Raw genomic sequence first — 126564 nt, forward strand, 5'->3', positions numbered from 1 at the left:
ACACACTGCTCACTGATCTAGGACTTATAAACTGCATAGTTAGTCGCCACATCACACGATTTTGCTTTGGTGACGTACCTACAGCGATGGCCAAGTGTTTTGCATCACCTTATAGAATTAACACATTTTGCATAATAGTCTAATAAAACTTGCTGAATAATGTTACGTTGACACATTGAATTGCATACCGCTTTGTAGTTTTCCGTATACTTAACATGAAATACTGTACTACTATGATGGCTTCAGGGAGAATTTTTGTTGCGTTATCATTTTGTAGTTTCTTTGATTTACATGACGTTGAATAAAATATCTAAATTATGTTCATATTTTGTTTTTGGCCATAGCTGTACTTTATTCTTGTAAGTCCTAATAACAGGGCCACACCCTGTGTTGAATATTAGCTAAAACAATACTAGTGATTGACAAAGCCAAAAGCAATAAAACCTTGGACCCTGGACTTACTAACAGAACTTTCCGAAAGTTACCACTCCTTGAAGCAAACTATCAGATACATCCATTTTAGTTGTGTGTTTTTATGATGCATATTAATCTGTTTTTCCCTTATATATTTGAGATACCTTCATAATCTTCCAGTCAAAACCTGTAGCAATGGTAATGCGAGTTCTGATGTGGTCCTGCAGTGGGTTGGCAACACTGTGAATTGCGTGTTCATAAATTTGTGAATCCTGGCGGTGTCCTTGCTGTGTCTCTAATCTTAGCTGGGGATTCCACAAGGAGCATTGGCTTTGGAACTGTGAAAAGGTTAGGGATGCAAAAATCACTGGGAAGGCCAGGTGCAACGTCAGATCAAGCTGAAACATGCAGGGCTGGCCTTCTGGAAGGGATGCCCACTGAATACCGTGTTGTTGCAGGAAGCTGCTACAGTGAGGGGGTCAGCTGGATATTCTAAATTGGGGGAGAAGAACCATGTAAAATAATTAGAAGAAAAAAAATACTTCAGTAGTGTTACTACTAAATTGATGTGTATCATTCATGACTACCTATCGGTGAATAGGTTTTTGTTATATATGGAAGGATTTTTATTATCTGCAACTTTTAAACGCACTCATTTTTTGTAGCTGTGAGACCGGTTTTAGGATTTGCTGGAGTTCAGTTCCTCTGCCTTCAAAAAAAAAAAAAAAAAAAAAAAAAAAAGCAAAACCGGAAAATTAACAGCAAGCGGATGAAAAATATCCCTTCTCCCTAGCGACGCATTCATCTGCTGTCTGAACACAAGCCTCTAGTAGTAAATCTTTTCTTTTAGAAATGAGTTTAATCTCCTTGATCTACACCCTCTGATGTATAAATCCAAGCAACTTTGGCAATTACTGCAGTAATTCTCAATCTTATCAGGAGGTTGAAGACCAAGATTGATTGCGTATGACCCCTGTAATAACAAGGGCGTTTTTTCATTTTAAGAGACACCATTCAAACCACTGAAGGGAGACTTCAATGCAGCTTCTATTTATTTTCTTTTACTTGTAATAATTGTCTACTAACAATATATATTTCTTTAGAATGTTCTGCGACAGTGATGCAATAAAAGGTGTCTGTTCCATTGATCATTGTAGATCACTAAAACAGGGTTTTAGGACAGCATCAAGGTTTTAAAAATTCTGAAGTGCATTGTCTTTTTGTTACGGCTGCCCTCATGGATTCTGTCCTCTCCCCTTGTCGGTGAGATGAGGTTAAAAGCTGTAAAGCCACGAAAGCAGACACGCCCAGCATCTTTTTCTTTGTGGTTAAGATACTCGCTGCAGTGTGTGGAGTCACTGGTTTGCACATGGGAAGCCAATCCAGAATGACACTGGTAAACTTTTATAAGGGATAATATGAACAGTAATATGGATATTACTTCTCATTTTGTTAAGAATGACTATTATGAATGTATTAGGAACAATATGTTTAACTTAGGAGGCTGTGTGGTCCAGTGGTTAAAGAAAAGGGCTTGTATCCAGGAGGTCCACGGTTCAAATCCCACCACAGCCACTCACTCATTGTGTGACCCTGAGCAAGTCACTTAACCTCCTTGTGCTCTGTCTTTCGGGTGAGACGTAGTTGTAAGTGACTCTGCAACTGATGCATCGTTCACACACCCTAGTCTCTGTAAGTCGCCTTGGATAAAGGCGTCTGCTAAATAAACAAATAATAAAATAATTTAAGAGGAAAGCAAGCACAATTTTAGTGGCTATCCTGGTCATATGTTCTAACGTGTATCATGTGATAAAACTGAAAGAAACTCACAATTCTGTGACATACATTTCGACTAGAAGTCTTTGTTGAGGTTTTCAATAAGTAGAGGTGCAATTGCTATTCCAATTCTTCCATACATCAAATATAGTGTGCATTTATCATAGCTTAACATGTTTATAAATATGCTTTCCCATACCTCTCCAGGCTTAGCAATGTTTTACCATGCTTTCACTGTGCTGTATTACACTTTGCTAAGTCAATTCTTCTAAGGGTACACACATACCACTATTCAGTGTTATATACAGTAGTTATGGATCAAGTGTCAAGAACAGTCAAATACAATACTCAAATGTGTTTTTTTTTTTTAAATTGTGTTTACATGGTTTTAAAATCAGAATTAACCATCTGAACCCATTAGCTGTTGAAATCCTTGCTACTTTTTTTTTTTTTTTTTCAAAATTCTAGTTATCCTGCCCTCAAATCTCATATATGGATATGGTATATTTCTAAAGTTAAAACAAAACTAAACAAATAATAATAATAATAATAATAATAATAATAATAATAATAATAATAATAATAATAATAATAATAATTTCTGTGTGGGGTCTTTGTTTTCTTGAGATTTATGATAAGATAATATGTTGCATGTAAGGGTGTCTCTTATCGTAAAATAAACCAAATGCATAAAACTGTATAAATCAAGCTGGCAGCAAAACTTTACAACGAATAATGAATTCTGGCTCAATGCCACAATGTAGCTTATGCACAAATAATGTTGAGCCCATGTATTTATAAGGCATGCATTCAAGCATGAATTCAAATGTCTCACAATCCCCTGGTGGGGGGAGTACGAGGGGGTGAATGCATGCCTTAAACATGTGATCAACATTGTTTGCTACAAAGGACCATTGAATGAATACAAGTAATTCAATCCACATGAATTAACAGGGGCTGAATTCAAAACGAATTGCTTCAAAAAGCCATTATTTTAAAATATTAACAATAAGGGTGTTCTGTGGCAGAAGGGACAGCCAGAAGCGATTTAGGCAAATGAGGTTGCCTGCTAGTTCTAAAAAAAAAGCTGCATTTATGACAGACTGTGTTGAGCAACAGTGCCCCTGTGTGTAAAATATTTAAGAAGCTGAGTTGTATTGTTTTATATAAAAATGTTAACAGACTGAGATGTAACATCTTGGTTTCAGGAATATCCTTCCCACTTTTACCGAGTTAGGTAAAAATTAAGGCTAGTTTGAAAATTAGGGAGGGAAAGTCAGCTTGCAATAGGGCTTACACATACAAAGATGTTGGGTACCATAGGTAAAACATCTGCAAAGAAATGGATTTTGATAGCATATCTGATGGATAACACTGTGTCTCAGGGACAGTAGAACAGAAAGTCCAACAGTCAGCGCTTTCACTGTGAACTGTTTCGTGCTTAAATGTTATCAGGAGCTGCATTGTTTCTTAATTGGTACCCGTTCAGCTCCCCGCATCTCTGGAGCTTCAGGTTCTTCACTGCTGTGAAGTGCAGCTCATTACCGTACTTAGTCTTCCTTTGTTACACCTCCCTGGGATCATTTTACATTGACGTGTGGTTAATTGAATTCTACTCAGGCTTAAATTTACCCGGAATTAGTTTATAATGAAGCAATACTAGCGATACAGGGACAGGCGTGCATGGTTGGCATTAACAGTAATGCAGACCCTGTGTCGAGAAATCGTGGCCAGTAACTTTTGTATGGAGGGTTGCAGCTAACTGAATGTATTTGGCAAGTGGGATTTCTTTGCTGTTCACTTCCATTGGGATTTCAGATCCTGTTACCCTGTGGTAACGTGTGAGTTTAGTAAACAAATGTCAAAAAGTGGTCATAGCAACAGCAGCCAAGCTGAATGACGGAGTCGGACTCACAAGCAGCTTGTGATGTAAAGCTCTGTGGAGTTTCAGACTGGAAACTATAAAAGACCCCTGCAAATATGACCACGTGATTGCCTAGTAAATATTTTCAATCCCCTTCAAAAAGTCAGATATTGGACTGTAGTCAATTTCCCTCATCCATGTCAACCTTGAGTCAGTGGCAGCTGCCAATAATACTCAACCGTGTGTTTGAGTTTACATCTCTCTCCAAACCTCCACCTCATTCTCAAAGGGTTGGCGGTCAGGATGGGAGTTTTGAAAACTAAAGCTGAGGGAACACGAAACCACTTTGAGGCTTGGAACTTGGTTTCAGGAGACTAGGTTTCAGGCCTCTGCATGGCACACCAGGGGAGACTTGGGGTTTGATACAGCAAAGTTGCCTCAAACTAGGACTCCAGGAAGCAGGTTTCAAACTACTGTCCCTGAAAAAGTGACTTTGTGTTCACTACGTGCGTCAAGATCAAGCAAGTCAAAGTCGCAAGAGTTGTCCTGGCTGGATTGGCTCAAACTAATTGTGATAAAATAGCAATAACATGTGCAATTAAAGACAACAGTCTCCATCTATAGTATACATTCCTCAACTACAACTTATCCATGAATGTACTATAAAGTCAGCTTAATTATTAGCCAGCCATAAAAACTTTATATAGAGCAGGTGTGTCTAATCACGGTCCTGGAGGGCCATTCCATTGCAGGTTTAACAGGTACATTTAAGTAGTTTGCTACTTTAGGGTGTGAATGGAGGTTTAGCTGGTTCAAATTAAACAATTTAGAACAGGTTTTGAACAAAGACAAGGACTGAAAGGAGTAACTTTGGCCACCCCTGGCGTACAGCAATTTGTTATGACCTAACTGACAAATTTGACAGTACAATAGTGCAAAAAAAAAAAAAAAAACCTTCCACGTTTGGAAGAGTCATCATTTGATAAAGTAAGTGTTTGTTATTTTTTTTATATTTTATGTATTCTTTCATATGCCTTCAATTTTGTACACCGCAGTTTTATATATATACTGTATATCTATATATATATCTATATATCTATATATATAGATATATATATATATATATATATATATATATATATATATATAGATATATAGATAGATAGATATATATCTATATAAATAATTTTATTTATTTATGAGCTTATTCATTTTAAATCATTTTAAAGTCTTTTTCTTGCCTGTTTGTGTACTTGTTTAAAATAACTTTTTTTTTTCCAACAATACATTCTTAACTTCATCAATAACCATAACAATCATTAAAACACAGCTGGGATTGTGAATATGCAATGCAAAGTCTGTAAGAATGGCCCATAGAAAGGGTCAATGCTTTTGAGAGCTTGAGGCACATCCGAAATGCACGCACCCTGAAGCAGACAGCACTACTGTCTGACAGAATGTACATCAGGAACGCAGCTAGTCAGATTTCGTTTATATGCTGTCACTTATACCCTTATTGTAATAATTGTAAAATTCTCAACGACATGTGTTGTACTGTAATTACACGGTAGTGCCTGGCAGGTGGTTTGGGATTGGTACAGTTGGGTTGCAGCTCTTTGTTCAAGGGCACTATATTTGTGTGTGTGTGTGTGTGTGTGTGTGTGTGTGTGTGTGTGTGTGTGTGTGTGTGTTGGTTAGACGTTCTGTTTGTTTCACAACCACTCCTTGGTTTTTACAACGTCCAAAGTTTAAAGTTTTTTCATGCATGTTGTGATCCTGACTTTGATGAAATTTAAGCTAAGCTTGCTTTTAAGGACGGTTTTGTTTCAATAAGATTGGGCTTTCATGGATTTGGAGTTTATTCCTGTGTTTCAACATGCTAGCTAACATTTAAGATGGCTCTTTGAAGTTTAAACAAATTATGAAAACTATTGTGAAGTGGATTTGTCTAGTCTGATTAAACCAAGCAGTGCTACCAAGCAACGCTGTGACGACATTTTTCAAGAAATCACACGTTCTGTTAAATTATTATGCAGCTCATAATTAGTTTGCAGAGTAATTAAAAATTAAAGTTAAATATGCAAATTTCTCGACAATTTGTCTAAATTATTAGTTTATACCGTGGAGCAATAGATTTTGTAGGAGTGTATGGGTTTTGGAAAAAGATAACTCTATGGTTGTCCCCTGCGTTTTAGTTATTATTATTATTATTATTATTATTATTATTATTATTATTATTATTGTTATTATTATTTATTTATTAGCAGACGCCCTTATCCAGGGCAACTCACAATTGTTACAAAATATCACAGTACAAAGTATTGCACTATAAAATATCACATTACAAGTTATTACATTATGAAATATCACATTACAGAATATCATAATACAGATAAGAGCAGTTATGAAAGTACAATAAGATCAAATTAAAGTAAGAGCAAAAAAAAGAATACAGTAAATTATAAGTATGAGCAAGTCTGACTCAGTGCAATTATAACTTACAATAAATATTTGCTTATATGAGTAAAGTCCACTAAGAGCAGGTAGAAAGTATGATATACAATTATAGTTTTACTTTTTTTTTTTTTTTTTTTTAGTTAATGAACCATGCATGACTTAAGGGTCATCTATTGAATGGCCCCCAACCAAAAAGCATTTCCAAAGTATTTTTTGTGTTTTGTGTTTTGTAGGTTTTGGAAAATTGACAAGGCGTATTGAATTTGCTGGATCACTCTTGTCAAAATGGCCACGAAAGGTAAGGTGAGAAAGTCGTACAACTTTAATGAGCTCTGCTATTCGCATTAAATGCTGCACATTACCTGCTTACACACACTTAGATTTTTATTTCGACGCAAAAGCACCAATATCAAAACCTGTTGTAATGCTGGGGTTCGGATGTGGTGAAGAAATAACTCTTCTATCAGTATTTCAACTGGATGCAGATGGGTTACAATCTTACAGTTGTGTTACTTAAAGCTCCCATGCTGTACACACCAACCTTTCAACTGAACTTGCATCCTAGTTTGACAATAAAGCTTATTGAATAGAAGACCCATGAATAACTTTCTACAAACAATTAGAAGGCAAACACCTAATACACAACTGCAATGCAGGCTTAATACTAACAGGAGAGTTTAACCAATTGACACAGTAGTCATTTTTCATGTATTATTATTATTATTATTATTATTATTATTATTATTATTATTATTATTGTTGTATTACACAAATTATGAATTAATTTTGTAAATAACAATGTTAGCATAACTTTGAAATAATTACTGGTCCTGAATGCATTGGTCCTAAACAATAAAAAAAGAATCTTACACTTTTATAAGTGAGTGCAATTTGAAAATTGTTCTGTATCGTCAGCCAATCATCTTCCAGATCTAGCAGGCTTCTATCAAATGGTAAGTTGCACCTCCTGAGGTACATAAAACCGGGACCTCCGAAAGGAAGAGGGGCTGTTCAAAGTTTAAACTCTCTTTAGAAATCATATATCCATCTAATAGGAAACATTGATACTATTACTACTATCGTACTGACAACCAATTCATATTGTGCAGTAATATTGTATCCTGATGTATCTAACTTGTGTTCAATCTATGGTACTGGCATTTAGTGTCATGGGAAGGCATCTTGCATTCAGTGAATTATCAAATAAAATAAAAACAGAACAACAGCATGAAATGTAAAAACAACAACAGCATGAAATGTCCCCTTCTTGTTCTGGACAGAGGGATCTTTAGCAGAAATATATTCAATCCTGATCTTTGATGCAGCTGGTGTCTTTTTTGTTGAAGACATTTTAATCGTACAGCTCTATGCAGTGTGTGTTCAATCATTTACCGGAAGCAAACTAAACCGGCTGCCAGGTTCCTAAATGCAACAGGTAGTGCGTCAATAAGGCAAACTTTGCTTTATTTATTTTTAAACAATACAAATATGTATATTCACACGGCAATGGGTACATTTCACAGAAACCATGAAGTCTGTGATAACAATGAAAAAAATACAGCCTTAAACAGCTATATTTATCAGAGATCATTTTGTGTTCTTTGGTCGTTTTTAAAAGCTGTTGTAAGGATATTGGTGCCATCATTAAATTGTATTCCTCGAGGGAGATATATACAGTGGTCATGATGATCTACATACAGCTTTTTTTTTTAACATTTTCATTTTACAGATACAGATGATATCTATGCCTATGGTCTGTCTGTGGCTCTCACTAAAGTTGTGCCTCCATCTACTGTTGGACTCTACTCATCCTGCCCGAGTCGCATTAAAAGGCTTTTGAGCAAGATTGAAAGTAAGTTTTGATGTTGCGCACTAAAATGTCTTGCTGTGTGTTTTCTACACAGGAAAAACACAAATATGTCCCTTTGAAATGATTGTCCAATACACAGTAGTGTGCACGTTTATCAGAACACTCCATTGCTTCTGTTGTGTAAGATTTGTTGGGCATATGAAATCAAACCACTGGAACCAAAAATTGTAAAAATAAGCTAATTAGTTGATGACTTGAATAGGCCACACATGCATTCCATTTAAAATAGTAAGAGAAAGGGAACACATAGCCACACATGGTAAAATGCAGGAGACTTTTTCAGAAGTTGTTTAAGATGCCTAATTAAAGCATAAAGCGGCCTAACATTTTCACACATGAGTGCCTATTGTTTCTTTATCACTGATTACTGGTGGTAAATGGAAATTTTCACACCCAGAGATTTTCATGCAGGTAGGTATATAAAGGATATATCATTTCCATGGGCTTCTGGAGTGACAGCAGCAATATGTAACATCAACACATTATATAGGCAACAGCATAAAACCATATCAACGCACTCATTTAGTTACTAAAGAGTTCATCATGTAAAAATAGGTAGGACTAACTCTGCCCTACAGTTTGCAAGGGTGTAGCTGTTTTTTAAAAGAACAGGGAGAGAGGATACCAAATTATAGGTGGCAAAACAGCCCTAACGCAATATGGTATTTTATTTAATGGAACAAATAGGTTGTTTCTATGGTATGATCTCGGAGTGTCTTTGATTTGTATTAGGACATTCTTATCTTCAAATGGGGCAAATTATTTTGATCCCACCCTTATGGTTGCAAGTTATTTCTTAACATTATAAGTTATATATTATACATATTTTAAGGAGGCTGTGTGGTCCAGTGGTTAACGAAAAGAGCTTGTAACCAGGAGATCCCCGGTTCAAATCCCACCTCAGCCACTGACTCATTGTGTGACCCTGAGCAAGTCACTTAACCTCCTTGTGCTCCGTCTTTCGGTTGAGACGTAGTTGTAAGTGACTCTGCAGCTGATGCATAGTTCACACACCCTAGTCTCTGTAAGTTGCCTTGGATAAAGGCGTCTGCTAAATAAACAAATAATAATAATTTTTTTTATTTTCCTTTCTTTAGCGAATATGAAAAAGGAATCAGAACGAAGAGAAAATACATTTCCACCTGCACAAAAGAAGGGTTCTCTTTGGAATTTTGTGTCCACTTTACTCACTATGATTTTTTACTGGCCAAAATGGTTGGACAGTGGGAAGAAGAGAAGAAATGTCCGCTACCTATTTATACAGTTCAATGCCTGGCACTTCACAGGAACCGATAAGTTATGGGCGGGCCTGGTCATCACTCTCTGTGAATCATTTCAATCTATTTTCGGCAGTTTCTTCATCAGCGTTTTCAGAACTTCTCAACACATAGATGAGTCTGTCAGGAAAATAATAAAGGAAAGCCGTGAGCCGGAGTGGATAACCAAAAAAATGTGCTGCTTTCCGCTTTGGCTTCTTGCAATTGTTTCAGTTTTACTTGCCATTGGGTTGATTACTGTTGTTATAATTGTTGGTTTCCCAACTGGCGACAGTTCTGGTGATGGTATAACAGTGATCGAAAGCATGGCTATTGCAACGCTTGGGCTACCAGCTGCCGGTGCGGTTCGCTTCACCATTCTGTTGAGTAAAAATCTGATGTTCAACCAGGATTTCAAAATCCAGAGGCAGATGGATGCACCCAAAATGAGTGCTCAGTTGGGCTTCATGAATGAAGTGCGGAAAGAGGTGGAAATTCTCATCAACTTTATCCGCTTCATGGAAGTCTACGAAAGAAGGAACATCCGTGTCGTCTTGGAAATTACTAACTTGGATCGGTGCACTCCCGAGAAAATTGCCGGGGTTTTGGATGCAATAAACATCTTGCTTTCCGGGGAAAACATCCCGTTCATTTCCATCCTGGCGATTGATCCCAGGGTGATTGTGAAGAGTGTGGAGAGCTTTGAAAGTGTGAATAAAAACGGTTATAAGTTTCTGAACCGCATCGTGACCCTTCCCTTTACGGTCCCCGAAATGGACATAAGTTCTAAGCGTGAGGTTTTTAGAAAACTTGCAGAACGTCAGTCAGAATTTCCCGAAGATGGTCAATTAGAAGAGAACCAGGGGATCTCATACGAAGCAGAGAGATCAAAGGTGCTTGAAGAATCTTGTATGGAAAGCGGCATAGCACATGAATCTCAGATTCCTTTGATTAGCTGTACCCCAGATAGACGAGAACGTAACGTTGGCATACTGAAAATAGTTAAGGATTTGATTAAAGAAACACTGCGAGTCATTAGCGAAGAAGGCGATGAGGGAAACTTTAAATATTACCTCATGGAGAACAGCATTCATATGAGAAGAATTATCAATTCAGTAAGAGTCTCAATCACAATCATGGCTAGCCAAAGAGAGGAATTACCACCAGCAAGGGAAATTGCCGCGTGGATAGTCCTGGCTAATCAGTGGCCATGTCGTCTCAGCTGGATCTTACAGTGCATTGAAGACGATGAACAAAGAGCAGAGATAGATAAAGACTTCACTGGGGAAGACAGCATTGATGAGACCAAGCTTCTGTGGGATGTCTTTTGCGAATCGAGGCTCGAGTTTCACCTGATGAAGGACCAAATTAAAAACTTCCTGGAAATTGATGGGGATCCGGAGCTGTTTGAAATGTTTCTCAAGAAAGATTTCTTGCTCACCATACAGCAGGCCAACTGTTTTAAAGCGTTCACCGTCAACCTTGATCCGTCCATCAAGAAGGAGCTGGAATTAATCCGGGGAAGCAAAAATCTAAAGGATACCATTAAATTAGAGAAGGTCATGCCACTAAAATCCGGATTTGTTTTAAAAATGAATGAAGACGATGTGTGCAAAGAGGTAAAGAGCTTCATTTCTTATAAGATCCTGGTCGTACCCCCTAAAATAATTTATATCTCTACTTAAAGTCTGCAAACTTAATTAGATACTATAAACCAGGGCTGTCCACCAGATGGCTCTTGAACCATATATGGCTCTTTAATCATGAAAAGTTTTTTTATTTCCATTAGTGATACATATATTTTGGGGCTCTGAAGGAACTCCCTGGTAATCAATATGGTTATTTTAGACCAGAAGGCTAAAAGAACCATAGGTAATTACTCTCACTTAAAATTAAGCATGAAGCTTTACAGGCACTCTTAATTAGCAGACTACCATCGAGCCCTCTGATCTCTTCCTTTCTTGCTAACCGATTACTTCTCCTCATAACTGACATTCTTGGAAGGTAATCACTACACTTGTAAGTTCTGCAATAATCTCTGTAGCTTCTAAGCTTTTTCCTGCCTTAGGGATTCTTTGGACCATTGGGATTCATTTCATCCCTAAATAAAGTGCCGCTTCAGATGTCATTTTAATCGCTTTCTATACTTTTCTCTTACTGTTTTATGGTGTTTGCAAGCAGTGGTTCTGAGTTGCTCCAATATTGAGTTCTGTATGAATGACCAAACGTTTTGCATCACTCTATAGAACTCATTTTGCTTAATAAAGTCGAATGAAACCTGCTGAATAATGTTACGTTAACATATTCAACGACATAGCATTTTGTAGTCTTCCATATACTTAACAAAAAACTGACATTTTAAAATGTGACATTGCAAAATTGAACATGAAATACTGTATTACTATTAAGGTTTCTGGTAGACTTTTGCAATGTAACTTTTTAGTTTATTATGTCTCAATCCTAAGATTCTAGGTGATGCAAAACTTTTGGCCATAGCTGTAGAGTGGGTTGAAATTCACCAGACAAGCTCAAAGCCAGGTAAAGGCAGAATGAATGAAAATTTGGCGATGCAGTCATACTGCATTTGAGGCGTCTAATCTCCTAATCTTATAAATTGATTGTAGCCTTGCAACCAGATTGGTTCTGGGTTCTAATAGTCGTTATTATAATAATTTTTTTTTTTTTTTAATCTATATCAGCCTTTACTTCAGCAGGTATAAAATTGTCCCAGTTTTCAAAGCACTTCTAAAAAGATTCTAACCTGTTTTCCTAGCCAAATAAAATAAAGGTTATGTCGTGTTCTAAAAGAAAAGGACAGTGTGGAGCTAACTTTGAGTTCTAGTTGCCTGTCTTAGACATACTGATGTAGGCTAGATCAGCCTTTTATGTTAGTGTCAGCGCCATCTAGTGCACAGTAGTGTATTGACAGCAAAACTAACTGAAACTTGATCCAAAGTTTAAAAATAATTGTTTTGGGTTTCATGTTGCTTTTTGGGTTTTTTTTTTTTGCTGTGTGCAACTGACCATCTAGTATGGAATAACATGTTTATCGGGACAAGTTTTGCTTACATTACAAAACAGTGGTGTACTTGACAGATCTATCTAGAATGACAGTTGCGAGTTGCCATAAACCCATAAACAGGGTTAGAGATGAATCTGCATTGAAGCATAGTCTGTTGAAAAGTAGAGATCGTCCAGGTAAAATAATCCCTGAATTAATTGTTTTAATATAATAAATACACATTTTATTGCTATTTATTTTAAATATATAGAATATTGAATGATCATTTTTGATAAACTTTTTTGATTATCCTTACATAAACCCCACACCCCGAATAAAACACGTACCACGAATGATCATTCCATATCCTCTATGTATCTGCTTGCAATTATATAAGAAAAATAATGTAATCTTCTTTTTTTCCAGATGGAAAAACTCAAATTCAGTGAGAGAAATACTGAAAAGTATACGCAGAGAATAAAGGAGAACAATCTTGATGGCCGAGCATTACTTTTTGGCCACTACCACGAGATCAAAAATGTCCTTCAGATGTCCATGGGAGAATGGACTGCCTTTAGCATTCATTTCTTAGGAATAAAGCCACAAGTTGTCAGCCCCTTTGTAACAGGGGGGTTGGTTACATGTGTGGGTGGTCGCTGAACAATACTGAGGCAGACATAGAGCATTGGGTGCTGACCTGCCACACAGGCGTGCAGATTTAAATAACACAGGTGCTGACACTAGGGTACCAGCAATGGTAGCCCTAGTGTCACAATTTAATAAAATTAACAAAGCTAAAAAGTTTGCCCCACAAGGCGAGCGCTAGTCCCACTAAAAGTCCCACTCTAAGAACCTACTACGCTATGCATATCCTCTCTACACTGTTTGGGATCAACATCCCCTAAAATGCCCTTCTTCTGGGCTTCTGGATTCCTGGCATTCTCACAGTGACTCCGACCTCTTCAAACAGCCTTCACCAACACCACCTTGGAGTGCAGTATTCTCTCCATGGAGCAGACGCTCTCCTCCTCGATGTAAACACATTACCCATCTGTGAGCCATAGCGGTGCAGTCGCCTCGAGCTGTGACTCAGGTGCTTTTTGAGCTTGGCACACCCTCTGCTATCTCAGTGTGAAATCTCATTGTGTTGCTCCATGAACCACCTTTCATAATGGACCTTAAATCCATTTCCCAATTCAAGAGCACAGCCATAAAAGCCAGGAGCTTAGAACGTCCCATGGCTATTTTTATTTGATTTTATTTTTTTAATTCACAGCTAACTTCATGATAATGAATTGTTCAGAACTTAAAAACGCTCAATTAGAATTTTAATACAAAACTATAAGAAACGATGTTAAGTAGACAGTAGTTTTGTGCACTGAAAAAGGCAACATTCTGGAATAATGGCCTCTGCCTTTTTTGCCATGTTCCCCCATTATATGAAATCTTAAAAACAGTGATAATTAATGTGTTTTTGCACGATATGAATATGAAATTACACAATAGTCTCAGTAAAGGGTAAGGTTTAAAGTTGGGGTCGGGGTTAGGGTTAGGGTGTAATTATGTTGTTATATAAGAAATAAAGATTGATTGATTGATTGATTAACATAGCATGTGTCCTTTTCATTTAGATGAGGAATGTGGTGAAATCCTATATTTTACATTGTCGTTCTCAGTCTCATAAGACCGTGTTGGTGAACACAGTGAGCACCAATCTCTCTTGACAATGCTGTTTTAAAGAAACCTGTGCAGCCAGGTGCATGTACATAACAGGTGTAACTGCAGGTAACAAATGCTGCTATACTAGAGCCTTGTTACTGCTCTGGAAGAGGACACTGCTAACATAGGGGTCGAACAGTGGGCAAATATCAATCACTAAGAGGGATCTCCACGTCACTGGCACACAGCCACTACAGCTATGACCCAGCACAAATTAACCCCTGGTTACATCAATTGTCACAACAATTATTGGAATGTCTAATTCTTAAGAGTTAAATTTTCTACTGGATTTATTTTACAAGGACAGTTATTAGCGGTCCAGTATAATGCATGCATGTGTATATTTTTGTGTTTGTTTGTTATTCATTTATTATTTTATCTTATTATTTTAAATAGCCTGTGGCAGAGAAAGTGCTGCACAGGAACCTTTAATGTTGTATTTTAATCTTACTATCACAACTAGCCATGCTGGTGTACAGTAATGCAGGGAGTGTATACTGGAGCTTTTAAAGCTACTTTCTTATGTAATTGCATTTTCTTCTGCAAGCCTTTTCTTTGACTGTTCTCCTGTGCAACCAGCTTGATCCTGGTATATCGTTATTTATTAAAATATTTTGTACCTTGTCTTTATTATTTTAGGATTGCATTGCCAATATATGACATTACTATAACTTAAGTATGTTAAACAAAATCCCTGGGTCCAATTTTCAACTGAATTGATTTTACAAGAAAACTGACAAATGCATCCTTGTCTAAAGCCGTAAACCAAAAATAGGATTTGTCCATTTTTTTTTTTTGTGGAAGTGTGACAAACAAAAAGAAATGAAAATAGCTCCAGGACAAAAGAGAACACAAATTGAGATTTCTGCCGGGATTCAAAACCAGAGAATTTGCAAGGATCTTGAAAAGCTTGTTTTAGAGAAGTGAATGACACATAGGCAAGATATTGGTGACAGGTGTGACTATCACAAACAGGATTAGGTGCAAAAATGAGCGACAGGGAAGGAATTCATCAAATAAAGCTGTGATTTCAGCTGGAGAATGTTTCATGTCCAGAAGATACTTGAATCAGATCAAAATCAATGTATAATACAGCGTCCGGATGTATTCCTTCAGGACTTATGCAATGTCGAACATTTCAACTGGAAGTTTTTTTCAGCGTTGAAACGTTTGACATTGAATTCATAAAGTTTCTTTTAGTGTTTGATAGTTCTGAATGACAACAGTTTCTAAATTCTACTGTAATAGTTAATATAAATTCTATTCGCTTCTGTCTGTTTCTGGAGGAAGTGAAACTCACAGTGACTTACAAGTATGACAAAACAAACATGGAACAGATTTCCGTTTAAAATGTCCCATCCTTTGAAGTCCTCTGCAAATAAAGTCAGAATTTGTACAACACTGTTAGATACAGGCATGTAACATATAACAAATTACAGTACAGTTAGTTACAGAACCATTCACACTGTATGTTCTGAAGTGGCCTTTCCAAAGCAAACCGGATGTGCTCAACAGGTAACACTTAAGAAATATTTTCATTAGCTCTTCCCATTCAAATGCATTATCTGTGCAATAGGGTGAAGACTGGGCACAAATTGGCAAAGTGCGTGCGTTAACCACTATGCATAAGAGCTAGGCTCGGCATTGCCTGTTACACTAGGACTAGTTTAACAGTGATATTGTGACACAAAGGTTTGTTGACAGCACAACAATGCGTTTAAGTGGCGTCATTGTGCATTGTAAATTATCTACATTACTTGGTTCAATTCATGTTAAATTAAAATAAAAGACTGCAACCAACAAACTAACTGAATTAAATACGTCCTATTCAGTGCTGATCTGAACCAGCTTTACCCTTACCAAAAGCCCCCAACATTTATATCCTGTTTTAAACGAATACCCGCCCTCACACATTCTACCTGCCTATATAGATGTGACTTCAAATAATCTTGGGTACATCTTCAACATAAAGTGTTGTCAGGTTTTTTTCAGGCAGCTGAGAAAGGCTTTTAACTCTAGAAGTGAAAGCCGTGTGTAAAGTGACAGCAGATAGCAAGCAGTCGGGAATAGGAAACCTGTGTCTTCTTTTGATGTATTGTTAAAGCTTGCCCGAACCCGGTGATAGGTGAACTTCTGAGAGTTACGGAATGCGGTGGGCATACACTGTTTGTTTTGAGCTTCTTGCTTGCAGTAAGGGGAACTGTCAAGTGGTGACACATGCAGGTTCTTGCTTACAGTACATGCTGCAGTTGTTTGATGGTATTTGAGAAGCAGCAAGTTGTTCACAACATTCAAAGCAGGGATGCTAGAAAGTTAGGAACGCAGTGATTCAAGACATGAGTAGTTTGCATAATAAAGTAATAACTGTTACTGTGAAGTCAACTTTATATTTTTCAAATAAAACTTTATTTGGTGTATTTTCATATCATAATAACTGGCCCCCCTTTTTCTTGTGTTGTATAGGATAATCAAACTGTCCCCTAAGTAACTTAAAAAAAAAATACTATGACTACATAGTTTCAATCTGTTATATGGAAAGTCTTTTGAGTGGTTATTTCTCGTAAACCTTTTAAGATGCCTTCAGTGTTGAAATCATTTATCTTAACAGAAGTGGATATACATTGTGTTGTTTAAAGTCATTAAAATAAGGCCTTCCCTGGTGTTTTTCATATTTTTCTAGACAGAAATACACCAACAAGACTTGTTTTCACTGTTAAATGATTTTCAGAACTTTGGTACACAAATGCTCTGTTGGAATAATGGGACCAGGCAGGTACTAAATCAACTAAATAGCTTGATGCACCCACACACCATGACACGATTCTGGCAGGTGGGCGATCTTAAAGTTCTGTTCTAAAACAGAATTCAACCTGACACCTTGTTGCCCTAACATATGTCTGCTTAGCAAGCCCCACACATTGTTAGATTACAAAAGCAATAACTATAGTAACAGAGAATGCATTTCTCTTTAATTCGAGGAATGGCAAATACATTATTTATTAGTCAAATGACATGCCTACAGAACAAATTAATCTCAATTATTTCTTTGTAGTCCTGAAGGTTTTAATATGCATTTCCCTTCCCTTTGTTAGCTACCACCTATTTCAATGCTGTATCCAAACCTTCTTCATGTTGGTTTAAAAATGTAAAAGCCAAACCAGCTATAACTTCAAGGCACATTGATTGAAACTACAGACAACTGTGTACCTTGCTAAAAACTATACCTGCCTCCTGATTTATTTTCCCCACTTGGAAGCCTGTTATCTCCTCGTACACTTGATGTGTCCAATAGTTATCACTTAGATATTCCATAAAGGGTAACATCAAATAAAAACAGTAAACTGCATATTTAAAAAAAAAAAAACAACAACTTTTTAATAGTACATTTTAAGTATAAATATAACGTACCACATACATGTTTTTTTCACGTTTACTGGACCCGTCTACCAAATTGGATTTGACATTGCCCTAAATTAGAGATTACAGACTAGAGATTGATCTCTTGATGGGATTCCTGCAACACAATTGCAAACAGCCTACCAGAAATGGGGAAAGTAGGTGGGACAGTAGCAAAGGTAGTCATGTAGGTAGGCTTCTCCAACACACTGGTCATCAGAGTGCATCAGCAATGGCAAATCAAACGGGAAGTGGTCAGATGGTGGTCTTTACTAGTTGAGTCACTACTGTTGTCACGCTTTAACCAAACATGTTTTCAAATCAAATGTTTGACCTTATAACATAAAACAGCAATTGGTGCATGCAAATGATTTAATTGGCTTGTGAGCTTGCGGGAGTTTTAATTTCGGGCAGCAGGTTGCAGCTGGTTATGATGTCCATTTTCTCAGAGACAGACTTGAGGTCATCCAGAATGAGCCGGACGCTGTGTGAAGCGTTGATGATACCGTTCTGGGAGTTGTTGAGGAGGTCGGTACTCATGCGGATCTCTCTGGAAGCATTCTGATAGACCTGCTTCACTGTGGTCGTGACGTCGCAGTACAGGTGGGAGTTGCTCTCCTGCAGTTTTTGCTGCAGCAAGGTGGTGCAGCCGCAGCGGCGGCTGCCTTGTTCAAGTCTCAACGCTGGCTTTTCTTCGGTGACGGCTGTGGAGTCTGCAGGCCTCCTGATTACTCTCAGTGGTGGCAGGCCCTTATGGGGTGGCTGCTGGAGTTCCTTCTCTACCCCCAGACTTGTCACTTGCTCCGTCTCCTCATCGCTATCCGTTTCGGAAGCCTCTCCCAGCACTTTAAGGCCAGATGGCGGAGCTGAGGGAAGGGAGGTGCTGTAAACCTCTTCGTCTGAATCTGTCTCTGATGCCTCCCCCTGCACTATGGTCTGGTATTTCTCGCTGGCCATTGCCTCGTCTGCACAAAATGAAAAACAGTCCGTGTAATGTTTGTTGTCATTGCAAACTATTTAGAGCTATTTAAATAGTAAGTAGCGGGGTTCTGAAAAATATAGCGTGTTGCTGTTTAAATAAAAGGTCTGTTTAAATAACAGACCTGTAATTTTTTAATTTCATTGACTCCACCCTGACAACTTTTTACAATTATAATTTTAAAGTCTTTTTCAAAGCTCTTTTTAAAATGTCCGCTCTAGTGTACTAGGGCTTGAGATCTGTCCTCTAAATCACTGCAGGGGGAAAAAAAGTGCTCTGGCTTTTCTGTTCTGTACTACATCATGGATCGTTATTGCTGTGTAACCTCTTTGATAATGTGGGCAATAATCCTTACACTATCAGTGCACCTCAAGCGGCCGTTTTGGAAAGAGCTTTGAAACAGACTTTTAAGTTAAAAGCGTAAAAAGTTGTCAGGATGTTAACAATGAAAATACAAGTTACAGGTACGGTATTTAAACAGTTGTAGCAACAAGTGGGGACGTGAAACGGTATACTTTTCGGAACCCCGCTACTTACTCTTTAAAGATAATAAGAGTACTTGCTTTATTTGAATTGCATTGCGACTTAAAGGGGCAGCTTTGTACGGATTTGTATGTGCGTCTGTGCCCTAAAGGACTGCACAACTAATAAGGTGGTTATGTAGCTCCGTGTTCAGCGGAACAGTTTGGGACAGTTCAGGCGTTTCAACTCGCAACCCAATGCATTCTGGTAAGCGTAGTCCTGCTTCTCTTAAAGGTAAGCATGGTACCTGAGACAGGTAAAACGTACCAGAATGCATTGGGTTGCGAGTTGAAAATCCTGAACTGTCCCGCTGAACACAGAGCCATTATGGTCACCTTAGGAGAATATCTGAATCACAGTGACGATTTTCTGATTTGCACACCCAAAAGTAATGACAGACAGACAAGGGGGGGGGGGGGAAAGTAAAACGTTCACAAATTAGAAATATTCAGTGTATAATGTTCTCATGATTAAATATCACCTCTGTAGTTGTGCCTGCACTGACTGCTGATGTTAGCCGTCTTCATAATAATATTTAAAAAGTAGGTAAGCATAAAAGGCGTACTTTATAAACAGAGGATTGCAGTTATACAATGAAAATACGTGATTGTACCTTTATTCCCAAAGTCCCTGGAGTTTACAGCGGTCAGCCAAAATCATATGACAAGGAAGCGAGAAGAGTCATATGATAGTTAACAGCCAACTAGCGGATAATGTACAAACACGTGATAAGAGTCAAGTAAACACGTTTCAATCACGTGATAAATGTTCCAAGCAGCTGCCTGTTTGACGCAAGCGCAACACCAGCTTGGTGCGTAAAGTGTTGAAGCCGGAATGTGAGTCTTATAATAACAGTAAGCGTTTTAAACTTATTTAAACGCTGTGCAGTAAGTTAAGACAATGCATTGATTTTGTGCGGTGTACAGTGCATGATATTATAAGCTGCATACATTCCCACAAGCAAATCAATTGTAGCAGGATATTACTGAACCGTTTGTTGTTAAAAACTATAATGGTAATCTTTGTGCAAAAGGGTCTTAAAAGGTAAAAAAAAAAAAAAAAAGTGACGCGATTGCTATTATTATTATTATTATTATTATTATTATTATTATTTAACTGAACAACATATTTAGCAGAGGTGTGGAATTAGTAACAATCTAGAGAGGGAAAAAAAACGTTGGAATTCATAATAAACAAATATGTGTACTTATAATCTATAATGCTATAATTTGGTATTTGATGTATGGGGTGCAATTGACACATTGTCTTCCTGCAATTGCAGTGTTAAGCATAGGTGTGTTGTAATACAATTGGTAATACCCCTGACATTTTATTTCTGTAACAGTTCCATGAGCAGTTCCAGTACTGAACAGAGTTTAAAAGAAAAATGCTGATGATCTAAATGATTTATCAAATGAAATCAAGCCACAGAGTAATTTCTGCTCAGATGGACCAAAAGGTGATTACCTCGCGATTTTTTTTTTTTCTGTAAAACCGTTGAAATATCAAGTTATATTCATTTTATTTGCCTAGGTCATACAAGTAAAACATGGTCAAAAGTCATCAAAATTGACAAACATTTTTTGTTAACCCGTTACAGATTAGCTTCTCCTCAAATGAGGACAATGGCAATTAATAGTGTAAACAGCCCTTCTTTTGCATGCACCAGCCCTGGCACCTTTTTCTCAATCATGATTAATATATTATCAACCATACCTCGAGGAAACACCTCCCCAACATTTGGTCCACTTCAGCACTCTTGACCCTCTTTTTTTTTTTTTTTTTTGCATGGTGGTCCGCTATAGTTTAAACCAAAGAAAGGGTTAAAATATTTAGTTCAAATATTGCTGATTGGAAAGAACAAAAAACAGTTTTTTTTTTTAATGAGATGCAAAAACAGAAAGAGCTACTTTGTAGAAAAGGAAATGTAGGGGACACAGCTAAAGCCCTGGGTGCCTGGTATCATCTAAAATATATCAGAAGCAGACTGACACAGTTCAGTAACTGAGAATCTTACATTGTACTAAATTCTAGGTGTGTAGCCCTAAAGAGATATCCTGGATCAGAGTTTGGCGCCTGAAAACTGGATGAGGTTACTAGTTTGCTAACTGCAATTTTCCATTTTCTTTTTACTCCAAAGCTCCGTGTGAGAAGCCACAGCCAGTGCCCGAAGCACAAGCGCCATGGAGAACGGCGAGAAGAGACAGAATAAGTGGTGGTCAGAGGGAGATACTTTTGCACTGTTGGCCCTCATTGAAGAACTCGGTCTGGTTCGAGAGCTGGATAAAAAACGCCAGCGCAACGACTCCCATTTCAAGCGGCTGAGGTACACCCTGGCCAAACGCAACATCGATTTCACCGTCAACCAAATCCGCAACCGCTGGAAGAGCCTGAAACACAAATACCGCAAGATCAAGGCTGTGGGCTACCGGAGCGGCGCGGCCAAACTCTCAGCAATCGAGTCTTTCCGCTACTTTAAGAAGCTGGATCGCATGCTGGCCAGGAGACCCAAACCGACTACCCCACCCCATTTGGGATGCGACAACCTCGTCGTGCTTTCTGCCTCTGAGCTTGAGGATCACACAGACAGTACGTTTTTATAAGCTGATGGCATATAAAAGCAGACAAAGCCACTGAAAACACCTTTCATAAAACTAGTAGTATAGGGTGTTGGGTAAGACTTTACATTGTGTCTGTAATTGCTGTGTATTTACATAGTAGTTACTTAGTAAATCTACATAGTAGCTGCTTTGTAAATGGATGTGCACTTACACATAATTGCAATGTTTTTATGCACAGTTACAATGTGTAAATTATTTTGCATGATATAACCCTAAGTACATTTTATTATTATTATTATTTATTTCTTCGCAGACGCCCTTATCCAGGGCGACTTACAATTGTTACAAGATATCGCATTATATTTATATACAATTACCCATTTATACAGTTGGGTTTTTAACTGGAGCAATCTAGGTAAAGTACCTTGCTCAAGGGTACAGCAGCAGTGTCCCCCACCTGGGATTGAACCCACGACCCTCCGGTCAAGAGTCCAGAGCCCTAACCACTACTCCACACTGCTGCCTAATATGGAGCCTATGCCTATGCCAATGCATAATAACATTGCAATTATGTGTAAGTGCACATCCATTTACAAAGTAGCTACTATACATACACAGTAATTAGAGACACCTAATTTACAGTGTTAGTGGGTGTTGTGGAGCAATTCTGGAACACCACAGTTTTGACTTCACTGTCTTCAAGGATGTATTTTATTTTATCAATTTCTCTGTATACCTTAGGGACTTCAAAATATACAGTATATCAGTTATTAAATACATCATTTTGCACAGTAAAGCAGGGAGTAGCTGCAGAAGGCAACATCTTCAGTACAACAAGATTATTATTATTATTATTTATTTCTTAGCAGACGCCCTTATCCAGGGCGACTTACAATTTATTTTTTACATACAATTGCCCATTTATACAGTTGGGTTTTTACTGGAGCAATCTAGGTAAAGTACCTTGCTCAAGGGTACAGCAGCAGTGTCCCCTACCGGTCAAGAGTCCAGAGCCCTAACCACTACTCCACACTGCTGCCCCAACAACAAGACCCCCTACATGCAACCTAGTAACATTTCATGGGTACCATTTCTTCAATGATTGGCACAGAAGTTTTGCAGGTGTTTCAAATGGTTCCTCCAGTCCAGGTTTACCTGGCAGGTCTTTTCATATCGTCACAGGTGACCCACAGCAACCTTCCACATCGGTAGCCTGGGATCCCCCCACCAATGGTCCAGAGATGGATGTCGATGAGGAGGATGTTAAGGGTCCTCACGCGGTACCCTTGGGTCTCAAGACCCCTCCGTGGGAGAGTGGGGAGGAGATTGTCACCTTGGGGCCTGCAGGGGAATACCTGTACCCTGTCAAGCCTGGGCAGCAACAGCTGTCCCCTGCACAGTCCATAGGGGGTTCCACTGGACCCCACTGCACCAGTTCCACACCCAATTCGCTTGGTAAGTCAGTGTTTCAGATTTTGGTATAAGGTTTCTGTTTACTCATTTATTTGTTCCCAATACCCACATTACATTCAACATTGAACGTTATTGTTTAGATACAATACATGCCACTTTTGCTACACTTTTGGCCCTAGCTGTATATTGCAAAGGGTGTTGTCATTTGTTTTCTCCCTGTAGGTGGCGCTGAAGACACCAGCACCCTAATCCTCCAGCAGCTGACCTTACTGAACCACCAGTTGGAAGAACAGATGGCCGAGCAGCGGGCCTTCCATTGCAGTGTGCTGGGAATGCTGGACCGGCAAATCGAGTTACTGCAGCAGCTCTCCAGCAATACCAGGGCGCCACACCGGGGCGAGGGAGAGGGCTTCCCCAGTGAGCAGGTCCACGGTGCCTTGGTTCACATCATGAGGGGTGTGGAGCAGGCTAGGGCCAAGGGACTAGTGGAGAGCCCGTCCAGACGGCTCCCCCTTGAGGCAGCTCTGCCTGCCTGGTCTGTGCCCCTGCTGGAGCTGAACCAAGGCTCCTTTTCCTCCTCAGCATTATCCTCGACCAATGAGAACTCGTCCAGTGCTGTGACATCACATGGAGGGAAGGCGGAACCTTCGCACATAGCAGATCAACCCTCCCATGCTCCTAAAAACTGCCAGCACAAATGAGAATGCAGCAGAGAAATAGGAGCAGTCAAGCATATATAAGTATGGTGTTTTAGGATTTTACCATGTAGTATAGCCTGATTTCTACCTCCCCACCCTCAAATGGATGCATAGTCCATAGTGGAGGTGTACCACTTAATGAAACTTGGTAAGGACATCCTTTAGTTATTGAGACTGTCAAAATCTAGGGGGTATTAGTCAGCACCATCGCAGCATTGTTGGGTGTAAACGACACTATTCGTTCAGCCTTGCAGCAATTTTAAACCCTAAGAATGTATCTATATAGTATTGTTCAAAAGTTTGGAAGCAGCAAATGATTTACAGCAAGACTAGGGTTGGGGATTGCATTGTCCATTTTTCCTCCTCTTTAAAAAATATGCTAAATATTATAATGAGGAAAACATCTCACAAGGGGATGGGGAGTTTGTTGCCGGATAACTTCACTCCAACTACTTGCTCACTAAATATCTTGTTATCCCTAAATAGAAAATGGTCTTACTCTAAAAAATATGCTAAGGATTTGAATCCAGTTAGAGGTAGAAATTGCACTATATTGGGTAAAACTTAAAAATGCTCTTCTTATGAAGATTGTACAATGGACTTTGCAAAAGTAACACAGCAACTTAGAAACTGATAAACAATCTCTTTTCATCCAGCCAGGGTTGGCGACAGCACCCGGGCAACCTGGGCAAGCGACCAGGGCCCCATAGCCAGAGGGGGGCCCACACACATACAGAAATGAAATTGCAAATATGAGTCAATATACTATTTCTGTGCCAGCTATCATAATCAAGCAGTCTTTAGGGCTAGAAACATTTAGTTTTCACTAAACTAAACTAAACTAAACTGTATGCGTGCAGCGCAGTAAAACTTTTCAGATCTCCCCTTTTTTCTCTTTTCCTGCTTGTGTCCCGTTCACTTAGTCCCGCCTCTTCTCACTCCCTATTGGCTTCTGCCTCCCCAGTTCTTCGAAAATACGAAAGCTATTGGCTGATCTTGACATACAATTATACAAATGTGCCAATTAAAGACATTCTAAAATTGGCACGTTTACTCTCCAACAATCAAGACTTTCATTTGACAAGCGCTTTGTCGAGCCTCATGGGGTGGGGGTGGGGGTGGGGGTGGGGGTAGGGGTAGGGGTAGGGGTAGGTAGGGAGGGTGGTCACTGGAGGTCTATTGCCTGGGGCCCTGGGCCTCTCTCAAGCAGAGATTGACAGTTGTGTCGCACAGTGACTATACCACACAGAAGATTTGATATTCTAATTTGCTGCTGTATAAATGACTGTCCATTCTTCTTGCATACAGCAATGTTATGTTTGAAAGGCGTTAGGATGTGCTGTCTTTCCATTTTAGGCCAACCCAATATCCTGCTGTGGTGTTGCCATTTTGTAACGTTCACAAAGTGTGCCACAAAAGCAGACTTGCACAGCGACTTAATAAATGAAGGTGGAGTACCAATGCGAACGCACACACACACAGAAAAAAAAAAAAAAAAAAAATTGTTTTATCCATCAGCAACTGGAATCAAGTTGGTTTGATATCATTTCCACCCGTGCCTGATTGTAACCAGTGCCAACTGCCCTAGACTTTTCATGCCCACTAAATTCACAGGGATGTTATCCACTGATATCAGAGATATTGCTTTCAATGTTACAGCCTGTTTTAACATCCCGGTTAATTTCACCAAATCACTAGAAACTGAAGTCTATAAGATGGGATTTTTGCTTATGTGTGACGGCCAAAGATTAAATGTTTACTATGGAAGTTGTCATTAAGAACCCATGTCCTTATATGACAGGAAAACAGCTGGTTTCACAGCCCACTGAAAGCACTGATGTTGGAGTACACTAAATACGACTGGTTTCATAGATCTTAATTAGGACTTGGACTATGTGATGTTACCTTAGGTAAGGTAGTATGAAATATATTACTTAGGCTGAATATGAGTTTTCTTTATCCTTTGCACCACTTAAAAACAAACTACAATAGTGTTGTCATTTCTGTATACTTCACAATACTAATGAAAATAAAATTATTTTTCTACATATGAGGCAGCAGGTGTGAATCTTATATTTCAAATTGTTAATTAGGCCTTAGGTTTAAAAAAATCATTTAATTAGTCTGTGTAAAGGGTGGATACACAGCATTTGGACAAAACAATAGAAACACCTGCCATAGCATTGTCAATACTGAGTGCAGGGGCATTGTGGGTCGACAGGATTTAGAGTTGCAAGTTTGTAAGGAGTTTAAAAAAAAAAAAAAACTTCCGGAGAGATACATGCCAATTTCTTAAGGTGTAAAAGCCTTTAATTCCTTTAGACAGACCGTAATGTAAATCTGACAACTTAACGCTGTTAGCCTTCAAACTCAAATACTCCAGTAGCAATTAGTCATCTTATGTGCAGAAAATTCCGTTTAAATTGATCACACAAAATATAATAAAGATCAGCTCCAGTGTCTAGAAAAGGGTCCATATTATTAAAACATATCCATGTTTGTGTTAAAAGATAGCTATACAGCGTTAAAAAAAAAAAACACACAAAAACTTAATTTTAATAGGACAGGAAAGCAGCATCGCATTATTAGCATCAAACGTTCGTTTCGAAGTGAAGATTGTCCTTCTGCGGAGTCTGTCACCAGGAAGTAGACAGTCCGAGGAGCAACCAGGTAAATATGTTTTTATTTATTTATTTTTTGTTCTTCTTTTGTGACGAGTTTAATACCTGGCTAAGTTCAGTACGTTTACGAATTACACTTTCTTGTTACAAAAGTATGCATTTTTAAGCGTAGTTTTGTGTTCAGCAACCAGTTTTTCAAGTACACCACAAGACATGTAAACACGACGTGGTAAAGTCAAAGGGTTATGTTTTGATTTTAATTACCAAGTGAAAATGATACGTGTTTTTTTTTTTTTTTTTTTTTTTCAGCAGTATTGCTTCTGAATGTGACTGATAACCTCTGCCTGACAGAGCGTGTTGAATACCAAAATGTTTTGTTTAAAAAAAATATATATATATATACATCAAAATTTTGAATACCTTACTCCTGTGGAGTCTGGTTTGTAGTCACACTGAAATTCAATTAAATTTTTTGCCTTATTTCAATAACGTAATACTTTTACTCAAAACTTCCCTTGCATAGTAACATTTAATGAAACACAATTAACATATGAACAAGCCACTAGTCTGAGCCTGCCCTGAGGGAAAGTTCAGCAATGACCAGCACTGATGTATGCTGGTCAGAGCTGGTGGTTTGCTGGTTTTCAATGTCAGCTAGTCCAGGGATTTATAATGGACCTATATTTTCTTGGGAGTGTTAAATTCTAAAGACTATTTGTTGTCTATTCTCCAGAATGATTTGCTGTAACCTTGTTTGGGGTTTGATGCTGGGTGTCCAGTACGATGCTAACAATACATACCGGTGTAGTGTTAGAAGGTGGTACATTTTCAGAATGTGGTATGCGTACCGAAACTCGACCCATGTAACGTTAGAAAATGGTACATTGTCAGATTTTGGTACAGGTGCAATCAATTGCGATCTGATGAATGTTTTCCTATTGTCAAACAGAGGTACATAAACAAATAATGTGTTTAGTTACCGACAGTACAGTAGTTAGTACTGGTGTGTATTCTGCCGAATACAGTTCTAGTATTTTGTGATGTAAGGTCGGTACTGTGTTTGTAGCTTCCACAGTGATGGCAGACAAGTCGCTTTTTGAGTTTCTCCACATGGAGATGGTGGCCTATGTTTACAAACATCAAAACGGGGACAACAATAACCAGGTAGGTTAAAGTTTAATATTAAAAACTACCCAACTTGCTAATATATTGTGCTGGTATTTGGAAAGTTATGTTCTTCTTGTGCTTAACTGTTCACTTGTGTTACTGTTCTTTCAAAATCAGATTAAATAGTATTTAATAATAATGATTAGAAACAATCAACATCTCTCAAACTTTTTGAATATCGTACTACATTTTTGTTATTTTTCTCAGGAAAGGGGAAGCTCCTTATCAACTTTGGAAGGCATGGGTTTCCGAGTAGGACAAGGACTTATTGAAAGGTGTGCAAGAAAAATATCATTACATTCTTGGGTATACCTGGGTTTAGGGTTACCACATGACTCCATGTACACTAGGACAGTTTGGGACAGTTTCGGCTTTTCAGCTCACACCCCGATGTATTCTGGTAAGTGTAGTCCTGCTGTGAAAGGTAGCTGAGACAGGGAAAACATTAGGGTGGTGTGAATTGAAAAGCCTGAGCTGCACACATGGAGTCATATGGTAACCCTACCTGGGGTATAATATGTAACCTCTACAAGAAGTTATGCAAGCAAACAAAAGCCTACTAACCTTTTTTTTTAAATTTAAAGAGTTTGGTTGTAATACAAAAAGGAAGAGGCCATTCAGTCAAGATTTGTGATACTCCAGACCTAATTGCTTGCTGTTTAATCAACACTGGCAGCATTTCAAATGTGACTCCCCCCACCCCCACCCCCACCCATATCTAGGTTCACTAAAGACACCCCGTCTTTCAAAGACGACTTGGACGTTGTGAAGTTTCTCTGTAAAGATCTGTGGATAAACCTCTTCAGGAAACAGATTGATAACCTGCGGACGAACCATCAGGTACACCTGCTTGTTGTGGGCAAAACATTTAATTTAATTGACAAACAGCTACTTCCATTTAAGTAATGTGTTTCCACTTTTTTTACAGGGTACCTATGTGTTACAAGATAACAAATTCAGTCTCCTGACACAGTTCTCCAACAGCAAGCAATACATGGAGGAAGCCCCTAAGGTAAGAGATGTCTTCTTTTTTCCGTTGTTGTTCCATTTATTAAAAGGAACAAAAATACTTCATTGATCACAGCCTTTCTGCAAGATGTTAACTGTGCCACTGTATCTGTAAGATTTACAAGAAACTTGATTGGATCAGCCTATACCCAGATAAGCCCCCAGATGTTTTAGTACTTTTACAGTACCAGTGAATACACCTGGATTGCATCAACATATTTTAAGGGGTTACCCCAGGATAATCATGGATAGGTGGTTGATGCAATACAGGAATATTCCCCAGTGCTGTAAAATACTATAAAATAGCTGTAGCTTATCCTGCCAGTATAAGAAAAAATCCAGGTTGATCCAAAGAAACATTTTAGCATGTGCCTTCGTCGTGGTTTACTGGGACGTCCTCCTACGGCGAATGTCCGCTACCAACATGCACACACTCGTTCCGTTTATCGGTTCATCACTTATAACGTGCCAAAAAGGCATTCGAAGGAGAAAGACAAAAAACGGTATGCCTCCTCTTTTTGACAAATGAAAGATCAAGGGTCCTATTCAGCTGATCTAAACAGTATGAATAGTGCCACTTAGGACCAAGGTTATGAAAATCAGACATCTGACCGTGCGTGTGAGTCTCTTCAGTGCATTTCTTTCTTTAGCGCTATACACGGTGCCAGAAAAAGTGCTATTTTGTGCGGTGTTTAACTCTGCCAGCGTTTAGCTCAGTTGATTAAACCCGCACGTCTTATTACGTCAGTTGTGTCAATTAACATGCGGACCAAGCTATTCTGTAACTATTAATCGTTTGTCGTTTTCTTTCTTCCCTTGCCAGTACTTGGCGTACACGTGTGGCATGGTGAGAGGTGCCCTGTCAAACCTGGGCATTGACAGCGTTGTGACTGCAGAGGTCTCTGTCATGCCAGCCTGTAAGTCACCACAGTTGCTTCTCTGTAAAGGCTTTAAATCCTAAACTTAGCCATCAGGAATACAGTCGTTGCAGTTGAATTAATGGGGCATTTGTTGACCGTTTACCCCACCCAGACCTCTTGCATACTGAATTTCTTTATATCCCTGAATTGGTATTTATCCCAGTTTCAAATGCATGCTTTTTAATGGGCCATCTATCTATTGCAGTGGTACCCCCCCTCAAACAGTGCCAATGCAGAACAACTGTGTTGTATATTTACCTTTTAAAAAAGGTGTTTCTTGTTATATCATTTTATGTAGGTCTTTGCATTCTGCAATGCAGGTTGCCAATAATCTCAACAATAACAAAGATGTTATTTTATTACTGTTTTTATTTCATTTGTTTTAGATGAGTGTTGATGAGTAAAGTGCTAAACTGCAGCCCCAAAGGCACGCATGTTGAAGTGTATTAAAGCATTGCTTCTTTCTTTTGTTTGTTTTTTTACAGGTAAATTTCAGGTCGTGATTCAGAGGTCCTAAAAGTCAGATTGTGCCTAGAAAGTTGGTTTACTTTAAAAGAGCACCTTTGGCCAACGGCTGTCTTTTGTAGCTAGTTTTACTTTGCACACCAGTTACAGGGGTACAGCAAAATGAGACAAAACAGTGTCAATAGTAGCAGTAAGGTCGGCATTGATTTGCATGAGTCTTCAAGGTGTTTAAATTGTTCTGACCATCTCGGCTCTCTACAAATAGTGTCTTTCCCCTCGTGAGTGACATCGAATCACAACAAAGGGATGCATCTTTTAAACATGTCTATAGAGATACCGTTTCCATAACAATGATTCGCCCAATATTATGTGCTACATACTGCAGGTGTTTTGCATTTTTCTTTGTCCAGCCCTTGTAAGTTCATGTTAAAGATGAGTCTTAGATAATAAAGAACCTAAAAAACCAAAAGCGCTGGCAACAGCCATTGGAAATAATAATTCATCACACAATGTATTCCAATAACCATTTCTCTTTAAAGCCTCATTATAGAAGCATTGGACAGGTATTCTAATATTCTGTTTTGAAATGTAGACAAATATGACCGTGTTCCAGAACATTCGTATAACAGAATGTTTCAAATATATGTATTATGCAAACACATCCTCAGGGCCACGTCATAATGATATTTAGCACTGATGCCTGCTACTGAAGACAGCAATCAGCCATAATCTGAAAACACTAAACAAAGAGTGCTAATGAAACATACTGGGGTCGATTTTAATGATCTCATAAGTGGAGTTTCTTTATTCACTGTGTTTTTCTTTAGAGATGTTAATATAGAGGTAAAAAAAAAAGTTTAAATTAATAAAATTGAATAAGGTGTTTTGCTACAGTTTATAAAATCTATTGCTGTGTCTTTAAAATTGAATAGACTTCAAAGTAAAAATAAGCAGGGGGGGCATAGGACTCTCTGTCTATCTATCTATACAAAATATTTCCTATCGCTTCGTATAACAGTGTACCATGTTGTGTGCAATCATTGCACATTATTGGAAAAGCTGTATTGGAACACTAACTAAAGAACAATTAATGTAAGGTAATAAACATAACTGCTTAGAATGTGCTTTGTATGGTTTGTGTTTAATGTAGTACAGTCAGAAGCCCAAGTTTCAGCCTTTGATTTGGAGTATTCCTTCTTTTCATTGAAAACATCTCTGAAGCTGCAATTCTATAGAGAAGTCCCATCCGGTCCACAGATATTAGTGTTCCCCCATTGCTCTGTGCCAGACCAAGCATTGAGGACAATATTGGGTGCGGACCAACGTGGAAGAGAGAGATGACGCTCTTTATTTTTGTACCGTCAAAGCTTTTTGAAAGTTAATACAATCTCTTAGAAATGCATTTCGAGTGCACGGTGATCTGGGGAGCAGTGAAAATGGCTCTCATTTTAAGACCAGGACGAAAATAAATGTTTAACTTAAAAGGTCTTTTAAGTTAAACATTTAAAAAGAATAGCATTTCTGTGTAAGGTGCCAGGATGTTCTATGTACAGCAGGTAATAAATGCTTGTCATAACTTTAACCACTCTAAATACATTTGTATGTCGAGTGGTTTCTTTTAATGTGCGTTAGCTAACCAAAACAGTTTTTGAAATACTAAGCCATTGTGTTTTTTGAACATATTTGAAGTTCCTGACATTCTGTTTTTGTAATAAGGATGATATGTTCTATTGTTTTAAGCCATTTGCTTAATCAATGAGAAGGTGGCTTTGTGCCTTGTTAAAAAGTACATTATAATGTTACAGTAAAAAATGCAGATTGATTTTTCTAAGAGCTGTTTTCCTGTTATATCTTTTTATGCCACCAGGGGACAGTGTAACATACTGGAAACATACAGCTGCCATAGAGTTACACAGGTCTTTGTTTTCTGATAATGCAGGTTGCCAATAATTCCAACAATTACAAAAAAAAGTTTTTATTTTAGATGAGTGTTTTGTATTTCTGAAAGGTGCTTTTTTTAAACAAGTAACCTAACAAGAAAAGCTTTTTTTTTTTTTTTTTTTTAATAGCAAGATGTTATGTGACGTTGATGTGTAGTTCCTGGTGAATTATTGGTACTAACACATGTAATATGTTCTTTATGTCATTGGTAGGGAGGGGTATGTTATTGATTTAATTGTCTCAGTTGACCAGGGGGAGTGGAAAATTAAAATAGGGCTCTTTATGTGCCATGGGTGTGAAAATCAAACATTTAACAGTGCAAGTAAGTGTCTTGCAGTGTATGTCTGAAAGAAAAATGTGATCGATTACATAGTGTATATTTAGATCGCAGCAATGTTTCTTTTGATAGAGTTTATATTTAAGTAATGTAATTTTGAAAAAAACAAACGGTAAAGAATTTTGAGGGGGGAAACAGCCAACAGCAAAACAATAAGAGTTGTGAGGATGTGGTTATGCATTGGTAATTAGACATGGTATTGTGTGTGTATATAGAGGCTTATCGGTCCCTTTTTACAAAAGGTTTTTGTTACTTCTAAGGCATGGCTTTCTGTTTTCGGTTCAGACCTCCACTGTACGCTGTTTTTATGCCAAACTGTTTTCCCTGATGCTGTCTGTCTGCTGTCATGGTTGTCTGAGTGTTAAATAACCCTGTACTGGGTAATTGGAAGAATGTGGTGGTGAAACACTGGATTTTAAAAAGCATACATCTTCAGATATTTTATTCTCTTTAGTTTGTGAGCAAAAATGGAATGTGTGTTACAGTTTCTTCAATGAAATGTGCTTATTAATTAGTTTGTAAAATATAGAGGTTTTTATTTTTTTGTAAAATAAATAGCGTATTAGGTGAAGCTACAATTTTTATGTGTCAGTTTTCATTTGGGGAAATTGATTTCCCTGTACATACAGTTTCTGAACTTAAATCGTGGTTGATCATTTTTTTGCATTACATATGTTTAAAATTGTGAGCTGTACCTTTTAAAAACAATTTAAACAGTGACTGGTACTGCTGTATAACACACCATTGCCCAAGTATGAGTTCTGTGCTCCAGAGTATCATTGTCCTAGTCTCAAAATAAACAACTCGGGGGTTTAATTTAGAAGGGTTATTTATTTTAGACCTGTTAGGGTTTTAATCCTTTATAAAATGGTGTGTTTGCAGTAAACAGCTTCGTATTTGCTGTAATCTAGCCCAGTATCTTCCATCTTCATCAGGTACCACAGTGTTTGTTATGAAAGCATGCTGCTATTTTTAAAAGCAAACTCCAGTACAGGGACTGGACCACTCCCCACCCCACTTTTCTTCTCATTGTTTAAACGCTAAGTGGCTTTTCCCAAAGGAAGTAATTAGTTTCACACAGTTTGCCTCTTTATTCCCTTTACCTAAATAAAAGAAAAACAAGTTTGTCAAGATATGACATAATTGGTTTTAGTTTTTGTAGTCTCTGCTAGAGTGCCTCTCTTCAGCCAGTTTCAAAACTATAATTATTATCCTTCCCCCCCCCCAAAGTCTTGCAAGCGCAACGGTGTGATTTACCAGCCTGATACCCAGGTCGGCGTGCTTTGAAATGACTTGCAGCTTATGAACAGTGCAGCTGAGCTCTGTGATTGGCACAGACAGGGACTAAGTGTGGGACCGTGAGGGAACATTTTGTATCAACTATCTTTTGAAGTAATTTCCTGTTGTGTTTCTTGTTTATCTGTCCTTTGTTTTGTTTGTTTGTTTGCATTTAGGAATAATTGAATGTACACTATTTGTAAAGCAATTGCTTGTCCTTTTTAAAAGCAAGTCTTTGCAGTGAATACAACACAAAGAGCCTAAATCAAGTAACAGATGCACAGGGGGGATCGTTCTTTTCATTGCATCACTGACCAGCCTTAAGTCCAGGGGCAATTATTGCTTCTGCCAAATAAAGTCGGGTAGTTTATTGATTGTATTGTGCAAACGACAGTGTGCAGAAGCATGGGAATGCAAGCCACTGCTCTGCTACCCAGCAGCTGTTCACAGAACTGTTTGCCTGCAATGGGGGGTGGGCAGATAGTGTTCAGCAACAAACAATAGGGATGGTGTTGTTTATAGGCATTGCTCTCAGTCCCTGAGCTGTGTGAGAATCCCTCTCTGTCTATTGTTGTGCAAATAGAAATCTAAACTTCAGTTGTGGAAAAAAGGGGAAGCACAGACACTGTTTGTGCCTCTACATAAATACTCTTTTTACCCTGTTACCAAGAAAGCAATCTGCTCGTCTTTTTTGCAGTTCCTAAAAAGAGGTCCATTCAATTTCCAGTGGGTTTAATGCATTGTGCGCCCACGCTAAAAAGGACATCTATCGCTTTGAATGAACACTTGCTCATAAAAACAAAATCACACAAATAAATTGCTGAATTAATTCTAAAGTCTTAAGCAGATGTAAAGGAATGGCTGGTACATATTTTATTTTCATGACACATATTCAATGTATTACCTTAAGCCTAAATCGTAAGCATATTACAAGTTGTACCAAAATATTATAGTCGAGTTATGGTTAGGCTTTTTGCTTAGGTTTTTTATATTTGATATATATATATATATATATATATATATATATATATATTTTCGTGGACTTTATCTGTGTGTTTTTATTATTATTATTATTATTATTATTATTATTATTATTATTATTTTTTTAGATGGGTGAGTATCAATGCAAATAATTAAAGCTGCAACAATAACAGCAAATTAAATTTGAATGAGAGAAACCTAATTCTAACAAGGTAGAACTTCCTGTACATACATGCTGGAATGACATGGCATTGAAAAATTGCTTTCATGTACAGTGAATACATAAATGATGCCTTATGTGGCAAAATAATAATAAACAATAAGTCTTTCTTTCATTACAGTTAGGTAGGTAGGTTATACAGATGCAATATATACATATATGGTATAATATCTTTCATATATATATATATATATATATATATATATATATATATATATATATATATATATATATATAAAATATATAATCATTTTTTTATTCTACTTTGACAAGCCCTTTCCCCCTCATTTTTTTTCTATGTTTTTGTCTTGCCCTGAAACCATGTATTTTTTTCAAATCTATTTTTTGTTTAAAGGCTTCGTCAGTCGGAAGTGTCTCAATAGCTTTCTTCTAGCGTGACCTTGGGAGGGGGTGGGGGAGGGGTTGTTTTTAAACAGTGTTTTGTTGGCCATCTGGGAAACTTACTAGCCCCCACACTGGCCCATACAATAGCCTGCAAAGCCTGCTATTCATTCCCGCTTAAATAATTCCCTTTTGAGACACACTGGGCAGTCACAGCAGTAATAGTGCTACATTGCCTTGTACGTGTCTACTGGTTGCTATTACACATGTGGAAAGTACAATCTGTGTTGCATATACAGCTAAGGCCAAAGGTTTTGCATCACCCTATAGAATTAACTAATTTTGCTTCATAAATTCGAATGAAACCTGCCGAATAATGTTACGTTAACATATTGAATTGCACACCAAATCTAACATGAAGTTCTGTACTACTATTATGGCTTCCGATAGACTTTCTGCGATATCATTTTGAGGTTTATTTGATTACATGATGTTAAATAAAAGATCTAATATATATATATATATATATATATATATATATATATATATATATATATATATGAATATTTGTTGCCACCAAGTGGCGGAAAATCATTATTGTAGCTGTTAAAATTTTGAACCATGGAAACCAGCAGTGCAGTTGATCACACACTGATATCTCAAATGTAGTTTCTTTTGACATCCAGTAAACTAAGAAACTTGAAACAAACATTTTCAGAAGTCTCTTGATTGTTGTTTTTTTTTTTGTCAAAGAATGTACTAGTTTTGTAATCTTAAAAAGGGCGGTGAAATGGCTACTCAAGTTAATGAAGGACAATTGATTGTAAAAACCTTAATTACTATATTTTCTTCTCCTAGGCTCAAGGACTAACCACTAGACCGCACTGTTGCCAAGTAACAACAACAAAATCTTGATTGATTGTAGCAAATGCTGTTCTAAAACCAGAGTCGGTTTCAGTCACCATAGCCATGGCAGCAGACTGACTTTGATAGAGGGCTGATTCGTTAGCAGAAAGGACAAGGGTCTATAGGCTTGGCATTTGGCTACAAAATGAAATATTTGCAATGACTGTTGTTTTACTACCATAGGTGTATGTATGCAAGAATTAACTTGCCTATAGCTACATTACTTTTTCAAGCGTAAGCCATCATTACACCATCTTCATGCACGAAATATTGAAAATTGAAGGGAGAAAAAATTGTTTTGGACACATAATAAATATATTTTTCATTGAATAAATAATAAATACATATTTTTTGAAAGCTTTTAGCTTTTAAGTATAAAATGGCATCCTCATATGAGGCTATCATGCATTTGGGTCTTTGTATATCCCCCCTATAAAGACTAGAAGAGAGTTTGTTTGTTTGTTTGTTTGTTTTGTTTTGTTTTTTTAATCCATCCTCGTATGAGGTCGCCACACATGAACGGGTTAAACAATTTCATCTCATAATGCACAACATCCCACTGACGTAGTTTATATAACAATGGTTGCAAAGTGGGAAAAACTTACCTCAAAATGAGCAAAATTATGGAGCAAATATGAATGAGGTAACAGATAAGTTCTTTCTGCAAATCTAACCCCTATAGTAGTTCCATTAAAGGCGAAACAAAATGCTATAGTAAATATTTCGTCTGTCGCTTGCAGACACAATTTCCATGACACCCTTTATTGTTACACGTGTAACAGTTTCTAAACGGAACATTGCGGAGAACACAACTTGTCAAATTGAATTCCTGCCGCGCAGACGGCCCATGGTTATCTGCGCTGACAGTGCTATGGCAAGTGTTTCCATTTTGTTATTCCCCTGTTTAGACTGTTCCCTCAGCTCAGTGTCGGCGAACTTGGCCTCATTTGACTTTGTTTAAAGCTGCGGTTTTAAGAAAATAAGCCACTGAGTAACTGGCAGGCACCTGTTACATAATTCTCTCTCATTTGAATCCCTGTCTGATATCTCTTGACAGAGAGAGGGAAACCACAGACTGTTGCAGCCCACGAAACATTACACAGTTGTTGCCTTGATCACAATACTAGGTCAGCTACTAAACTGTGAAAGCCGATATTTGAAAGTGTATTAGAGAATCCCCATAAATCTTGCCCAATTTGCGCTTCATTTAGCTACATAGGTCTCAAATGTTTGGTCTTGTTAGAATCACATGTTGTAGCACATATGTGTTTTCAATCTGAAACACTGAGCACTGTGTTAGGTAAAGGTTTTATAGTTTCCAGTGCGTCAGGAAATATGTTACGCTTGCACTTCCTAGGTCATTCACTTCAGCAGTGTCTTCTGGGACATTTAGTGATGACAGGAAAGAAGCTGTTGAAAAAGGGGACAATTTTACCCTCCAGGTGAAATGACTAAGGAAGTGCAACACTATCTAAAAGCTTGGATGTCATTTATTTTCTTATTTTTTTAATCAGCGCTGTAACTTTTTCCTATGGGCCTTTAGGATTTCCCATAAAAATGTAAATGTAACGTAACCATTCAAATGAGTTCTGCCAGCCCACAATCCTGGCATTGGCCTAATTGAAATAGAGCTCTGTGTGCTGCTGATTGAAATGAGGCAGTCTGATTTTGAAATCATTTTCAAATCAGTGGCAATTGGAAGTGATGTATTGTGCGTAATGAAGTTAAACCACTGTAACTAAAAATCTTGGAAAATTGATCAAAATACGCAAATTAGTGATTGTCGAAGGAACACATAGCCACAAAGGGTAAAATGCATGAGATTTTTTAAGATGCCTAATTAAAGCATAAAACTACTGCATATGTACAGTTTTTATTTTTATTTTTCTGTGGTTTCTCAAGTGACACAACAAAAGCAACTTGACCCTGTCAGTAAGATACGATACACCCAAACAAATGTAGTTCTGCCACATGGGCGACACCTCCCCCCCCCATTGTGTCACTTACTTTTCCAGGCTCTTTTGTGTCATGTTGTTCAGCAACAGATCTCTACACTCCTCAATGCCCTAGCAATAATCACTGAACCGTTTGTGTTCCATTGCTTATTTTAGTTTTTTAATTGAATCAATGGGAAGTCTTGTTTTGGGGAGAGGTGGAGGGACTATAGGCAGAGGTCAAGCCAGATGGCATGACCCTGTGACCCCCTCCGTACCCGCTGGGCACGCATTTTATAGAAGACACTCCCATGGTGCTTTGGGTAGTTCATTCTGTCTCTTAGCAACAACTAAACCCGCTACTTCAACCAATGGCATCGTTCTCTGGACCTCCAAAGGGCTTCAGAATGTTTTTTTTGTGTGTAGAATATTACAAAGTACCACTGGCTGTCATTATAACACCTGTGTTTTACCCTGAAGAAACTGTAGCAGAGCCATTAACAGACCACAGCATTACCAGCAATGGCAACACAATGGATTTGAACTGATTCTGATACAAGTAGCACATTGGAATGTGCATGGTATCACAGCCCTGCAGTTAATTGTGGTGCCATTTGTATGTCAAAATATCTCCCCACAAGCAATGACTTGCTAATCGCATTGTAGCTGCCCTTGTACTTACAGCACAGAACAATTGCTATTGAAAATGATTGTATGAATATTGGATTTTGAACCTCAAATAGGATTAAATAGGATTACATTTCCCATGTAAGATGATTCTGGGGAAATACATTTTAAATATTAATGCGATTTAGCAGTGCTTTGAAAATTAACTTATAGCCCTCTATCCAACTGCAAACTTGATTTAATTAATTCATCTTAAAAATCATAAACAAAACATGATTTAACAGTCCTAAAGGTGTCGCTTGCTATATCAGCAAACTAACCAAGACGAATCAGTAATCATTTTATAACTACATTAGCCATATTCAATAGATGTTTACAAGTACAGAACAGTGAGTGTGCCTCTAGTTTCAACTGTGCTGCTGCAGTAACCTCCCCCAGCCAGCAGGGGGCCTGTGTTACTGGTGAGTTCTGTTTGTGTTCATTCTTGGAGGAGTTCATGGTCAGTGCTTGATCTCCAAGCTGACCAGCAAAATAGGGGAGACAGAGTCCAAATCAATGCAGTTAGTTATTCCAGACGAATCTGGAGGGAAAAAGAAATGGAAATGCTGCAAAATAGTGCCCCCATGTTTTAAGAACATGTTTAATGGCATTATCATACTTTTTGAAACAGGACTTATCTACCTTCTGAAGCAGTCTGTACTTTGCACTTATTTAGCCTACGAAACATCAAGTAAATGTAGTTTTTAATGGGAAACAATTCAAGTTAAAACTGTTTACTAAATTGTTAACAAGGTTCTCTGCAGGAAATCAACTGACCCTGGTAAACTCCCATTGAGGACTGTTCTTCTGGCAGTCAGGCAGTGTGATTGACTGTAATTACTGCCAGTCCCAGCTGCTTTACCTCGGGGTACAGGGTGGGGAGAATCGGGTGGGGTAGGCAGCTCAAAGCAGCCTCTTTCCCCCAGGGCCCACAAATCACACTAATAACCCGATTATCAACTAACTGTCTTGGGGGAGCTGACAGCACAGCCTGGGGATTAGAGTCTGGGCCTGGTTGGTATTTTTAGCTTGTGTGGACTGTTCCTCTGACTTGTAAAGTGAGACGCAACACCTTAATACAGGCACTGAAACAATTAACAGCAATTACAATTATAAATGATTATTAACAATTATAAATAATTATAGCCTTCCAACAAACGAGCGCAGTGTTTTAAGTAATTAATAATACAGCTGTATTTTGATGTTGTTTTTTTTTATATATATACTTAAATAATTCTTGCCTAATGGTCTGTAATGGCAGTGCAATGGTAGTGTACTGTAGTGGTAGCACAGATACAATGATGTGGTATGAGAGAATAGTGGCCCAGTACTTTCAATTCATAGACTCTGGTATATATTTGCTACTGTATCAGAGCCACTGTGAAATATTTGTTCCAAATCCATTATAAAAGTTTCCAATAGTTAAAGCCTTGTAAAGTTTAATAAAGCATAGTGAAAGCAAGGTAAAGCCCAGAGAGATATGGTAAAGCATAAAAAAGCATACCATGGTGAACTAAACGCATAGAACAAGCCTGTGAAGACTGTGAAATAATCTTGCATTTTACCATGGTCCACTTTTATGAGGGGCACTACACAAAAAAGGCAAGCATAATAAGCTATGTACAGTATGATGGCTAAATTACAGTGCAAATGTATTAATTATAATGGTTTCATTATTTCTTCTTTTCCATGATCACGCTTGTTTTGACAATAGTATTCTATAGTATACCTTATAAAAATTTAACAAGGTAAATTGCAAGGTCATTTCAGTTCCCCCATACCTGTCTGTGCTTTACAATGCTTCCCTATGCTTTACCAGACATCTCTGTGCTTTACAATGCTTCCCTATGCTTTACCAGACCTCTCTGTGCTTTACAATGCTTCCCTATGCTTTACCAGACATCTCTGTGCTTTACAATGCTTCCCTATGCTTTACCACACCTCTCTGTGCTTTACAATGCTTGCCTATGCTTTACCAGACCTCTCTGTGCTTTACAATGCTTCCATATGCTTTACTAGACCTCTCTGTGCTTTACAATGCTTGCCTATGCTTTACCAGACCTCTCTGTGCTTTACAATGCTTGCCTATGCTTTACCATGCTTTCACTGTGTTTTTTTTTTTCCAAATGCTAAGTTTTATAAGGGATAGTAGCATTCTACATATTCTTTGTATCATATGGGAGTAAGTCAACTCATATTCTTTTTTTTTTTCTTTTTTAAGAGTCCTAAATTAAAGTTTACTTTACATAAAGTTTACTCTGGTATTGGCAAAAGCGTATCAGTCCTGTGCCTTTAAAAAAAAAAAATCTTGTAGATCTTGGTATCTGCTGCATTTGTTATGATTGGACGATTCCAGTCCAAAGCAGAGAAGGGGGTGAAATGCCTTTACTGATTAAAACGAGCAGATGTTTACTGGAGCTAGCAGTAGAGGCGCTTAGAAAATCCTTTACCAGCGTAACTGCCCTGTGTCTTGGGCTGGTGAATGGGGTTATATCTGCATGTGTGTGTGTGTTATTATCTCTGTGCAAATGTCCATCCTTCTAAGTAGCTATTGAAGGCCAACCATAGAGGACCCTGACTGAGGAGGCTTTGAAAACGTATCTGACTGATGTGAGCTCTGATAGCGGCTCCACGGGGAGTTGGTACGTTGTCCAAAAGCAGCTTTCCTATGGGCTGGAAAAATAAAACTCTGTGCAAGAACTTGAGGCAATCAGGAGTGAAGCAGGAGTGCATTCAACGCTTAAAGAGAAAAGCATTTGTTTATTTTCTTTCACAAATGGCCAGATGGCTGTATTATAAACAAGTACTTTATATAAAAAAATTAAAAAAATAAAAAACTTTGTTATATTGTCAGTAACCTCAAAATCTAAAATAAAAGAAAATGTATGCATTACTAAAATATAACTAATAAAAAGAGCTTTAAAACATCTGGCTTGTGAAAAGCCAAATAAAAATAACAATCTTTTAAAATATCGGTTGACTTGGCATTCTGAATCGGAATCGTCCTGCACATTGGATGACTGTCACATAAGAAACAAACAAAACACAAAAATTCAGAATCTGAACTAAAACATCAATAGGCCTAATTATTGCTAGGTACCTGTTTTAAAGGGTAATGATACCGTTTTCTATTAACAATTACAGAGTGTCATAGGCTAGACTATGCCACGTTAAGGTGACATATGTGGTAGTATTATGAATTGTTGTTAAATGTATGTTTCTCACAACTCTGCAGATAAGACCTAACATAGCCTAGTGGGGGCCCCCATTGCCTGGGACCCTGGGCAATTGCCCTGGTTGCTAGCCCCTAAAACCAGCATGAATTGCCTTATAAGTAAGGAGCAACATTTTAAAATCAATGTGATGCTTCCTTTCAGTGTAGTGAACTTAAAACTGGGTAAATATGACAGGAGACATGGTTTATGTCAGTATAACTAGCTGCACCCTATCCAATGAGTTACCCAGCAAACAAGGAAGTGAATCAATGTCGCAGTCACCATTTAGGAAAGCCATTTTGTGTTAAAATGAACAAATGTGTCCCACCCGTACATTCTGCATAGGTAGTAAATGGATATTGGGGTAGCATTGCACTTGTGGGACAGCTGTACTTAAAAAAAAATAATAAATAAATACAAAAATAAAAAAAATTGAGGTGGTCTATCAGGGATGCCAAGATATTTAGTGAGTGTGGTAAAATGCACAACTACTCTCGGGCATTCTAATGAGCTGCACCATAAAGTTTTAAGGACAACTATAATGCATTTAAGGGAGGGCCAATGTCATGGCTAGCAAGCGTATAACAGTCTGTGATGGGATGCAATGGGACTATCACTTAGCATCACACAGTGGCTGGCTTAATTGCACACTGTTTGTGAGACTTTTAAAGCCCTCCCTTCTTAAAAAGCATGACTGTCAAAAAACATGTGCATGGCAAACACGTTGCCATATGCTTATGAAATCATTTGGTCGACCAATTCTTACAGAAAAGTTTGGATACCATTACAATACCAGTGACGGTACCATACCCAAACCTAAGCAGACTACAGCACAACAATGGCAATGCATAGAGTTTTCCTGCTTGAACTATGCAAAATGCTATAATAAGAGAAACATTACACATGACATAGTATCACACACAAAAAAAGATTGTACTCATGAAAAATGATTAAATAAAAAAGTGATGTTGTTTTAACCTTGCTGTATGTTCTATACACAGGATGACAAGATCAGATGTACTGGAATTTCAACAAATACATGGACTTTAAAATGACATATACATGTTAGCAATACTTAGATAACAGCTAGATCTTTTTTTTTTTTCTTTAAAAGGTTCACATAAAAAAAGTGTTTGCTCAAAAGATCCAACTTCCCAACATTTTGGTATGTTTAACATACCTTTGTCAAGGGAATGTGTTTTTGATAACAAACAGTAGAGTTACTTATAGGATTTTGATGCTATGGTAACTACACTCACTTATTTCTCTTTGAATCTACTACATAGTAACGATCTGCCATTCCTTTCTATTTAAACCTTCAGGCATCAAGGTATTGAGTCTATTTATCTTTATTAATCTATACTGTATACTGTAAGCTACTCTGCATTTGGGTGGGAACTCAATAATAATAACTGGAAAAGAAATATTACAAACCAATGGATTTTGAATATGGGATGGATGTCGAAAGTATCCTATGAAAGGGTTAAGTTGTGTAGAGTGGAATGCGATCCTGTCCACATGAAAGCAATTAGCACTGCTCCATGCCCCCTGCCAGGCTCCACATCTCCGCCTCTGCTCAGAATCTCAGTGGTTCTTCTGGGAGTTTGGTGTGAACGCTTCAGCCAGGAGAATGAGCTCACCAGATGCAGAGAGTTGTTTTTTAACAGTCTTTGGTTTGAGTTTGCCAAATTGGGAATCCAAAAAGCAGCCCAGAGAAAAAAAGTGAACTTAAGTGATAGTCTTAGGAACCTTGTAAAGCAGATTTATATATGAATAGACAACTACAGAACTGTGTGGACAGGATAACATTACAGACAAGTTAAATATTTCCCATTGGGATCCCATTATAATCCCAGTGTATTACCCTGAAGAAACCCCAGCAGAATCATTAGCAGCAGCAATGGCAACACAGTGGAGTTGGAACAAATATCACACACTGTGTGGTACTAATATAGTATAGTATACTAACATAGTACTAATGCAGTACCACAGTAGTTCATACATAACATTTAAACACACCATAGGGTGATATTCAGCAAAACCTAATTTAGTTATACAAGTTGACTTTTTTATGAGTACGTTTGTTACTGAACAGTACCATGGTACCACATGGGTGTGTGCTGACAGCACTAGGAAAATGATATCATCGTGGTACCATTCTACAAATTGGCGTCCTATACCATCTTTAAAAAATTATTTTACCCACAATTTTCTCATAAATTTAGAATGTCCATTTATTTTTTTCCCCCCTCTCACCGCAGCAATTCCCCACACCACTCAGGAGAAATGAAGGTTCCGTGGGCGTCCTCCGATCCCGTGGCCAAGCCAGCTTCCTCTTCTACACCCAGGAACTGAATGTGATCCGGTGATGTGGAAAGAATTCTACTACCTCATGTAGGTTCAGGTGCTTGCCTCAGCCCGTTTGTTATAAAAAGGAAGCATAAGTATTACTCATGTGTTTCCACTGGCACAGGTTTGGGATTTGATTAATTAGATAGTTAGACTTGTCTCCGGTTTAATAAACATCCAGGCGCTTTTATTTCTGTCACCCCGTGAGTGTGGTGGCTAGAAACGTTGGCTTTTAATTCAAGATGTTAATGTGATATTATGCCCATTTAAAACCATTTCCATAAAATGCCTGGAGAAATCAATTAATCAATCAATTGCATCACCTAGAATTTTAGGTTTGAGACATTAATTAAAAAAACATATATATATATATATATATATATATATATATATATATATATATATATGAACATAATTTAGCTACTTTATTTGACATCATGTAATCAAAGAAACTACAAAATGATATCACAAAAGTCTACTGGAATCCATAATAGAAGTATTTCATGTTAGATTTCGAAATGCCACATTTTTCAATTGTTGTCAGTTTTTCATTAAGCATATGAGAAATAAAATAATTGGGCACTCAATTGAAGAAGAAGAAGAAGAAGAAGAAGAAGAAGAAGAAGAAGAAGAAGAAGAAGAAGAAGAAGAAGAAGAAGAAGAAGAAGAAGAAGAATGAATTAATTTTTAAAATCCTTGCAGTTTGAATAGCTAGCACAGTTTAGCTTTGCGGTTCTCTCATCCCAAACTGCAAAACAATAGAAAAAAAAAACCTACACAAGTCGTATAAACTTAGACCAACTAGTTCAAGTTGTCTGCCATAGATTTAGGTAATGTAGCGCAAGATCAGCCAGTGTTTTTATATTAGTAAGAGGCAGCGCCATCTAGTGCACAGCAAGGTGTTGTCAGCAAACCTCATGGAATCTTCATTCCAGAGTGGCTTTTGCTTCTAGAAACACACTTTCATATATCATCTAGGTTACATATATCAATGGCAGGTGTAACAGAGCGTGAACTGACAACCCTGTGCACTGCAAGCAAGAGTCTTACCCACAATGCAAAAGAGCAGGGCTCGTCTGCAATCATGGTTTTAAAGCTTGTAACCTCATCTCACCTCACCGACGGGACAGGACAGAATCCATAACAGCGGTATATAACCAGGGGACAAAACTACTGTGTAAACCTTTACCCTGTAGGGAAGATTCAGTAAAGATGCAACCCCTAGCAAGCTATTTTTTTTTCTGGAAGTATATTTATTTTTGCTTTCTTGTTTTTCTGTAACCTAAAGCTACCACACCTTCAGGTAGTGTAAAGAGTCAATGACCCTCGTCTCCTCCCTTTGGCCTGGAGGAGAAGTCTTTTCTTGCATGAAGCACCTGCCGTTAACAGGCCATTCTCGTCCTGCAAGGTGAGCTAAGTGCCATGTAGTAGGTGTGTAGCTCCTGCCTGTGTGAAGGTCTCATCTGATTTAAATTGCCTTCCTCAGGCTATACCACTGCAGATGTGTTCCTTGTATTATTTCAGCTTCAGCACCAAATAATACAGTAAGTGTGCAAATGTATCCGAACACCACATTGCTTCTGTTGTTTTGATTTGTTTGTGCATATGACATCAAACCACTGGAACTGAAAAATCTTGGAACATTGGCGTAATCGGCAAGTTAGTGATTGTCTAATTTAATTGCTGACTTTACTAGACCACACATGCAATTAATTTAAAATAAAAAACATAAAGGTACACAAATGGCAGCATGCATGAGACTTTTTAGACGTGGTCTAACATTTTTTCACCCACAAGTGCCTATTGTTTCTATATCACTGATTACTGATGGCAATTTGAAATTCTCATACCCAGAGGTTTTCATGCAGGCAGGTATATAAAGGATATAAATGACACATCTTGAGGTGTTCAAATAAATTTGCACACTACTGTATTTTTTGGCCTTATACTGCTTTTTTTCTCAACAGACTTAATAGTATATTAAATGAGTCTACAGGTAATTATCTTTCTTCTAGTATTGCAGTGGTCTTGACTGGAGTTTTATTTTTTAGACCCGTTTTTGTAACCCTGGTTGTTGCCTCACATCTATAAAGCTGCACAAAAAAGTCCAGTCAATCTGTAAGGGATGAACAACGATAATGGTGATTCCCCACTGTGAGTTGTTTATCCCATTTAAAAGCATTACCAATGATAATACGCTATTAAAATATTTAAACATTTCAAGCGTTGTAATAAACGGTCTGCGTCACAGTTTTAAGTTGAATCATTAATAATGAATTACAGTTAATGTTTAAGTCTCAAATGTTCCAATATCCAAATTATGGTCTGTTTTATAGCCCAGGGCCCATACAATAAACTAGGCTTATTTAAAGTTTAAATTGTACCTGTTTCAGCCTGATGTGGTTCAAAATGAGGCTATGACCCTTTCTATGGAAGCAGGTTCTACCTACATTCTTCCAAAATTCAGCTCATTTAATAGAGAAAGTAGAGCAATATTAAACAGTGGCTTGTGAATACAACTGAGGAAATGGTATCACAGCTACACATTGATGCTAATCTATTGCAGTGCCGGTCAAAATTCAGATCCATTGTGCTGCCATTGCTACATCTGTTTCAAACTTTTCTTAAGAAAAAAAGAAAGAAGTTCTATAAATATATATATTGAATTCGGTTTGAGCAAACACTTTATTTAATTTAGATTTTTAATATGCAGTTCTATTTGTGGTACATTCATTCACATATATTCATAGCTAACCCTTAATGATTTCTCATGCTCACGCACTGTAAATCATAACAAGCCGACCAAACATGCCACAAATAAACACAAATAATTGCTCGGTGTAGTCTTTTAGCTCTAGCAATTAGGAAACTAAAAACAAATTACTTTATGCATCACAGCAATCTGGTTTGCCTTTTTAGTCCCACTCCACAGTGAATTAAGTTAAAAACTTATAGTAACTCAAAACAGAGCTATCGCAGTTATTATGAAAACATTCATTTTCCGTTGAGGAGCATATTAAAATATGTTCAATTCCCATCCGGTTTTATTTGCTTTGAAAGGACAACTTCCAGGAGTTTTTTTTTTATTAATTTCCTATGAGCATTTGTCAGCTAGTCCAGCAATGAGAATTAAACACTGTCTATTTATAGAGTGGGAGATATTTTCTTTGGATACTGGCTGAGTTCTAATGTCATTTTCTACATTACAAAACCACAATTACCACTGGCACAGAAACTGTATCAGATCTTGGTACAAAGTGTGTGATTGGCATGTAAAACTTTGCGACCCAGGCCCAGTGACAGTGTGTGCCAGGGGAGAGGGGAGAGGGGAGAGGGGAGAGGGGAGAGGGGAGAGGGGAGAGGGGAGAGGGGAGAGGGAGTGGGGAGAGGGGAGAGGGGAGAGGGAGTGGGGAGAGGGGAGAGGGGAGAGGGGAGAGGGGAGAGGGAGAGGGGAGAGGGAGAGGGAGAGGGGAGAGGCAGGGGGGAGAGGGGAGAGGGGAGAGGGGAGAGGGAGAGGGAGAGGGGAGAGGGGAGAGGCAGGGGGGAGAGGGGAGAGGGAGAGAGGGGAGAGGGAGAGGGAGAGGGAGGGGGGAGGGGGGAGGGGGGAGAGGGGGGAGGGGGGAGGGGGGAGGGGAGGGGAGGATTTTTAAAAAGGTCTCCCAAGACGAAACGACTCTGTCCTTGAAATGCGTAGATTAGGAAACGTCACATACTACAATGGGACCCTACAAAGCGGATCACTAACTTTATAAATATTATAGTTTGATTTTTGTGCTTAACTTTACTTTTATTAACGATTTCTCATTGATTTTTATCTGAACTGGCATCTGGACTGGAGGGGGAGGAGAGGGGAGGGCTGTAGAACTTTTTTTCCTGTCAACAACCAATCAGCTGCTTCTCTTGTTGACTGACATGCTTTAAAAACTGCAACTTTGAGACATAGGCAGCGAATGGAAGTGTAAAATAGATATGATTTATGGAAGTACATTGGTAACTGTAATTACTTTAATGCTCCTAGTATTTCTGATGTTAGTGCTTCACCTGGTAGGCTATTCCATGCATTTATAACTGTCTAAACTTTGTAAACTTTTACACAAAATAGGTGTCAATACCTGTGATGAAGACATTTATTTACTAAATGTATTATTGGTCAATAAAAAATGGATCGTCAATGGAAAATTCAGAACTTATTTTAAATACTGGTGTGTATTACAAAGCTTTCATACAAACAAACAAATACATATGAACGGGGGGGATGCTTTGAAACATGGTTATGTCTCCCTTATAAGGCTTGGGTTAAATTATATGGGAAGGGAATTGATTTAATAGGATCTAAATGACTGTGCTTGGATGTCAGGGCTTATAACTGTTACAGAAATGAATTCCACACACAGCTTGGATGAATTAGGAGGCACCAGTAAAGGCTGCTTGTAACGTCATGGAAAAAGAGGGGGTCTGGCTTGAAATGAGCCATGCTGAACAAACAGACGAAACAGTTACTGGGATGTTTGTACCACTAGTCTTCAATAGCTAACAGAAACACTCACTGGCCATAAGTGCAACCTCCCATCAGTTTTGCATTATAAACGTACTGTGAATGCGTAACTGTATCTTTTAGGAATGTAGCTTATGTATGCAATAAAGTCATAACATAATTATTTTACTTAATGTTCTTTTTAAGTGCAGTATACCCAACTATATTACCCCCTTTTATCTAACCAGTTTGAAATGCCCAAAATAATGTCATAAATCTTGCTTCCAATTTGCGCTACAGGTCTCCAATATGCACACGTTATAGTTGAGTTGCACTTTTGAAACAGAATATCTGGTAATCAAGTGTAACAGATTTCTTCAGAGCGAGGCATGGAAACCTACTAGATACGTTTTAATGTAAAAAATACATGCTTGCTATAAAATTCTTTCAAAAGCAAACACTTTAGACCTATGAGGCTAATGGAAATGCAAAGCATCTTCATGGAATCAATTTGTTAGATACATGTACGCTAAGGAATTGAAAGTATGTTTTCTTTCTCTCTGTTTTAAGTCAAGATTAAGCCTTTTCTTGCATATGTGAAGCGTCTTGAGACAAAATCAATACTGGGAGAGTTAAAGCAAGGAAAAGCAAGTAGCTCAGGAATTTTTCCCAAACTGGAAGGTCCTTCTGGGAACCGGCTTGACGACTTTATAAGATATCAAACCGCTGCAGGAGCACAAACTGACACTAACCCTTATTTTCATTAGCCATTCGTGCCCAAGCAGTGCTGACATCTCAAAGCTGAAAGAATGTTGTGATTTTTGCTAGCTGACCACATGAGGCACATTCCATTAATTACCATTAATGAGGACAGATAGGCACCGCCATGCAGAAAAAACACACTCGCTCCTCCAGCCTGCAAATAAATTTAAAACACAGCACCACAGAGACAGCAAACAAGTTACCAAAGTCCTTCAGCAAATGGTGGTGTGAAATCAGAGGCGGGGGTGTCAACAGGCAAACCCAACAAGAACGATGTAGCACTTGGCGATTTTCTATTAAGTTTTACATTTCGGTGTGTCCTGCAAAAGATATTAGAGGACTGAGAATGTATATTTTGTCCACAAGTAGAGGTCATGTGAGACACTATTTTGTGTTTTATAGCTATGGATGAAGCCAAAAATATACTCAAGAGACACACTGCTTGGGACCCCCCTTTCTTTTAATGATTTACACAACAGCAGTATTTATTATCGCCAATTTAGATCCATTGAAAAGCCCACAATCTTTTTGGCTAACATCACAGAGCTTAAATGATAACCCATCTGTCAATAAAACACTTGAGCAAGCACACTCCATTCCAAACAGACACCCATACACAACCAGACGCTTAGAGAGGGGAAGTACAGGGAGAGGAAATGCGACTGTTGTGTATAAACCTTTCTTGATCTCTTAAGTTTCCCTCCTTGAATAAATCGAACCCTCAGACACATACAGACACACATTACAGGACAAAATAGGATCTATTTAGTAGTTTTTTCGTCAACAACTTTACATTTCTACAGAATATACAATTCTGTTAATCTAGACATTTGTTAAAAAAAAAAAAAACTATCTATGCTGAAGTTTTTTTGGTTAAATACTTGGCTCAACAGAACTTCTGTAACATATACACACAAAAACAGCAAGCCTAATACTGAATGTAGCAAAGTGAATAGCTTTTGATGGCACGGTAAATTGAAATATATAGTATGGGACAATGTACTGATGCAATTGGCACTTGTATAGGTATCTATATATTTTGACATACTGCATTGTTTCATACATGTACTGAACAATATATTTGGCAATCTGCAGTATATTAATAATATATAGGCCTATATGTTAGACTATTTCTATTTTTAGTAATAGAAAAACAGAAAAAGACCATGTTAAAAAGACCATGTTAAAAAGACCATGTTAAAAAGGCAGTAACGTTATATCTTGTGAGTTATCTGTTTATCAATTCATCTTCAACTCCAATATATAGTAGCCCCTGAGATACTGATATGATACAGCCACCGGAAATGTCTTTGTATCTAATAGTCTGTATCGGATGGAAATGGCTTCAAATAAGAATTAACTATACTGTTTAAACACTCTATTTGTATTTGCACAGTCACAATCCCATTAACGCTGTAAAGTTAGTTTGTAAAGTTAGTTTGTACCCTTGGGTCCAGCCAAATGCCTGTTTATCACTTGCTAAGTGTCTTAAATAAACAAGCCCTGGAGATCTGCTGGCTGCATCAGTGTAAAAGCATCTGTCATGTGATACGGGTTTGGGATGTTCACAGCCCACGCGGCCTATTCAATAAACACAGCACCCCATTGCAACTTGAAAGAGACTAGGCTGTGAGGTCACACCCCCAGAGCTCCAGTCCTCACATACTGTTGATTTGCTTTTGCATTAAACAACTAATCCAAACATCCTAAACCAAATGATGTTCACTGGAAAGGCTGCTACAAGAATACTACCAGTACTATATTTGTAAAATGACAGTGGTATGTTGGCATACATGTAATCTATACAACAAGTGTTGACAGATCTGGCATTGGCTGAAATCCATTGTTCTACCGTTGCTGGTCATGGTGTTTGAGATTTCTTCAGGGTAATACACTGGGATTACATGGGGATCCCAATAGCATTTTCTGAAATGGGGATAGGAAGTGAAAAATGACATCCGATTTCTTTTAAGACTGTGTTTTTGTAATGTTTTTAAGGAATTGCTCAAACTGCTTGGGGCTTATAAGGTTGCAACCTTTTCTTTCTTTCTTAAATACGTTCAAAACAAAACTGTGTTTAAACTGTGCGTTGTTTAATCACTTCCGTCTGCAGTCTGAACTTTGAAGCAAAGCCAAATGAAATGAGATTAGACCGAACTGAAAACAAACGCATCCACTTTGAAATGAAAACGCAAACATTGCATCGGGTTTTGTCTTAAAGGATTACGTTTTCAGAGACTGAGTTGTCTAACTGGGGATTTTGGTCTGCTATTATTAGTACTTAGTCAACATTACAGAATAGTTTGGAAAAACCGTTAGCCAGCCACAGCATTACCAGCTGTACATTTGTTAAACAATGTTAATAGTTTATAGTATATTGATGCATTGCAACCCACTACAGTTGAAAACTGCATGTGGAAATTAATGTAAAATTTGAATATGAAATATAAAGATGACTTCTAAGTAAGTCTATGTATGGTTGTGTAATCAGTAACCGTTTCACTCCCCGTTAAAGCCTTCAATGACCATAGTAAAAGCATCGCTAAGCATTGTAAAGCCCAGAGAGGTATGGTAAACATATTAAAAAAAATATATTTATGATATGTCCAAATCTTAAAATGTTACCACTGTTCACTAATCTACCCATTGCTGTCCTATGCTACCATTGCCTCTTAGTATAGAACCACTGCAAAGTGCATTGCCTTTGAAGAGCATTTGCTACGGACAATAAAATGCATCACTGATTAGCAAATGGCCAGTTCGCAAATCTGCCTGCATGTGTGTGGCTGTGTGGTTTAGTCATTATGTTACGTGGCTTATGTTTGTGGCCAGTGCACCAGCTCAGTTGACTTTTTAATTTACAATGTTGCTATTTTCTGGCAGATAATTTGACTTTTCTGGGCACCTGTAATACCATTCAATCACATGGAAAAAACACACACAAAAACCCAATCCTACTTGACATGTTTTATGTTTGTGAACTTTGTGACTAGTAGCGAATGTTTATAAAACACACGGCATGTATTTAAAACTTGGGGATTGTAACCTATCTGAAGCATGTGTTAAAATGAAAAAGACACTTTAAAACAGTTTGTGTGAACTCTTGTTTTCAAGAAGTTGCCCTGCCATAAGTTAAAAAATAAATAAATAAATAAATAAATAAAATTATAAAATAGTTACATAGATAGGGAACTTAACGTAGCACAATTATGCACACAGTGACAGAATGGTATATATATATATATATATATATATACACATACATACACAGTATATAAATTATTTATTGATTTATTTATTTATTGCGAGCTTAGTATTAAACTGAGGGATAATGATGCAAGCTACAGTCCAAAGTGTCTAAATATGTCTATGCTTTGCTTCCAATGTATATTTTTTGCTGTATGTTATGAAAAATCCAGCTGTTAAAATATTAGTCCCCAGAATCATGAGTAACGCTTCATCAGAATTCAAAGATTTCTGAGATAAAACTTCTAAGAAACTGCTAAATTACTGTGCAGATTTACCAAGGAAAAACCTGTATATGAGTACTACAGCAGAACTGTAACTTTGTAGTTGCAGAATAGAGAATGGACGTGTGCCGATTTGATACTGAAACAACATGAGGTGCAGTGTGTTTCTATCTGTATTTGTCAATACATGATACAAAGCAAGCACCTTCTGAAGTTTAATGTGACAGTTATAAGCTTCTAAGCTTGCTGAGCATTTAACGACAGAACAATGACCCCTGGACTGACGGTGATTGGTTGGGCCAGTCTGTTAGAGTTAGTGCAGTTCTAATTGGGAGGGTCAGTGGGAGGGTCAGGGTCCTTGAAAAGAAGTCTGAACCTTGCATGTGTTTTTTTCCACTAAGCCACGGTCATTAGTTAAATCCGTTATTTCAGAAACAAGCTCTTTTCATACCAGGATTTCAGGCTGATCGAATTACTGAGTTTCAGTTCAACTTTTATGACAAAGAGATGCAGGGTTTTCTTCTGAAATAGTGGCTTTAATTGAAAGGTTTGTAAACTAGGAAGCACACATTTATATAAAAAAAACAACATTATTTTTCAAAAGTAAGTGTATATATATATATTATGTGCTACTTTGTACATGATTTTGTGTATGTTGCGCTCACAACTTTATATATATGGGCAGCAGTGTGGAGTAGTGGTTAGGGCCCTGGACTCTTGACCGGAGGGTTGTGGGTTCAATCCCCAGTGGGGGACACTGCTGTTGTACCCTTGAGCAAGGTACTTTACCTAGATTGCTCCAGTAAAAACCCAACTGTATAAATGGGTAATTGTATGTAAAATAATGCGATATCTGTATAATGTGAAATAATGTATAATGTGATATCTTGTAACAATTGTAAGTCGCCCTGGATAAGGGCGTCTGCTAAGAAATAAATAATAATAATAATACTGATGGCTCTAATTTTGATTTACAGCCGTGGTGTGAGGTTGAAGTTACTGACATGCTTTGTTAATACTTTGTTAAAAGCAAAAGGGAATACACAGCTAAGTTTTGATTAACTAATTGTAGAAGTCATTCATAACAATGATATGAATATTTACTGAACTTTCCCTCTCCTCTCTCTGTCTCTCTCCTTCTCTCTCTCCCTCTCCTCTCTCTCTGTCTCTCTCTTTCACTCTCCCCCTCTCCCCCTCTCCTCTCTCTCCCCCTCACACACACACTATTGCTAGGAATGGATCTCCTCAGTTTAAAACAAAATTGGATGGAGGCCGTGTTGGTAAACGATAAGCCTGCAGTGGACGTATGGCCTGCAGATTAGCATTGGCAGATCCCTGATTCAAGTCCTGGCTTGAGCACTGCTTGTGACTTGCATGTCAAGGAGCTGCAGCAAAATGTGTTTTTTGTGTGTGTTTTTTTTTTTAACCAAAACTAAAAAATAAAATAAAATAAATAAAAACATGACCGTGTTCTATTAGGTTGTAGGTCAAATATAACCTGATCACGAAAGACAAGGTAATATATAAAAATTCAGTGGAACATTGCAGCAGGAACTTTTTTGTTTAAAATCTTTATCAACTGATTTACTAACATGTTGATATTTATTTAAACTATTTAAAGCAATGTTTACAGAGCTTTGTGAAAGTGAGTCCCAATGGTCCCAGTGAACCGCGCCTGGGTCTGTCAGGGGCCCATAAGAACTCTGTCATGTTGTTGTTTTTTGTTTGTTTGTTTTAGTCTTTTTTTTTCCTATTGTGTGCCCCTCGACTCTTGCTATTTCTGTCTGTAATAAATATCGTTTTTGACCCAAATAACGAATACAGACAGATAATTTTGCATCTGTATGTTAGTGCCGTTCTGACTGACTGTGAAGAACTCGGAAGCCAGAGAGACTGGTGATGAGCTAATTAATGACATTGCTTATTAACCCTTTCGGTCCTGGAGGGACCTCAAGGCCCTGCCTTATATGTTTCAAAGAATACCAAGGCCTATGAAAAGGGATAGAAACATTTGAGAAGTGACCAAGCTTTCTGTATTGTAGAGATAAAAGTCAAGAAAAAAAAATGATGTCAGCTGTGTTGTTATACAAGCCAGCAAACATGTTTTGACGTTTTGAGGTCCCCTTTTTTTTTTTTTTGAAGTGAATTTTTCCTTGTAACCAGACCGGATCACCCTTGGTGTGGCACTGGTTGAAAATGAAGTGACTCAGGACAGAGAGTAGGGGGCACTTTTTTAGTGGTGAGTGTCAAAGGTATGGAATGTGTTACCAAAGGTTACCAAGCCACGCTGTTGATGGTGAGTCACAGGAACCCTTTAAGACCTGACTTGACCACGTTTGGGGTCAAGGTGAACTGTGCAATAATTGGACGTAGGTGGGTGCACGTAATGGTTGGGTATAAAAGAATGCACCTGGAAGCTCTTTGTATTGTGAGCCATTACTGAGTTAAAAAAAAAAAAAAAAAAAACTGGTTATCCCGTAAGAGATTCCATGACAGCATCTCCTTTTGTCGTTTCTACTTTATAAAAGGGGGGGGGGGGGGTGTGGGGGTCATCACACTTAGTGCCCTGTTGTGACACAAGAGCACTTAAGAAAGAGCTGACATTAGCAGAAACACTGCAATCCTATACATCTACCTGCTCCCCAATGCTTTATGAATAATAATTTTAAAAAAAAGAACAGTGTTTTTTTCAGCTGCAGATTTCTCTGCAGTACTCCAACTTGGAAAATAATTAAAATACTGGTACTGTGTAGGTTTTTAAAGTGTAGAACGGCCTTTTAAGCAGCAGGTTTTTGTTTAAAGAGTAGGCCCCCATGGCTTTATGATCACAATTACTCTCTTTTTTAAAAAAAAATCTAAACCAAAGAAGTTCCTTTGACTATTGATAAACCAATAATTAGAGTAGATGTTGTCTGCACTTATCAGTGGCCACCCAATTTGATGAATGATCTCCATTTATGTCCTATTGTGCCTATGGCACTTACTATAAGTACTGTAGGACACAAAAGCCGTTTAGAAATTGCCTACTCCATACAGAAACGTTTGACCAATTAATTGCAATGCAAACGTAATATCAGTGTATTACCCTGAGTAGCAGACCATGGCATTACCAATAAGTAATTGGTAGCCGGGCAGCAGTGTGGAGTAGTGGTTAGGGCTCTGGACTCTTGACCGGAGGGTCGTGGGTTCAATCCCAGGTGGAGAACACTGCTGCTGTACCCTTGAGCAAGGTACTTTACCTAGATTGCTCCAGTAAGAACCCAACTGTATAAATGGGTAATTGTATGTAAAAAAAAAGTGATATATGTATAATGTGATATCTTGTAACAATTTTATGTCGCCCTGGATAAAGGCGTCTGCTAAGAAATAAATAATAAAAAAAAAGGCTGTGTTGTTTTTATCACATATTTTGCAATTTCTGTGAAGTTTATTATATAATAACTATAGAAAAAATTATTCATATTAATTTTGAATATGTAATGTAACTGTGTGTGTTTTGATGTGTGCCTCATCTGAAAATACCACACACACACAAACACACACACACACACAGAGAGGAACAGTTCTAAAGCAAGCCTGTTCATTTTATTTAATTTTAAAAGTTGCAAATACACATTGGAAGAAGCAATTATTCTACACGGTAGCTGCATACCCCCAACCCCCCCAGTTAAATCCACCCACCAATCCAAGAGCTGTCACGTCACGTCGTCTTTTGACAAATTAACGATGTGACAAAACAAAACGCATTGTTGCAAACAAAACAACGTTTCAAAGTGTGAAGAATCATACAGTCCTGCCACAATGGGCGTCACTCGCACAGTAGCTGGGGAGACCTACATCCTTACAAACGAAAGAATAAGCAGAACACACAGCGCTGTTTAGGAGAGGACTTTGCCCCCGGGTCTGTGGGGTGTGGGGTGTGTGGGGTATTAATTCCAAAACAGGTGTAATGGTAATCCCTGAGCCGTAAATGCGACCACGACCTGTCCTTGCCTTACCTTACCCTACCCCTAATCTATTTAAAAATAAATAAATAAAAAAAGTTAACACTCGCTTTAGTCTAATTATATTTGTGATGGCTGGCTTTTAGGGGACCACGGTAGAATCCTTCTTTTCAAGTGAAGTAGAGTAGGCGGTGCGACCCTTTGTTTTACAAAAGTTTAAAAGTAATTGTACTTAAAGACACAATTGAGAGAGAGAGAGAGAGAGAGAGAGAGAGAGAGAGAGAGAGAGAGAGAGAGAGAGAGAGAGAGAGAGAGAGATTGTGGATTAGTATAGGTTGTTTTGTTTTGTTTTGTTTTTGTAAAAAAAACGAGATTTCCGAGCGGTATCTGGAGAAAGCGCAACTAATCAAGATACATCTGTGCCAGGAGAATAATGCATTTGCGTCATTAACATATAGTTTCTCATTTAAATATTGAATAGTTATTCCGCCACCCATTCCACCTGCCGGAAAACAGCAGAAAAGTGTTTCATTTTGTGATGGAAACAACGTTCGGGATGAGAGTCGGGTTAAAACAGACAGAGGCGGAGAGTTTCATCACTTTGGTATTCAGGGCCAGTACCTTTTAACACATGAAATACGGACAGTTCAGTATTGCTCCATTCATCTGGCACTGTTAAGATAAACTATAAGCAGCTCAGACACGTAAAACAGCTTTTTGTTTAGTACACTTATTAAACAAATAATAAGAAAGAAAGAAAGAAAGAAAGAAAGAAAGAAAGAAAGAAAGAAAGAACAATTACGTATACAGTATTGTGATATAAAATAATGTTATATGTATATTTTCACGATGCAAAGAAAGTTGATATTTCAGATCAAGTTGGAACGTGGTTTATCCAGCTTTGAAATATTTTCAGATTCACACACTATTTTGTCATATATTTACAGAAAACATAAATACATTTAGGAAGTATTTCAGAGATAACATTTCAATATACACTTAATATCCGAGACTACATTTCTTAAAATGTTTGGTGTTAATCGTTGGTCTATATGTGTATTTAGCGGCTACTTTTCAGTTAGTTACTGTTTGCTTACTCGTGTCTTAGTTGAGTACTAACTGTTTGCATGACAAACAAAAATTCATTACAATACAGTACTGCACATGAGGTGCAAAAAACGCGTGGGCCTGCTGCAAAAAAAAAAGTGGCCCCTGATCTGTTTCTGTATTGTTATTGGCTCCTTCTGTCTGTGCAGAGCAGCAACGAGAGAGTTCAGAAGGCGTGGCGTTGCACCGGAGCACAGGCTTAAATACACATGTGTGTTGCTGCACTGCAAGTGTGCTCGGCTGCAAACTTAGAACCGCACAGTAGAATTTGAAAGAAGTTGCATTGGTTGGAAAAAACAACTGTGACTTGGCTAAAATGCCGTCTTATGTACTGACACCCTTTCTTGAGCTGGATGAAGTTTTGTGCAAGGTAAGCGATCGGAGATATCGTTCAAACAAACTGCTTTTTTAAAAAAAGTAATGGAACTCGTCGAAAAGGTGCAATCGAAGTTTGCAAGGAAGTCACACATCCATGTTGTGTGCATAGTGGTTTTTTTGTTATTTTTTTTTTTTTAATCCAGCGATTAGGTATATCTGCTAATGCAGTTGCATATCTTTTAAATAATTTAGGTAATTATTTGCATTTGTAAACTTTAAGCGCAAGTCGACATTTATTGCTCCTTTTTTTAATGCAACCACATGTTTGCGCGGCCCACTATGAAATGTACCAACTGTACTACAGTACAGTAAACACGATGCTAACACAATGTAGTACGCACGTTTGTACGAAATTAATGTTTCTTTATGCATATTTATTTATGACCTTAAAACAAATACCAAAATTATAAATATTTTTACAGCGTTTTTTTTTTTTTTTTTTTTTTTAATTATGAACACATTCGATGTAGTCGACTGGTTAGTCGCATACGTAATATAAAGTGATTTCAATGTAATTATAGACACTTAAATTAGTTGAACTGGCTTCATTGGACGTATATTGTATATACTTATAATTGTGCATTAGTATTTAATTCATGTTGACAATATCGGGCCAGTGTGAGTAATGTTAACAAATATTACACAGTGGCGTGCAGCCGAAACGATTATTATTATTATTATTATTATTATTATTATTTGTTTGTTATTTTTTAATGTTTAGGGTTAATACAAGTTACCTTGTTTATGACTGCTAGCAGGACTCACTTCCTCGAAAATGTTTTATAATTGCGCATTATCAGACTTAAAGTAAAACCGGGAGTACATTCATGTGTGGGAAAATGCGTAGAAAATTCATTCGAACTTTCTTATCAACTAACTTGGGTATTGATTTTTGCAAAGTCTCGTTTTACAGATACAGGACAGCATGAACAAAGATCATTGTCGTGTTGCGTAGAGAAAAATGATTTCTTCTAAAACGTCATTTCTAGAACAACACTCGACATTTTAAAGCAGATTTTTTTATTATTATTTATAATGCAACAAACAATATGAACGTGTCTGTACTTTAATCAGTAAAATGAGGCAACTTTTGCAAAACGTCACATCTACAATAATAAACTGTTATTTAGTTTTATTTGGTCTCAAAGTTTTAATACCTCATTACTATGTTATACAATGTCAGAAGCTATAAATGAGGCAGTGGATTCCCTATTAAATGGATATAGTTGAGGAGGAGTTTTGCTCACAGTACCCTCTGTTCTGATTCCACTAGAGGCTGTGGCCCTCGTTAATAACAGGAGCTAAACTTATCTATCGCAATTTGGCATTGATGACAGGATGGGTAGCTGAGGGTTAAAGAACTGAACACCCCACCCCCTCTCTCACAACCAAATTCTGGTTTTGTTCCTCCTAGCCGAAAAGGTCAAAGTTCAGAGTCGCTTTGAGTTACTAAAAGGCTTCAGGGTGGGGGTTACAGATTTTGTTCAAAATTACCCCCATTTTAGTTAGAAAATTGAAGGCAGCACTTTTTTTTTACTTTCCTAAATAATCTTTCTGTTTTTATATAGAATTACATTCATTGCTTGCTACTGGGTTGTTAGAAACCAATGCAAATTACAGATTTTTGCTTTTTAAAATAGCCTGTTTTTTTTTTTTTTAAATGCTGCATAAGACCCTTGGAGCTGCTTGTAATTTTGAAATGCACTGTAGAGTCACATTAACTTTTTTCTTTCTTTAACAGAACTTTCTGAACCTTGACCTGAAAGATGCTCCAAAGATGACGGTGCCGACAACGAAACCAGTGGGGTTCAAGAACAGCCAGCCTGTCTCCTCTCTGCCCCTAGGGGGCAGTGCATTCAACACTGGTAGCGCTGGTCAAATTAGTGATGTCGGATTGTGCCTCCAGTCCAGCAAGTGGTCCCGACCAGCAGAACAGCCCCCCCCACCAGGCTTGAGCAAGATTCCGTTCTGGGTGGACCGTTCCATCAGCATGATTGAAAGTGACTCTGGCAGCTTGGGGTGGGCAGCTTTGGACTCTAGCCTTACCAAGCAGACGGCGGCCTCCGATCCAGCCGACGAAGCCACCGCCGCTCCCAGTTCGTCCCGCTACAAGACGGAAATGTGCCGGACTTTCGAAGAGAGCGGCAACTGCAAGTACGGTGCCAAGTGCCAGTTCGCGCACGGTTACAACGAGATCCGAGGCCTCAACCGCCACCCGAAATACAAGACCGAGTTTTGTCGCACGTTCCACACCGTCGGTTTCTGCCCTTACGGCATCCGGTGCCACTTTGTCCACAACGCAGAAGAGGAGCTGCAGGCCCGGCCTCCACAGCAACCAGCTCCCAGAAACCAAAGGCCTCAGCTGCTGAGACAGAGCATCAGTTTTGCTGGTTTCCCCTCTGCGCCATACCCCAAGGAGATCTCTTTCCCTTTCTCCGCAGTGGCTTCCACCTCCCCTCCTCCTTCCACAGGCACCCCAGAACTCCTTTCACCTGCCTTCCAGAAGGAGTCTTTCCCCATCTTTACTGAAGCCGGCCTGGAGCCTGGGCCTCAGTTTCTGCTTTCTTCTGACTCCGGCCGCTCCTTATGCAGGCACGCTTCCGCCACCCCGCCCTCTCCTGCCAAAGCAGCCACCACCTTCCCCTCTTCCTCCAGCGGAAACCAGTCGCCCATCCAGCCTCTTCCAGCCAGCCTGGCTCTCCGATCAAGGAGCCTGTCTTCCCACTCTCTCTCCGATTATGAAGGAGGTTACAGCAGCTCCGCCAGCAGTCTCAGCGGCTCCGAGTCGCCTGTATTCGAGGCTTTTGGACGACGACTGCCCATTTTCAGCCAGCTTTCCGTGCCGGATGACGATTGTGCCTCATTTTTCTGTTAGGCGCTGCCATTCCTTCGCATATAGTATGCGAACTCCAGAGACTACCAATTGAAACATGTCTTTTTTTTTCCGAAAGTATTTTGTTAAGATCTGTATACTCTTGTATACCTACCTTTTTTTTAATGTATTTTGGGTGTATTTTTCACCTCTGTAACAACACTCCAGTCTTCATGTTTCTGCTGTACAGTAGGGGAAAATCAATACAAAAGCCCTGCTAAAAAAATAAAAACCCCAAAAATCGCACAAGCGTTTACTGCAATGCAGGGTTTAAAGGGGGAGAAAGTAACCGATTTCCTTCATTTATACGAGAGTGTTGCTCTTCTTGTGTTCTATATTTCTGGGGTGAAGGCAGGTTCTTCTTGTGAATGTGTGTTTCCTTTTTTTTTTTTTCAAACACTTTAGATTATAGCTTTGAGGCATGTTGCTGTTTGCCTGAACATGTGCTATTTTGTTCCAAGGTGTTTTAATAATACTCCCACCCAGTAACTTGGTGAACCAGTGAAAGTTCAAACCAGCTGGTTTTAAACGTTCGGGGTGGGGGGGAGCAGTCGTTTAATGCAGCCAAAGTTTTTAATGTCAGATATGTGAACCTTGTTTTAACACTAGGAATCTCCTTTTTTTTTAAAGACTCACAAAATTGCCCTTTTTATTCTTGATAGCTCTTAGGTGTTTTTTTGTTTGTTTGCAGTTTAATCTTAATGGCAGCAGATTTGGGGGGGGGGAGGGGGGGTCTTAAAGTGATACTAAAAAGGAGAAAAGGGGATGGTGGGGGGTCACGTTAATTTGGGTTGCTAATTGCATATAGTTTAAGTGAGAAATGATATATTATATTTTAGGGGTGTACTGTTACATTTTAAAATATTGTTCTGTCTGATTTTACAGTTGTAACAGAAAGAAGTAATGCCATGTTTCTTTTATGTATACCTATGTCTTCTGATTAAGTTCCAGATTGCTTTTATTACTGTACCTTACTGAGATTGTATGATGTCCTCGAAAATGAGATGTTAATTAAAATCCAATGAGAAATATAATTTTTTTTTTTTTTATCATTGAAATTTAGATGTAGGGATGACATTTAGTAACAGATGCTAAGTTATTGTAGGGGGAGGTAAAATTGACCCCCTACAAAGTGTTGTCGATAAGAGTTTTTTTTTTTTTTTTGGTTAAAATGTTTAGTTTGCAATAAAATGAATGGCTGGTTCGCAATGTATGTGATTGTCAGAAATGTGTATACTTGCTGTTCATAGTGTTTAAAAAAAAAAAAAACTTCAATAACTCATGTCTTCTTTTTGTTATCTTAATTTATTTTAATTTGTGTATTTATAGAGAGCTTTCAGTTTTATGTTTGGTTGATTTTTGTATTAAGTTAATATATTATTTGATGGGGTTTTTAAATTTTTAAATTTGGTTTTTGTACGACAAAATAAACATTTTTGTTCTGTCACACTTTGTTTTTTTTTATCAACAACATTCCAGCTATCCAATACACTCTCCACTCTTCTTTGGAACAAAAAATGTGTGTATTTTCCTTTTAAGGTTTATCGCTCATTTTAAAAGAAGTTCAGAGGGAAATGTAAACCAAAGACTAGTGGTACTCATCCTTATAAATACTTTGTCTATAATCTGAACTTTATATATACGAAACATTGAAGTGGTATTTTGACTAATAAGTTGACTAATACTTTTTTGAGCTTTCCATGTTACATACATTGGCAAAACATATTTTCATAAAGTAGCCTAGGTTGTACACTGTTGTTTAACTATTTAATATAGTTGCTATTAATGTGATTTGCCATGGTTAGAAAATGTTTGCAACTATGCTTTCTTTACTTTTAAATGCTTTACTAGGTTTTGCTACACTTTGCTATTCTTTACCATGGGAAAACTGTGGTCAACTTACAGAAGGTGTGTAGGAAAAGACCATTAACATCAGTCAGCAGTGAAGATAAGCCAATCACCACAAGAAAGTCCTGTTTTCATTGTATAAATTGGGTGTGATTGTTTGTAGGCTATGGCAATAGCTCACACTAGGTCATTTTCTGATCTAGCATAAATGCTCAAGGGAAATTTATAAAGTGACATGTGCAACTTTAGTTGTCTGAAGTATGAGCAACCTGTAATTGGTGTGGATGGCTAACAGTGTTATTGCAGACTCTTAATAGGTTTACATAGAACAAAATATTTTTTTCCTTTGGTGAGCTTCCAAATTGCTATATCATTATAAGTAAAAAAAAAAAAAAGTGCAGTTTTGAAAGAAACACATTTACCAAAATTGTAATTTTTTTTTATAATATCTGATTCTATACTAGATTACAGAAAGTGAAACAATAGCAACTTCCTCAAAGCAATTTCTTCAACCCTAGTATAGTTCTGGATATTGTTTTTGAAAATTCTGTGCATGTTTCTCTCAAGACGGCATACCTAGAGCATGTAAGTGCATGACAAGTAGGTTTTATAACATTATGTCATTAACCACTTGTTTCAAACAAAATGTTTTAATAAACAAATTCAAGACCAGTTTAAATGATTCAGACCTAAATGTACATACATAGCAGATAAAAAGGAATACAGTTTAATCATACTACAAATAATCTTTTAACTAAAAAAAAAAAAAAAAAAAAAAAAACATTTCAGCAGTTTTAGTAGCGCATTTAAAGTGCTGTTTTATTTTATTAAGTGTTTTCAATGCATTAAGTGTTTATTGTTACTTGTCTTACATTTGATTAGGAAATCAGATTTACACAAACACTAACATAACACCTGGGGGGGGGGGGTACTGTTCAGATTCTAAGATAAGATTCAGATAGGAGACGAGGAGGGGTGGAGTTTTAGGGTGGGGGTGGGGCAAACAAAACTCATTTGTAACACTAAAACTTGAAACCTGATCTTTCTCATCTAAAGTGAAAGAGTAACCTGTTTGCTCTTGTGTTTTATTAGCCGATTCCTGGCCCAACAGAAGGGTCTTAGCCCTGCAATGCTTTTGTTGTTGTGCTGTCTGGATTAACAAGCCCAAGATTCAGATGTTTGCTCATGTGCACATCACTGAATGCTGTTTACTTCCTGTGTGCTTTCTCTTCACCTTTTGGAAATCTGATTAAATTCATTAAAGGGTTGCACCGGAATCGCATTCAACCTTCAGTAAATAAATAAATAAACGAGATCAATAAATAGGCAAATAAGGTAATAAGATACATACATACATAAATAAATCTGAAATGTTTATGTCCTGCCTCCTTCAAGACCCAGCTACACCTTGGGTTTAGTTTCCTGTTTTTAAGTCCTGCATGAAGCCGATGTGGGGGACTTATCGTATATTTGAGTGGTTTATTACCCCCTGCTGTAGAACGATATCCTTGGCAATGGGGGAAAGTGGAGAGGCCTGTATGTCACACTTTACAGGTTTAACACTTATTGTTATTTCTTAGCAGACACCCTTATCCAGGGCGACTTACAATTGTTACAAGATATCACATTATTTTTTACATACAATTACATTATTATTTACACATTAGTTCTACATACAATTGCCCATTTATACAGTTGGGTTTTTACTGGAGCAATCTAGGTAAAACACTTTGCTCAAGAGTACAGCAGCATTGTCCCCTACCAGGGATTGAACCCACGACTCTCCGGTCAAGAGTCCAGAGCCCTAACCACTACTCCACACTGCTGCTTATCTGGCACTTGGTAAGGACTTTCCTCGCCAAAGTTATTGACACATGAGAACCACTTTACCATTGATAAAACATTCGAGAGCATAGAAATCAGGGGGAGGTATCTGTCCGACTGGGGAATGTAAACCATCTGGAGAGTCAACAAAGCATGTCTTCTGATAAAACTAGTGTACAGAAGTAACTTGATTATTTCACTGTTTTCTTTCTATTTTGTTGGGTAAATGCTGGGATTGTGTTTCTATTGGAGAGTGTATCTATTCAAGCACTTCAACACATAACAGGAATCTAAATGTTCACAGCAGCGTCGTTATCAGAGCTGACATTCTACCGAGGTCACACTTAGGTTTCAAGCTATATATATAAACAATTATTAGCACTGTACAGTACAGTGGTGTAGTGAAATGAAACCTGTTGCTTGCTGGTTTTTAAAAGAGCTCTGTTTTTTTATGTGACCATATGTTGACCCGCTGTCTTGAAGAATGCGGCCATCTGCTCCGCTACCAAAGAGCTTCCTCAGAGAATGCGGCTGCCTTTTGTGCGCGCTCGCTGAGGGATGTGAGAGATCTCCGATTCACAGTGGGTAGTTTTAACTATTTAATCCGCAGAGTAAATCGAAAGCAATTTTTTTCTGAGATGTGGGGTAAATATAATATTTGAATTTACAAACTAACGAAGCAGGTACACAGTCATGTTTTCCTTATACCCTTTCGAAACTTTAACGTTTTTTTTTTTTTTTAAATGCGGGTAGGAATGCACAGTATGACTTGGCAAGGTTTGTGTTTTGTTTTTGCACAGACACTCATGTAATGCTTTGAACCCGTCCACAAACATGAACAGCTGTCCAAAGCTGCATAACAAGTCAATTGTTTCTTTTCAGAGCTTCTAAAAAGACGCTAATCATAAGCTATATAACTACCAAACTTTTGATGTAGTGTTTACAGTAACTTTAAACATTTTAAAACGCACCGTACCTTTCCTACAAGTCCATTATTAGTCGTAGTCGTATTAGGTCCTAGTAGTCGTATTGTTGTCACTATAATGACAATACTCCATTATTTTAATAAAGCAGCAGTCTATAGTTTCCCCCCCATAAAAGCTGCATATTTTATGTGTCCCACCAGCTTGTTAAATTTAAGCGAAAATAAAATTAATTTGGGGTTTCCATTTTGTTGACAGACCACAAACTTCCTCCACCTTGAAAGCGGCCAGTGACGTATACGACAGCATTGTTCCTGCTAAGAACATGCAGCAGTGGGAGGTTATAAATCTACAAACAGGTTTTATAACCCCGGAAGAAAAAGTAAAATAAAAAAAGGAAATTGCGTTTTTATTATAGGTATTACACTTTGCGTGCTATAGAGATTTTTATGACTGTGAGAACGTATTGGGTGCAAAAACTTTAAACGGGCCAAAGATTTGGAAGAGAACATTTTGCCGGTTCAATAAACTATTTGAAGACAGTCAAAGATCAACTGTTGCAAGCAAATAAAAAAACACCACTGAAATCGAGAGTCTCAACGATTTAATTACAAGTCCATTCAATAAGCATGCCAGTCGCTTCATAGCCCTTTGTGCGTGGCTATCAACACGCTAATTAAAATAGGACCAGACAAGCACTTTTAATTAACGTTAATTAAACATCCGCGTTCTGAACTAAGAACAAATTACTGCGCCAGCATTGAGGCGATGTATTTCAAAGGTTTTACACCCGTATTGTAATTTACAATTAAAACACGTTGACATTGTGTTATTCATTTAAGGGATTATTTAATAAATGTTGCTGATGTTTCTAAATATATTAACTGATTTGTTTGCAGTGCTTAAACAGCATTTTCTATTTTTGTATTTATTGACTTCTCCAGCAGATGGCAGTATTTACTAAGCTTGGATTCCCTTTTACTAGAGAGACGACGTTCTTCTCGTCCAATTTCCATACTGAATGTAAGGAGGTGTTCTACATAAAGAGTAAGCTAGACTGTGCTGGCTGTAACTGCAATAAAGACACTGGGTGAGCTAGTCTACATTTCATATGTTTGGGTAACTAGGACTGAGGAACAGAACAGGAAAAGCCAACTAAACATATATATAGGATAGAAGTTTCAGAACTTCTATCGCACCTATAGAACTTCTATAGGTGCGATAGAAGAAGTTTGGTGATGAAAAATCAAGACAGTCATCCTGTTTACCATGTAGAGTGTGACAGATGGGTGAATGGAAGAATATATTCAATGTATAAGGTTCCCCTGAAAACTAGCAAAGCCCTTATCAAATTGCATTCCCAGCAATGGCAACACTGTGCATTTTCAACACATCTGGCACAATGGACCTGATATTGTCCCATGAAGTAAAGAGCAGGGGTCTCCGACCTTGGTCCTGGACAGCCCCAGTCCTGCAGGTTTTCTAGGTGTCTTTACATCATCAGTGGCTAAAGATCTAGTACGCATGTTAATCTTGACTAATTAAGTCAATAATTGGTTCAATTAAGTAACTCTTTTGAAATGAAAACCAGAAGACCCAGTAGCTCTCCAGGACGAGGTTGGAGACCCCTGGATTAGGGTGTATAAGTACCATTGACATATAAAATGTGCAGTACTCGGCCTCATTTCATTTTAGACACAACTGAGCTTCTGAACTCATAGCCACAGTTCTGCCCCTGCTGCCTTGCCACTGAAGACCTTGATACGTGCTGTTCTGAGATGCAATCTGATACAGTAAACAGCGTACTCAATGTACAAATGCATATCTGCGTATGTATTTTAAGAGCTGCAGAGCTCTTTGCACGAATGTGCCTTGCCTAATTCCTGTTTGCATTGTTGGCTGTTTCGCCGTCACCCCAGCATGTGCTCAATGACTTCCTCTTTCAGTTTGGTCAAATCCTGGTGTCCCAGGGGAGAGGGGGGGGGGGGGGGGACTTAGTTGCATGACCTTTACAGACCTTTTATTGTTATTAGAGTAAAAACCTTTTAATATCAGTCCTGTTAATGCTGCCCTCCCCTCATTTCCACTACACTGGAATGGATATAACAGGATTCAATTGGGGGCAGGGCTTCTGATAATATCACTTTAGTTGCTATCACACTACAGCTGATCTCTGTATTAGTCAGTCCTGGTCTACAGATTAATATCACTTTTGGGGAATAAAGCATACGATTAGAAGATTACATGCATGCTTCACAGCACTGGAGATTTCCATCCTATTCTACAGCAGCACCATATAGCACACAGAACCATGCAATGAGTATCTTTACAGTTTTCTTATGTTGCAAAACAGGCACATTTGTTATTTGTGTTTTAATTTTGCTAGCTTATTATTGGTGAACTCCTGATCAAGTAAAATACTGGCACCTTATTTGCTCAGTGATATTAAAAAAAGTATTTTTAAAGTCAATTAATACATAACACATAGTAACAACAAAGCTATGATTAAATGGCAGAAAAAAAAAAGATCTGGTTAATCTTTTAACTCGACAGAACAACACTTCTACTATATTAAGCCTAGGGGTCTTGTCTCGGTGTCTTGCAAAAGTTGGGCAGCCGTATGTTCTGTATGATATGATTTTCTACTTTTTGACCGGACAGCTGGGAATAAGGGCCCGCATTTTGAATGAGAATGCTAAATCCAGTCTATGATTCATACATGGTTAAAGCTAAGACTCGGCTTCTTCACTGACAATAGTTGTTTGAATGCGAGTTGGGGAAGTGGGCCTTTAATAGCTACCCACACTAACATATTTTACTACTTGACTAAACCACACAATTGCTAGCCCCATTACTACTGTTTCGATGTACGTTTTCACACGGGTTCTGAGATGTGGTAACATTCAATAATCTCTCCCTCAAGAAAGATAGAGAGATGCTTTAGTTTGCAACTGTGCAAGCTTTCTCACACTGCAGTTTCCATGGAAACCACAGCCCCCAACCCCCCCCCCCCCCCCCGAGTCATTTCCTGTCACACCCGACAGAGACACAAGAGCTGCAATTCTATTTGACTTCCTCTTTCCTTCGGATTGCAACCCTCACAGAACACCCGCGGACTTCCTGTTAACCCACTCCATTCAGACTGCCATTTTTGGAGGTTTTAGGAAGGGGGTCAGGAGGAGGGGGGAGGGGGGAGAGGGTCAAGGGGAGGGGGAGCGGGAAACCTCTCTCATAGTCTTGGTTTGAATTGAGCTCACGTGGAATGAGCTAACTGCCAGTGGACACTGGTCCACAACACAGAACAGCCTGAACATTTAGTATGTCAGTAACTCCCCCGTTGCGGCTATAGTTTCAATGTTAAAGCTGTCAGTGGTTTTGCCAGCAAGGGTGGGCCAGGTTAGTACTGAGATGGAAAATGAGGTGGTAATGGTGGCTTGGGGCCTTACACAAGTCTCAGCATGGTGTCAGAATAGTACAGGCAGGGCTGTGCTACAGTAAGTGCCTTAAACCACGATCCTGCCTGCTCTGTGAACAGGTAACATTGTAATTATAAATTCTAATATATATATATACATTATATATCTTTTCAATCATGATGAAGTTGTTGATTTGATCAACCCATACTAGGATAAACCACAGCTGGATTTTTTATTTTTTTAACAGAACTAGGGAATCTCCCTGAATTTCATCAACCAGCTTTTTATAGTGTGAATCCCAAGGATCACCACAGAGAGGTGGTTGAAGTAATCATGGGTGATTCCCCAGTGCTGTATAATACAGTTGTGGTTTGTGCCAAGTTTACCTAAGTCACATGTAACGGGCAGTGTTGTGTGATGCAGTTATGGAATTCTGTCCTGTCCCCTGTCCATGCATTGTGGTTAAAACGCTCGCTTGCAGTGCGTGGGGTCGCCAGTTCACCCTTAGCCTCCGTCCTCATACATCTGCCTGACCCGTTATAGGTTCTGTCTTCAAAAGTGAAACCTGCTTAATATCTCTCCCGTCAATGTCACCTGTGCTTATTATCACCACATAATGTCCCAGACAGAATATAGAGGGAGTCAAAGAGGACAGGCCTCTGACAGCGTCTGTGTTTGGGTTTGAAGCCCACAGACCTGGTTTTGGTTTAACACATTTCTTGAAAGGTTAGTAGACACGGGTGCCCTTTTTTTGATCAATAGTTTTGAAACGGTGCATGACGCAGGCCCTGTGTGATGTCTGCCTGTGTTTAAGCTGATTATTTCAATGGAACAAGCAGAAGTAGAAGAAACATTTAAAATCCCCTTTTATGGTTTCAGTCAAAGGGCAAAGTCATAAACTGTTTTCTTTTTAACCACTTTGTGACGCATTTATATTTAATAAATTCCATTCCAACTCACAGTAACACACACACACTGTACTTGCACATCTGCTTTACTTAATCCAGAGATGTATGCTTGATATAGATTATTCTACTGAAATCTTTCAGTTACCAGCAATTCTTATAAGACTGGGGTGGCCAGCAGTTAGCCCAGGGGCAACAATTAACAGGTTATTTATCCTGCTGTGATATTTGTGATTTTTTTTTTTATTTCTCCAACATTTGTTTTGCTATGATAAGCATTAAGTCCAAAGTGCCTTTTTCAGTGTGAAAGACCTATCACTATGGTGCTTGTTTGGGTTACATGGCGTGTGTACTGTATCTGTCTAAGATTTTTGAGACCACTTTGTGCTTTAATCAGGCATCTTAAACAACTTCTAAAAAGTTCGCACACTACTCTATCTCTAAGCATCACATTTAAATTATTCAATTTACTTTAAAACACTGCACGTCTATGCAACCTCTACATTTAACATAAAGGAACCTGGAGAAACATCTCCAGTTGACGTGTTAATGGCTTTTTTTTCTTTCTTGAAACTGCTTCCAGCTTTCATTTAAAAAAAAGAGACCTCTGCAGGGATTTCTGCAGTTTCTAAGGTAGACTGAAGTGCGATGGGTTTTGCTGTGTCAAATTAAAATGACGCAACCCAGATGTGATACACTCAAAATGAGGTTGCTCAATACCATATTTCTCATGCCGTAATATATCATGGTAATAAATCTAGAGCCACCTTTTCCTGGTATTGTGACATTGCTTTTAGGCCGGTGCCAAAGTAAGGCTGTGTTTGTTTTTCATTTTTAGCCCATGGGTGATCTTATAATGTTTTTCAGCCAGTTTTTCTGCAAAGAAAAACAACAACAAAAAGATATTGGGTCAGAAGTGAAAAGATTTGAGGAATGGAGACTAAGCTGCTCCCTCACCCCCTAAGAGAAATGGTGCTCCCTCCAGTCCAGGGCAGGCTTGAGACATGGAGACTGAACTGCTCCCTCACCCCCTAAGAGAAATGGTGCTCCCTCCAGTCCAGGGCAGGCTTGAGACATGGAGACTGAACTGCTCCCTCACCCACTAAGAGAAATGGTGCTCCCTCCAGTCCAGGCCAGGCTTGAGACATGGAGACTGAACTACTCTCTCACCCCCTAAGTGAAAGGGTGCTCCCTCCAGTCCAGGGCAGGCTTGAGACATGGAGACTGAACTGCTCCCTCACCCACTAAGAGAAATGGTGCTCCCTCCAGTCCAGGGCAGGCTTGAGGCATGGAGACTGAACTGCTTTTTGAGCTAACGTGAGGACAACTTGTGCTCTCCTTGCTTTCTGGGTAAATAGAGAAGACCACTGCAACATTTGTTTCCATTGCTGGTAATGCTGTGCTTTCCCAATGGTTCTGTTAGTTTTAATATAACAGATTATGAAGGTGTCTCAATGGTCATTTTGAGCTTCTGCAAAGCTCAGTTCTAATAAGAAATATAATTTCGATTTCAGTTTATTTTATTTATATTATAGCGCCTTTCATACAACAGTATCTCAAAGCGCTTTACATGTCAGTTAAAACAGAAAGAGGCATGCAGTATCAAGTAGTGACAATTACTACTACTACTACTACTAATAATAATAATATCAATAAAAAATTTAAGAAAACAGGAAATGAATAAGAATGACACAAAATTATATCAAATAAAATAGATAAACAATTATATTTGTAAGTCAGTTTAAAAATGACTTAAAAATATAGACTGAAGCAGAATAGAAATGGACAATGAGTTCCACAGTGGGGGCATTATAACTATAAAGTAGTATAATAATAGTAAATAACTTTGGAAACCAAGTATAACTTTTGATCTGGGATTCTTCTTAATGTGGCGTGACTGGATCTCTTGTTGAAAGGTACTATTGTGATTCTCACACTGTGTTCCAAATTCAAACACGTTGCGGAGAATCAATATTGCCCCAGGGTGTGAAGTCGGAGAGAGGTGGGGAGAGAGGTACAGACAGTGGGAAACTCAGAACCGTGTTATATAGTCTGTGTAACGGGTGGCTTTTCAGGCCTATATGGCTCTTTTGAGTTAGAGGTGATGTATCCTCTTCAGGGCTGTTTATGAGCTTAAAAATAACACAAGACAAATGGTAGCCTTTGAAATCTGCTGTGGCAGGGATATAGTGGAGTCTGTCACACTTTACATTTGTCCGTATGTCTGGAAAACTGTTTATCCAATTGTGATGAAACTCTGTTTTACATTTTTTTTTAAGCGTGCGTAAGTTATTGAGAGTTTTAGACTCTGGAGGGTGGGGGTGTCTCTCTGTACATTTGTCCAAAATGTTACATGTTTGCATACTTCTGGAAAACCACTTATTAACTGGTGAAACTTGGTATTACAGTTTTAAGCATACATTGATCTGTTCCATACATACTGTTGATAAACATAAGAGTTATCAATTTTTTCGTCATAATGATAATTGTCATTTTGAATTTACAACTGTATACTGTCTCACGTACTTGTATGACACCGACATAGTTTTGGGACACCCACTGCATTGTGCTCGTGATATTCTGACTGTTTAAGTCTTAATCAAGGGGATGTCTGCAAATTTCAAGTAGGGTTAAATGTGTTAGGGGTTATCTACAAATGTCCAATTCAGTAGTACTGTTAGTTCTTAAGATGTATTCTCTACAAGCTTTTAAGTCCAACTCAGTAAAGACCAGTATATTCAGTATTAAGACCACCATCCCAAATGTATCAAACCTCTGCTAAATCACTTTTCTAATCCAGGGGTCTCCAACCCTGGTCCTGGAGAGCTACTGTGGCTGATGGTTTTCGTTTCAACCAATCTCTGAGTTACTTAATTGAACCAATTATTGGCTTAATTAGTCAAGATGAACAGGCGTTCCAGATCTTTAGCCACTGATGATGTAAAGACACCTAGAAAACCTGCAAAATTTGAGGCTCTCCAGGACCAGAGTTGGAGATCCCTGCTTTAAAATAACAAACATGTAAGCTACAGCTTTAAACTTTTAAAACATGTTGTAATATTTGTTATCATACTGTTCCTATTATGTAATAGTTATCATTGAAGGTATGGGCTGTGGGTTGTGGATTTAGATTTATACATGTATGAATGTGAAAGTCATATATTTGAGAATATGTTTGTATTATAAGATTGCATGTATTTTATTTAAAAATGGATTATTTAAAAATCTTTTTTGTTTTCATTTGTTATAATGAATTCTACCTTCAGTCCATCTTGTTGATCCATTGACTGGCCTTAATATCAAGGTTCACTGTACTGAACCAGCTGGCTTTCAGATTCTACTGTGGTGTGTACTTCTGTGTGATAGATTGTGTTGAGGTTGCCTGCAAATGCAAGCCGAGGGCATCTTTTCAGTTGACTGTATCGCAGAGGCATGAAGCTGTTGGTTATCAGAACAGGGGAATGTTTCGATACTTGTCACGCAAGAGGCATGCATGAAAGAGATAAGATCCTCTCATCTGATAATCACTCGGGTGCTCTCAGGAGAGAGGGGTTAAGGGGAGTTTAGAAGAACGCCATTGAGCTAATGAGTTACAATGGAAACATAAAGAGCAAATACAATTATAAGAAAGTTAAGCCCCTTTCACACTGGCACAATTTACCTGGGCTGGACCTGGTGTCATGTGGGTCGGGTACATGATTTCACACTGCTTTTGATAAAACAGGGTTGACCTGGGTGACAGACGCAAGTACACAATGCGCGTATCAATGCCCCGGAAGCAGCTTGTTACTGAAGGTTCCATCCAAGCGTCTCTGGATTGAACCGTCAGCCCAAATGTTGATTAGAGCAAATGTTTCTTCATCCTTGCTGCGAAAGTGAAACTTTCACTGCAGGCGTGGCTGTTTGTTATTACGTCAGCTCACGAACGGACATTGTGCGTTTTGTCTCGCTCAACCCGGGTTAAAGCGTGTCGACCCACATCCTGAGGTGGGTCACTGGGACCTGGGTTAACCCGGTTACGACCCAGGTATGTGGTTTCACACTACGTGGGATTGTGATTAGCCAGGACCCGGGTCCAGACCCGGGTAGGAGTGTCAATGTGAAAGGGGCTTTAAGTATACAAATGTTTTAGGCATATATTCTATAGCGCATTCTTTTAACCAATTAATACTTGAAGTACAGTAGTATGTATTACAGCACCTCAATTTTTGTCATTTATATCCTTTCTATACCTACCTGCATGAATTTCAATTTCCAGTAAGTAATCAATGATATATAAAAAAAAAAAAACTTCTAAAAAGTCTCATGCATTTTGCATGTTTGGCCTGTTAAAGGGTTACAGTGGTTTGAATTTAATATGCGCAACAAATCAAAACAACAGAAGCAATGGGGTGTTCTAATACATGTGCACACTGCTGTACGTCAAAGTGTTTGTCTGTCTACTATATAAGAGAGTTCAGAGTCACGTGAATATTTTGGAATAAGGAAAATAAACACTGATGTGTCCACAACCACATATAAGAAGAAAGGAAATATTTCGTAGGCAGTTGGTAGTTGGTCGAATATTTATTTTATCAAATTATATCCAAGAAAAAGCTTACAAGAGTAAAACCAGCATAAACTGGGATCGGAAAATTGTGCCGTATTATACAGTGTGCTGGTTTACAGAGGTAGGCTTAAAATCTAATACTGTACCTAAAAAAATATGAATGCTTAAAAAAAAAAAAAAAAAAAAATCTTTATATGCGTATTTAAGCAATATGCTTGATTATATATATATATATAAATAAATCACATGCTGGACTGCAGATTTAAATTGATTCCAGAATATACAGGTTCCGTATTGTAGAGGGTTTCACACTATTATTTGCAATGGGTATCTGGTTGGGACCCATGAACCATTAACAATTCTGCAGAATGCTGGTAGAGGGACTGGATTAGACTGAATTTGGTATTTAAGTGCATTTGCTGCTAGCATTTGGCTTTCTGTTGGGGGAACTTCCCATTGTAATTGTAAAAATGAAAGGAAGTTTAACACATGTCCACGAAAAAAAAAAAAAGAAAGATTGTGCTGAACTTCTTTTCAACTGATCAGCTAATGAGTTTTCCTGTAAAATATACTAGAGGCTTTCCCCAGTAAAAGACTGAGGCACCCTTCTTGAAAGGGAGAATTGACAAGGCTATGCTAGTCCTGGTTATAATGGGTAAATCACATTAACCAAAAACAGAATAATTTAGTCAAAGGCAACAGACATTCTTGTAAATAGCAAACAGAATTATATTTTGAATGCTCTTTACAGTCCCCAATATGAAGTTTGCAACCCTTTTGATTCTTATTGCACTTACTCATATATAATCAAAAAGCTATGATATAACTGTGTACAATAATTTAATGTCAAACACTTGTTCATCTTTTAGACAGCTAGCTGCAGTTAACTATAACACATGACGTGATTCAGTACCAAGAAGCACTATACTGTTGGGATCTACGTATTCCAAACTGGAATAAAATACTAGTAAAATCTTCAACAGAATTAAAAGAGGCACCAGTGATAATATTAATAAGAAATTTAAAAACTCGGTTAGCTTTCCTTTAAATTTAACAATATAATTCCAGTAAATCTTAGGAGGGGGGGGGGGGGGGGGGAGCTTCCAAGGCAAGTCTTTGCTCCAACCCTGTTCTAAATTGTTTTATTGACTCAATTAAACCTCCATCCAGACCCTGAAGTAGTTCATGATCTAATTTGACCTGTTAAACCTGGAGTGGAATGACCCCCCAGGACAGTGATTGGACACCCCTGTCTTACCTAATAAGTATTGATTTCTTTTATCTCACATTTTCTTGCATGAAAGATGCAGACGTTATAGTAACGTGAACTGCTTGAACCGGCCTGCAGCTTTTCAATCGACTGCATTTCTGCAGGACTGGAAGGGCAGCATTGAAAAAAGTAAAAAAGAACATTCTCCAAATTTTTGGTTCACGAATTAAAATCCAAAACACGTAAAAACATAATGTTTGCGTCATATAGGAAAACTACAGTTATGGTAATACATACAGCTATGGCCAAAGGTTTTGCATCACCCTATAGAATTAACCAATTTTGCTTCATAAAGTCAAGTGAAAAACTGAGAAAATCGAAAAATGTGACATTTTAAAATCTAACATGAAATACTGCACTACTATTATGGCTTCCGGTAGACTTTTGCGATATCATTTTGTAGTTTCTTTGATTACATGATGTTAAATAAAATATCTAAATTATGTTCATATAGTTATTCTTTAAAATGATGTCTCAATCTAGGTGATGCAAAACTTTATGCCAATAGCTCTATTGGCTAAGATTTCCTGGAATTGTTCTGCTATTTGTGTTTACTTCAGTGCAGAAGGAGGAAACAATTCATACAACCTAAAACATATAAAACGGTGCGTATTTATTACGAATGGTGTCACTACACTGAACAGTGAAATAATTAGCTTTGCCGCAGGCAGAATTTCCTGGATGTGCATTGCTTTCTTTCTTTCTTTGGAATTCCGATAACTGAACCCACTCTCTCTCTCTCTCTCTCTCTCTCTCTCTCTCTCTCTCTCTCTCTCTCTCTCTCTCTCTCTCTCTCTCTCTCTCTCTTTTACTAGTCAGCTTTTATTCAATTCCAGTTTCCTGGTTACACAATCCCCAGGACAAGAAGGGCTTCAGGCACGCACAAAACACACTGAAACTCTGAACACTTTTATGAGAGAATACTTGAACTTTGACATGCGAACACTTAGTGCATCCACAGTTTATAGTAAGCCATGCCCAAATCAATGGGTTTTCCAGGAAACGTGGAAAAGGTCTTTATGCAACAGGCAGTGTTGTGTGATGCACTGCCTGATACAGATTCTACCCCTGTCAGTGAGATGAGGTTATAAGCTCTATAACAACACCTGTAGATGAGTCTGGCTCTTTTGTATAGCGGTTAAGATGTTGCTTGTTGTGTGCTTCCAGCTTCCATCCTGTCACATTTACATAAATGTTAAATGTTAATAATTGACTATGTTAGAATACACACTAGAGCATTATCACTGTATAATATTTACGTTAAGCTGTCTACTTCATGGTATACATTGATGCCAGTATCTTGACTTGTTATGTAAGAAAAAAACAGTAGTAAAAAATGACAAATGACAATTACTGGTTGCACCTTAATCCCATTACTGATGGGGATTCATAAAAAAAATAAAATAAACTTCACTCTCGTTTTTTAAATTCTCCCTCAGTTCCCCTTGATGGAATTATGCAGTTATAACACACCGACTAACAATTACGCTAATATCGTTTCTGCTTAGATTATTATATATAAGGCTTACTAACAGTTCCTCGAAAAAGGCGAGGCCAATGACCAAAGAATGTAGTGTAAAATATGTAGATGGTAGTAGCGTTGTCTAGTCTTTTTTTTTTTTTTTAAATAAATAATCTATCGCATGAGGTTTTGGACTGAAATGCCATTATCTGAACTTCTTCCCAAAAGCAGACCTGGTTGTTATTTTGAAAAGTTCCCCAGTTGCATCTGATTTTTGGAGAAGTTATTATGAAGCACTGTTCTACTTTTGAGAACAGATAGATTGTGTAAGCAGCTATTAATCTGTATGGAACAACCATACGACAAAACATACATTACACTGACATGGTCCAAATATTATTTGTATTACATTTGTTTCTAATATGCTGTCTGTATATTATAATATCCCTTATAAAAGTTTCCCATAATAAAAGCATAGCAAAATGTAATCATGGTAAAGCATAGGTAAGCATTGTAAAGCCCAGACAAGCATGGGAAACTGCCATGCAAATTGACTTTGGTAAACTTGTATAAGGGATAAGACGCACATTTTTTAGTAGTAAAATATCTAAACATTTTATACAGTAAATACTGCAAAATCCCCATTGTGTTTTGGGCACATTCATAAACGTAACTAAAACTTTTTAAATTGAACCTTAGGGTAGCTTATTGTCGGTGCCATTGTGTTTATTAAAAGTATACTAGGTGCTTTCTGACAGAACTGTTGTGTGGTCTTTACCTAACTACCACAAATATTAAAAACTGTGTTAACAAGCACAGACCAGCCTCAAGCAACACTAACTTTCCCCTTTCAAACAGGAACAGACACACTTCCTCCAAGCCAGTGCATTTTGCAATGATTTGACTCGGGGAAGTCCAAGCTTGTCTACTGCTGTGAGCTGCCAGCAACAGTGACGTTTTAATCAGGGAGTTACCAAGGGCTGAAATCCCACCGACCCTACTGTAAGGTCCTGATGTATGTAGTAGTGTTGTCTAGTCTATGTTTTAATAAGTAATCTATCACATGAGTTTTCTGACTGAATTCCAATTTCTTCTATGAGAAACTGCATATGTGAGATTGAAATATGTCCAATATAGAGAACCATTGCAGTGCCCTGTCAGGTATTAGACCTGTAGTTTGATTTATCCGATTCGTGTGGGAGACCCAAACACAATCACTTTAAAACCATGGCAAGCTTATGAGAAGAAAATCACCTTAATAAACAAAAGCCAATCAAGCATTTTACTAAAACGAATATTCCAGAGCAGGTAAGCATAAAAAAAGCCCTAAAAATATCAGAATAAAGAAATATCCAAGACCTCGATAGTCATGTTTTTCCGTAACTTGTTGATTCATTTTGTGTTACCCATGTATAACCCAACTCTCAAAGTGGCCATTAAAGAACTCAGTTAATTCTCAAAAAAGTTTTCATCTTTAAATGGAGAGTTGACATCCCTTTAACACTATCAGCTGAGTAGATCCATCATGCAGAAATAACTTTAAATAAACAATGCGATCCATTGTCTACCAGAGAGCATCTGTCTTGAAGACACTGAGAAAGACCTAAAGTCATTGCATTTTATTCCTCTTCAGTCCTCCTTGTCAATGAGTTTGTAGCAGTAAGACATTGGCCATTTCAAAGTGCGTCAAAAACCTGGATAAAAGTGTATTAAAAATCATAAACGGACCACTATGGGCAGGCACCAGTGCCTACATTTAATTTGCATGCTAACTTGTAAATGTTCAAGGTGAACTTCAGTTGAGGGAACACAAAGCACTCTTTGGGGCTTGAAACTTGGTTTCAGCAGGCTAGGTTTCAGGCCACTGCAAAGCACACCAGGGGAGAATTGGAATCTGATACAGCAAAGTTGCCTCAAACTTCAGCTATGGCCAAAAGTTTAGCATCATCTAGAATTTTAGGATAAAAAAAAAACAATATGAATAAAATATCTTTTATTGACCATCGTTCAATCAAAGAAGCTACAAAATGATACCGCAAGTCTAACATGAAATAGTACACTATTTCATGTTAGAATTTCGAAATGTCACATTTTTCCAGTTTTTTTTTGTGAAGTATATGGAAAACTACGAGCGATATGTAATTCAAAATGTGTTAACGTAACATTATTCAGCTGGTTTATGAAGCAAAATGAGTTAATTCTATAGGGTGGTGCAAAACTTTGCTTGGTATTCCCTCAGCTTTACAGTATACAGCACAAAGGCTCTCAAATATTAACCTCAGTGTGTTGCTGTGTTTACACTTGGATGTGTGTCAGGGGCTTCCCAGATGTTATTTTTGTTTCCGTTGCTATGAATGAAAGTTGTTTCTATATTCGATGTTAGGGAGAACACCCTGAGGTCTATTATATCAGACCATTTGAAATCTTAACATTCAAAGGCACAGCCGCTATTCTTTATAAGTGAGTTATTTTAAGATTGCTTTTGAGAGAGAACAGAAGTCTGACATCCATTCAAAATATATAGGCTATTATTACAGAAACCAACAACAGCATGGAGCATATCAAACTGTATTTAAATCATTGTCAAATATTAAAGCTTATAGGTTTCTTTTGTAAGAGAAAACATTTGTAAATGCATTTGAGTTGGAGGTATTTCCTGTGTTATCAGCCTAGCAAAATTATCATGTAGAAAAATCTCATTACAAGTTTTTTTTTTTGTTTGGATTCTTGGTCATAAATTGATCTTGTAGCTGGAGTTCATAACTTGTACTACTTCAGTTTGTAGAAGGGGAGTGATCATGTATATTTGCACTTTGAATCTTAGGATTTCAAGTATGTTATTTCTACTTTCTATCTAGTCTGTAGATAAATATTATTGTTAAACTGAAAAAGTTATCAACTACTGACACAACTATTTATTATCCTGGCGATATTAAGTCACTAATTCATCTCAATGCTCTTACCAAGTAAAAAAAAAAAAAAAAAAATCACTCAGAAACTTGGATAGACCAAATATTTTGAGATCCACAACTATAAAAGCACAGAGCCATATTATACTGACAATGTCTTAAACTGTGTATGTTCTTATACCTCTACATGTTTGGTACGTTTGCATTAGGTTAGGGGTGTACGTGTGTGTGTGTGTGGTACGTTTGCATTAGGTTAGGGGTGTGCTTGTGTGTGTGTGTGTGTGTGTGTGTGGTACGTTTGCATTAGGTTAGGGCCGTGTGTGTGTGTGTGTGTGTGTGTGGTACGTTTGCATTAGGTTAGGGGTGTGTGTGTGTGTGTGTGTGTGTGTGGTACGTTTGCATTAGGTTAGGGGTGTGTGTGTGTGTGTGTGTGTGTGGTACGTTTGCATTAGGTCAGGGGTGTGCTTGTGTGTGTGTGTGTGTGTGGTACGTTTGCATTAGGTCAGGGGTGTGCTTGTGTGTGTGTGTGTGTGTGGTACGTTTGCATTAGGTTAGGGGTGTACATGTGTGTGTGTGTGTGTGTGTGGTACGTTTGCATTAGGTCAGGGGTGTGCTTGTGTGTGTGTGTGTGTGTGGTACGTTTGCATTAGGTTAGGGGTGCACATGTGTGTGTGTGTGTGTGTGTGGTACGTTTGCATTAGGTTAGGGCCGTGTGTGTGTGTGTGTGTGTGTGTGGTACGTTTGCATTAGGTTAGGGGTGTGTGTGTGTGTGTGTGTGTGTGTGGTACGTTTGCATTAGGTTAGGGGTGTGTGTGTGTGTGTGTGTGTGTGTGGTACGTTTGCATTAGGTTAGGGGTGTACGTGTGTGTGTGTGTGTGGTACGTTTGCATTAGGTTAGGGGTGTGTGTGTGTGTGTGTGTGTGTGTGGTACGTTTGCATTAGGTTAGGTGTGTGTGTGTGTGTGTGTGTGTGTGTGTGTGTGTGTCTGGAACGTTTGCATTAGGTTAGGGCCGTGTGTGTGTGTGTGTGTGTGTGTGGTATGTTTGCATTAGGTTAGGGGTGTACGTGTGTGTGTGTGTGTGTGTGTGGTACGTTTGCATTAGGTTAGGGGTGTGTGTGTGTGTGTGTGTGTGTGGTACGTTTGCATTTGGTTAGGAGTGTGTGTGTGTGTGTGTGTGTGTGTGTGTGTGTGTGTGTCTGGAACGTTAGCATTAGGTTAGGGCCGTGTGTGTGTGTGTGTGTGTGTGTGTGTGGTACTTCTGCACATCTTCTATATCTTTATTTATTTAACCAGGAGATGTACTCATTGAGACTGAGGTCTCATTTACAAGGGGGTCCTTAACATTAACATGTGCGGTTCAAACTTAATCAGCAGCATACGGAGAGCAAAGAACAGAACAAATAAGACATGTATCTATGTGTTAATGTGGGCTGATAAATGCCACACTCCAAGGCACTGAGTCATCTGTTCCAAAACTTGTTGCATGAATTTTCACCTACTTTTGAAAAATCCCTGGTTATTGCGTGTCTTTAATAAATACAAATAAATCATTTTAAAAAAAGCACTGTGTATTACGAGAAGTCATCCAGCTCTGTATATTCCAACGCCTGTGTTTTCCCTTTTCAATGCCAACAGAACTGAACGATCCGCAATCTGCCATTTGTACATTCAAGTGTTTGGGAGTTGCCAAAATCTTAAGAAAAATCTCCTGCTACTGCTGCCAGAGAAAACCCCCAAAAAATGAGCCATGCATTTCAAAAGAATCTCACAGTCCTTTACAGACATTAACCACTGACCAATGTAATTAAGTGGCTGATCACCAGCATGTATTCTAGTAGGCTAACCTACCTGACAATTGTTGTATTTCTGTATTTATCACTCATGAGGGTTGCCTGTTTAGGCACAGAGGGGTTAAGTGTGATTCTGTTATTTCCTTCCTCCTCTTCACCTTGAATGCTTAATGATGTGTTTAAAAGATAAAGTACACATCAGCCCTGAAGCGAAATTCCAGCCTGGCTTGAGCTTAACAGAACTGACACTTCTTCCTCGATGTGACCGTCAGGAATTCTCGTATTTCAAACCCTAGACGGCTGTTATGGTAGTAAATACAAAATAAAGATGCTGGATAGTTTAATTTTTCCCCCAAATTAAAGTTGACGCACAAAAAGAGCAGATTTATTTGTGAATTAAATTCTTCAAATGTGTTCAGGAAAACACTTAATGTACTCTCTCCCCTAATAAATCAAAACAAGATGTCATTCTATGCAAAAGTTTTCCAGATTCATTTCATCCTTGACGACAGTCTCTAATATTTTAGTTTATTTCCATGTCTAGTACTGTATGTCTATCCACTTTTCTTGACCATTTCACAGATATGCTGGAGAAAATGTGCTGCAGAGCAATTGAATCATGGTGATATGTAAGAAGCAATTCAGCTACTGCCTTCGTCAATGCTTTTAATGAAGGTGTAAGTTGAAAAGTTTGCCAACACATTTTTAAGGCATTTACTTTAAAGAAAGGAGATACATTTTACCCCTGGTGTTTCATCAGGGTAATACACAGGAAATACTTGTTATAATCTCAAATCAAAGTCAGAATATTGTGTCTCATTGTCAAAATAAACATTATAATTATTGGTAATACGTGTATTTTAATATAAATAAGTATTAACTGATTCAAACTACTAATTTACTGAAGTTACATGTTAATAGTGAACTAACTTACAGTAAGGAAATGTAACCATATTTAGAAAATGACAGAATAGCAGTGTTCCAAAACTTAAATACAGCTGTTTTTTTAGGTCTTAAATATTTTTTTGCCGATAGAAATTATCAATATAAGTCTTAATACTCATAATCAACACACATATGAAATATTAGCACACAGTTACAATGGCAGACTAATAATGGATACACTCTACCACCTTTGTTGCCTGTTAACTTGGAGCTGAACTTCGATCAAATAATATTAATACATTACTTATTTCTGCCAGTAAGTATTTCCATTTAAACAGAAACATAGACAATATGAGAATATGTTCTAAAAATGTAGGAGAATAAATGATGCCATAGAATGTGAAAAGGGCTAAATGCCTGTTGGTAAGTCATGAAATTAGCAGCTGTGAATGTTTCTAGAACACAAATAGATCAAACTGTAGCACACTGCAAAAAAAAAAATAACCTCAAGCTAGCTTTAATGAATCCAGCCTTTGTGCATTTTGTGGTAGCTTCTCGTTTGCTGAGCGCTGGTGATTTCCTGTCTCTAACTTCCTCTTCCTGTCCACCCCCCCCTCCATCTCTGCTTCTCTCCTTTAAGCACAATATCGAGGGATTGAAAACTGTGCAACAAAAGTATTTTAAAATTGTCCCCCAGATAAGTTTGTCACAAGGACTGTTTTGTAAACAGCCTAAAAAGGGATCTCTTGAGTGTGAAATATTCCACTACAATGTGCTGCTAAAATAGGCATACAGGAGAAGAAGTAATACCATTGGGATAGACTTTAAAATACAGGTACACTGTAGTAACCATTTACTAATCCTTACTACCTGCAATTATCTGACAGGGAGGGTGGAACTCAATTTAAAGAACAATGAGTTATTTTCCTGATCATATCATTTACATGCAAGTGCATGCATTAAATAATACATTTAAGCCCATTGTAATTACAGTGTGTCATTTTAAATGCCCATAACTTTTTCTTTCATGGCAACATCATATGGGGACGGGTTTAAAAAAAAAAAAACCTCTCTTCTAGTCTTTATATGGAGACATATGGAAGACTCAAACGCACGATGACCTTATATGGGGATGCCAAGTTTTCCCCATAAAAAGCAATGGGAAATTACAATATATATACACACATACTGTGTATATATCTATATATCTATATCTATATCTATATCTATATATATATATATATATATATATATATATATATATATATATATATATATATATACTAAATTTAATGAAAAATATATTTATTATGTGTCCATGCATCAGGGGCTTACTACTGTCAAACCTGAATATAATGGGAGTTAATGGGGGGAAGCTCCTGGTAATATCACTATGGTTAGTATCACTTATCAGTTATACAATTGATTTCCACCCTACTTAATATCACTTTGGGAAAATCATGTTTTCATGTAAGTTAGTGGCTGTGCAGTATTACAATGTTCACAATATAAATACCTAAACTCTAATGCGTACAGCTTTCTTTCTTAAAGTATTACAAAGTGTTGTACACTATAGTAGCCTCTATATACTAATGAAAACCTTTGAAAAATACTTACAGTAAAACAAACCCATCTGTTTCAACCACCACTGCTGTGTTTTAATGCTTATTTTGACACTGTTTGTCCCTTTGAAGCAACATTAAAAGCGTTGGACTGTAATTGGAAACTCAGAAATTTCAGCAGGAAAACCCATGCAGTGGAATGTATTTTTTTTCGGGTTAGCTAACTGATTGATGGGTGCCTCAGGGGCCAGGTGGAGTGGTAGGGAGGGGAGACTAAATGCTTCATTTTTTTGCCGCCCCACCCTGCAGTAAGATGTGCCTGAATCACTAGTACTATCCTGGGAGGGGGTGGGGTGGTATCCTTCAATATAACAAGAGAACATACTGAATAGACAGAAATGATTAGCAAGTTCAATGTACCAGGTACCAGTGAAAGCCAGTGTGACAGACATGACTGCATTAAAACAAAAGGCTGTTTTTAACATAGTGAACCAGTTCTATTTTGCAGAGGCAATGTTATATCTTATATCTCCACAATTACAGTGTTATCATACATAGTTACAATGCACTTCATGTGTGACTCTTTTTGCACTATATAGCGTTAACCCTAACCTTACACCTTTTTCTTATACACCTGTGAAAAATATATGAATGTGGCAATAGCCAAGCTCCATTCTGCAAATATATACCTCCGGTATTAGTCTGAGTAAACATATCACTTTTTGGCTGTCACTTCTGGGCAGATTTCCTATCTATTAGACCTTTGTAATTTAACAATGTGAGGGTGGAATTGCAATTACGCTTATGCAATGTTGATTTAATGTCAATTTCGCAAGACTTGATTTCAACACCACTGCACAGTCTGACAGCTGTTTGGTTTCCTCGCTGTGATCTCACACTGTGTTCTGGCATTGCTTGACTGGACCCGGTACAACTGGTTAAAAGGCTATGCATTCTCTCTGTGTTACAAAATATCACTAGTTTGGTATAAGTCTACTGCACGTGGTTAGAAGCCAGGGTTCTGTGGTGGGGTGCTATTGAAACAGTTTTCATTATGTCATCAATGTGGCATTCCCTTTGATAAGGGGGGTAACTTCTTCACCGAAATTACAAAAACATTAAAAAAAAAATCAATATGTTAACGTAACATTATTCAACAGGTTTCATTCGACTTTATGAAGAAAAATTAGTTAATTCTATAGGGTGATGCAAAACTTTTGTCCAGAGCTGTATATCTATATCTATACACTGTTCAAAAGTCTTAGACATGTTGCATTTTTCTACTCTGATGCATTATGAGCATCAACAATTTACTCAAAGCCTCCACTAGTGTTTTCTACTATTATAACAACTTTGACTTGCATAAAGAAGAAAAAACATCGAGTGAAATAGCTTGCATCACTCAATTTTCAAGGTGTGGTATCCGAAGCATAATCAACAAGTACAGAGAAACATCATCTGTAATTGACAAACCCAGGACTGGAAGACCCTGTCATGTATTCTCCATTCACTATTCCAGCAACAATGTCTCTTTTCGACCATTTCAATTTAGGGGGTTGAGGTTGTGCAGCTGTAATTTGTGTCCCCAACAGCTGCCACTGTTGCAGAGGGGGCAGGATTTGCAGTTGCACACCACTTGTGCTCATTTTTCAGCTCACTTCAGAAATGCATCTTCTCTGCAGGAGGCATGTTAAAACTAAACAGAAACAACAACATGATGACAGAGAATACACACAACAGGATATTAAACAGGTAAGAAATTAAATGGTCTGGAAATGTAGAAGACTTAAAATCGTTTGACTTTTTTTTTTCCCTGTCTTGGCCAGTGGTGTAGTCAAGCCAGAACAGCATTCTGAAAAGAAGGAGGAGAAAGACACTTTATGGAAATACTTGTAGTGAAGATACCGTTTATCAAGAAAAACAAAATAAAGTCTCACAAGCCGTCACGTGACCAACTACTGTGGCATAGCAACTGTGGTACTGTTTCCTAGCAACCATTCACAAAACCCCATTGTTATAGAACTCTCCGCTGTCCACATTCTAAAAAAAGTTAATTACATACAGAGACTGAGCTCACAGCTGAATTGTAGTTGAATTTCACATCTTGCATCCCTTGTTTTTTTTAGTCTCAAGTCTGTCCTGTTCTGGAGAGACCACCCTTTCTCTTATGGGGTGAGAGAGCAGTTCAGTCTCCAAGCCTCAAGCCTGCCCTGGACTGGAGGGAGCACCCCTTTCTCTTAGGAGGGTGAGGGAGAGAGCAGTTCAGTCTCCATGCCTCAGGCCTGCCCTGGACAGGAGGGAGCACCCATTATATTACTTGATTTAGACGCAGTTTTGAGACATGAATACAAATAAAATAAATAAAGACGAGTGTAAAGCATAGCAAAACTAAAATGGCTTCATAATCTGTTGAAAAACAAGATGAACGGTTCTATTAAATTATCAACTTATGAGCTTTTTATTGTCAACTTTTTAATCACAAAACCCTTCCCTTTGATTACTAAATATCTTGGCATCCTGGAACAGATACTCATCTCCTCTTGAAATATGCAAAAGATTTGATTCAACAAGCCACCTCACATCTCGGCTGTAGTAGTGATTGCATTATTTGTGCCGGAAATTGTGCTAGTCTTGAAAATCAGTTGCCATTGCAAAAAAACAGAAAGACACTCTGTATATATCCCCACAACATATCCAATAACTATTTCTAAATAAAGTTCATACCAAGTTTAATCGCAATTTAATAAGCGGTTCTAAAGATATAAGCAGAGTGTAAGTGTGGCATACAGATAGAGAGATGTACGGACGCCCCCCATATATCTAACAAATCTAATTCAATAATTGAATTGAATGGGGGATAATTATATTTGGGGTACCACTGTATTTGTTGGATGTTGCAATATTTTGCACGTACACCCACAGTACTGCATTGGCCCCTGTTTGATCCATAGCCAGATGTAATCTCTTAACCTTCTTTGACCTTGTTATGCCTGTTAAACCACTAACACCCTTTGGTAAAAAAAAAAAAAAAAAAAATTAAAAATATGAAGAAACAATCATTTTAAGATGAACAATTAAGATAATAATACCCTAGTCACTCGAGTCTGGGGTGATATGAGTAATGTGATCTGAACGTTATCACCAGAGGGGTTTTTAAAACAAGCTTTGTAGCTGGGCTGAACTGTCTCAGGAAAGTGCAGTGAAAACATTTTGATTATGCAGCAGTGTGGAGTAGTGGTTAGGGCTCGGGACTCTTGACCGGAGGGTCGTGGGTTCAATCCCCAGTGAGGGACACTGCTGTTGTACCCTTGAGCAAGGTACTTTACCTAGATTGCTCCAGTAATAACCCAACTGTATAAATGGGTAATTGTATTTAAAAATAATGTGATATCTGTAAAAATGTGATATGTTGTAACAACTGTAAGTTGCCCTGGATAAGGACGTCTGCTAATAAATAAATAATAGTAATATATATATATATATATATATATATATATATATATATATATATATATATATATATATATATATATATATATATGCAGTGATAATAATTTTGCACCGTAAAATAAACTACCAAAAAAAGAAAACAAACACGACAAAAGCACATTTTGCAACAGAGGGGTCAAACCGAGAGATTGGACTTCCATTTGCAAAGCTCAGAGACGCAACGCCGACGTCAGTGAGTAGAAGCACTTGCCTTTTATAGACATAACTTTTTCAGCTGCCTTTCCAAAACAGACGCATACCGAAAGCCCACAGTGGTGCTTTCAACAGACGTGGCGGTGACGCAGGAGAGAAAAGTATGAGAGAAGCCGACGCTGGGTCGACAGAACGCTCAGACTTTGGTAGTATCAACAAACCATTCCAGATTTATTTTTCTACGATTGGTGAATACAGATGTGTATACAAATACGTTTTCATTTTATAAACAAGCTATGCAATCTATTTCATGCATGCATTTTGACTTGAATCAAAAAATTTTTTTTTTTTTTTTTTTTGTGTGTGTAATGCTAAATACTCCTTTCAGTGCTACGAGGGGGAATAACAACAGTATTTTGCAGCACAGTTGCAATTGGTCGCCAGCAACAGATATTTAGTTACCACTGTAGAAATCACCCTGGGTGATTTCAGAAATGTCAAATTATAAATTATATCGCTTTTGCTGTGTAAATCGTTAGGGAAGGATGTATTACAGTGTAAAGTATCAGAAATCTCACGTTTCCTTCACAGACCCAATCCGTAAAGATACAACCACTGAAAATTTGGATAAGCTGCAAGTCTCCCCTGGTGTGCCATGCAGTGGCCTGAAACTAAGTTTCACAAAGTGGCTTTGTCTTCCCACAGCTTTACCCTTTCCGGTAATGCATTAAAAACTGTAAGCCAAGAATTCACAATAAGTCAGTGGGGATTTACTGTTATGTAAGTCCTATTACACTACCACTTCCAATCACCAAACAACTGCCAACTGAAAATGTACAGGTAAGGACTTGAATATGGCTTTAAATAACAAAACCCGCTGCCTAAAGATTTAAGTAGCGGGGTTCTCGAAAATACAGGGTTACGCATCCCCACGTGTTGCTACAACGTACCTGTCATTTTTCTTTTCATTGTTAACATATTGACAAACTTTTTTACACTTATAACTTTGAAGTCTGTTTCAAAGCTCTTTTCAGAATGCCCGCTCTTGTGCACTGATAGTGTCAGGATTATTGCCCACATTGTCAAAGAGGTAATAACGATCCGTGATGTGGTACGGAAGCCAGAACACTTTTACAGGACAGATCTCAAACCCCAGTGCACTAGAGCGGCCTTTTTGAAAAGAGCTTTAAAAAAAAAGACACTTAAGTTATAAGTGTAAAAGTTGTCAAGGCGTTAAAAATGCAATGGCAGTTTCGTTATTTAAACAGTTGTAGCAACACCTGGGGACATGTAAGGCTATATTTTTCAGAACCCCGCTACTTAATCATTAAACCAGTTCTCAATTAGAACTCTTTTAGCGTCTAATTAACACTGCTACAGTGGTGCTTGTCTATAAGAGACAGGTGCACAGAGCCTGCTGTTTGGGGAGGGATCATGGGTCCTATTCTTTTCCCACAACAGCAAAACAAACAGGAATGGTCTTTCAGTTGGGTGTTACAAAACCACAAGTATTTTGAGATTCTCATTTTGCCTTTTAAGGGCAGTGCTAAGATCCTTACCACAGCTGTGTAGCTGACTGCTTTGGTTGTACTGGTATTTAAACATATATTTGAACATTTACTTGCGTGTCATTCATTTGAGCCAGTTTTAATAATTTACTTTGTAATATACATGGTAAGACCACATGTTTAGAAGGGTTAACCCTTTCATGCATGGAATATTGCAATTAGCTGAAGAAAAAAAAGTAGACTTGGACACATAATAAACCATATTTTTTTCATTGACTTTTTTTTCCAGTTTTTTTCCCATTGCTTTGCAGGGGGGGGGGGGCGAGATGTCTATCATGTATTTGCTTCTTTGGTTTATGTTTTAGACTTACGTATGTAACCCAATACAACCTTTCTATTATTTGGAAAAAATATATACTTTACCTAAGACTCAGTCCTTGAAAAAACATACTGTAAAACAGTCCTTAAAGTTTTGAGAAGAGGGACTATTTTAAGGAATGTATTGTTAAGACCAATTTAATCAAGTTTGCAGATTAGGAAACCGTTTTTCAGCTGTATTAGAGAAAGTCTTCAAAGCACCATTTAACCCACTGTTTATAAACACTAAAACAAAAACGGTCCTTAAAATGTTCCTTAAAAGAGCCCTTAAAGTATGTGAAAAGGACTCAGTAAGAGGTAAGAGAACTGATTTTCTAGAACAGTTCCATGAATATGAAACGTTATTTGATTCACAATAGTAGACTTGCCAGTTCAGGATTTGAATCTTCTCTAAATGGATATGACATGTTCATTAGGGCAATATGCCACATCTGTGTAGTGAGCAGAGGAATTATTTGAACCTTTGATCTTGTGTTTCCGTCTCTTATCAACCAACAATCTGTAATCTGCAGTTTTGTGCAGACCGCATACTTCACAGATAAGCTCTGCAATATATTGGTGTCAGTCTTTTCTATGACATTTCACAAATGGAAACGTTTTCAATACAATGGGGTTGGTGATTAGGCTATTTTATTTTCCAGACTCATTTTTTTTTTTTTTCAGCTGATAAAATAAATATGTAAAGCTGAGGAGGCAACACAAAGCTACTTTGTTTAGCTTGGAACTTGGTTTCTGGTTTCAGTAGACTCGGTTTCAGGCCACTGCATTGCACACCAGGGGAGAGAAGAAGTTTGATACAGCAAAGCTGCCACTGTTCCTGAAAAAAAAATTGGCTTTGTGTTCCCTCAGCTTAAGGTAGACACAAAGGGATTGTAGAACACACTTTTGAGTTTCGATTTATTATTATTTGTTTATTTAGCAGACACCTTTATCCAAGGCGACTTATAGAGACTAGGGGGTGTGAACTATGCATCAGCTGCAGAGTCACTTACAACTACGTCTCACCCGAAAGACGGAGCAAAAGGAGGTTAAGTGACTTGCTCAGGGTCACACAATGAGTCAGTGGCTGAGGTGGGATTTGAACTGGGGACCTTCTAGTTACAAGCCCTTTTCTTTAACCACTGGACCACACAGCCTCCTCCAAATAGATTAATTTTTTCTACAAAAGCATTCACCCTGTATCATATAAGCTCAATATCCCTGCGGTACTGTGGCAGAGGCCCTGCATGTGTAAATAATATATTTTGTTTGATTGTAAATAAAGTTTTTTTTTCCAAAATAAGTTTGTGCTAGATATGGCAGGTCTGGGAGGTTAGAATTCCCTCCCTGCCTAATTTAAATCCATGTGGCCAGGTGTTGATTGACTAATTATAATTTATCCCTGGCCACATGCCTTTTTAAAAAGGAGCTATAAAGCCAGTCCTTTGTTCTTCGTGACTGCTTGTATATCCAGGGTGAGTGAACCAAAACCGAGGACCACTGCGTGATTCGCCGGGACCCTTGGGATCTAGTAGAGGGATTCATTTAGGGATTCTAATCCCATAAAAGTTTATTTAGTTTGTGTTGGGGAGAAGGTTCCTGGAGTGGGACCTCCCTTTCAGTGGGAGCAGCATTGAACCACTTAAGGGCAAACTTTTGTTTTTAGCTGTTTTATCCACCCGCTGTGTCTCTCTCGTCTATCAGCAGATACCCACACAGACCTGACAGACTTTGACAGAAGATTGATTTTAGGTGCTTAAGGTGGCATCAATTATTGATTCAAGCATTGGAAATTGAATGCAATTTAGTCCCCCTCTATTGAGAACAGTGGTGTGGGTTTATTTTTTGGCCACAGTTGTAGCTGGTGTTTTATTGGAAATGTTTTTTTTTTTTAAGGCTATAATAACAAACTGCATATTTTTATTTAAAAAATTAAATAAGGGCATTGATCTTTAAGACCAGTGCTGGCTGTAGCTGATGTTTGTTAGGGAATGGTTGGGTCTCCGTCTTTCAGGTGAGACGTTGTTGTAAGTGACTATGCAGCTGATGCATAGTTCACACACCCTAGTCTCTGTAAGTTGCCTTGGATAAAGGCGTCTGCTAAATGAACAAATAATAATAACAATGACCTCATGTACTGTAAGGAGTGCATTTTTCCTCCATAAAAAGCAATGGAAAAAAACTGAAAACATTTTTGTCAGCTAATTTCATGCATGAAAGCGTTACTACCTTCAAAAAGAAGACCCTATTGCTATTGGCTAATATTGTCTTTGTACACAACTATCCCAATTGCATGCAATCATTAACTGCAAACCATCATCCCCAGATTCTCAGTTTGTTGTGGTTAACCTTTGTACATGTCAGCACATGGTTGTTTTTCCATGGAAATCTATGACACAATGAAATAATAATATATTGGACATATAAAGAGATTTATATTTAAGTACTGATGCATAAACTTCCCAGTGTTTCGGTATGTTTAACATAGGGAAAGTGTGTTTGAAAACAAACAGTGGAGGTACTTACAAGCTTTTAATTCCATAGTAACTACCCTAACTTATTTCTGTTTAAATCTAATAACGTGTTTATCTATGTGTGTATGTATTTCACCATAGATATATCTAACATTCTTTAATTCCCAAAATAACATTTAGGTATAATATACAGTCTCTGGTTATTAAACCTTAGGGTAACAATATAGTTTGTGCACCTACAGTATATTTTAGAATTAATAATATATATATAATATATAGTTCAAAAGATAGGCTTTTGTTTTGTTGCAGTGTTTTTTTTTAAATCTTTGTTTGTGGTTTGTTGTAAACAATGAAAGTGCTAAACTTCTTGTGCCTAGGTCTCGTATTTTAAGAGCGCAGACCAGCCTTGGCCGAGGGCTTTAACACATATCCTCCTCCTTTTTATCTTGTGTTTAAAATGCATCTGCATGTTAATGTCAAATCATGTAACCATGCAACCCGTGGTGACGGTACTGTATGAAGATAAAATATTAACTGTGTCCCCGGTATCTGTTGACCCTGCCACTTCGCAAAGCACTCTGCTGGTTTTACAGTCACGGCCTGAAATGTCAGAGAAGTCTTTAGCCTTTGTCTCTAGCCAATAAAGCAAGTGGCTACCTTGAAAAAGCCTTAACCATCAATTATTATCAACATATGTTTCCCTGGTTCGTTGCCTTTTTAAAACGTCACCCTCTTTTGAAGTCATATGATAGCATGAGACCTGTTTGAATACCACAAGACAAATAGGCTTTGAATTGACCACAGGGCCACAAGCCCCTACTTTTGAAACACGAAGTTCTAAAAATGGCCATACAACAGTTTGTAGGTGGGAAGCGGTTGTGTTCAATTAAAACACACTTCTCGTTTTCATGCTCAGTGGGTCTGTTGCTATGGCGATGCATCCTGTAAAAGGTGCACATTCATTACAGAAGAGGAACTAAAGGAACTAAGACTCCAGTACGTTTAATCTGCTGTTATCAAACAGGATGTTCAATAGCTCTTCGGCAAGAAAAAAAAAAAAATCCAAAAACGTAGGTAGCATGTGTATTTGAAAGCTGTGTCAATCTTTTGTGGTAGAGATAGCAGACTTTGATAGAGAGCTGGAAGTAGGTGCTTGGTTGGCAGGTGCTTCCATTTATGAAAACAATAAAAAAAAGTGAGGACTAGGATTGTAATTTTATAATGTGGGCTAAAAAATGATTCACTCCAATATGCCATTAGCACAGATTTTCAGAAAGGAGGAACACATCCAATAAAATTGGGAAATAAACAACTCAGTTAATTTAAGGGGCTTGATTTTCAAATCATAAAGGTAAAACACAGTGCCCCCCACCCCCCTTCATAACACTATAGTCAGCAGTAGTAGGTACGAGTGTCTATGTTTTGTAAAGCATTTTTTTTATATGTATCCTTAAAGGGGGTCAATTCTGCTGCTTACAGTTATGCAAGGACCGTGTATGCATACTGTATGCTGTATCATATATTTACATAGTTCCAGATAAAAGGCCTTTTGTTGTGTGGGCAGATATCAAATATTTGCATACAACTTTTCAGTTTTTCATCGCGTATTTCAAAAGAAATGTTTGTTGAGAAAGAAAGGTGCAATTGTAATATACTGTGGAAGATGGTCAGAGGGTTTGAGGACACAGTGTTTGGGATTATTTTAAAGAAGGTTTTTAGCTTGACTATTTTTAGCATTTCAAGGCATTATTTTTGACTATTCAGCAGGCATTTGCATTGCAAAGATGCCTTACCCAGCTCCTGTGTTTGTCTTATTTTTATACTGCTTGTGGAGACCTGTTGGCATGGATACTCTATTTAAACTCTAGATGTGTTATGCAAACCCAAGGAGCTAACACAGTACAGGCCAGTGTGTATTTCAGATATATATCATGCATGGCACGTAGACAGTGACCCCAAACATTTTCATGAACTTTTCAACAGCCATACCTTAATATCAGATTTTCAACTTCCAAAATGACCTTTTCAAGATTTCAGTTGAACCAAGTTAAATGTAGGGTGCCCTTCAGATATCTGTGATTTAATTATCTATTAATATATTTGTGTTGGGAGAACAATGTATAATTTAGATCTTTTATTTAACGTCATGTAGTTGAAGAAACTACAAAATGATATCGCAAAAGTCTACCGGAAGCCATAATAGTAGTACAGTATTTTATGTTAGATTTCAAAATGCCACATTTTTTTGTCAGTTTTTCATTAGGTATATGGAAATCTGCAAAGCGGTATGCAATTCAATATGCTAACATTATTCAGCAGGTTTCATTCAACTTTATGAAGCAAAATGTGTTAATTCTGTAGGGTGATGCAAAACTTTTGGCCATAGTTGTAGCTGGTGCTTTATTGGAAATGTTGTTTTTTTATGGATATAATAACAAACTGCATATTTTTATTAAAAAAATTAAATAAGGGCATTGATCTTTAAGACCAGTGCTGGCTGTAGCTGATGTTTTATTAGGGAATGGTTGGGTTACGTCCTGCAGCCTGCTTTGCTCAAAGCTATGTTTTGTAACAGGGTAGCCCTCGGTCTGTCAATACAGGAGACTGTGTTTGTGTTTGCTGTTCACAGAGATGACTGAGGGCTGGTCAAATGTAGACCATGTGAACTGTTTATTCCAAACCTCATACAGCTGGCTTTCTATATCCAGATTGGCACTGATCTTGGACTACATAAATCAGAACCACTTTCCATGAAGTGTCTCTAATTACATTTACTGTGTATGTAAGGCCTTGGTGAATATACGTGTTCTTCCATATAATTCCAATGTTATTTTGCATAGTTACAATGTGCTTAATGTGTAAATCTTTTTGCATGATATAACCCTAACTCTTTTCTGATACAAATCTGTACTTGCATATATCCTTGCATAATGATTTACACATTAAGTACATTGTAACTCTACATAATAACAATGTGATTATGTGTAAGTACACATCACGTTTATTACATAAGTAAAAATATTGATTTATAGTTTACAGTTTTCTATTCAATTGATCCTAACACTGGCCGATCTATATATCCACACTGTTTAAATATTGAAATATGACCATCCTGCCATTTTACCTTAAAGGCATTGAAAGACTCTCATACGTCGTTAGCGATTCTGTTTTTCACCAACTCCCCTTCTATTAATTTAAATGACGTCAGTATTTAGTTCTGACGCTGTTTAGATTCATTTAAAAAAGGAATCATGGAATTTCAAGAGCGTTAAAATATATGCTGATGTCTGAATACCTACCTAGGTAATATTCAAATATCTGCAGTACAGGATCAGGCTTGATAATGTGGGATTGTATCATTTTAATTCTCTCATTTTGATTTGCACTACTGGCGGATCTTCGTAAACAAGACTTGTTTTGCATATATACCTCCGTTTATGAGTAATACAGCTATTTCATTGAGTCATATTTTGAAATATTTTTTAAATATACTGTCAGCACAAATTTATTCCTTAAAGGAAAAATCTAAGCAAAAAAAAACAAAAAAAAATTTACAATTCTTAAATAAAAAACAAACTAAGACACTTTAATCAAATATGGGAGCTGTTTATTGCTAGTTTGGTGACATTACTGGGTTATTTCCTTCTGAAAAGAAGATTTTTGGATTTGGTTTTTTAATGCTAAATTAGAAGATACACACCCAGTGATACTGTTTATAGTGCCAATAAATTTCAAAACCATGATTGTATGAAACACCACCAGAAATGATTACAGAGTTTGCCACTGAACACTTATAAACTTACATAAAAATATAATTTTTAAGTACGTCAGCCTATAGAAAAGGCATTAGGTAGTCTTCTATAAAGTGATTCTTGTATAGACTTGAGGACTAGTTAGCTCCCTCGTAGGTAGATTGTTTTAACTAAGTAAGCCATCCTCAACGTCATTCTAGTCTGGTAAGCAAAATTTTAATTCTGGGAATCAATGGACAATGTCTGCTTTTTTTAACAGACAAAATCACTGTTGGCTTGTATAACTGATTACACTTGCCCATCCTCCGTATCCCATCATCCATTGCAGTTACATCACCTTGGCTACAGGCCATTCTGTGACTCTACCAAAGACAGGGCTCTTTGTTCAGCTGCTGTCAGTGTGTAAATGGTTAATTCCACCACAGGTCTACCACCCAAGTAAATGTCTACTGCAGCCCAAAAAGGCTTTGTCAGTTTGCTTACCCATTACCTAGCAGGGTGATTGCACAGTACATATTGAAGACGAAGACAAACAAACTAATGGGCAACACATTCACATGAATTCCTACAGAGTACACACAATGGCCCCTATTTCCAATACAACCCATATATTCTATTATGTTAAAAGAATACATACATATAAGGTGGATTTATTGTATTTGTGAACGCACCTGACTGCTCAAGTAGCATAGGAAAGATAACACTGCAGAGCGCTCTAGCAGTATAGGAAAGAGAACTCCACTCAACACTGCAGAGCGCTCTAGTAGTGTAGGAAAGAGAACTCCACTCAACACTGCAGAGTGCTCTAATAGTGTAGGAAAGAGAACTCCACTCAACACTGCAGAGCGCTCTAGTAGTAAAGGAAAGATAACTCCACTCAAAACCGTGAACCAGTGAACTGATCTAATATACTATTTGATGTATATTTTTTTATAATATGAGGCAATTATTTTTGCTGTTCATGGTCAAATCTATAAATATATATTTAAATACAATGAAATTCGCTGTTGGTTGTATTGCAATATGAATGGATTCTCTTAAATATAATATAAAATGGTAACAATGACATGGACCAATACACACTGGGAATCCAGTATCATTACCAGACCCTATCAGGACCACTATTTAATATGGGTTCCACTGTGTTGCTATTGCTGGTAATGGTGTGGTTTGCTATAGTAATGGTTCTGATAGGGTTTATGCAGGAGATATAGACTAGTATTAAAATTGTATATCCCTAATAGTTAACTTTGCAAACTTAGTTGTGCAATGAAGGTGTGGGTATCAAGCTGCCATACAAGGTTCAAGAACCACTGGACAACCCAGGTTGATAATATGTACAAAGTTTTAAAAAAATAAATCCATCATTTATTATATTCTTTTTTGCAAAATGCTAATGAATCGCAATTGTGAAATCCAGTTTACACACAAGATAAACTTCCTGACAAACTGTACACAAACTTGACCTTCCTAGTTTATATATATATATAATCTCATTTATGTGTATATCAAAAAATAATAATTTGTTAATTTAATTTGTTTTCATTTTTGTACACTGCAGTTATACCTACTATCAAATCATTCTAATCCCAGTATCTTACTCTGAATATTATATAATGGTACAGCAATGGGATTTTTATTGAGTATTCACAATATGAAACAGTTACCACTGTGCTAACATTGCTAGTTGATACAGAACCATTGATAATGAACATCATTTGATATATTCCCCTAAAGAACATCTTATTTCCTTTATTGTACAACAAACACAAATTAGCCCTCCCAACAAGACACACCAAAAGAGACTGCACATATTATAATTTATACATGGTTTTTATAGTCTTATCAGATAACATTCACAAGGCTTTTTAAGCAATTGCCTTTCAGTTCTGTACATATGGCAACGCAAACACAGGGACCTGAAGTAGGTAAAAAAAAAAAAATACAACTGATAAATCACAGGTATAGAACCCCACGTGTAATTTCAGACCAAAATGTGTTTACCGGAAGTTTATTGCTCATTTGTAACGTGAGACTCAAGTATTGTCACCTAATATTACCCTTGCATTTCGCATGCAAATGTGAGTCAAATGCAGAGTTACCATTGCTGTTTTTAATATAGCAGTAGTAAAATGTTAGGGGCTGACAGTTGTGGCTACATTGTTAGTTTACTCACAAACCAATTCACCAGCACCAGCAAAACTCTTTATTGCATTTTGAGAGCATCTTTTTAGAAAGGGCTTTCTACAAGATGGGTCAGTCACCTTTGGTGTCAAGCAGCCACGAGAGTTTGCTCATCAGAGTTGAAGATTGCCTTTCACCATGGAGTGCTTGCAAACTGTGCTCGTTCTGCTGAGTTTTGGATGACGTCATCCCTAAGATGCATGCTACCATTTATATTTAAACTCTAAAATTAAACACCCTTTTTAAACTTTAGCAAATTGGGAAGCAATCAGAAAAGCCATCATGAGTAGCCCTCTAATAGTGATAGTCGTACTAATTTCTACTGTACAAAATGTGTGTGTGTACAAATTGCAACTTTTTGGTAAACAATGTGCTATAAATACTGTAAGGATGAACACAAAGTTTTACAGTAAGAAAGACAGGGCAGTAATCATGCTTCTAGTACTAATGAAAGAAAATGGATTTCAAAACCAGGGTCGTATAGTTACAGATAACTATAAGAGACATCAATCACACCAACAACTTCACAGCTTTTTTTTTTTTAAGTTTTTATTTTTGAACAATTTAAAAATCTATTTCAGTAGACACACGCGCCCCGCTTTTAGCGAGACACCCCACAAAAATAGTTGTTTCAGATAAATATGTAAAAAAGGACACTGACTTTTTTTTGTCAATAAATATGCATAATAAATATAGTAGTATATAACAAGACTTTGGAAACAAATAAAAGAAAAAAAAAAGTTTGAGGAACTAAAAAAGCACTGTACTGTTCAAAATGATCTTTTTCCCTGACAAGATGTGATTCTGACCAGCTTTGCACTTCAGTCCACAAACACATGAACTGCTTTTGATTAATCTGTACTTATTTCTTAAACAATGCATTTAAAAAATACCAACACCATGCATCTAATAACATGAACCATTGTACATAATCTGTGAAAGAAGTCACAGTCGATGGGCAAATACAGTATCCCCTAAATTATTCTTACCAAACATAATGATACATTATTTTGAGACATTAACTGTCAGCTCACCTACTCAAAAGGACTTAAAGTAGACGGTATTCTCAAAAAAATATAAAGCTTTGATATAATGCTACACATCATGATGTATTCCCAGTTTGTACCTAAAGTGCAAAACACAACATAGTGGATATTTTTGTTTCAAGTTTGTCACATTAATGGTAAAAAAAAAAAAAAGTTAAAATACTGATATTTAGTAAGAATGCAAATTTCAAAACAGAACATTATGGAAACACATGCATCTATGGATAGACATTGACGGAAAACTGGGCATAACTGGGTTAGCAAATTGCTAGTATTTGAAAAAAAAAAAAAGAGGTATGTTTTTTTTTTTTTTGTCAGGGAAAAAATGTCCCATTCATGGCACATAAAAAAAAAAAAAAAATGTTAGCTTTCTTTCCTGGTTAGTACTAAACTTAAAAAGAAACATACAAGTATATATATATATATATATATATATATATATATATATATATATATATATATATATATATATGGCTCTCCATTTAAAAGTACTTTTTTTTCTTGGAATTGTAAATAAGGCCTAATATCCAATTTTAAATGGAAGACAAGATTGCGAGAAAAGGTATGCTACATAGAATATACTGTATATTTATAAAAAATAAAGCTTTTTTATTATAAGATTGTGTACCAAAAAAAACATTTAAATGAGCAGTAATTATTAATATATAAATATTGTATATAAAGTGTTTATGTATCATCATCATCAATCATTCTGCTTTTAATTTAAGTCTTTTTTGTTTTCTTTTTGCTGATGTGTTTGTTCAGTCGGAAACTGACAAACGAGTAAAAACTACAAGGCGTTTGTTCCCCGTGCTATCAAAGGTAGGGGATTCGGAGCCGCTGAGGCTGTCTGAGCTGTAACTGTCCCGGTCAGAGAGCGAATCTTCTGAGGCGCAACGCTGGAGGTTTGGGTGTGGAATGAATACATTTTGGTCGTCTTTCGGACTCATTTTGTCGAGGGTGGTCTGGAATTTTTTCCCGACGGCACACAGGCTGCGGGAGCTGTTGCTAGTCTCCAGAATACGCGGAGCGCGGTTGATTTCGCCCAGGCTCTGATGGCTTTTGCCAAACTGGAACGCGTTCTTGGTCGGCTGTAACGCAGCGTCGCCGGTCCGAGTAAAGACTGGAGAATGCAGATCCGCAGGAGGCGGGGACACTGACGGGGCACGTGAGAAGCCCAGGGGGTCTTGGAGAGAGGGAGGAGGGGAGCTTCTTGAACCCAGAAAACCTGCAAAACTGACACTCTGGCGGAACATGCGCGGTTGCTGCTGAGGCTGCGGGGTTTGGTTTAGTTGCACGTCGTTTGAAGAAGAAGAAAGCCTTTCCTGGTGGATAAAGTGACAGCGTGGTCCGTAAGGGCAGTAGCCGAAGTTGTAGAAAGTACGGCACATCTCTGTTTTGTATTTGGGGTGACGGTTTAGGCTTCGCAGCTCGCTTGCTCCATGGGCAAATTGACATTTGCTCAAATACTTGCAGATGCCGCTCTCTTCATAGCTGCGACAGAGCTCCGTCTTGTAGCGGTTGGACGGGAGGGGTGTCTGGGCACTCAGAGGTGGGAATCCAGGGGGTGGAGGGACAGCTAGAGTCTTGGCCCCTCCAAATCCCGAAATGCTATTCTCTGTCAGGCTCACGGATCGGTCAGTCCTGAACTGAGTAAGTCTCTTTTTGGGTTCCGGCTGGCTCCAAGGGCTGCTGTCGAACGGCCAGCAGGGGGCGTCATCGAGCTGTTCAGCACTATTGACTTTGTCGTAGCTGGAGAGTTGGTAAGATGAAGTCAAGGTGTTACTACTGATTTGGGCTCCGATAGGTTTCACCGGTTGCTGCTCCCGGCTGTATGATTCGTTCAAAGTCATGTTTAGAATGTTCTGTTGAGAAAAAAAATAAAATAAATATATATTTTTATATATAGCGTTGTTCGACCATTAAAAAAAAAAACTTACAAAATTTATGTTATGATTAAAGTCCGATTAAATTGATATTGTGAGATTCATATAAACTGCTGAGTCAACAATATTTAATAATGTATAGCCTATATATTACCTTTATCATATATACTATATTAAATCTTTTATTTATTTATTTATATATATATTATATATATAATTTTAAGTATCATTTTGTTGCATATAGCATTACTAAAACCGACCAGGTTAAAGATATGATATTCCTATTACTAGTAACTGAACTCAAAGATAGCTAAATAGTTCAAGATCACATGAAAGTCGTCGCATATTCATTCACACCACCCACTGCAGTTAATGTTTCGTGTCTGCTACGGAGTTTAAATATATATTTAAATATAGGCTGTACGGTCGTGCAAGACAGTTACCTACTAAAATGCTCCGGCTATCTTATAAAAAATAAATAATGTGTATTCAAAATAACAACGATAATAAAATCCTCTTACACACTTTTAGATTAAATAGTGACAGTGTAGTAACTTGTCTATAAATACTGCATACAGTAAGCAAAGTAGACTTACCATCAAAAATTGTTCATCGAATCTTTCAGACATTTTCTTCTTTTTATTTTGTAAGCACCCCCCAAAAAAAAACCAATCCAAGGCGGTTTGTAACTTCTAGTTAAAAGTTTCGCCTGCAGTTCAGTCTCAGTGTTATTTGCCTGTAACCAGCACAAGCCTACAGGACAAGCCGTCGGCTGGTATTTATGCAGTACAGGGCGTGTAGAAAATGCTGTCTCCGCCCTCACTGAGACGAAACGGGTGTCGCCCACTAAATATCACGTGTTACCAAATTGTCGTTTTTTAATGTTTGTTTTCTATTAGTCACGTTCGGGGGGGGGGTGTAAATTGTTTGTTTTTACTGGTATACCATCATATAAACTCCGTTATATAACAACCATTATGTTTGATTTATTTTTAATAATTATCTTTCTAAACTTTTATTTGTATTATTATAATACTCAATAATTTGATTAAAACTTAATACATAACTTTTTTTTTTTTTAAAAAACCGCAGTTGAAATGTATCGTATTTGTCTTTTATTGTGTGTTTTTAAATGTGTATAATGTTTAATAACAATATCGTGATCAAGCACTTACAGTAAATTATTGCAATTTCTCTACATACCGTGCGTTTAAGTTAGTTTGTGGTTGGTATACATACATGCTTATGTAGTATTATTATATTTGGCTTTTACAGTAATACGATGACCGCATTATAAAATATTGCTCTGTTTTAGTTTCGTGTGGTTAGATTGCCCGGATCTTGTCGCCGGGTTAACCTATTCATTCATTCATGGGGGAAACCGTGTCTTCTGTTTGAGTAGTTGTTTACCAGAACCCGCCTTTGTCATTTCCCTGCAGCATTGGAAAGCTTTTGGGTTTTGCTTGACTTCTTGTGGTAATGCAAGTCTTACCGATAGAGGGCTCCAGTGTTCACACCAGAAACAACCGGCGTTTTATCATAGTGAAATTATCATCAATAAAACTTTTTTTTCCCTTCTTTTATAATCATGAAACCGATCATTCTTTAAAATAAGAAATTAAATAATACGCACACTTTCTAAAATGAGTTGCGTTTATAATTCTAGATCATAATATATATGTTTATGAAGTTTGATATCTCCCATTTTTAAAACCGTTAATATATACATATTCAAATATAATAAAAATTGCTTACATATGCACATTATGTTTTATTAAAGTCCATGTAATTCTATATGATCATTTAAAAAAAAGTATACTACTTATTCATATAGGTTAATAGGTTTACTTTAATAATAATAATAATAATAATAATAATAATAATAATAATAATAATAATAATAATAATAATAATACAATGTATGTGCATGGAATAGGAGGAGCAGAGACATCACTATCACATACCCTACAGGAAGCTTATTCATCAGTTATGGCATTCACGTATAACTTGCTTAATGGTGCTATATATATATATATATATATATATATATATATATATATATATATATATATATATATATATATATATATATATATATATTCTTTACACATCCATAACATATTTAGTCCATCATTCATATTTAGGTAAATATTGACCACATCACCCATTTTTTTCCCCATATCTCAGATATATCTCAAACACACAATATGGTTGATATACACTACTTTCTATTCGGGAACTAAATGTGCTACAAAGCTTTTATGAAACATTATTTGTTTTCATGTAAACTTCTTTTTCCCTGCAGTGATTCTAATAAGCATTTTATGGACGGAGTGCACAGATTTATTTTAGTCACAGCTGAGTCATTAAACCCAGTATTATATTCCTGTAAGAAATCGGAATGCAATACCACATGTGAGTCATTTTATAGTGGTACACGCAGGGCTGAAATCTCCCTATAGCTTTCTTTACAAACAAACAAAATCATATTTCAGCAGTCCGTCCGTTTCCACTGAAAAGGAAACCAAATGACAATGTTTGTAAGAGAGGCCTACTCGGGGAACTGAAAAGTATTAATCAATTGACAAACAGATGCGCCCGTACTGCAGTTAATGGGAAAAACGTGTTTTTAAATTAACATTTTACGAGGGAGCACAAAAGATGTAATATTATTCTGAGTTTTTGTTACTATTTGTTACTATCAGCAAGGTTACGCAAACTACAGACGTGTTTGGTTAATAAAAGCTATTCACAAACATCAAGTCTGTTTTTAAGAAATGTTTTTAAAGTTTTTGGTTAAATTGTGCTTTGAAAAAAAAAAAGAGAATACAATTCCAAACCTTTCTGAAACACCTGAAAAGGTTTTCATGAATTAATATGTGATTTAATTAATCAAAATTGAAAATAGTTTCGTGAATAGGTCACAACAGCGTATTTTATCCATCTATTTCTCAACAAGATAGAAGTCTGTTTCTATCATGTGGTTTAACAGGGATATTTTATATCAGCTACATTTTGCACATTATTATTATTATTATTATTATTATTATTATTATTATTATTATTATTATTATTTATTTATTTCTTAGCAGACGGCCTTATCCAGGGCGACTTACAATCGTAAGCAAAAACATTTCAAGCGTTACAATACAAGTAATACAATAAGAGCAAGAAATACAATAACTTCAAGCAAAGTACAAGTTTGACATTCAATAATAACATATTTAATTTCTAATCTGTTTAATACCTTATGTATGATTATCGATAGTTTCCTTCTTTATGTTAGTTAATATATAGTAACCTAGGCCAAAATAGTTCTTAAAAATATTTCCTTTAACATAAGATATTATAAATGTGCAGTTAATACGAATATATATTTCTATATATAGAAAATATACGGGTCAGCATGGATTGTATATAATGTGTTTTCCTCATGCTTCATACTATTATTATTATTATTATTATTATTATTATTATTATTATTATTATTATTATTATTATTATTATTATTAATTAATCCTTAGCAGACGCACTTATCCACGACGACTTACAATTGTTACAGGATATCACTTTTTTTTTTTTTACACGTTATTTTTACTATTCCACTGGTAGTGCTACTACTATTTTACAACGAAAGCTAGTCCCTACTACAAATCATTGCATTGCCACTTAAGATCATTCAATGAACTAATACTGTACAAACACACATAAAGAAAACGATAATGTTTTAGTTGTTCTGTCACACCGCGAGATTGTATGTCAGCTGATTTACTGGATTTCTATGCCGGGCAGTGAGATGGCAGATAACTGGAGGTTACACGTTCTTTCATTGTTTTTTAATGAGTCACGGCAGTCACAGAGGTACTAAGTTTTTCTTTCGGGGGTTGTCAGAGTTCACCCTGTACCTAAATAATGTTAACACATTACACACTGGAAGAAGCTGAGGAAAATTGAGGATACGTTTATATTGTACGTACATGCATTAACCTGACATTGTAGTTACCCTTTAAATATTGGGGAACGCCCTGTACATTAGATCCCTTCAAATTATGCACACTTCATATTACTGCTTGTGGGGCTTCGATAACCCTAGCAGCAGCCCATTTCTCTGAGTCTGTTTCTGGAGAAAAGGAAAACAATTCAAACAGTCCTGATTTTGGATTCCTAACCCTGAGACCCTCTTCTGGTTTTGCAGGCAGGTGTTTCAGAGGCTTGGTCATGGCTCTGTGTGAGCAAGAGATAGAAACTAATAGTTTGTTAGCACTGAGGGTGGGGCCCAGCTTGCTGTAGCTCTGTTTCGTTGACACACAGCTAGTCTACAGATGTACTGCATATCAGGGACTTTCCTGTATGTGCTGACATGTATGTGTTCTCAAGTGCTAGCTTAGACATGTTTTATGTTATACAAGATCTGATTTGAAGATAGTGCCCCCCCCAATTCACAAAACTGCTTTGTTAATAAGGATTTTTTTTTAAAAGAGAGTTTGTAATATTTGCTAATGTTTAACAATGCTTTGAAAAATCTGCGGATGCAAGGATGGACAAACAACACACGAGACCCCCAAGGATTTGGTTCTTTGCAGCCAAGTCCGTTTTTGTTTCAGATTTATTTACCTGTTCATTTTCGCAGTTGGCAGTTGTTTGGCTCTTCGAGGTGGTAGTGTAGTCGGTCTTACATAACAGTAAGTCCCCACTGACTTATTGTGAATTCTTGGTTTACAGTTGAATGCATTACCGGCAAGGGTAAAGCTGAGGGAACACAAAGCCACTTTGTAGCTTGGAACTCGGTTCCAGGAGAGTATGTTTCAGGCCACTGCACGGCACACCAGGGGAGAATTGAGGTTTGATACAACAACCTCAAACTAGGTCCCCCTGGTCTCCTGGGATCAGGTGGCACTTAATGGGGTAATCAAAATTGACTTTAAATGTCATCAACAAAACACCGTTTAAAACTTTAAAATGTAAACGACATTATTCTTTCATGCATTGAATTTTTAATATATCTAAATGCTAGTCTGTCACCATGTTACTGTCTCTTCTTGCACCTGTTTGTAGCTGTAACTTGGGAAAGTTTTGTTTCAAGGGTGCACAAAAGCATAATACTAAACTGTTAGATAGTTGGCATTATAAAGACGCAGATGTGCATGCTGTAGATTATCGGATATTTATGTGTATGATAAAATGACAAGATGGCACATCAAGTGAGTCATTAAATTATCCTGTGTACTTTTTATATTGTGGACATCTCCCTTTGTTTAGCAGACTGATATCAGAAGGGAAAGTACCTGTCTTTCTAATTGACGCTATATGGCAAACACAAAAGCAGTAGCTGAGGGGTTTGTTTAATTTGGAAGGAAATAAAAACCAAAACATAGCAATAATCGTAAGCAAGACACCCAGTTTACATCTTTGTAAACTAAACACAGAAAATGTCAGAGCAGCCTTCTGTTCAGAATGAGGCACTCTAAAGTTGCATAGAGAGTACAGCGAGGCTGCTTGAATGCTCTTACCCTTGCACTGCAAGCCTTGACCCTTAAGAAGCTTCTTGCAGAACTGACAGACAGTGGGCCGCTTGTAAGAGTGCATGACAAAGGTGTGCGGGACCTTCACTTTTGGACAGGAGCATTTTATCCAGCTGGATGGCATGTATTGGATCTCGATTTCAGTGGTTTTAAAAGTAGACATTTGTTGTGCATAGGTACAGTTAATCGCATGCTCTGCAATGTGCTGCCTTGCAAGCTGAACAGCACAAGCTGTGCACTAACCACAGCCCTGCCTGCCCAATTGTCACAGATACAGTCTTAAGTGGGCTACAGGCTGCAGCAGAGATTGTATTAAATGTTCCACCCAGCATGGACATCCTTTGCATGAACAGACAGGAAACCACACTAGAACAACCCGTCCCCTCATTGTCATTGCGAGAGACAAGTTCCATTCTGAGACAGGATCGAGAGTAGCTATTGCTAAAACTGCAAGGAATTTTTAAACCCTCATTGTATAGCTTAAAATAATTTGAAACTGAGGTCCATCACCAGTTAAGCAAAGCGGTGGTTCGGGCAGGGAACTCACTTTTGACCTTAGATGGAGCACATTGGAGGCGCTTTCAGTACCAGAACAAACTGTCAATCGAATAGCTAGTATCTTATTTGTCTTTCACCCCTTCAGTCCTGGCGGGACCTCAGGATCCTTTATCTTAGCGCCGCATGTTAACGCATGCCATCGGAAATCACGTTGGAACCACCCAGTCTGAGGTCGTGTTGAAATATATGTAAAATATAAAAAATTGTCCTGTTCTCACATATACTCAAAGGAGTTTATTCTTAAGCTTACTTTTTTTTTTTTTATTCACAAAAATTAATTCAAAAACTGAAAGGGTTAACCTACTACTGAAAGCACTGGAACGGTTGCATAGCAACGCTCAACAAATAGAAGAACAACCAAAACAGCAGCAGAGATACCTAATGGTGCTATTTTAAGCTGACATTTCACATAATTGATCGGAAACACAAGCAGGTGATTCGAAAAGGGAGTTGTAGAAAACAAGGCTCAGGTGTTTGGTAATGGGAATCTTCTTGGGCAGTAGATAAACCCACACTGAACAGGATTGTTAATCCAGCTGCTTTCTGAGCTGCCTGACTCACGGACTGTTGAAATGGGTTTATTCGGGGTGTGTTCACACTGATTTGTGTCAAAACAGTTTCAGTCCAGTCAGCTTGAACTATAAAGTTGGGTGTACAGTGATATCTGATGTACTTCTGTTAATGTTTTCCACCCGTGTGACTGTATGACAGGGCAAGAGTGATGCAGCATTTTCAAATAAAAGCAATTATTGACTGAGGCTTTTAACTCGCCTCAGTGGGAGTTTTGTACGCAAAACATACCCAGTCACACCACAAACAAACCCCATTAATGACTTCAGACTTAGCCACTGTGCATTTCTTGGTCAGTTATATTTCTCACTAAAGGAAAAGTGGTGACCAAGAGAGACAGTTGTGGCTGCAAACAGTGGAGGACTGAGGGAACAGACGGTTAAGATGAGGGAAGTCAAAGCCCCTTTGTGGCTTGAAACTTGCATTGCACAGCAGGGGAGACTTGAGGTTTGATGCAGCAAAGTTGCCTCAAACTAGGTCTCCTGGTCTCCAGGAACCAGGTTTCAAGCCACTGTTCCTGAAAAACTGACTTTGTGTCACCTCAGCTTTAGAGAGGCTTGTTATGTCTGAATTATTAATGACTGAACAGATTCCTCTAGATACCTTCCAGCACCTTGTGGAGTCTGTGCCACGTTGTGCCAAAACTATGATCAGGGCCAGTAGTGTGCAAGTATATTAGAACATCCCCTTGCTTCTGTAGTTTTGATTTGTGGAAATGAAATCAGACCACTGTAACTGAAAATGACTTAAACAGGCTACACATGCAGTTAATATAAAACAGTAAGAGAAAAGGAACACAGCCACAAATGGTAAAATGCAGGAGACTTTTTAGAAGTTGTTTAAGATGCCTAATTAAAGAACAAAGTGTTCTAGCATTTTCACATGAGTGCCTATTGTTTCTATATTGCTGATTACTGACCTAAAATTGAAATTCTCACACCCTGAGGTTTTCATGCAGGTTGGTATCTAAAGGACATAAATGACAAATCTTGTGGTGTTCGGATAAATTTGCACACTGCTGTATATATAAACAGTTAAGCAGTATACAATAGAGCTGTGGGACAGTGAACACTTAACCTCAGTGCAATCTACGTATATAGTATATAAAAATAGTTGTATTTATTTCCAAAGCTTTTTCTCCAGTGCAAAATGGGTTAACAAGACTGATAGCTGATGAAGCTGACACAGTGTCACAATTATAAATGTTGATACTTATTAACTCCCTATCTTAGTCATCCTTGATCATAAACAGAGGTCTTCAGTGACCCGAACTGGAAATCTGCTCAGTTTCTGAGGAAGGAAGGTATTTGGAAAACTGAAACACAAACTGCGAACCCGAAGCTAAACAAAAAAAAAAAAGAAAGAAAAAGAAAAGCGAACACACATGCTTTCACTCACTTGTAAAGCTTCCAAGGGCTAAGAAAGCTGTATATCTTTACAGGGCCTTGGGCAGCAAGAAAGAAAACAGGAAGGGAAATGGGAGGTGTGGAAAGGGAGATACAGATGGTGGAGTAGGGAGGGGAAGGAGAGAAAGGGGAGGGAGGAAGGGGGATATGAGTCAACTGTGAGTCACTAAAAGCTTGCAGGGTCAGCATTTTGCAATGCAAACCTAACTAGAATCATTAACATTCCCAATCATTGGATAAGTAGGCTATTAACACCCACCCCACCCGGCACAGCTGTAAATATCAGTGCTATCGTAACCGTAAAGCTATGAGAAGTTTCAGAAAGGAAACTCAAATATAAAACTGCATGTGACTGACAGGATAATCAACCATCACAAAAGTCAAGCTGGAATTGAACTAAGGAGTAAATAGCCATACTCTCATCAGCCTTCTATGAGTAACAGCTACCAATATTATTCATGCCTGGTAAAAGCATGGTCGCGTTGTGTGCAGGGTGAGTCATACAGTCAGGGGAGCGCAGGTTCATGTCCTCGCTGTGCGAAGTCGACGGTCTTCGCTGGGGATTCTGGCTGTGGTGCACCCCCGCTGGTTAGGAAGACAAAACGGGAAGGGAGTGTTTCTCCTCATCACGCTACAGCCTAGTGAGCTCAGATGGACACCCGCAGGGCTGGCCTTTGCTCTCCAGAGGCCGGTAGTTCACTGACATCGGCTGGCGAGTTCCTGGGTGTAAACTGGCTTGGTTATGGGATAGGGGGACGTCCACTGAACCTTCAGTTTTCCTGAGTTGTGCGGGGAATTGCTGCGATAAGGGAAATAATTGGTAAACACTATCCGTCCCCACTTCTAGGAATTTAAAAGGTACTGTTCATGACTTTATTTGAAGGCAGTTAAACTTTAATCTAGTCAGTAGGTCATTAGCATACATCTCTTGGCATTGCTGAGACTTGGAAGAACATTGTGTAGCTTTTACACATGATAACGTGTTCTTGTTTTGTTTTTAACACGCTGGTTAGATAACAAATTACTTAACCCCAAAACGCAGCAACGTAATTATAAAAAAAAAAAAGGAAAATGTTTGAAAAACGACATGTTTGTAGTAATTGCGTCAGTAATGATAGCACAAGTGAATGACTTCAGTCTCCATGGCTCTAGCCTGCCCTGGACTGGAGGGAGCACCCTTTCGCTTAGAGGGTGAGGGAGCAGTTCAGTCTCCATGTCTCAAGCCTGCCCTGGACTGGAGGGAGCACCCTTTCGCTTAGAGGGTGAGGGAGCAGTTCAGTCTCCATGCTTACAGCCTGCCCTGGACTGGAGGGAGCACCCTTTCGCTTAGAGGGTGAGGGAGCAGTTCAGTCTCCATGCTTACAGCCTGCCCTGGACTGGAGGGAACACCCTTTCTCTTAGCACAGTTCAGTCTCTGTGCCTCAAGCCTGGACTGGAGGGAGGGAGTGAGGGGGTACACAATGACCGGTACGAATAGAAGTGAATGGACAGTGGTCTGTTTACACGTAATGTAACCCACACACAGATACTCAATGTCTTATAACTCTGCTATATACTGCTTTACTGTCAATATACAGTATAAGTCACAAATCTAACGTTTCTTTTGTGTAGGTAATTGAACCCACTTTTGCGAATTGATTTGGTGTACACATCGGAGTCCTTCCAAACTGAGGAATGTTTTGATTCATTCCAGAAAAGTCGGCTGTGAACTACACTGTGGCACGCAAAAACCTTTCAGCAACAAAAACAGTATCATGACAAGCAGTCTTGAGAGGTCAAATCTAAGCCTGTCTGTGCTGTCATACATGTAAAGCTAGGAACAGTTTCTGCTAAAACCTTCTGCTAAGGAAACTCATGTGATGTCTGTAAATGACTGTGCACTATACAAAATGGTATCAATGATTTCTGAACAAAATTAGCCAGAACTGTAACCCAATGTGATCTTATTGAAAGCAGTTGTATTTATAATAAATTAGACATTGTTAAGGTATAATTGAAGCAGCCCAGTATACTGGTGTGTCGGTTAATTCCACTCATTATCAACAACAAACCAAAGCAACTGGAAAGTTGTGTAATGAAATTGCTGTCATTTTTCATATTTGTACTGTTAAACTCCCAACGCTAAACACCATACTGACTCGGTTCCATAGTGTAGTGGTTATCACATCTGCTTTACACGCAGAAGGCCCTGGGTTCGATCCCCAGTGGAAGTATTTCAGTTTGTTTTGGAGGCTGTGTGGTCCAGTGGTTAAAGAAAAGGGCTTGTAACCAGGAGGTCCCCGGTTTGAATCCCACCTCAGCCACTGACTCATTGTGTGACCCTGAGCAAGTCACTTAACCTCCTTGTGCTCCGTCTTTCAGGTGAGACGTTGTTGTAAGTGACTCTGCAGCTGATGCATAGTTCACACACCCTAGTCTCTGTAAGTCACTTTGGATAAAGACGTCTGCTAAATAAACAAATAATAATAACAATGACCTCATGTACTGTAAGGAGTGCATTTTTCCTCCATAAAAAGCAATGGAAAAAAACTGAAAACATTTTAAAGTTGTTTAAAGATGGTGCTCGCATTAAAAATGGATGCATGGAAGTAGGAAAAATTGCACAAGTGGCCAGGATTCGATACATGTGGAAAATAGACGAATGTGGCAATAGACAGATTAGTCTGTGCTAACATACCCTATGGTAGTTACAATAACAGTGAATTATCTTCCAGAGTAAATATCTTATTGACCCTTGTGCTTTTGAGTAAAAGCATTTTGGATTTTTTAAAAAAAGTGTTACATCTTTACATCTGGAGCCCTGGGTTTGAATGCAACTCAGGTGTGGTGTTATGCTAGGTCCAAACCTGCACGATTTAACTGTGTACCTTCGATTTTATATATTTGTTTCTCAGGTAAAAAAAAAATATATTTCAGTCATGTTCTCTGTTAATTGTGAAATACTAGTACTACTACTACAACTAATAATAATAACAATCATACATACATACATACATACATATAATAATAATAATCATACATACATACATACTAATAAGAATAATAATCATACATACACACATACTAATAAGAATAATTACCATTAATTTCAATGTATAGTAATTATTGTCATGCAGCAGATTCTTCAAGATACAGTGAAACTGGATGCATTTCACGGTCAAAATATGCATAATTAATACATGACAAAAATAACTAACTGCAAAAGTCTCCAAATCATCAATTTATTTTTTTCCTGATTTCTCAGGAAATTCTTGCTTTATTTATTTATTTATTTATTTTTCATTTAAATAGGAGCATATTTTTTTTTAATCTAAATTGCATGGCTATTTTTCATTGCACAACAACTATTAGATATTTAGAAATTCCAGTCGTCAGTTTGCTGGAGGGCAATGACCAAAATGAAATGTAACCAGCAGAATGCAGAGGAGTGGCTGCTGTAATTAAAGACCAACCCCTTTTATCATGCAAACTTGGATCAGAAAGCATTATCCCTGGCATCATTTCCACATTGTATGTGTACTGAAACTGTGCCAGTTTTGACCCATTCCATTAGTCATCCCTGCTCTCTTATTCTACAGGAATGCATGCAACTTATAAAATAACAAGCACATTCTGTCTGCACAACCAGGAAACTCTGAGGATAATTCTTCACTCGGATATCTCACTGTGTAGGAACGCGTTTTAATATACAAACAAACAAACAAAAATGTGTTTGTTTATTTTTTTGTTTGTTATAACAATTTGTGCCTGTTCCCTTCCCTCTCCGCTATGAAGTGTATCATTTTCAAATTGATCAAGCATGCCATTCCCACATTTTTAAAAGAGTAACAGGGAACAAGTCTTCAGCCTTTCCAAACCTTATCTTAATGCCGTATGTTAACATATGCCTTATCATGTATCACGCTGGAACCTCACAGGAATCCTAGGTCCCAGTCTGAGGTAGTATATGTAAAACAAAAAATGTTCTTGTCCTTTTCTCATTTATACTCAATAAAGGAGTTTATTCTTCAGTTTATTTGACAAAAATAATTCACGACAGGAAATTTAAAAGATATATATTCCAATTTGAAGTGTAAAAAAACAACATCGATAGCATTTCTAGCGCTAGCTAATAAGAGTAGAGATTTAAAAAAAAAAAAAAAAAGTTATCTCCATTTGCAACCTCTCAATAACCTCTCTTTCTCCAAGACCACTAGCCAGATTTATTGGTAGGCCAGATAACATTAGTAAACAACACATTAAATGTAGTTTTTCGTATATGGTATTTCAAATATAAAATATATATAAAAATAAAAAAAATCTGAGGTTTTCATTGTGGTTCATCGTCATTCCTGTAAGTAACCTCCACATGGTATTTCATTTTGATTCGTATCCCCCATCTGGAACATGTCTGTTGTCAAGGAAATATATCTCAACAGTTTGAGTCACTAAGCGAGGGTGAACAGTTGTAGTCCATTTGATGAGCCGACCAGCCCTGCAATGAAATTCCAGACACAGTTAATAGAAACCACCATGCTGATTGCCTTGGCAGCCCAATTTCTATGTGAGCAAATGGATCAAATATCAGCCCGCCATTTTGTGTGAATGGGCTGTGTGATACACATGATTGCTTTGTTTTACATTCATATTTTGTTTTATTACAGAATCTTAGTACTGGGACTGCAAATTTATTACACCACCGCAAGATTTGTCAATTATGTCCTTTTTATATACCTACCTGCATGAAAACCTCTGAGTTTGAGAATCTCTATTTCCAGTCAGTAATCCTTGATATTATTATTAATTTCTTAGCAGACGCCCTTATCCAGGACGACTTACAATTGTTACAAGATATCACATTATTTCACGTTATACAGATATCACATTATTTTTACATACAATTACCCATTTATACAGTTGGGTTTTTATTGGAGCAATCTAGGTAAAGTACCTTGCTCAAGGGTACAGCAGCAGTGTCCCCCACCTGGGGTTGAACCCACAACCCTCCGGTCAAGAGTCCAGAGCTCTAACCACTACTCCACACTGCTACCCTGATATAGAAACAATAGGGACTTGTGTGAAAATGTTAGACCGCTTAATACTTTAATTAGGCATTTCAGTGTTTCTTCAAAGGGACTGAGCACTAATGGGGAGAATAAACTGAGTTGACTTTATCAGGGTTTCACCAATAACCTGACAAAAGATGCATTAAAACACAACAATATGTTTTGCTGTGGAACTTGACATATACTTGGTATGGTGTTGGTTATTGTGTGGTGTATTGTGCTACTGTATTATTATTATTATTATTATTATTAATTCATCATTTAGCAGACACTTCTATCCAAGGCGACTTACAGAGACAAGGGGGTGATCTATGCATCACAACTGCTGCTGCAGAGTCATTTACAGTAGGACCTTGTTTTTTATATCTCATCCGAAGGATGGAACTTAGAATATTTCAATACAGCAACTAACATGCAAACCTTCCAATGGTATTCTTTTTTTTCAAGTGACATGAAATGTGAAAATCAGTATGACTAACACATGTGACTGTCAGAAGCTTGTCCTCATTGATTTAGTCATTTTGGAAACTGTAATCTCACTGAGTGTCTGTGCTCATTATAAACCCACTCTGATAGGCTGGCAGTAAGACTTAAGTAAATCTTAAATTAATCCAGACGTTTTAAAGAGGACATGATGGGAATACAGTGTTGGATGGATTTTCAGGAAGTTTGGATAAATAGGTATGTTTGAAACTTCTGCATTGGCACTGTATTGTGATTCAGACAGCTCTGTACCCACTTAGAGCTAGCAAATGAATTCCAGTAAATGTGAACTACCATCACTGCATCCATCTCTTATTGTCCTGTGTCGAAGTTTAGTGTTAAATTATCTTTAGTATTTCAGTGCTGTACTTCGGATCAGGAATTGAAAACACGTGAGTCACTGAAAAGTGAGTAACACTCAATAACACATCTACATATGTGTGTATATATTTAAATATAAGATTTAAATGCAATGCACACTAGAATATTAAAAATAAACAACAAAAAAAGAACTTTTAAAGTAACAGAAAAAGTGCACAAAGTACAACATAAAAGCACATCTTTTAAGGGCAGTTATGTCTGAAATAACTGACCTAATTTGTAAAGGGAAATATGACATAAAGAAAACAAGAGATAAGGAGAGGTTCCATTTAAAGTAGGTCAGATTGAAAAGATTAAAGTGTCATAACAATTTGACACTAACTTTAAAACAAAGCACCTGTATCAGCACGTAATTAGTTCAGCAGAGTTTACCAAGGTGTGGTATTGTTGCCGTGGAGATGACCCGCAACCCTAGAACAACAAACCAAGCAAGAAATAAGCTGAGCCTGTTAAAATTCAGCACAACGTTTTTAACTGGAAAGCAGCAGACTTGTTACAAAAAATGTGTTCAGGACGGAGCAGCTCTTTAGTTTGTAGTTGTTGTAGGGCAGCAGTGTGGAGTAGTGGTTAGGGCTCTGGACTCTTGACGGGAGGGTCGTTGGGTCAATCCCAGGTGGGGGGACACTGCTGCTGTACCCTTGAGCAAGGTACTTTACCTAGATTGCTCCAGTAAAAACCCAACTGTATAAATGGGTAATTGTATGTAAAAAAAATCACGTGATATCTTGTAACAATTGTAAGTCGCCCTGGATAAGGGCGTCTACTGAGAAATTAATAATAGTTTCCTGGGGGGGAAAAAAACACACGTAATGCAAGCTAGATAAGACTAATTGTCTTTATATCAAAGTCATTGCCAGCTTTATCACATTACAAGATTATGCAAGATAACAACTTAAAGAATGTGTTTGTTTTCCCTTTTTACATATATATATATATATATATTATTTGTTTGTTTTATATAAAATATGTTTAATTAAAAAAAAATATGTTAAGAGGCGGTCAAATAAATGACTGACAGCTAGGGAAAAACCCTACTCTATTTTTACAAAGGCAAAATGGCAATGCCCACCTAAATGTTAGATCAGTGAGCAGTACTTCTCCACAAACCCTGGCGCCCGTCTCACTGCTGCTCATGTCAGGTTGTTTAGGGGGATTCCGTGCTTCATGCTGAACAAAGAGGGCACTTCACTCTTTTATTTTCGGTGGCATGAAGCTGTTTTATTAACCTTCCTCTAAACTGCCAGGATTTTTTTTTTTTTTTATCATGAAATAAAAATGTATTATAACTTTCCTAAAATTGTATTCCACACCATGTCATTATTCTGATTTGACTTTTTAAAATTACATACAGTACCTTCTTTATAGGATGTGCAATGTATACCTTAGATTCCCATATGGGACCAATATAAATATACACAGAGAGAGAGTACAATGTGGACATTTTAATGTTAATATATATTATTATTTATAAGCAGACACCCTTATTTTTACATACATTTACATTATTTTTTAAACATTATTTTTACATACAATTACCCATTTATACAGTTGGGTTTTTACTGGAGCCATCTAGGTAAAGTACCTTGTTCAAGGGTACAACAGCAGTGTCCCCCACCTGGGATTGAACCCACGACCCTCCGGTCAAGAATCCAGAGCCCTAACCACTATTCCACACTGCTGCCCATATAACAGCTGTGGCTAGCATATGGTTGCTGCTTTCCTGTTTGTGCTATAGTGCATGTGTTTTTTTTAAAGTCTTGACAAGGCAACTTTTTGTACCCCACAGAGTTCGCTCAAACAGTTATTAAAATATCTAAAAAAAATTAAATACAAAAAAAGGACGTCCGATTTCATGTTCAACCAGGTGATCAAAGACTGTCTTTCTCAAACTTATATCTGGGTCCTGTCATAGTCACAAAATATTTATATGGAGAGTAGAGAAGAACATGTGTTTAAAATATACGTTTTTTTTTTTTTTTTTTTTTTCCATAAGCAAGGCCAGCCAGATGTAGGTATTCTTTTCATTCAAGCAGAGTTTGCCCTACCCATTGCATTCTTAATTAGAAACAGTCCCCCCGTCTTACATAGGCTTCCATTCAACAGAGCCGGGGTTTGAAACTTTATCCTAAGGAAGTTTCGGCATGCGAGCTTGAGATTCAGGAAACTCTACATTCCAGTAAAAACAATACTGATTTTATTAGGCCCTTTTCCACCTGATGAAAGCTGAGTTTAGTGGAAACGATTCCCCATGACAAAAATAAACAGAACCTTCTAGGGGCAAAATTACCAAAAGGCATAAAAGCACATGAGACTTGTGCAAAGCTCTTTGAAAATGACACCTACTCTACATAAACACTTTTTTTTTATTATTATTATTCTGCTAAGAGAAAGCAACTTCAAAATCACAACTTCAAATATATATACACAGCAACTGTGTATATATTTTTATTTAGAGTTTCATTTATTTATTGAGTTTGTTAATTTGTAGAGATTACGTAAGATATCTGTGGACCCTTCCTGGCCACTTAATTAGGACCTGTCTATCTCATTGGATTTGGCATCGCCCTGGTGAGTAAAATATTCTCCTTGCACACCCTGGGTCCCTTGATTACTCTGAAAGGCTGAACAAATGCTGTAGTTTACATAAGAATCATTGCAGATCCAGTCCATCCAACAATGCATCACTTGTACCCATCGTGTCCCCATCATGTCCTGTTTAATTTGATGGCTTCTTTCAAGACGGGAATTCTACCAGGCACATAATAGTGAGCGCAAGGTTTGAGGAGCAGGCCAGAGACTTCAGAAATCTTACATGTCAACCCAATTGAGCATATCTGGGATGAACTTGAATGACATATTCGTCATCATGATCCTTTGCACCAATTGACCAATTTTAGGTCCTAATAGTATGATTGTAAGAACGAGCTCAATGATAGGTAGGACAATATATATATATATATATATATATATATATATATATATATATATATATATATATATATATATATATATATATATATATATATATAATATGTCTAAAAACATTTAAATACAGTGCATCTAAGATGGAAATATAGCACAAGTTTGGTCACAAAGCACCAAAGAAGGGGGTAATAAGTTATCAAAATAACTTGATCTTGGAAAAACAGACTTCAGCTACCACCCAGTTTGACCAAAGTTTAGTTTGGGATTTATTTATTTTTTTGGTTTGTTTTTCCACATAGAGTGGGGATAAAAGGGAACCTCACACAACGTCAACGGAGAAGTATCGGCAGGCTGGTGGTTGAGCCATATAAGGAGATGAGAGACGCAAGTGAACGTCATGAAAGACAACCGGAAAAGGTGTCAGCGAGGAGGTACAAGGCATGCAGGCACCTGCCTACACTCCCAGCTTCCCTGGAAGGGTGTGTGTGTGTGTAAGAGAGTGTGGGGCTCAGGTTGCTGTTGGCAATCAGTAGGCCTGCACTGATTACAAGAACCAGTTCAGTTTCCAGTAACACTTTTATAATAACTTGTATCATGAGACCATCTTGTTAATATCTAAAGAGAGAGAGAGAGAGAGAGAGAGAGAGAGAGAGAGAGAGAGAGAGAAGAGAGAGAGAATCACCTATTAAACATAAGAAATAAAAAAGAAAATGAACCAACACTACAAGAAATTAACACAACGTGAATGACCTACAATTTGTAGTTTAAGAATTAGAATGGGATAATGTACAAAATAGAAGAATAAAGGAAAATAAATAAAGAAATAGACTCAATATCACAATGCCTGATAGTTTAAATAGAAAGGAATAGTAGATTTGTTATACTAACTATTATTATTATTTATTTCTTAGCAGACGCCCTTATCCAGGGCAACTTATAATTGTTACAAGATATCACATTATACATTATTTTTACATACAATTACCCATTTATACAGTTGGGTTTTTACTGGAGCAATCTAGGTAAAGTATGTCATGCCGTCAAAAACCTATACCTCCAATGTTTTGATTCAAACACAGGCTCCCTTGAGAAAGATATGTACAACATATCAAAGAAAATACATACATATATTAGAAGCATCTGAAAAAATACAACAAAAATACTTGCCAGTGTATTGGGGTGGGGGGGAGTCAGTTCAAGTTGGTGCTTTCTTCAACTTTCAGCATATTGGAAGTGTCCAGGGTTTCTTAAAAACAATGTCATGGAAAACCTGAATCATTTGGAGGGGTGGTGTGAGGGAGGTAGTACATTTATAGTGGTGAGCTCAACTTCTGTGTTTGGCTGTCATGGCAAAGCTACAGTTCATTGCCCACTGAGTTTTACCTACGGTCTGCAGACCAACCAAATGGAAAGCCCCATTCCAATGCCCTTGAATCCTACTCAAGCCAGGACTGAGCAGCCTTCCACATGCCATTCCAGTCATGTGACAAAGTGGCTTTTTCATTCTGGTAGCATCACTGACAGAGTTGAAAGGTCTCATTTAATCTTAGATCCAATCACGTGAACATCAAGCATATTTTAGGCGCTTCCAATACCAAACAAATCGTCAATCGAATAGCTAGTATCTTATTTGTCTTTCGATAAACAGCATGTCCAATGATCTGCAAGGAAAGGATTTATGTCTTAACCTCAATCCGTTACGTCCCCACTGTGCGTCAGAGTTCGTCTCCTCCTCCTCCCCAGCCTCCACCTGCTTTTTGGTTTAGTCTAACGGGGGAGGGCAGCTATCCTTCCCCCTGCCCATGGCTTCCCTAAGGTCAGCTTCCCCACTTATCTGCAAGCTAATTTATGGGCAAGGGTACCTCAATAGGCAAAACCAAAGAATGTTGTGTAAAAATATGTATAATGTAGTAGTGTTGTCTTGTTTAAGCTTTAATAAATAATCTGTCGCATGAGGTTCCTGACTGAATAGTTGGCCTTAGTCAAAATATTTGTCAAGTTATCTTTTTGCGTCACTACCATCCAACTATTTTATACAGTAGTTATGTATGTTCTGTACAGTATTATGTACTGTATGTGCAGTGGTTTTGTGTGGACTAAAAGCTAAGTCCTATGGTTAAGATACTTCACCAGAGCTTGTATATTGACACAAAGGCCCAGTTTTCTCCTAAGGCCCTGTGTGGCAGTCACAGTGTTTTCTTGGTCAGTTGTGCTTTTACAAAGGTGTTTTTACAATGTGTTTTTACAAGCTGCTCTGCTTATAAGTGTGCGATTGTCAAGCTAACCTCAAACCACAGAGGTGCTCTGTCACATGAGGATGATTCAACCACGTCACATGCCATGATGACTCAAAATGAAACTCTGCATGTCTCTGTGTGTTTTATTAACTAGATGGCACATTTTTTATTTTGGGGGGCCGTTGTTTAACCTTGAGATTGAATGATTTCTATGGATATTTAGGGTTCATACTTAACACTAACATGAAGGACTGCTGTTAACCACATTCCAAACCGCAGTGAACAAACTGGCAACATGCTGCCTGACCCTAGAGTTACTGTATAACTCCATGTAGACTAGGACAGTTTGTGATAGTTCAGGCTTTTCAACTCATGCAGCCTTTATCTCTCAGGGGGGTGGGCTGTACTTGTATGACTCAGAGGTACTGTAGGTGCTCTGTGATTGGTCAGTATTGGTAGACAGTTCTTGGGCCCCAATTTTTTCTGCATTAGTCTGTGCCATTGTCTGGCTTTGCTATGCACAGCTATGGCCAAACGTTTTGCATCACCCTTTAGAATTAATTCATTTTGCTTCATAAAGTCGAATTAAACCTGCTGAATAACGCTGTGTTAACCTAGTGAATTACATATACTGACAAATTGAAAAATGTGACATTTCGAAATCTAACATGAAATACTGTACTGCTGTTATGGTTTCTGGTAGACTTTTGCTACCACACGATCACTACTTGAGAGAGGCTAAAGGACTATCTGACCGAAACAAGCTTTACAAATAGTAAAAATTACAGAAAGTGGTAACAATAACCCTTTTTTTTTCTTAAAGAGAATGAGCACAGTATAACTATCTTGATAATTTTACAGACTTTTCTAGAATGTGTTTGAATTTATTTATTTATTTATTTTTTTGCTTAAGCCCTGTCCTGTTCATACAGCTGACAAATCTTACAAGACATTTCAGCATGTATTGATATTGTGGAGGAAACTGGGAAGGAAAGAATAACTCCCTGGAAATCAAATGACAAATCTCCCAGATCAACCGAGCCCGACTCCTTTTTCCACGTGGAATATTCGAGAATGTTTTATTTCTTTATATATTTTTTTTCTCTTCTGATTCATATTTTCCTTCAAGCTGAGCGGTAATGTAATGCTAGGCAATGGAAAACCTCTCGCTACGTTTTCAGTGTGTTTTTTTTTTTTTCTTTTTCTGCCAAGTCATCTGAGAATGACTGAATTCTCCAAAGAATTGCAAACAGGTTGCTAGCTATGCCCTTGTGTAAAACTTGATTCGCGCATGACCTCACCTTTTAGTGCAGGGCTGGGCTTGTGACTTTGAAACAAAACATCTAGTGCTGTATAACCCGACCAGCTTATTGGCTGATCTCTGCCTGCTGTTGTAGCTGCAATGTAAACTCTTAAGACAGGTGTAACTGGTCAGGTGTGTTTTTGTAAAGCAAATGAAAGTGCAAGTTGGTATGAGTCTACAACATTACTGTTATCTTAAAGTAATTGTATCTAACAAAATACGTCCATAAATTTTAGTCATTTATATTATGACTTACATTAATTGAAAAAATGTGACATTTCAAAATCTAACATTATCCCAGTCCTGTAGCTCAACATCAGGGTTATAAAAGAGCAATATTTATATTTTACTGGCATTGGATTTGGGGAACTTCTTAAGTTATATGAAGTTTTTTTTTTTTTTTTTGTCCCAAAACCAGCTGCTTTTGTGCCAGGACAACGACTGCTATCTGAAAAATGTCCTTTTGTAGAATGTATAGAATGGCAGTATAAGCGCAGACATAGCGGTGAAGGATTTCAGTCTGTCTGCTAGACTAAATTTACATAACAACAAAAAAAGAGCTCTTCTCTCCACACAAGGTCACTGGATTAGTGCGATTTCCATACCACCTTGTGTTTGTTCTGAAAACACCAGAGCCGTGTTGCTTAAACAGTCAATAATGACTCACTCTGCCTTTTCACATTCTTCTGGCAGCTCCAAATAATCTTGGTCTCAATATCTAATGAAGCCTTGGTGTTGTAAGCCATATAAGCGAAGGCGCAGAAGCCTTAACTGTTCATGCATTTTAATGTCAGAGTCATTAATTTCAAAAAGCAGTTTAACCTGCCTTTTAAAAATAAATTCTACTACAAACATAATTCTCTTTCTTTTGAAATGCTTCCTTGTAGCTGACCTTTGTGGGGCAAAACTCAAATCCAGAGTGCACTAAGCGGAAACACAAAATAAATACATATACCGAGAAAAAGCGGTGGCAGTTTAAACGCAGCATTTGTTATGTTTTTACTATGGTAAACATATACAATGGTGCCTGTCAATCAATGCCCGTTTACTGTAATGTGTGTCTTTCACATAGGAAAATGAAAAGAAAAAAAAAACACATTTCAAATCCAACATACACAGTATTTTGTTTCCATTTGTATTGCAGAAAAGTATTAGAAAAGAAACACGACAGAGGTTAAAAAAAAAAGGCTAAATGCGGTTTCCATTAAGCATAAGCCATTCTTCTTATCGGTTGCTATAGTGGTTGTCGCTTTATCTTATGTACATATGTGGAAACCTCCCCTGTGCAGATTGCACATTTCTCTGTTTGAATTTCATATATTCAGATATCCCATCTGCACGAAAGCTTAGTACATATTCTAAAATGTTCCAACTGTGAAAAAGCACACAGATACCAGCCATCTTCAATCAATCAATCAATTAAAATATTCAATTGCGTTTGCTTTCGGGATATTCAGTTGAGTTTGGGATGGAATTCCACAGACAGAGGGCATCGCAACTGAAGGCCCCAGAGAGTCTTGAAGCCAAGAAGGCCCAAGAGCAAGGATGTCAAACTCCAATCCTAGAAGGACGCAGGGTCTTCTGGTATTCATTCCAACTTAAGCCCTCAATTAACATGATTGATCTAATTATTTGTTCAATTAGACATATTTCATATTTGTCGTAGACTTTTTCAGGTGACGATTTATAAAAATGCACTTGATTCAAGGAACACTACACCTATAAAACATTTTGAGGCCTGGAAATAAGTGATAAAATGTGTCCAATTGGTCAAATGATTACCACCAATTAAGTAACTGAGAGCTCGGGTGGAACAAAAGCCAGAAGGCACTGCGGTCCTCCAGGAACCGAGTTTGACACCCCTGCAGAAGAGCATGATGGACCTTATCGGTAGTACGGTAAGCATACCTTGTAAACCCCACAGACTGGAAGGCATTGAGTACTGGACTGATATGCTGAAATCACACAGTACGAGTAAGCTTTCTAGCAGCAGCATGCAACATCTGAAGGGGCCAGCAAACCAAGCATTCCAATAATCGATTTGGAGGAGTAATGAAAGCATGATCCCACATCTCCACATCTTTCCTGGTTAACAAGGCCCTTAACTAAATGATATTTTATTGTAGCAGAGCTCAAGTTGATTGGTGGTTTCTCATTCGTCTTAAAATAGCTGGGTCCAGGAAGTGAATTTGTCAGTTCTTTTTATAACTAGCACCGCGTTCCTTATCTCTGCTGATTTTGCTTCTATTTGTGTTGCCTCTATTGCCCTGTTTGACGTCAGTGGATGAACGAAATAAAGACCATGCGAGTCCCACAGATTGGGTTCCCCTTATTTAAATCTTGCTTACTCTTTCTATATTAGTGAATTGAAGTGCTTGCCAGTACTCAGTGTAATCAATGTGATATGCATGTATAAAACTCTCTTTCTAGGTCCATACTGGCTGTAAATAGGAAGGAAGGGGTCCTTGAGTGGCTCACCTGATAAAGGCACCTTCATAATACTAAAAGCATAGCAAAGTGTAATAAAGCATAGTGTAAGCATGGTAAAGTATAGGCAAGCCTTGTAAAACCACAGAGGCACGTTAAAGAATATTAAAAAAAAAAAAAAAGTGGTAAATTATGATAAATGTAGCCAAAGGAAAAGCATGGGAAAATTGAAAAATCGGCATGCAAATTTACCCTAGGGCACTGCCGCATGTTGTGCAGGGTGAGTCATACAGTCAGTGAGCACAGGTCAGTGTCCTGGCTGTGCTGACAAATCTATGCTGGGAATACAATAAGCAGTGGACCTTACAGTGGACCCTACTGACCGGATTGGCCTGACAGAGGTCACACATTGAATCTCATTCCTCCTGATCTGTAATTGGGTTACTGCAGCGAGGAGGCAAATTAATTGTGCATTTTTTAAATTAGTATAAAAAAACATGGGTACAAATTATCAGGAAATAAAAAAATCTGCTCCTTCTTCCATCCAGATCATATTAATTTTTATTATTAATTACCTTTTTTTTTAACTTAAGGTGAAGTCTGTATTGTATGTAAACCAACTGGAAAACCAACAGGGTCTGTTTTCTGATGTAGTGTGGTCAACAAGAAAGAAAGAAAAATTGTGAACCACATTCATTTAGCTGGCAATTGTTCTCTAATCGTAAATATTTAGTTTTGTTAGTGGTTGCTTGGTAACCCTTTGCCACAGTCACAAGGACCTCAAAAGTAAAGAGAAGCAACATCTGTGGGCATCAGTCAAACACTACCACTAGTCACTGGTAAACTGGAAAGATTTTGCAAATATCTACCCCCGCCCCAACACACCCACGAGCTAGCTGTGTTTAGATGGGTGCCACATGCCTTTTATTTACTCTCCTCCTCTAGCAGTGGAAAAGCACAATATCCTGCCAAGGCATTTATAATTATTAGTGAACAAACCAGAATGAGAAGACCCAATGTGTTTTATGCACCTTTCACACCACAGAAAACATAACTACGAAAGCAATAAGCAATCCAGCTGTTAAACTCGTGCTACCAGCATTGACAGTCAAAGTAGTAACTATTATAAGCTGGAGGGGACCAGAAAACTGTAACCTATTGTAAACTTGTTTTGAATAGGAAATACATCCCCCCTACAGAATTCACAAATTTTGCTTCATAAAGTCCAATGAAAACCTGCTGAATAATGTAACGTTAACATATTGAATTGCACACCGCGTTGTAGTTTTCCATATACTTAATGAAAAACTGCCTAAAATTGAAAAATGTGACATTTAAAAAAAAAAAAAAAAAAAAAACCTAAAATGCAATACTGTACTATTATTATGGCTTCACCCCATCACACTTATCATCATGTGATTTGAAAAAAAAAAATGAGGAAGGCTGTTCAGTCCTGGCATTTAGGATTCTCCAGACAAACACTTTTTGTGACTAGGGCCTTATAAGTTCTTATTTAAGAGGTAGTTTTATTTTTGAGGCACGTGGTTGTGTCAAAAATAGTTCACAGCTTCCTTTTGGTTTTCACAAAAAGCCTGCATGATATTTTTCTCCTCCCCCTGACACTAACCACCTTTGGCCCACACAGGCCTACACTTCATGCTTGTCACAGAGGGACTCTTCATTATATTCTGTGAAGTGGAACAACACAAGATGGAGGCTGTTTCCTTTCCTGTCCGTTTTGTTACTGTGACCCTTCAACCCTTCCCAGGGAGAGCGCTTGGAAGGTTGCTCCGAAGCCAGGAATGGAGGGAAGGAGGGAATCCAAACTCTAGCTCTGGGATTTCAGCAAAGGAAATAGACGTTGTTCTGTAATTCCTGTTATATTCTTGACAGGAACATATGGAAATTCTGACCTTGTGAATCCTTCCCTCATGCCCTCTTGGACTTTTCCAATACTGTCCAGAGGTACGGCACTTAAAATAGTATTCTATCTTGACTCAAATATTGTATTTGTCTGTGTTATGGTGCTAGGGTATGAATCCAAGAGCTGCTCTTCAGTTATAGTGAAACTTAGCCAAGACCAACCAAAGTGAGTTTCTATCAGCAAGCGCCAGCACCATCCTGAGCACTGCTGTATCAGCATAAAGAGGGAAACTTAACCCAAAGCGGCAGATCAATTGCTGAAAATTGATTTTAAAGACCCTTGTCTAGCACACCTTTTAAAGGGGGTA

General features: G+C 37.7%; 6 protein-coding genes and 1 non-coding gene across 16 annotated transcripts; 5 read left to right on the forward strand and 2 right to left on the reverse strand.

The window, feature by feature from the left end:
• The first annotated feature begins 6796 nt into the window (after window positions 1-6796).
• On the forward strand, window positions 6797-14168 carry LOC117435789 (NTPase KAP family P-loop domain-containing protein 1-like). The gene is made up of 4 exons (XM_059004523.1): window positions 6797-6809; window positions 8241-8363; window positions 9479-11256; window positions 13065-14168. Exons 1-4 carry the CDS (start codon window positions 6797-6799, stop codon window positions 13296-13298), a joined length of 2148 nt encoding a protein of 715 aa, XP_058860506.1. The 3' UTR covers window positions 13299-14168.
• A 3131-nt stretch (window positions 14169-17299) lies between these two features.
• LOC117397999 (biogenesis of lysosome-related organelles complex 1 subunit 3-like) lies at window positions 17300-19953 on the reverse strand. Of its 2 annotated transcripts, none has more exons than XM_033996983.3 (2): window positions 19868-19953; window positions 17300-18718 (listed from the first exon to the last, which is right to left on the reverse strand). In XM_033996983.3, the coding sequence occupies exon 2, from the start codon at window positions 18708-18710 to the stop codon at window positions 18126-18128; it is 585 nt and encodes a 194-aa protein (XP_033852874.3). In that variant the 5' UTR covers window positions 18711-18718; window positions 19868-19953; the 3' UTR covers window positions 17300-18125. The 2 variants fall into 2 exon arrangements, with proteins under 2 accessions (XP_033852874.3, XP_058861002.1); XM_059005019.1 differs by lacking the exon at window positions 19868-19953 and adding an exon at window positions 19736-19858.
• Window positions 19954-20010: 57 nt separating this feature from the next.
• On the forward strand, window positions 20011-25024 carry LOC117395531 (uncharacterized). Of its 4 annotated transcripts, none has more exons than XM_033994502.3 (4): window positions 20011-20108; window positions 21395-21843; window positions 22998-23270; window positions 23451-25024. In XM_033994502.3, exons 2-4 carry the CDS (start codon window positions 21438-21440, stop codon window positions 23927-23929), a joined length of 1158 nt encoding a protein of 385 aa, XP_033850393.3. In that variant the 5' UTR covers window positions 20011-20108; window positions 21395-21437; the 3' UTR covers window positions 23930-25024. The 4 variants fall into 4 exon arrangements, with proteins under 4 accessions (XP_033850393.3, XP_033850403.3, XP_058860621.1 ...); XM_033994512.3 differs by having other exon boundaries at window positions 20022-20090; XM_059004638.1 differs by lacking the exon at window positions 20011-20108 and adding an exon at window positions 20168-20298.
• A 65-nt stretch (window positions 25025-25089) lies between these two features.
• Window positions 25090-55488, forward strand: LOC117396506 (trafficking protein particle complex subunit 6b-like). Of its 6 annotated transcripts, XR_004661600.2 has the most exons (9): window positions 25090-26596; window positions 27614-27711; window positions 27922-27989; window positions 28437-28554; window positions 28643-28726; window positions 29546-29639; window positions 44189-44321; window positions 45565-45684; window positions 54216-55488. XR_004661600.2 is itself a non-coding variant. In XM_033994755.3 (7 exons), the coding sequence occupies exons 2-7, from the start codon at window positions 27625-27627 to the stop codon at window positions 44215-44217; spliced, it is 480 nt and encodes a 159-aa protein (XP_033850646.1). In that variant the 5' UTR covers window positions 25090-26596; window positions 27614-27624; the 3' UTR covers window positions 44218-44623. The 6 variants fall into 6 exon arrangements, 3 of the variants coding, with proteins under 3 accessions (XP_033850646.1, XP_033850645.1, XP_033850644.1); XR_004543740.3 differs by lacking the exon at window positions 45565-45684 and having other exon boundaries at window positions 54216-55487; XR_004543739.3 differs by lacking the exon at window positions 54216-55488 and having other exon boundaries at window positions 45565-47593.
• A 2707-nt stretch (window positions 55489-58195) lies between these two features.
• On the forward strand, window positions 58196-61675 carry LOC117395990 (mRNA decay activator protein ZFP36L1). The gene is made up of 2 exons (XM_033994712.3): window positions 58196-58403; window positions 60153-61675. Exons 1-2 carry the CDS (start codon window positions 58350-58352, stop codon window positions 61284-61286), a joined length of 1188 nt encoding a protein of 395 aa, XP_033850603.3. The 5' UTR covers window positions 58196-58349; the 3' UTR covers window positions 61287-61675.
• A 38499-nt stretch (window positions 61676-100174) lies between these two features.
• On the reverse strand, window positions 100175-102232 carry LOC117395242 (mRNA decay activator protein ZFP36-like). The gene is made up of 2 exons (XM_034911125.2): window positions 102073-102232; window positions 100175-101455 (listed from the first exon to the last, which is right to left on the reverse strand). The coding sequence occupies exons 1-2, from the start codon at window positions 102103-102105 to the stop codon at window positions 100352-100354; spliced, it is 1137 nt and encodes a 378-aa protein (XP_034767016.2). The 5' UTR covers window positions 102106-102232; the 3' UTR covers window positions 100175-100351.
• A 9440-nt stretch (window positions 102233-111672) lies between these two features.
• trnav-uac (transfer RNA valine (anticodon UAC)) lies at window positions 111673-111745 on the forward strand. Its single transcript has one exon. It is a non-coding gene; the product is annotated as a tRNA-Val (tRNA).
• Window positions 111746-126564: the final 14819 nt, after the last annotated feature.

This window comes from Acipenser ruthenus, chromosome 30 (genome assembly GCF_902713425.1).
Source record: "Acipenser ruthenus chromosome 30, fAciRut3.2 maternal haplotype, whole genome shotgun sequence".
NCBI lineage: Eukaryota > Metazoa > Chordata > Actinopteri > Acipenseriformes > Acipenseridae > Acipenser > Acipenser ruthenus.

Bases quoted from the DNA above. Each gene is read 5' to 3' on its own strand.
- LOC117435789 (XM_059004523.1), top strand. The intron at 8,364-9,478 runs GTAAGTTTTGAT...TCCTTTCTTTAG, and splicing joins GCTTTTGAGCAAGATTGAAA to CGAATATGAAAAAGGAATCA. The intron at 11,257-13,064 runs GTAAAGAGCTTC...CTTTTTTTCCAG, and splicing joins AAGACGATGTGTGCAAAGAG to ATGGAAAAACTCAAATTCAG.
- LOC117397999 (XM_059005019.1), bottom strand. From the start codon at position 19,808: ATGCTTACCTACTTTTTAAATATTATTATGAAGACGGCTAACATCAGC. The intron at 18,719-19,735 runs GTGATATTTAAT...CATTTTGTGCAG, and splicing joins GTGCAGGCACAACTACAGAG to ACGAGGCAATGGCCAGCGAG.
- LOC117395531 (XM_033994502.3), top strand. From the start codon at position 21,438: ATGGAGAACGGCGAGAAGAGACAGAATAAGTGGTGGTCAGAGGGAGAT. The intron at 21,844-22,997 runs GTACGTTTTTAT...ATATCGTCACAG, and splicing joins GCTTGAGGATCACACAGACA to GTGACCCACAGCAACCTTCC. The intron at 23,271-23,450 runs GTAAGTCAGTGT...TTCTCCCTGTAG, and splicing joins TTCCACACCCAATTCGCTTG to GTGGCGCTGAAGACACCAGC.
- LOC117396506 (XM_033994754.3), top strand. From the start codon at position 27,625: ATGGCAGACAAGTCGCTTTTTGAGTTTCTCCACATGGAGATGGTGGCC. The intron at 27,712-27,921 runs GTAGGTTAAAGT...TATTTTTCTCAG, and splicing joins ACGGGGACAACAATAACCAG to GAAAGGGGAAGCTCCTTATC. The intron at 28,727-29,545 runs GTAAGAGATGTC...TTCCCTTGCCAG, and splicing joins ACATGGAGGAAGCCCCTAAG to TACTTGGCGTACACGTGTGG.
- LOC117395990 (XM_033994712.3), top strand. From the start codon at position 58,350: ATGCCGTCTTATGTACTGACACCCTTTCTTGAGCTGGATGAAGTTTTG. The intron at 58,404-60,152 runs GTAAGCGATCGG...TTTCTTTAACAG, and splicing joins TGGATGAAGTTTTGTGCAAG to AACTTTCTGAACCTTGACCT.
- LOC117395242 (XM_034911125.2), bottom strand. From the start codon at position 102,105: ATGTCTGAAAGATTCGATGAACAATTTTTGATG. The intron at 101,456-102,072 runs GTAAGTCTACTT...TTTTCTCAACAG, and splicing joins TCGATGAACAATTTTTGATG to AACATTCTAAACATGACTTT.